This window comes from Cydia strobilella, chromosome 16 (genome assembly GCF_947568885.1).
Source record: "Cydia strobilella chromosome 16, ilCydStro3.1, whole genome shotgun sequence".
Lineage (NCBI taxonomy): Eukaryota > Metazoa > Arthropoda > Insecta > Lepidoptera > Tortricidae > Cydia > Cydia strobilella.
Genome location: NC_086056.1, coordinates 11,292,063 through 11,436,241, shown reverse-complemented (window position 1 = coordinate 11,436,241; position 144,179 = coordinate 11,292,063). Strand labels below are relative to the sequence as shown.

Here is a 144,179-nt window from a genome sequence, read left to right as displayed (position 1 = left end):
AAGTCGTCACGATATCTGAACACGAATTTAATGTAAATTCCTTTGGAAATAATGGATGACCTTATTCACGATGTACAGAGATCAGAATTGCCCCCTACATACGGATATTAATTGTATGAGTACGGTATGCTACGCTGTAAAGTAGCTGCGTGGTAGAAGAGCATTTCACAAGAATGTAGATTACAAACGCTACTTTTCTTATTTTCGGGAATGCTAATAGCCCGATTGTTAAAATTGTAATTGTTAAACTCAGCTAATAAACTCCAAAGTGTCAAAGATGTGGCTCCATCGTGCATTGTAGCATGCCTCTCATTTTTGGAGCACTATTGTATGATTGACTGTTAGTAATATTACCTCAGCTAATTCCAAAGTGGCAACGACGCCCATGTGGTCGTAGCTCCACGATAGGTACTGCACCCCCATAGCCTAACGCACGGCAGATATGGCCCCGTCTTCGCGGATTGTTGCCAGCATGCTTGTCAAGGCGTGGAGCACTAAAAGTCTGACTGTTAGTAGTTTACCTCAGCTAACTCCAAAGTGGCAACAACGCCCATCTGGTCGTAGCTCCACGACAAGTATTGCACGCCCATAGCCTCTCGCACCGCGGACTTCGCTCCATCCGCGCCGATCTGTAAAATTCAACAACAATATCAGTCAGCGCTTATCTCGCATTCTCGCATGCCATGTTATGATAATTGAACTATAAGTACGTACAGAACCGGCACAGAGAACCAGTATTTGGCGCCATGAGTTGCTGACGGCCGACAACAAACTATGAAAGCGGAGCGTGAATCTCACTACCTAAACGCGTAAGCGTCATGAATTTCACGGCGCTTACGACGTTTGATCGCGTGGTTCACGTTGCGATTGCGACAATTTCATTGTTTGGTAGATATAGGTTCTCCTCTATTATAAAGTAATAATAGCTCAATGGCTATGATATAGCGATCGAGTTTTACTAATGGGTGGTCTGGTGTCAGGAAATGACGGTATATTATGTCATGTCATGCGCGATAAACACAATCACGAGTGTCATCACGACTGCAACAACTTTAATGTGATAAACATATCAAACTTGTACAACACTATAAGACAAAGATACTTAGACGTTAACCTTAAGGGGCCCACTGACTATCAGTCCGCCAGACGATATCGGCCTGTCAGTTGTTCGGATCTTTCAATTTTTTGTCTGTCAACTGACAGGCCGATATCGTCAGGCGGACTGATAGTCAGTGGGCCCCTTTAGACCTAATTTACACATTGATTAGTGTTAAGTGCGAGTTCATACATTTCCTACTTGCGTTTAGTAGCAAATGTAGCACTTAACACTAATAATCAATGTGTAAATCAGCCGTTAGGCGTGTTCGGTCATAATTTTAGGCGTTACTCTATATACGAGTACTGACAGTACTGTACAACGCAAATTCGGCCGTAGGCCAGTGTATGTCATCGCGCAACCAGTTACCCAATGTATACATCTTGTTTGCGTTCAAAAGCTTCTGGTCTTGCACAACGGGTGCAGGGGTAGCCAAACTCGCTTACAATAATGGTCGATAATTACATTAATAATATTTTACAAAAGAAGCAAAAGCAACTGCATCTAGGGGGATAGGAACATAGATTAGAGGTACTAGGTACATATTTGTTCTTTAACTGTATGAGCAAAATTTCCCTAAAAGGGAAATAATTATAATATTTACAACCCTTGTCGAAACAGTTAACGCACTTAAAACACAGAATAACTAATAGTACTACTTAAAATAACAATCGTGGGGAATCACGGAACCAGAAACCATAGTGTTACAATTTCACAAAACATGTGCATTTCATCCGATGTCGACCATTATTTCGGCAAAGTTTATTTGTTTTGAATCGGAGTAAGATTTAGAGAACCCGTTGCAGTAGCGCTGGAGAGCTCTTTGGGAACGGTGTTCGGTAGATTACATAGATACGCACTTACAAACGGTTCTTTTCAAATTGAGAAATCGGACGGATAACTAAAACTTTTTTTTAATTGCTCGTTTTAAAATAACTGGCCAGTATTATAAGACGCTTTTTGCGGTTTTTATTTGATACGAGAAAAACGCATAAAATACTTGAACGGGTGTGCGTGTTATTGTTTTGGTTGCCTCACGTCAAGTGTAGGAGTTCTAAGAAAAATCTGGCTAATTTCGACAATATCGACAATATCCGGCCAATTGGCCCCAATTTGCGGCGTGGATAAATTAGGCCAATGAAGATTTACCGCGGATATATAAAAGTTGCGGGCAGATTTTTAAAGACTCCGCCTTTTGACGTGTGAGTGTTATGGTTGAAGTTAAACATAAATCATGCTGTGCGAGACAGTTTTGGATAACATACAGCCGGTAAGTAGAATTTGTGGTGTTAACTTGAAAAGTTAACGAAATTCATGGACGTATGCTGTTTAAAGATAACTGTAATCCTAAAACCTTGATCACAACTACTAAAAACTTGCAATTGGAAGTATATTTTTTTTGTGCAATTAATTAATTAAATGAAAAGCGGTGGTGGCCGAGTGGATATGACGTCCGACTTTCAATCCGGAGGTCGCGGGTTCAAATCCTGGCTCGTACCAATGAGTTTTTCGGAACTTATGTACGAAATATCATTTGATATTTACCACTAGCTTTTCGGTGAAGGAAAACATCGTGAGGAAACCTGCATACACCTGCGAAGAAATTCAAAGGTGATGTATGTGAAGTCCCCATCCGCATTGGGCTAGCGTTGGGACTTATAGCCCAAGCCCTCTCGCGCATGATAGGAGGCCTGTGCCCAGCAGTGGGAAGTGGGATGTATATAGGCAGAATTATTATTTTTAATAGCACTTGATCAGCTAGTACTTTTTGAGCTTTAGTTCAACTTATATTTATTTCTATACTTAAATGCCTGTCGTCCATGAGACGCCCAGCAGTGGCACTTTTCGTTAGATACAGACTGATGATGATGTTATTTATTTTCAACACTTCAAAGGCACATATTTACACCAGTTACATATTTATCAATTTGACAGCACAAAGATTTTTTAAAGCTAGGATGTAAAGGCAGGTCTACGTAGCCGGTGCAATAGCATTTTGTGTATTTATTAATAAGAAATATAAGAATGTATTTAGAGAACTCCCTGTCCAGTATGACTTTTGCTGCCCTGCCAAGTCTAAATGAAGGGTTTTAAGAGGAAGAAAATTCAAGATTTCAGAGCTTCAAACTAATTGTACGCTTTAACTGACGTATTTTTAGTCACTCGCACGACATATTTCGGAGAGCCTAGGTCTCCATTTTCAAGCACTATCGGTGCATGAGTAATATTAGTATTAGCGTTCACGATAGCCGCGCGCAAGTACTTAGCGTATTAGCTTAATTTTAGTACCTATGACTTTCGACAGTTAAGTCAAAGTCAAATCATTTATTTGCCATACGTACACAAGTATACATGCAAATATACAATAAATAGTACTAGTTACATTACAATAATATTTTTACATTATTACTATTTAGTACTAAAAACAAAAAGTATATTAAATTATTATTTACAGCCGCACGAATCATTTAAAGTTTACCTAATTAATAAATTAAATTAAATCATTAAAAAAAGTCAAATACTAAATGTAAGTTTAAATTCGATTATGTTCAGAACTCGAGAAACTGGGAGTAATTGCTTGATGCTTCTGTTTATAATAGAGTACTTATGATGGAGAACATAAAAGATCAAACTGAAACACCGTGACAATGTGACAAAGATATACCTAATAGACAAATGATAATACAATTGAGGCCCACACTTCCAACTAGCAAAAATATGCCTTTTGATACATTCTTCTTACAATATTCCTATAGCTACATGATATGGTTATGTTGATGGTGTGGCCAAACCTTAATAGTGTGAAGAGAACTCCACGCACGATCCGCGTCAGTCGGACGTGTGTCTAAACAATTGCTAAAATAGATGTTACCTTTCTTAACATAAACACTTCGATACTAGCAGCAACACAACTGATTATTGGTATACTCAAATTCGTTGCAATACGGTTCACGAATGATCAGCTACTTAACTGTGTTGAAGATGGTAGGTTTCCGTAAATTTAAGTAGCGTATTGCGACAAGGCTAATACTAGTTAAAGGGTGTATGGACCCTATCACCATCTTTATTAGGAATAAGGCAACCTCACCTGCAAGTTGGTGCACCAGTTGTACTAACATCAGTGTTGTTCGAGTCGAATTTTGGGGTAACCGTGGAGTCCGTGGACATCAGTCTTAAATTGCCGTGCTTAAAGAGAAAATCTTTAAAATGTTCTAGTTTAATCTGATATTGCGCAAAAATGCGGGGAAAATGTATGGAAGATACAATAATGGAACTGCTGCGGTATACTCGTAGGTACCGCGTTTTTCATTAGGAGGCACGTGAATTCACCAACACTCTTTGACTGTTTTGATTTGATTGATCTTAAACATGTATCTGCAATAAGTTTTACGAATTATCAGTTAACTTTGTGAATGATGGACTGATGGTACCTATCTTCTTCTTTAGGTGCCATATCCTCTTCGGATGTCGGCTACCATAGTCCAGAACTCTTCTCTATTTGCAGTTTTTCTGCCTAGCGTGGCAGCGTCGATTCCCGTCCAACTCCTAAGGTTATCCATCCAAGTTGTTTTTCTTTTCCCTCTGCCTCTTTTCCCTTCTATTTTTTTTGGATGGTAAAGTTAAAAATTTCCATTCTTCAAACTAAGTATACTCTGTCGCTGCGCGGAGCCGCCCCCGTCAGCGCGACGGATATTCACTTAAAATCTGAAAAGAGGCTCAGCTCCACTTTCGTCTTAAGATGAGAGAGCAGTAGATACTGGAAATTCTATCAAATCAACTCAATCATTAGGTTATACGACCGGCAAGGTTTCACATGCACGAACAGGAATAGGATTGGAGACTGAATTCTTTGGCACAAAATGTAGTTTTCCTCAGTCATGGTGTTTCCTTAACAAGCTTGTGATATATTCTAAATAATTTTCCGTACAGTTCCGAGTATCGGGGACTGTATCTAATGAACATATCATCGTGAATACTGTTGCTCTTATTCTATCTATAAACCAAACTGACGACCGGGGTCGTACAGCTTCTCATTCACACTTAATAAGTCGAAGCAAGAGTAAAAGAGATGCTAACATGTAGGTATTCGTGGACGGTATACATATTTGTGAATTAATAATTCTAAATTACTGGACTTTGAAGTAGTATAAGTGGCAGTATTGGGAGACTTAATAAACAAAGTCCCGATTTAACATTTCCAAGGATAATCAAACATAACTTCGGAGAATGATGAGATTGAGTCATTTTTATGGCTACGACTTGTGAGAAAACTGCAGTGTACATAATCCTTGGGTTACTGTCGACACATTCATGTGTTTCTACGAAAATCACGCAATCTGTTTCAAGACTAGGTTTTCTTAGGTTACCTTGCTGCCTATTTGTAATTATTCGCAAAGTTCTCTAAGTGCACGTAATATTAGGTATATGTAATGTAGAATAGGAAGAGGGAAGCTTTTTAGCAATATAAAATGTAGGTACCTACCTAATACTTTGCATTCATTGGTGTATGCACTATTTATAGTATAAGGTATGTCAATTAGACTTTTCTGTAATTCCTATCATTTTCACGACATTTTAGAGGAATTCTTAGGTAGCATTATTGTGAGTTAACGTTTAGTAATGTTGGTTCGTATGGTGGAGTCTAATGGTCATAGTCAGGTCAGATTGTCACCTCTCTTTATAACATTAAATTATACTTTAATGCCTAACAATTGCCTAAGAAATATTTAAATTAAAATATATTAAATTAAATTATATTTTGTCATATTTTTAAATTAATTTAAAATATATTTTCTAATGCCCAACTTATTACATTTGTACATTAAATGTTATTCTGTATAGGTACTTTAGTTCTTAGCTCTTAAATGTATTGCAATACCCTCACAGGGTTGTGTTGAGACATGTAATGATTTATGCATAAGATCTTTTGTACACACACTAAGCAAGGAATAAATGAAATGAAATGAAATGGATGTTAAAAGCGACAAAGTCTTTGCGATACTAAATTGGTGGGACGCATGGACCTATGTAATATGCCGATTGCTATTTTAGCTGTTGAATAAGCTGTAAATTTAGCTGAAATTTGATAGTTTCCACCATTGCAGTTTGAATTCAGCCATGCAATATTCTAAACTTGCATTGTATATTTTATAGCCGCGAATTTCCTAAACCTTAATACTCACGAGACCACACATTACGCGCTCAGAATTACCGCCATATGTACATTTGAAAACTCATTTAATTATATACATTGTTCCTATGCAATAAAGTACAAAGTAGGTGGATAACTGGATATGCTATAAGAGCGGAAAAACACCTATTATAACGCAAGGTGAGAGATAGATGCGAGTAATGTTTATGTTATCGATCCAAGAATAAGGAGCAAGCTCTTTTGTTTTTTAGCATCTGCTTTTTATGGTTCCGTGCCAAACAGGTAAAAAGCGACCCTTATGGTGCGACTCTGTGTCCGCGCGTCTATTTGTCCGTCAATTGCCCATCCTATAGGGCAAGGTTATTTTATAAAATACCACGTTAGAAATGAAATGTCTCACCTACGCTTTCTGTACTTAAGGTCGAAATATCTTTTGTTAATATGGTATGACACTATAATTTTAAGGGACTGACGGAAGGGCTAATCTACACTAGAGAAGATTAAAACTCCTTATCTTAAATTTTTCTGGGACTGTGTATCCCACCGAGATCCTATGATTAGCGTTTTAAGTGTTAGTTTCGGTTTATAAATGGAAAGCCATCATTCTAAAGATCCTGTTAAAATATTTCCTCACGAAATATTTATTTTAATATAAAATGATATGATGAAAAATAAATATAAAATGATTGTAAACTTTCCGCACTTACGCTTTAATAGCGTTCGGGATTGTTTCCTTAGGTTAATGGGTTACCTCATAACCATCATTCCGCACTTATTTATAAATAGATGTGATTTAACACATATTATTGGAGTGGCTTAAGAAATCTTATCGAGTATTGCCTAACCGATTTTTATAACAGAATCAAAGACCAGCCTGGACGTTACTACAACAAATAAATTGTGAGGGAATTTGCGGCCGAAGCAGACAAAATATTGGTGACTCTGGGATTTTATGTGGCGCCAGCAAGTATGTAGGAAATTTGATATAAATAGTATCACGAGCAGACGATAGCGAGACATGTGACATTCAATAAAATAGTGATTTGTTGCTACAACTAAAAACTAATAAAGTGAATTTTATTACTTTTTTAATGGTTTCATAGGGTTATTTTAGACCTGCTACAGTTGAAAGCAGCGGACTTTTCGCAAACACTGCTGATTGGTTCTAGGTAGATTTTAAGAAAAGACAATAATCAGAAGTAGGTCTTTCCCGAAATATGATTAAATTAAATTGGCTCGGCATGCGCAAGAGATAAAAGCTTCAGTATTAACGCAGGCGCGCTCTGATCAGTCGCGAGATGACGTCCAGAAAAGCGCCAAAGAAAAAAAGAAAGTCGATTAAAGATAAGGTTGGACTTTGTCACTGTGTGTACAATTGTATATGACAGTTGTGTGACTTGATGTGTGAGTAGTGGCATGTGACAGTTGTGTGACGATGACGACCAACGTGTGTCTTCAATCTTGTCATACATATTTGAAGACGTTTTTTATTAGGATAGTATAACCTAATCGCCTATAAATTCAGTCATGAGAAGGAGAAATGATTAAATTTTTATATAAAACGTAATTCAATTATTCGACGTGATCAATGATTCCATTTGTCTATACATATATCCCAAACACAATGTTTCCGCCTTTAATTTTTAACGTAAAATTTTATATTAAATAAACAAAAGATGTTCTACAGCATTTTATTTAATATTTTCAAAAAGACAGCTACCTTGTTTTGTATGCTGTTTTTTGATATGTTGATAGAAAATCACTAATAACTTTTAGGATTAGGTAGACTGATGTAATAAGGACTTCATTTGATCAGGTATTCCGTCAAGGCAGTGAGCGATGGTGCGTCGGTGTGGACCAGGTGACAGAGGACTCAGACGACCTGGAGGCTGGCTATATCTCCAGCGACGAGTCAGCGAGGGGCATAGACCTGGGCGAGAGGATCAGGGTCAAGCCCAGTAGGGACATCTGGCCTATAGGTAACATTGGATAACTACATCTTTATCTTGAGGCGCTTCGTCTATGTTCACGATACTTGGTCGGCATGGACGAGGTTATAGTGGACTCGATTGGCCTGGAATCGGACTGTATCTCGTCGAGCAACGAGTTTGCCAGAAGACTTGGGCAACAGGATATGGGTCAGACCAAGTAGGGACATTTGGTGGATACCTACGTAATCTTAGATTGGAGGTACACTTCATTGTTCTAATAATGCAACACTTCTTGATGCAAATTTTATAGGATTGTTTGCTTTAGCATTTCTTAGCGATAGCCGAAATAATATAATCTTCCAGTCTTATCCAGTTTTGTTTAGTTTTTTAGGGTTCCGTACCTAAAGGGTAAAAACGGGACCCTATTACTAAAACTCCGCTGTTCGTCCGTCTGTTTGTCTGTCTGTCACCAGGCTGTATCTCATGAACCGTGATAGCTAGACAGTTGAAATTTTCACAGATGATGTTTTTCTGTTGCCGCTAATATAACAACAAATACAAAAAATAGATAAAATAAATATTTAAGCGGGGCAATCCCATACAACAAACGAGATTTTTTTGCCGTTTTTTGCGTAAAGGTACGGAACCCTTCGTGCGCGAGTCCGACTCGCACTTGGCCGGTTTTTTTTACATCTTGCGGATTTATCGTTACTATATTTATATTTCAGAAAGAATACAGCACGTGTTACGACAACTCCCACATGCTGACACATTATACGCTCTCATTGAAGTAGGGCAGTACGATCAAGTATTGGAATTAGCATCGCAACCAGAGGAGAGGAAGACAGCCGCATTGTGGACTTGCTGGTTGGGACGGAGCTCCTTGTTGGCGAGGTTGCTGAAGGTCGGGATCGATCCGAACTGGGCTGATGATGACGGCAGGTAAGTCAACACACTATACGCTCTCATTGAAGTAGGGCAGTACGAGCAAGTCTTAGAACTAGTATCGCAGCCAGCGGAGAGGAAGACGGCCGCGTTTTGGACGTGCTGGCTGGGACGAAGCTCCTTGCTGGCAAGGTCGCTCAAGATCGGGATCGATCCGAACTGGGCTGATGATGATGGCAGGTAAATTAAAACACAACCATAAAACGACTTTGCGCTTAACTAGATTTCACGATAATGAGCTGTTAGACGAAAAATGCAATCAAAAAATTAAATAAATATATATTGTAAAAATCCTTTTGCATAGCCTAACCGACCAGGATGATACTTTTCCGAAACACATACATACATGTTGCACTTATAAAAACGAGACCATTTAATGGGACCATCCAGAGAACACCACATCCATCCAGAACAGTTATACTTCTAGTTTCCTTCAAAATTTTAATCAAACGAAATGATCCTAAGGAACAGACACCCAAAACCAAAAAGGAGAGAAAGGAGATTTTAACTTCCTCTTCTTTCTTTCCTTTATATGGCTATTGAAAAAGCTACAAAAGAAAAAACTAAACATATTTTTCTCAGGACCTGTCTACATTTGAGCTGTTTAGTGGCCAGCGAAGAATGTGTCAAACTGTTACTAGAACACCACGCAGACCCTAACAGATGGGACTGTTATGACGATGGAAAAGCTACACCACTGCATTGTGCTGCGAGTGCAAGAAGTTTGGCTTGTGTTAAGGTACAATTGTATTGAAAATACTTAACTATAATTTGATTATAACTAGTGCACAATTCTCTCAATGCGCACTTCATGTTGTTCTATGAAATAGGTACGCGAGAGCAGTTACATTGCTTTCGTAATATCGCGAATGGTTCGCGAATTGTACATCTGGTCTCCCGCGATACAGGCCTAGCCTAGTGCGGGGACTCCTGGAACCTCCGAATGTCAAGTCAGTTATGCACCAACTCTTTTCAGTAACTTGTGATGTGTACTTACTATGTACTACAATTGTATTCGTTCTGTGCAATAAAAACATTTTTTATCTTATCTTTATCTTAATTGCGCCATTGGACACATAAAGAAATACGTGTAAACACTTTATTATTTCATCGAACTTTATAAGTGTTTTTATCTATTCTGTTGTTGATCAGGAAGTCATTGAATAATACATTTTTCAGATTTTATTGGAAAACGGTGCCGACGTAAACGCAGGTCTGAGTGACCGATCGCCACTGCACTACGCGGTACTGAGTGACGCTCCGGACGTGGTCGGCTTGTTGCTGGAAGCCGGCGCCTGTCCTGACACTCCGCAGGTAGGTCTGGATAATAGTGTATATGTAAACAGGAGTAGTGTCTGATGTTAAACTAATTTGCCATGTAGGAAACTTGCAATATGAGGAAACGATGTTTAATAGGTACCTACTTTTGAAATGAACGTCGAAACCGAAATCAGTCATGTCATATTTCAAAGAATCATATGGGTTGCCAGTTTAGAATCTCTACGATGACTAGGTTTTATTCCCCTTAAGTGTATGTTAATCGGGCTATTAAATATTATTTTCCAGGTATTCACAGAAACGCCACTCCACGTAGCAGCGTCCCTAGGCTCAGCTAAATGCATGAAGCTACTCCTAGATGCAGGAGCCGACGTGAGAGCAGCGTTTGGACAGATGAGATCTACAGCGTTACATCTCGCAGCGGAAGACGGGCATGCAGAGTGTGCTAGGTTACTGCTGGATCACAATGCACGGATTGACTGCCCTAATTATAGAGAGCAGACACCGCTTCATTTAGGTATGTGTTGAATAAAGTGTGATATCGTCAGTAGGCTCAGCAGTATGAAGCTACTGTAGGACGTAAACCGACGTGAGAATAGTTTTGGAGCAAAGAGTTTTGGGTGGGCTTAAAGACGGTTGCCTTGTTAGAAGGTTACTTGTCTGGTTTTGTCATATACCTAATAAAAACACGAACGTAATACATGACTGACACGCAAGACATTTAGACTGTATGTAAAACCCTTGGATGTGGATGTATGAGCATTTTTGTCATTAAGTAACGATGATTTTTGTTTCAGCTGCCTTAGCTCAATCTGTAGAGGTGGTCGAACTCCTAGTCGGTCGGCGGGCCGACGTCCACGCCAAAGACGTAGATGGCAGAACGCCTCTCCACGGCTCCATCGTCAGAGGAGCCCGGGCGTGCGACGTGGGGAGAATATTACTTACGTTCGGCGCAGACCCTAACGCGCCGGACGAGTTTGGGTACACGCCGCTGCATATAGCTGCTTTGAATGAGTTTTCGGCGTGCGTGTTGTTGTTATTAGGTAATTTTTCCATGGTTTCTTTTATCATATCAACCGAAAGATGTGCTGCAACATGATGCATACGCCGATGGCCGAACGCCCCTCCAAGGCTTCAACGTCTGAGGGGCCCGATGTGAGAAGACGTTCCTTCGGCAATGCGATAGATATATGCGTCCAACGAATATCGCCATAATTATCGAATCAGTCCAATTATGATCGTCATCGAACAGACTCCCGTAAACTTTACTGGCGATTACTTATAGACTTTGTGAGTTAATGGTTGCCATATCAGGGTTACTGATGCTACTGCTGAAATTCTGGATATGATAGCACAGCTAAACTGACGAAATAAAATGTACTGACAATTTCTGTTCACGTTGCAGACTACGGAGGTGACCTAACCCTTCGCACAAACGGCGGTGTATCCGCTCTATCCTTCGTCGTCCGCCGCGTCCCGGACGTCGTGCCTCGCTATCTGTGCAAATTCGACGACGCAGTACACATGAGCGAGCACGAATTAGGAGATGTCGACTGCGAACTGACTATGGACTTTAGGCCGCTGGTGCCGAATTTAACCCGCGGGGAGGCCGAGTTGCTGCTGGCGTTTATTGAGGTAGATAATACAGCAACTTAGCCAGAGAAACCAAACAACACAAATTTATTGAAGACAGTATTTTTTAACAGTGTGTGCTGTCATAAGGCATTCTTTACCAGTCAACCATTGGACCAAACAGAAACCTGTAGTGTAGGTATATGGGGAGCGAGTTTCGTCAAAGAAAACAAAGATTTGATGGAGTTTGACACTTGGGTTGATGATAAACCACGTCCTTAATTCAATTCTACCCTGAATAACCATCAACCACCGAAACTTTCTTTGTGTGTGTGTGTGTGAACTACGTATACAAATACGAAAGTGCTTGCCCTATGGCGGTCTTCTCATTCAAAGATTTTATATGCCGGTCTTTTCCCCACATTGACCTTAATCTGGAAAGTGGTTCAGATTATTTCCAGTTGTGTATAACGAAATATTTATAGATTGAATAAATTTCAGGTGGGCCGTAAAGATGTCCTCAAGCATCCGGTAGCCGAGACGTTTCTGTTTCTCAAATGGAGACGGATAAGAAAGTTTTTCGTTCTAAGCTTCCTTTGTCATGCCCTCTTCATCACTATGTACAGCGTTTATATACTTCGTAAGTACAATTTAACATCGTGTTGGTAAATATAGGTATTTTGTATTTAGCCCATCTGTTCTGTAGGTACTATTGCCAAAGGATTGCCGACTGACAGGGGGTTTCGAGGGAAAAATGTAAAAACCCTAATCGAAACAAGCATAAAAATATGGCGTAAAACCTGAGATAATAAAACAGTACCATTTCCCTAGCATACTGTACTGATTATTTGACACAAATAATAATAACAGATTGTAACCGAGATATGATAAATTAGATATTACCATTTTATGTCAAAAAATTGTAATATTTAATAAATATAAAAACCCTGTTTCAGAAATTTACCTCTGCGAAGAAGTGACTTGCGACGTATCGTCGTCTCTCAGCCCGCTACAATACCTAATAATATTACTAAACCTAGGATTCCTATGCAAGGAGATCTTCCAAGCGTGCCTGGATTGGAACGCGTATATTCGCCAATGGGAGAACTGGTTGCAATCTACCATTGTGTTGGGAGTTTTCTTAAGCACTGTAAGTTATGAAATAAGTCTATTAAAATGAGAAATAATAGGTACATACAGCAATGCCCAAAGAAAACAGAAAAATTATAGCACGACGATAAATTCGTATTGTGCCTCAATATTCCATATTATTATTCCATTATATGGCAACTTTTAGGCGGTTTACGACTTTTTTTGTAGTCGATAGCAACTGTTTTTTATATAAGAAATGGTGCTTAGACTAAACTTTCTACATATTAAGCAAAATATAGTACTGATGCTGAGTCTACATTTAATTGATCAACGTTATGTTTTTTTCTTCCAGTGTGATAATAATATTTATAACCGTGATTATAATAAATTATCTCGAGAATAGATGTTCTAGTTAAGAAGTTGCACATATCAACTGTTAAGTCAGAAAAATATCGATTCCCAGATTTGAAAGACATACCTAAGGTCAATCCGGAGAATACCGTCTATCAGGTAACACCGTCTACAAGCTCTTTAGTCGCTTCTAATTCTTGCCTTTGTACACATACTCGACTTACAGAAGAAGACTGTGTCTGAGCGAAGTACGTGTACAAATACGAGAATTTTTGCCCTATGGCGGTATTCTCTACCAAAAATTTTATATGCCCGTCTTACCCATCTTCTGCATATTGACCTTACTACCAGCAACACATTTATTTGATGATTATAGTTGACCTTATCTCGTTCTAATTTTACAACTGGTCATTTAACAGGTGTCCGTGATGATACTTTGAGATTTATTTTGTGTAAATTTAGACTAGATTAACCTCTTGTCTGTGTATAATATAAGAACGAACGAATTTTGTGTCATCTTTTTGCATTTTTTTCCATAACGATATTCCAGCGCAACCGAGGATCGGTTGATTGAACTCACGATTTTTGACCACAACGCAAAGGTTAAAATTGATGCATTAATTCCAGATACCCATATGGGAGAAAACGGCCACATCGCAACTTCACACGTCAGACTGGCAGCATGACGTAGCGGCCGTGACGATATTCTTCTGTTGGTTGGAGTTAATGATGATCATTGGCCGATTCCCAACTTTCGGCCTTTATGTTCAGATGTTTACGACGGGTAAGCGGCTTGTTTTTAACATGAGTTAGTAATGAAGACTTTTTATCTCCATACTAAGTTGTGCTTCTCCGAAAAAAGAGTTGATCTAGATGAAGAGATGTATCAACTTTATACATTTTCTTATGGACCCGAGATTTTCGCTAAAATGCCGCATTAAAATCGTTTTGGAGGTAATCAGAAACTGTCATTCGTATGAAAAAACACACAAACTCATACAGCAACACACATTAAGCATCGCACAATTATACCGTCAACTATGGAACTCTCAAAGTTACCTAGATCTAACTATTACTAACTCTAACTGGTGCTTTCGAGATGAATTATTTGTCTATAGGTAATATTTACTCGTCTCTGCCCTAATTTTAATTGTAATTTACGACAGCAAATTAAGATCTCTCTTTTTTCAGTGACCGTAAACTTCGCAATGTTTTTAATGGCGTACAGCTGTCTCTTAATCGCCTTCGGTCTCGCCTTCAGCGTATTATTCAGCAACTATCCAGCCTTCCAACTACCAGCAGGCTTAGTAAAGACCGTCATGATGATGTCAGGAGAGCTGGAGTATGAGGACATATTCTATAACAACTGTACGAACTCGCAGATACAGTATCCGCTGACGGCGCATGGGATGTTTCTGATCTTTGTGCTGCTTGTGACCGTTATTTTGACTAATTTGTTGGTTGGTTTGGCAGTCAGTGATATACAGGTAAGATACTTAAGAAAAATAAACATTTTCTATACAAGCCTTTTGGCAGACTGTACTTTTCTTAACACAGTTATCTACTGCTCATCAACCCGATTAAAACCGACATCAAACTTAGTCTTTTTGATTGAGGACAGTGAGGTATCTATCGATTCTTCAGCACCTGAAGATGTAAATAGAAGGTTATATGGGCTAGGTTTTGCTCTATTTACTCCATACGGCGGCTATAAAGTTAATGAAGTCGATAATGGTAATAACAGAAAAAAACGTGTGTACAATACGTTGTGCACGCCGAAAAATCCTTCGAATACACGAAGTTACTTTGACCATTAAAAAGTAAAGTTTCTAGTAGGTATAAAATTAATAAGTCATCCATTTTTTTATCTTGATTCAAATTACTTATAACTTTCCTCTTAATTTTATTTCAGGCTTTACAAGTATCCGCCGGTTTAGACCGACTAGTGCGTACGACGCAACTGGTGGGCTACCTCGAGAGTATGCTATTCAGTTCGTTGCTGTCATGGGCGCCCAAGCAATTAATACTGCTTTTGCGGTTTGGGGCCTTACTCACGGCGTCGCAGTATACGAGAACATTGAATATAAGGCCTAACGATCCAAGAGAGAATAGAGTAAGTGAAGATCGTGATAGGTATGGTCCTGCAAGACTGGAATGCAGATATCTGCTGGACTGAGAAAACTAATACAAAATTTAACAATTAACTCTTGCAAGACTGCAAGATATAACTGGGAGTACAAGGCTTCATCTGCTATGCAGTACAAACTTCCGCGGCTATCACATTGGTGCGGATCCTCATCATTACGCCGCTCCTGTGTGCGTGCGAGACAGCGCTATGCACGTTTGTAGCTTACTCATGGGGTCATGGGAGCGGCGTGAGAACCGCATCCTAGAATAAAGATGCGCTGTCGTAAAACCGAATACCAATTGTTATTTAAAATTTAGATTTCAATTCATTCATTAATATTCATTAATTGCCTTACAGATTCCAAAGGAACTAATATCATCAATTTACAAAATGGTCGCCAGCCGTAAAGTCACCAAGCGGAGCATACGGAAAAACAACAACTATGAATGTCGAATAAAATGCAAAGAAGAGGTGGAAACAGAAAAACCTCAGCAGTTAAACAAAAGAAAAAGTAATCTCTATGACCGATATTCGTCCGAGGGACAGAATGTAGAAAGAAGAAAAAGAACAGCTTCTAGTTCGGATAATAGAAATAGGCCTATGTCAATGAATATAGGTGCTATACAGGAAATATGTATGGTTGATATCAAAACTCAGTTGGCTGAGCTGACTAAGAAAATTAACAAGTTGGTTGAGACTACAGATTCCAGATTAAGGACAATTGAGAAAAGATTAGATGATAAGGATTATTCAACACCCTAAAAATTAATATTTTTTTTATATAATATTTGATAATTTAATTCATATAAGTATTCTATTTAACTTGGATTATTCATAGTCAATTATAGACTAGATTAGTCATAAACGCAGATAACTGTAGAATGAGGGCAGCACATGAATTGTCATTGTGGTATATATTAATAGAAAATCTAAGTATACTACTATTATACAGGATGGCCAAAAAATATGTGCATTCCCGTTGCCAGGGAAGTTTTGGGATTATACTGAGCAACGTTCATTATGGGACCATCCACGAAATCGCGAAAAAAAATTTTACCCTCCCATAGAAAATCGGCGAAGAGTCGTTTCATCGACCTTGAACGTGCTCAATGTGCATTAATTAAGGTTATGTATTTTTTTTAAATTAGGTTCCCTACTGACCAACACTATTTGCTAAGAGTCAGAAAACTAAATATTCTACATATCACATTAAAAAAACATAAAATCCCTATAATACAAATCATAAAACCAAAAGAGAAAAGGTGTCGTAGCGGAACTCGTAAAAACAAGGACCTCATTTGCGCGCGTATAAATTGAACAAACAACTCGAAACATAATAATGACTGCAAGAGAGAAGTTACAAATTGGCTGAAGACCATAACCTACGATGAGACAGAGACGCTATTACATTGATCTCACACGCACACACACACACACACACACACACACACACACACACACACACACACACACACACACACACACACACACACACACACACACACACACACACACACACACACACACACACACACACACACACACACACACACACACACACACACACACACACAGAGAGAGAGAGAGAGAGAGAGAGAGAGATTTCTTTTTAGACTCATGTATACGATACCCAGCTTTTTTCTTTCCATTTAAATTCCTTAATTCTAAACTGTAACTTTAGTTGTAAATAGTATAAACTAGAATTTTAGCCAGTAAGTAAATAAAAGTTAATTAGAGTTAATTAGCTTAGCATAAGTACAATATTCGTATAATATAGTTATGTAGCCTGAAGGAAGAGCGGCGCCACCCAACACAGGCATTTTTGCTTACCGGGTGGCTCCATCACCTTATATTATAAACTAAGTGTGTCTTACGCAATAAAGAATTTTTTTTTAATTATTGAATAGAAAATGGACCAGCCAAAATGTATGAAACAGTCAATTTTTTTTTCGCGATTTCGGGGTTGGTACCATAAGTTGCTTAGTATAATCCCGAAATCTCCCTGGCAACAGGAATGCACATATTTTTTGGCCACCATGTATACATAGTATACTCTATACATTCTTCTTGCAATAAAAAAATGGATTTATATTTGTGTTAAGTTGGTTAATTTCATAATTGTCGTTGATATTTCATACATCTTATTTGAATAAACTTTACTTTTCAGGCATAGTATGAAGTTTTATTTTCTAACTAATATAGGTAATGTAATCAATTAATCAGTATGGATATGATGGTCGCGTATTGTCTATGTGACAGTATAACAATGACAGTGAGTATTTCAATTGTGCATAGAAAAAAGTGACCTTGAGGATAATGCCATCCATTATACGCCTACTGATCTCCGCCAATGTCTGAATTGGCTAAAATTTTGATGAGCACATTCTAATCTAATTATAACACAATAATATCCTCTAGCTGCCTATGAATCAAAACTTGTCAAGATAAATGCAATTTTGATTTGACAAATTAAAGATGCAAAATTCAATGGGATGGGAAATTGTTTCTTTTTTCTTTTTTTTTTAAACTAATATACATATAAATTATAGGTCTCTGGGCAGCTAAAGGACAAAGTACTGTAAACTAAGTACCTATGTATTAAAAATTGCTAGAAAAACTTACCAATAATTTGCAGGAATAACAATCTCCATTCTCCATAGTCACCAAGCTATCCATTTTATTGTTCTTCGCTAACTCATACCCGGAGATTTTGGCTCCATATACGATGTCCACATTCTTCACATCAGGAGAAGCCAGTTCAGTGTTTACAGCATGTTGTAACACATCGTTTTCTACTATGTATGCCACATCGTCATCTAAGATCTCGGAACTACTGAATGTAATCAGGGCATCAGAGCAGGCATCCCACACCTAAAATAAATAAAAATTATTGCTAAATCTGCAGGAGTTCAGAAGTTCCGTAAAGTTATTTTCTTCTTTCCTCAACTCAACCCTTTTCTTCTTTTTTTTTTTACATAATTATTTGCTGTGGCAATTAGTTTAACTGCTATATTAACCATACTTTTACATCACGCAAAATAGGCGCAATATATGACGTCGAGTTGCGGAAACCTAGCCCGCAAAAACCTTAACCATACTTGTTGAATACACCCGAACAACCGTTTTTATCTTTAAAAATGTTACAAAAGAAAGCCCACAATACTTGTTTCAGAAAAACTTTATATGCAACACTTAGTTATAAATTATATCAACTTAGTTATAAGATATTGACATGTAAACTGTATTTAATGTATGTTTATAAATAAAAAATCTGAATCTGAATAATGTATTTTTTTATTTTTTTATTTAGGAAACAAACAGTCACATACAGATAAGTTTAAACTTGCAGATACACAATAAGACCTGTTCCATTAATTATAACATACTGATATTGATAACAAGTAGAAACAGGGCTTGTTCGGCACTGCCTATAAATAGGAAGATACACAAAAGTAACAATTGGATGCACAACTAATAAAGTACCTAAGTATCAATCATGCTTACAAACATACATACGTTACATAGAACAATTACATTTTTTTTTTTAAGCAAAGTGAGTATTAAACTGCTATGGAAAAAGTAAGGTCCGCAGACCACTACTATATTTACCAAAAGACAATGAGAAGATATCTAGATTTATGAAGTTAACATTGTAATCATGACAGGTTCGTCTAAAAAAAGTATTTTTGGCGAAATTAGATATACAAAAATCGATATGGAATGTTTGGGGGTGGCGCGAGGGAATACAACAAGGCAATTTAAAGACAATTTTTTCAAGAAGAGTGGAAGAATCAGTAAGGCCAGGTAATACATTTCTGACTCACTTGCATATGTCGTACAGGCTGCAGACGCATATCCTCCACATGTCTCCATGCCTTCAGAGAGGTCATCAAAGTCTTTGTGTTCTGACTCAACGCCACTACCCTATTGCTATATTCAGGCTTTAGGTTAAACCTCGGACTGGGACTGCCCTCCAGTAACAGCACTTTTAAATTGGAAAGTATTGAGTTCTTCCCTGAAATTAAATTATTATTATTGCTACTGGTATTCTGATTGCTAAATTGAGAAAGCTATGATACGGTGGGAAACATTTCAAGGACACTTGCATGCATAGGCAAAGAAAATAAAATGTGGATATGAATATGAAGATACTAAAAATAAATTTAATAGTGGAAAAATTACTGCCTTGGGTGAGACTTGAACTCACGGCCTCTGGATACGACAGACGTTTCTGCTTGTTAAAAGTTAATTTAAGATGCTAAAACTCAAACAAACTCGTGCAATGAGAGGAGGCCTGTAGCCAGCCGTGAGGTAACTTAGCTATGAAAGAAGCAATAGAAAAGTTATTCAAATTATAACTTATTTCCATGATATGGGTGTCAACTGATCAGTACATACTGAACTATACTGAATATGATGATAGCCATGATTCGTGATTTCGCCATGAGCCATGATAAGTAATATATCCATGACAAAGTTCTACTTACCTAAAGCGCAAGCCATAGTGCATCCAACCATTCCACCGCCGGCAACGATTACATCGTATTTGTCTTTGATTTCATGTTGTGTATTCGAATCTGTATTTAAATTACGGCGACAAACTATCAATCTCGAACTTTTGTTCATTTTTATAGGCAGAATAAAATTCCGGTGAATGTTCTTTGGAAGCAACATTTTGATGTGTTTTTTGGACTATACACTCAAATAGGATCCTGATTCCACTTCTTAGAGTTATCAATTTATCAGTGTTAGTATGTAAAATTTATTTAATTATGAACTCAATTACGCGGAACCATCGCGGAACAATATTTTTTTTCATAAATTTAGGTTATTATTTATTTTTAATTTTTGACAGTTGACAATGACATTGACATTGCTTTTTTTTTTACATTGACAATGCTTTTAAGTTGCCATATAAAAGTTCTAACAGACGGGCGTACCGGACCGCGGCCTTCGATAAGCATCTCTTTCTCGCTCACACTTATAATAACTGTATCGCCTGCATCCTTAACGTACGTATACCATAGATCTAGTATATTTTCTATAGATGCGGCCTACTGCCTGCGCCCGTAAGGGATAGACATAGATGACGTCATAAACGTGGGGATACCATATTGGTAAAAATTAACCCAATATTTGATATCACGTTGGGGCGATTACCCGGAGGCAAAGTTAGCTTGTTTGACGGTATTAAAATTGTTGAATAAAATGTCAATGGGCCTTTCTTTTTAGGCGTATGAACAATGAAATACCTTCTATAATTCGCGCAGGTTGTACAAAACTAAACATGTTTAGTAAATAAAACGTAAAATAAAATGTATTATGAGTTTTAATTTTAAGAAATCACAAATCACAATCACATTATTCACACTAATTATGTACACCACATTTAATCTTCACAACATTTGTTTTTTTTTTTGGAATTAGAAGTTCAAAAAAACTTTAGAGGTCAAAATTACCCATAAAATTATGATATTTTCATCTGGTATCTAAATTAAAGTTGGTCAAGCAAATCTTGTCAGTAGAAAAAGGCGCGAAATTCAAATTTTCTATGGTATGATAACCCTTCGCACCTACATTTTTTAAATTTGCCGCCTTTTTCTACTGACAACATTTGCTTGACCAACTATAAGAAGAAATTTAAAAATGGCTGACCTCAGACTCGTCTGAGTAGCTGACAGCCTGACAGATTACCACAAACAACCTACGTAATTTGGGCGGATAATTTTACAATTAATGTTTTGTTAATTTGCGTAAATAATTGTGATATTTTTATTGAAATCGTTTGATTCTACATTGCTTTAAGTGTAACGTAATTTTACGATGTTATTCTCACATATTGCGTTAAAAGGAAGGTGAAAAATGCCGTACTTACGTGTGAAAGGTATGTTCTCATATTTTTGCTCAGAGCGACTATTACAGCCGATTACAGAACAATTCACCATTATTTTATCAAAGTTCAAGCATTCAAAACGCTAACCATCACTATATTTCATAAGAGAAACCACAATTTCATACAAAACAATAATAATTAAACAAGCAACGAACAAGCATGACATGTCACGTACTTATTTGTTTGCCACAAACTCGATTGTGGCAACGGTGGAAAAGTGAAACTATGACAAAGACAAAAAGTAATATATTGTTCACTGTTAATCCTACTGAAAGATACATAAGACTATCTCGTTCGGTCATTTCCCCCCACTCCTCATGACCGATCAGTTATACTCAGCGATTGAGTTATATGACGTATACGTACGGCGGACCAGCTTACACTCCATTGAACAGACCTGGGACCGAACCTAAATTAATGTTCCGTATGGTTTCGTACTTCAAAATTAGAGCCATATAAAAAATCTGAGAATACAAACTTTTTCGGTTTGGATATACCGGAACCGGATATTATGCACCTTTAAAAAAATAGTTCGGCAAGCCATTTCCGTTCGAAGAAAAAGGTGGCAAATTTGAAAAATGTATGCGCGAAGGATCGGTCTTCCATACAAAATTGAAATTTCGCGCTTCTTATCATTACTTTTTATACCACAAGCGTTTAAATTTATTAAGTCACCTACAAATTGTCTTCTTCCATACAGCACGTCTCGGAGATCATAAGGGTGTAAAAAAAATTGCGTGCGGGAAGCCCGTGGCTCCAGGTAATTCTAATATTCGACAGGGGAAGTCCCTTCATAAATGAATGAATTAATGAATTTTTATTTGCTAGAGACATATTATATATATTGTTCATATTGCAGAAGATCACACGTGTCTCACATGCATGATCCACACATGTCTCCAGTTTTTCACAGCCACAATAACTATATATACCTATACCTGTGTAAGTATTGACCTACATAATATAGACCAAATATAGACATTTAAATTTTCACTTAAAAGTTTTAAATATCCATGACGTTGTAGTCGTAAGTGATTTATTACTATTACGAATTAGGTATATAATTTAGTTATGAATGCAGTTTTGGCAGTTTCTAATGGAAACGAATAACAAGATTATTAACTAGAACAACTGAAAAGACTTAACCACAATCTCATTTTCAGAATCTTTTTTAGGGCTTAATTATATACTTCATACCGAAGATATAGTGTAAACTAATTAGACAAAGAAAAGTGCGAAACGGTGAAGGAAAAACTGAACGAAGAGATTTTTTTAAACGTCCATGCTCGAAGTCGCAATAAAAGATGGATTAGAATGCAATTTCGACAGCTTGTCCAATAGTACGTATGGTAAGGTAAATTTGGTACCTAAAGTCTGTGAATAATGTGTGCGATGTATCACACTCACAACTGTACCAGTATGCAGCCAAATAAAAATGTTACCTAAGGTTATTCTTTCCTTATATAGTCCGTTTTCATAGTTTTATTTCATGAGTAACTATCGCGGTAACCGACGACAATATTACGATATTACCTAAGGTTGTGATAACAATATAATTTGATACAAATGTCTATCCATTCAACAAATAACAATGCCCTAAAAGCTTATCTACGTATCTAAATTGTTCTATTAATAATGTATTTAGACGCAATTAAGATCATTAGGTATTTTCTGTTACTATGCGCAAAGTACATGCGCGGACAACCATGGCAACGATTGCTACAACAATTTGATTTGTCCCCTAAGCAATACCACACCGATGTAAATTAGATATATACTTTGTTTTTGTCGTAAATTTTACTGTATCATAGATATGAACCACAGGTGTAGTGTATTTGCAAATGCTTGCCTTAAACTTCCAGTGGATCCCGTCAGTAAAATGCCTAAACCCGACTATGAGAGAAAAGACAAGTTTGTAACCGCACAGAACTCCATCGATTCTTCTTCAACTTGTTCTGTGAACATTGTAAATGTAAATACGGAGAAAATAAAAGATTTCTACCGCTCAATTCCTGATTATAATGAAATAAATCATCTCCCGACTGAAGAATTCTATTCTACGTTAAGATCTTTAAGACAAAAGAAAAAAGTTATGCTAGAATATGCTGTGGATTTAATAAATGATTGTAATGGGGATAATTTGCAAGCAAAAGAGGAAGCTTACACGAATGAGACTAAAATAACTGATAAGCCTGTTAAATCTAATTATGATGGTACACTGAGGCGTAAATACAGTGCAGAGAGAAAAGATAAAACCTCAGAGTTCAATGGAGCTGCAAGGATAAATAGAAGACGTGTTTCTGATTGTTCTAATAATAACCTAACTGTTTCTTCTATGAAACAACCGAGTAAAAAGCTGACTGTAACAAATATCGAAGTTAAAATAGATGACGATCCTAAAATAAATCCGGTTAAATGTAGTTCCATGAAAGAGAAGACGTCGAAACCAAAAAGAAACCATTCGGCATGTTCCATATCCTGGAACGATGATCAAATCGAAAAGAAGAACGAAGTCGACCAGAAGTTTGACAAGTTTTTTGACGGAGCGGAATATTCAAGACTGAAGAAAGGTAACATGGACGACAATGAGTTTAAAACTCAAAGTATGCCTTCTAGTCCGTTGAGAGCTAAGCGTTTTGGGTCACCCCAGAGGAGACGTAAGAGTATAACTGTGCCGAAGCCGTTTAAAATGACAGAAAGGTAAGATAAAATAACTGTATATGTCCAACAGCTGAACACATGCCTCCTCTCACACGAGGCTTTGACCTATAGTCCTCAACCTAGCCAAGCTCAAAGTCGAATGTGGACTATACACGCACCTTTAAATATTTTCACAAACGTATATGGTTAATACTGTTAATAGGTACGTTTGGTTTGCCAAAGAGTAAACTGATGGTCCGAGATCCGAGTAATTGGTAGAAGTCAGGGGTACGGTACGCTTTACTACTTACTCTACTCAAATATTAGTGCTTTGTGTAATGTAGGTAACCTGCAAGATTTTTTTCCCCTATTTGTAGAGATGAAGAAGTGAGAGCAGTGAACAAGCTTCGTAGCCTGCAAAAGTCGTTCTCCGAAGATATGCTTCACAGGAAATGCGACCGCCAGCAATTTCGGACCAAACCTGTCCCCATGGAGTCCCGGATACCTCTCTACGACAAAATTCTTGAGGATCAAGCGATGAGGTTCCCAATTTCCATTTTCTGAGCAATGTTATATGTCCTAACGCTATGGGCCATAACAGCGTGCGACTAACATCAATCAAAACACAATTATTACACACAAGGGCAAAGAAAACGGGTGACTTTGTATCGATTTTTTTGAAAAGTGTGCCGGATGCATTGCTATTGTGTGTAAAAAAATTGTCTCTGGTTTGATAGCTCGCCCAATTGTTATCAGTGATATTACTTAAAGATACATTTGCTAGCAATTTTACTTTATTATCAATATCACCATAGTTAAATTAATTGCTTTGTTTCTGTTACATTCTATGCATTCTATGTAGTCACTAGAAAAGCTATGTTTTTCGCATTGCACAAATTTTAGTTTACCTACGTTATGTTTACAGGTTCATTTCCAGGCCCGCACTATGAACACGAAAAAATCTAGGTATTTTTATTTAATTTGCAAAAATATAATGATTACATTATATGTATATTATGTAGGTATTAAATGCTTAGATGACAAGCTTCTGAACCTATCTATGGATGTTTAAGTTTAATAAGTTTCATTTTGCTCATTGGTACTTTAGTGGCCTGGCCACTTAAGTAGGTAATCGGTATTCATTATCAGTTAATGATTTTAAATGTTTACATAAACGAGTCTAAATGTCATGTACCCATTCTAGGAGAGCTATAACGAAAATCAACAGCGAAGCAGAGCTCCGCGCTAAAATGAAGCCTTTCAGTTTTACAAAAAGGGAAGAAGGTGGATTAGAAGCAGGGAGAGCCTGTGAACGAGCGATCCATGCCCTGCCGAAGCCAAAGAAAAAGAAAAGATTTCGCGCAAGGCCAGTGCCTAAGAATTTGTTTTCAAACTATTTTTATGATAAAATGAAGGAGGACGAGTTTTTCAGGTGAGTATCAATGAATATAAGATCAACTAATATAGATCCTTTCTATATCTGAAATTTGAAGGTAAGTATCCTATATAATATACATACAGAACTGAATCGCATTTCAAAAGCAAAAAAATATGTTGACATATTTGAAGTGTTTAGAGTATTGTCGTTTTTGGAGACAATAAAACAGACAGATATAACTACACGCACCGTTATCATTGTAACGGTTCTCTGTGATGTCACCTTAAGGATTCTCATGTATATAAATTTCACAGGTCAATGAACCGGCGAATCAGATCAGAAGAAATGCTCCGAAGCGCCAACCTCCCCGGTTCCATGGCCATGCGAGATCGCAGCCGGCTATCCACTCCAGCAGCCCACAGCGATCTGCCCATCGATCCGTCTCCTGGCATCCCGTCTGTCAGTTCTTCTGACAGACAGAGGAGTAGGAGTCCGGAGAAAAGGAACAGATACGAGAAAACGGCGAAGGAAGACTTTATTACGACTAGTCCGAAGCCGTTTAGGTTCAATACGGCTCACAGAGCGGCTAAGAAGGTTAGTAGTATAGGAGGTTATTCTTGTTGTTTAAGCATCAAGTGGTATGTGCCTGTCCATCACAGTTGCTCACAGCGACCTCGATTGACCTGTCTTTTGGCATCTAGTCAGTCAGTTCTTCTGACAGACAGAGATCGAGAAGCCCGGAGAAGAAGAATAGCTATGAGAAAACAGCAGAGGAAGACTTTATTACCACGAGTCTGAAGCCGTTTAGGTTTCTACGACACCGCTGACAGAGCGGCTAAGAAGGTTAATGGCCGCGTTCACCATACGCTTGTTTAATTTGGAGTATTATATTAAGTGGTGCTTTCAAGTCAAGTCGCAAAGTAGCAAGTTGCAACAGTAGTCTAACCATTACAGATGTTCACAGGAGAAGAGAGATAATTCAAGGAGCTTAGGTATTCTGTGTGCATGCGACGATAACATTGGACAAAGTTATCTGTGGGAAACCCAAAACGAATGTGGCTTATTTTATATATGAAGGGCATTTATAGAACTAGGCAGAGCAGCTAGTACATATTATATGGTTAAATCGTCTACAAGTACCTACTTGAATTGATTGATACCTTGTCTTTTCAGATGCAAGATGTAGCAAAGAAAATGTCCCAAGAAAGCAAAAGCACCGAAAACGTTGGTACCAGCGCCGATGTCGGAGTTATGCGAGGGTTGTCCGCCCTGGAGCTCCGAGCTGCAGCCTCGGGCCGATCGAACCTGGCGGCTCTGCTGAGGGCCGAGGCCGTCCGCCGACGCTTTGAGATGGACGCGGCCAGTAGGATGGCAGAGCAGCGGAGAATACGCGAGATACATTACAGAGATCGCTTGCTGAGATCTAATCCTGCGTGGACTCTTGTTAAAAATAAGTAAGTTCTTCATCAGAATGTGTCTCAAACCAAAAAAGTCCTGATATACGTACATGCGTGCCATCGTGGTCGAATTTTGTCTGCTTTGTTGCGGATAAACCGGGCTAGTTCGAGATGCATTGATCGATAGCAGAGCAGGGGAGAAATTAGTGAACGCGTTATAAAGATTGCATGCTATTCTGGATTCTGTATTGCGATACCATTTTTTGTTAATAAAATAAATGTATGATGAAACGATACAAATCTAGATATTACAGTGTGTTATTACAGTGCTGAAGAAGATATCGCCATGCGTCTTCAAACCCGACGCGACGAGGAGCGAATGAGGCGAGAAGAATTCCTCCACGAAATGGAACTTATGTATGGAAGAGTCCAACAACAACCTCTGCTCTTTGAGAGATATTACGCACCTCGCTCTCACTCCGCTCCTGTTGACTACATACAACTCTCACCGAGAAAAACCAAGAAAAGGAGCTCCAGGAAATGTAAAACATACCATTTTAATACTCCTAGCGTATCGCGAAAAGACTCCCTGCATGACTACAATGGCAACATGATGGAATATTTAAATAGAATAGAAAATGACGAAAAATCTTACTCTAATTCGGAAGATGCTATTGATAGTTTTGATGGTAAGTGAATGTTTTAGCTACGGTGGAGCTTCTTTATACATTGTGGTGGTCAGTACGGTTTTCGGAAATAAAGATACAAAAATCTTTAAATTATTATATTTTATTGACCTATACTTACAATCAAATAACAGTAAGTGTAGTAACTAGGTTTCACAAGTAGTCTCACTAGTTACTTAATTGTATCCTTTTAAAACTTAACATAGATATTGAACTTACTCCAAGATAGTGGTAGTATGGTATGGCAAAATTACATCAACGTTTTTACACACGTACTTACGTTTTTTTGTTCACTAAGTTCACGTTCATCCTTTACGTATAAATAATTAATATATTCTCTTTTATAATGCAAGAACGCTCTGAATCCAATCCATATAATATGTTACTCGCGAATAGATGCCCGGTATTCCTTCTGTACCGCATTTAGCCGATCCGAAACTGGTTACCCCAAAGAGGAACCAGTTAAACCGGCGGTTCTCACTGGCCAGCCGGACAAGGCAGCTGCCAGAGTCTCCGGAGCAGCTGTCCTCACCCTTTCTCCCACCAGCGCAGATGGCGCTGGCGGCTAGTTGGTCGGTCATCCGTCGAATGGACGTTCTGCATGTTGCCATGGGAACAGCAGTTAGTCTGATTTTTCTTTTAACTACGGATCTCATTTCTGAAACAGGAATAACTTGGTCATTATGGCGCTGGATTATTATGGTATGTTTTTGATATTTTAAAGCAGTCTAAGCCACGATCAGGGAAAATTGTGGCTTTGCATCACAGAAGGGTCCTTTGCTTTGAAAGAGCTTCTGCAAAATGGAACACGATGGCTCTAATGTACAAAATGGAGGGAGCTACGTACTGATTAGCACTTACCAAACTCTGTTTTACCCCAGCCACCAGTTAAGTATTCACTATCGGGATCGTAATCCATTCGTGCTATGTATTCTGTAGTCGGTAAGCAGACTGGCCGGATAAATTCTGAAATAATTTTTAAGAAAAAAAACCGACTTCAATGGGGGATGCCGTTGAAAGGTTACTTATTGTTGATGGTGCACTCAAGACAATGAAATGAAAAAGACAGCATCTTTTGCCTAACTAAAAGGAGGTAAAACCACCCAATTTTCTAATAGCATTTCGTTTCTGTAAGGGTCAAAGTTCTAACCTAACCTAACCCAATGTTCTGAGAGCATTTCGTTTCTGTAAGGGTCTCAGTTCTAACCTAACCTAACCCACTTTTCTGATAGCAGTTCGGTTCTGCGAGGATCGCAGTTCAAAAAAAAGTCCAGGTCCAAGTTTGGGTCTGGGTCCATAACGAAGAGAATAAATCGCTAAACGTGAACTATATGTTGTTGAAGAGTTCCACTCTGATCATCATCAGCAGTTCCACCTCATCAAATGTCACTTTTTTGTATGAATGCTGGATTTGTTGATGATAATACAAAAATCACTATATGTATGCCTTTCACATTTGAGGAGTTCCCTCGGTTCCTTATGGATCCCATCATCAGAACTCGATGACAAAAATGTGTCTTGAAAACTTAACTTGCTTAACAAACATAAAAAAGAAGACAAATCGCCAAACGTGAACTATGCGTCATTAAAGAGTTCCATTCTGATATTTCTGAACATCATCAGCAACTCCACTTCATCAAATGTCACTTTTTTAAATGGAAATGCTGGATTTGTTGATAAAAATACAAAAATCACTATATGTATGCCTTTCACGTTTGAGGAGTTCCCTCGATTCCTCATGGATCCCATCATCAGAACTCGAGCTTGACAAAAATATGTCTTGAAAACCTAACTTGCTTAACAAACATAACGAAGAGGACAAATCGCCAAACGTGAACTATGCGTAATTGAAGAGTTCCGTTCTGATCATCATCAGCAGTTCCACTTCATCAAATGTCATTTTATAAGGCAATCAAGGAATTTATGTTACACAAATGCTATTATTCTTTAAATGATTTCTTAAATGATAATTTGGAATAAATTGGATTTCATAATAATATTGTAAAAATATTAATATTGGGATAATTTTATGATAAATTATAATTTAATATAATTTAAGCTGGTGAATAATGTATAGCTGTTAAGATATAATTTTGACTAAGTATTATTTAAGTAACTATGTTGCTATGCCCTAACGGGTGCATGTTGTAACCTAAGATATAAATAAAACCTAATGTAAACACATGTATGCAATAAATGATATGACTATGACTATGACTTTTTAACCGACTTCAAGATATCAAAGGAGGAGGTTCTCAATTCGGTTGTTTTTTTTTTAATGTTTGTTACTCCATAACTCCGTCATTTCTGGACCGATTTTGAAAATTCTTTTTTTGATTGTAAGTATATACATACAGATTGGTCCCGTTTTCGTCAAAAAGCAGTTCTGATGATGGGATCCATGAGGAATCGAGGGAACTCCTCAAATGTGAAAGGCATACATATAGTGATTTTTGTATTTTTATAAACAAATCCAGCACTTCCATTTTAAAAAGTGACATTTGATGAAGTGGAACTGCTGATGATGATCAGAACGGAACTTTTCAATGACGCATAGTTCACGTTTGGCGATTTTTCCTCTTCGTTAAGTTTGTTAAGCAAGTTAGGTTTTCAAGAAACATTTTTGTCAAGCTCGAGTTCTGATGATGGGATCCATGAGGAATCGAGGGAACTCCTCAAATGTGAAAGGCATACATATAGTGATTTTTGTAAACAAATCCACCACTTCCATTTTAAAAAGTGACATTTGATGAAGTGGAACTGCTGATGATGATCAGAACGGAACTCTTCAATGACGCATAGTTCACGTTTGGCGATTTGTCCTCTTCGTTATGTTTGTTAAGCAAGTTAGTTTTTCAAGAAACATTTTTGTCAAGCTCTAGTTCTGATGATGGAATCCATGAGGAATCGAGGGAACTCCTCAAATGTGAAAGGCATACATATAGTGATTTTTGTATTTTTATAAACAAATCCATCACTTCCATTTTAAAAAGTGACATTTGATGAAGTGGAACTGCTGATGATGATCAGAACGGAACTTTTCAATGACGCATAGTTCACGTTTGGCGATTTGTCCTCTTCGTTATGTTTGTTAAGCAAGTTAGGTTTTCAAGAAACATGTTTGTCAAGCTCGAGTTCTGATGATGGTATTCATGAGGAATCGAGGAAACTCCTCAAATGTGAAAGGCATACATATAGTGATTTTTGTAATTTTATAAACAAATCCAGCACTTCCATTTTAAAAAGTGACATTTGATGAAATGGAAACTGCTGATAATGATCAGAATGGAACTCTTCAATGACACATAGTTCACGTTTGGCGATTTGTTCTCTTCCTTATGGACCCAGACCTAAACTTGGACCCGGACTCGGACCCGGACCCGGGTCTGAACATGGACCCCAACTCGGACCCGGACCCGGACCGAACTCTGACCCAAACTTGGATCCGGACAGCCGGACACGGACCCGGACTCTGATCCGGACCCGGAAATGCTACTAGAAAAGTGGGTTAGGTGGGTGGTTGGGTTTTGAACTGCGATTCTCACAGAACAGAACTGCTATCAGAAAAGTAGGTTAGGTTAGAGCTGTGATCCTTACAGAAACGAAATGCTATCAGAAAAGTAGGTTAGGTTAGAACTGCGACCCCTACAGAAACGAAATGCTACTAGAAAAGTGGGTGGTTTTACCTCCTTTTCTACATTATTAGGCAAAAGATGCTGTCTTTTTAATTTCATTGTCTGGAATCTAAGAGTGCACCATCAACAATAAGTGAACTTTCAGCGGCACCCCCATTGAAGTCGGTTTTTTTTCTTAAAAATTATTTAAATGTAAATGCTTGATTTGTTGATGAAAATAATATAATCACTATACGTATGCCTTTAACATTTGAGGAGTTCCCTCGATTCCTCATGGATCCCATCATCAGAACTGCGTTTTGACAAAAACGGGACCAATCTGTATGTATATACTTACAATCAAAAAAATAATTTTCAAAATCGGTCCAGAAATGACGTAGTTATAATGTAACAAACCTTTAAAAAAACATACAACCGAATTGAGAACCTCCTCCTTTTGAAGTCGGTTAAAAAGAAACCGTTAGATATATAGTTGGTAAAGCAAATGTTGTCAATAGAAAAAGGCGGCAAATTTTAAAAATGTAGGCGCGAAGCGATATCGTCCCATAGAAAATTGGAATTTCGCGAATTTTTCTACTGACAAGACTTGCTTGACCATATGTTACAGTCTGTCTGTAGAAAAAAGCGGCAAATTCAAAAAAAATGTAGGCGCCAAGGGTTATCCTCCCATAGAAAAAGGTATGGCATGACGGACTACGAAGTCACGTGACTATTTTAATAGGTACATTATTTAAGTTTCGATTGTCGTTTATTATCAACGATTGTCATCTTGGCTAAGCCCCCTAGCAAGGGCCCGACACTCTTTGATAGAGAAAGATAGTCTTATTGCGATTTCTATACTTAAGTGGAAAGAGAAAATAGCAGTCCCATGCTTTGTCCTTATCACCGACCAGGTGGCATCATAGGTAGGAGGCGATAGCGAAATACCGAAATTTATAGGAGTGAAAGAGAAAAAATCCTATGGTGCCCAAGTTTTATATGAATATTTTTTCTCTTACCCCCGGTCGCTCGGTGGCGCGTATATAAGTACTATAGTTTGTCAAAGGACTGACTCATTTCAAACATAGACAGAGAGACTCATACTGTCTTTTTCTTACACTAGTACTAGCACCCAAAAGAAAAGGATGAGTACAGTTTTTTTTGTTCTTATTTACTGCCAATTTGGTTTGACCAACTATAATATGTCTATGTTCTTACCTGTAAAATTAACCGGATGTGCTAGGCGCAATAAAGCTATGTCACCAACTAATGTTTGTCTATGATACGACGGGTGTACGAAGGTTGCATCGATTTTAACATCCATAGGAGGATCGTTGCAGTCATCCTGAATGCAGTCAATTTCTGTCTCAGCGTCCCAGTCACCCAGACGAACGTCTATTCTGAAAAAAAGGTACACGTATGAAGAAACTTCTAAAATCTTTGGTTTAGTGGAAAACGGCTACAATGTATAATGGTACAACATGGTCGTGATCGTCAACCGGCGCTCAATCAATTAATTCCGCGTATGTTTTGTAGAAGAGCAGTAAGTTAGACTATGATCTCGAGCCGAGGTAGGAAAACAGCTCGACTTGGACTCAAACTCAGCCTGGCTCTGTATAAGAACTATGATTGAAGGTTAGTCAACAGAATTAGTCAACTTAGTAGCAAAACGAAATGCACAATGCCTTGGAAAGTGCACGAATTGCACGATACGATCGCTGACGAAGTGACGATACGATACAACGTAATGAATTTTACCAATGAATTTTTATGTTCTTTCCTTCATAGCACATTCGATTCATTATTTGATTAAATTGACTATTGTGAATTATAACACTATTAGAGTTGCAAAAAAGTGTTCGTAACGACCTTTGGTTGGGTTGCGTTTGCAAAATCAAAATAATTTGCTGTCCGTAAAAATATCGAACAAATAACGCCTATAATGAGGCAGATGGATCATTTTATGTTTAAATACCTACCTACATGAAATTGGTCAATTAAATAGCTATAAAAAATTAAGATGCTAGGTTTTGGACATTATGTAGAAGTGGAAACTCACATTTGCTGGTTGACTACACAGTGCGCAGCGGTGATTAAGAAACGGTCAGTAATCAGGGACGCATGGCACGCGTAGATTTCTTTCGACTCTGTAAAATACAATTATTATTAAAAGTTCTTTATTTAGATAACCAGGATCCACATATTGTTAGTTACATATTTTGTTTTACTTATAACTAAGGTTAGTAGGTTTATAATACAATAAAATAACAATAAAGACACGTTTAATTTTATTAATCCTGCCAAATAACGTTTCTCACTGGGAGGAACATAATGTTTGACAAACGAGGGTTTCTGCACCAAGTAGGTAAGATATATTTTCATATGTTGGTTGATAATTAAATGAAACACCTTACTCATTTGATATTTGATACGAGCCAGCCAAGGCAGCTCTTCAAGTCCTGCTACTTCTCCACCAACAATTCTGTCAGAAGTTGAAAGCAGTCCACACTTATTCCGACTTGGTAGATTGACGGCAGGCTGCAATACAGGAAAGCGATCCATTTGTTCTGTTACAGCATCAGAAACTTCTGGTAGCCAAGACCCAATTTTACTGCCGTCTAATTCTTCAAGTGGAAATCGGGATGGGATGTTTGTATCGATTCCTAGCGGATTGTCAAATGTTGATATGGTTTCACTAGCTGTTTCAAGCATGGAAGGTACTTCTTGAGATGGCAGAATGGACGGTGGTCGCGTGGGTATGGGCACTGGTGGGCGAAAAGCAAAAGCTGAAGATGATGGTAGTGTTGGCTCATTAAATTCATTGTTATGATGGGGCGCATTTGTTATCTTCTGTTTATGTGTTGTTGGAACGAATGTAGTCGAGTAAACTATTTTAGTTGTATGTGCCTCGGTTGCTACCAGAGTGGTAAGAGGGAAGGTAGCTACCGGATCTGGTGGCACTTTAACGGTGTTCAATATACCGCCTTCAGGTCTACTAGTGGCAGTGTCTTTACTCGTATTGAAGGTGATAGATATTCCGTCTGTTTTGTTTGTGACGCAGCATACCTGTCGATAAAAATTGTAATCAGATTGAATGATTTTGCTCGAAAGCCAAACATAAATAGAAATTAGATCTGAATTAGAACTAATTACGTATTGTTCATTATATCAATATATATAGTTAACAACATTGCTTCCTATAACATCGGACCTAATGGCCACATGCACTAATGCTGTTGTTGCTAAAACTAAACATAAAGTATAGTCCGACAAGAAATTGTAGAAATTAAAGAGTGGCAATACTGTGGTAGTGTCGTCCTGTTTTCTTAGATTGATTTGAAAGGGACAACACTACAGTATTGCCACTTTTTAGTTTCTACATTTTTTGTCGGACTATATGTCAAGCCATTTCCGTCAGTAGAAAAAAGCGGCACATTAAAAAAAGGAAGGCGCCAAGGGTTATCGTCCCATAGAAGATTTGAAGTTCGCGCCCTTTTCAACTGACAAGGTTGTTTGACCGGCTATATCTAAGTAGTTAATTAGAATGCATAATGAAGACATGTTTGCATTATTCTCCCTATTATTGTGTGAATTGTAATAATTGAACATTGTGGGTTCACACCCCACATAGGCTATAAGTAATTATACCTGGAGGTATTATGTCATATTTGTTGTCGAGCTGCTTTAGCTTTTCCACTTTACAGTATAAAATCTTTTGTCGAAAAACTCACTAAGTAAGCACACGATTCACACGAGTCAATTAGATATCAATATCATATTTACCTTTGCATCCAGCTTATCATATCCGCAAGTGAGATTCCTCAAGGATTTAATATCATTTAACTTCAGCAAATCCAATGCTCGAGGACATTTTTGTAGCAAAATACACTCTCCTTCTATATCGTCACTTATCTTGCATGTTTTGGATCCTCGGGCGTTCTCTGGAAACAATTAAGACATCGGTTAAATCAACACGAAATCCCGTAAATATTCGCGACGCATTATAATATGTCCTTAGCTTGTAGGTATCTGCTAATGTTTTACGTCTGACGAACACGAATCTATGTAAATAACAAAAATAATAATAAGGAAAATCCAAACCAGACAAGAAATAATGTACGTGACTATTAACTATTGGTTTCTAGTGAAATAACTAGATATTTTAAGTACTTACGTGTCGTCGCCGAATTGAGGACGGCGAGAAGTAAGCAAGTTCGGGTTATAAATGATACAAACATGTTTGTTATTGAAGTGGTCTGACGCGAGCGGTCGCCTCGACAAACCTCGGACACTGTACTGCTCACTAAGCGGTACGTCGGACTCGCTTGACTGTATTTATCAGAGTTGGAGCCTGCGGCCGTCGCTTAGTCACGGCGTCACGTCTGGACCACGGCGGATCCCTAATCCGAGCTTCAGGGTTTTACCAATACTATATATATTAATTACAATTTTGAGTATTGTAAGCCATGGTGTGACGTAGGGCTCAATCTGTTCTGGGTTACATCCGTGACGTAGCTCACCTAGAACTCAACGAAATTAGTCAGAAAACGTTAGTAATTTTATTTATATTGAAAACAAAAAATTAAGGATGACAGAGGGAACATGAGAAGCTAATAGTATGAGTGTACTTATGCATTATTGCTTAGGTACATACATACCATACAAGTAAAAATGTAGGGAAAAAGCTCACGAGGACGCTCAACCATTTAAGTTCAATAGGTATACATTGAAATTTGAAAAATATATTGTTTGATTGATTGATTGATTGATCATTTATTTGTTTTTTTAATAATTGTTGTTTTAATAATGATGTAGAGCTCCACTAAAAAGGAATTTTGAAATTCAGCCTCTAAGGGGGCGACTTCTACACCGTCTAAGACGCGCGCGGAGGTAACGTCTATGGCAATCGTAATTGGTCCTCTAATTAATCGATCTTTGGAGGATATTGGGGACAACTGTGTTTACGGTTGGGAGGGGGGAGGTGTGCCTAAATCTAAATATTTAGTTATGTTTATTGTCTTTAAAATACGTAGATACCGTCGAAACGTTAGGTTAGGTTAGGTTAGGTGCAGCTGCAGAGACAAGGTACCCCCCGCCTTCTGCATAGAAGTTTGTTTGTATGCAAAGGTGCTAAGCTAATATTATAGTGTTGCTGACATTACGTACTATAAAATGTACATAAAAGAAAATTAAAGTCCTAAATATAATCGTAATTAAACTGTTGACTTCCTGTAATTTTCTCTGGGCTGTATTTAGGGTAGGCGCCATCTCTGTCAGCACTATAATCGCACTGTAGCAAAAAATAGGATCGTGATGCTGAAAAGACAAGCAAAACAGATGGTGCAATTAAATTATAAGGTATATGTGAAACTCGTTGCGGTCAGGCTGGCGTAAAAACCCAGATTATGTCCTACCGACATAAGGGCGGAACCACACCGGCGTGGGTAAGGAAACTCTTATGGCGTTATTCATAAACGCGGAATAGCTATGAATCGTTATTCTTTATCTGTCATTTTGACTTATGTATTTATAAGAAAGGGATAAAACATAATTTAACTAAATCAGGCCTGTAAAGTTTTATGAATAAGGGGTTAGACCTTGAGTTGTCATGCTAGGTCAACAACCAGGCTACTATGATATTTTGATCTTATATTTAAAGATAGGTTGTACACGCTTCAAAATTGAAGCACTCACCTTGTGACAAATTGTACAAGTTGCTTTTAGTCGCGCCCAGGCAAGCGAGAAATGTGCACGTGCTAACGAGCTTCCGCTTGCCGAAAGAGAAAGAGACAAGCTTATATTTAAAACCGGCCAAGTGTGAGTTGGACTCGCGTTTCAAGGGTTCCGTACATTACACAATTTTTAACAAAGTATTTTTTATGTGAAATGTGAGTAAAATGTTTTTAAAAAGTCCGTAGGGGTCGGATCAAAAACTAAATAATTAAGTCCGACTCACGCTTGACTGCACATTTCTAATAAGTTTTTCTGTGAACTAGATAAAGAACTATTTTGTGATTTTTTTTTCAAAATTTTAGACCCAGTAGTTTCGTAGATAAAGGGAGGGGAACGGTAATTTTTTGGCTATTTCCTTAAATAACTTCGAAACTTTTTATTTTTACGTCATAGATATCATTATGAATAATAATAATCGCGGTAATATTCAAGATTTTATTTGATTAATCAAACCTTCGACTGCTTTTACTTCCCGTGGACAGAATTAATAAAGGTTAACGGTTAGTGGTCAGGGCGGTGAGTTAATTCGGTTAGGGATCGCCAGGAGGAGCCACAAGCCCGCAGGAAATTGCATAAGTACTTGGAAAAAATGGACCCATGCCGCCGTGACCCGAGTGGCCGAGGAGCTTAGGCACCTGCCGCGATAGCAGAAACGAGACGCGATAGAGGGCGGTAGCGGAGATAAATTCCAACTCTGGGCACTGGAGCACTTTGTAAATTTTTCTTCGTATATGATATTTTTGTCGGTTTAGAAATAAAGGAGACCTTTGAAAAACTACAGTAAATAATAATAAATTACAAATATATTCAAGTCGCTATAATGTTGTCTAAAATCCATCTGAGATATTCCACCGATGATGAGTAGACGCCTGGTTTCTTGATGCCGCAAATCGTCGGTCCGAAGGATACCACTCCGATGAGATAATTCTTTGGTCCCTCGTCATTGTCAAATACCTGAAATAAATCATACTTTATCTGGCTTTTCTAAATGATAATCAAAATAAAACATTACAAAAATCTTAACCTAAACTAGAAACTAACAAACACATAAACTATTCACAAAATTCGCCCCGCGCGTAGTACTATTAGTTATTCTGTGCCCGCGCCCCTTCAGATGCAAAGGAGCCCATCACGCTCGCCGCGTTGCCACGTTGAACAGCGATGGACAACCTTTGCAAAAGAAACGACCCGGAGCGAGGGTCATGACCACACCACTCTAAATAACACATTCTTACTCATTCTGTTCCACCAAAAAATAGCGGTAAGACTTTGAATCCGGAGGTCGCGAGTTCAAACCCCAGCTCGTACCAAGTCCAACTACTTATACAGGTGAAGGCAACGTCACTTACAGATGTTACCTACAGGGTAGTAGAGCAGAGCTATTTTGGACTAGTACAATAGTTATTTGTGCAACAAGAGAGGAAAGTTGGTTTTTCTTGCGAGTGTTTATTTTGAGTCCCGAGAAAGCGAAGGATTTTATAATCGTTAGAATCTTGAGCGTAGCGAGAGACTTTGCTCTCGTGTTGCACATATAATTCTTCAACTACTGAGAACATATTATAGGTTAAAATGTATTTCGAATTACACAGAATAATACTGAAACAAAAAAAAACAAAAAAAACGAATTTGTAATAGAAGTATGAAGTGGCAGTTCATGGCCTTCTAAATTAAAAAGCTACTTTGTTTCACTCCCTGGAGTGCGGAGTTACGAAAGTAGGTTTGTTCGAGCTGCTGGGGTGAAAAATACTGTAAGCTGCCATTTTGCATCTTGCGCCTCCTGTTTAAGTAACTACTCGTATTATTAAAATGTAGGTAGTTCTTACCTGTGTACTGTGTATTTATTATAACTACAACTTGAGACGATCGTTATTGACCGCAACTTAATTTTAAGTCATTTAGGCTGCGGTCACATTTTTATACATGACCATTAATACATTAATACCTAAATAAATAAATAAACTGAGGCTAATGACGCACTGATTTTGACACCTCGCGACATCGCAAATATTAAAACATTTTACATATATTTCAAATTCAAAGCTTTATACCTTTTTGTAAAATTTGAAATGAGACAGTCCCTGGCCAAACTATATTACTGTTTTAACTTGTTTGCCAGACTAAGGCGATTGTACCTTCATGACGGGTCCCCCTGAGTCGCCCCCGCACGCGTCCTTATTATGTATGGCACCTGCACAAATCTGCATGGCGGTCATCTTGAACGCCTTCCCGAACAGGTTGCATGCCGACTTCTCCACTACTGGTATCTGCAAGTTTAGATACATTTATTTCTGTTTGTTCTGAATTAGTTTCTTGAACAGTTTCGTGGAAATGACAGTAGATTTTGTAGGTCAGGTAGAAGGTGAGTAGAGTCACTGAGTGGAGGGTGTTGTATTGTGATTACTTGTCGCAAAACTATTTAAACTACCGGCACCACACAAAAAAGAACTTTTTTTGTAACATCTTGTACAAATGCCAATACACACATACCTGAACATAATAATATTGCAAAATCTTTGCCCGCTCTTCCGTGGTCATGTTCGTCTTGCCCCAGCCGGCAACTGTCAGCGTTTCACCCAGGGGCAACGGCGGTAGTTGCTCGTCGCTGTACCAGGCAGATAGGCGTCACGTAAGCAGTATGCATGTTCAACCTACACATACCTGAACGTATTGTAAGATCTTTGCCCGCTCTTCCGTGGTCATGTTCATCTTGCCCCAGCCGGCAACTGTCAGCATTTCACCCAGTGGCAACGGCACTAGTTGCTCGTCGCTGTACGGCAGGCAGATTGGCGCCACGTAATCTAAAAGTCGTGACAATGTCTTTAATGTTTTTATAGAATGTCTTGGACAAAACTATGCGCTCAATGTGAATGCACGTATGCTTTATGTTTATTTACAATAGGTCACTTCCAGGTGGTTATATCCAAACAAATAAGAGTAAACTTGTCCGCACTACTTTAAGAACACCTTAGTTGTCTATCTAAAGCAGTGGTTAGTGATAAAAGACCACTGGAATTTTTTTGTTTTTTACTAAGGACCTTCCACCGACTGTTTGGAAATAAGACCAACGACGAATAGTAGTACCTTCAACAGACATTTTGTACCTTTTTAGGGTTCCGTACTTCAAAAGGAAAAACCGGAACCCTTATAGGATCACTCGTGCGTCTGTCTGTCCGTCTGTCTGTCTGTCCGTCTGTCACATCCTATTTTCTCCGAAACTACTAGACTAATTAAATTGAAATTTGGTATACATATGTGGGTTTGTGATCCAAAGACGGACATATATCGTAAACAAATAAATTTTAAACACGGGGCCACTTTTGGGGGGTAAATGAGAAAATTAAAAAATAAAGTTTTTCAAAATATATCGTGTTATATATCAAACGAAAGAGCTCATTATGAGAATCTCAAATATATTTTTTTTATAATTTTAGAATAAATAGTTTAGAAGTTATTCAAGAAAATAGGCAAAAAATGACCATTCCCCCTTTATCTCCGAAACTACTGGGTCTAAAATTCTGTAAAAAATACATAAAATAGATCTTTACCTATAGATCACAGGAAAACCTATTAAAAATGTGGAGTCAAGCGTGAGTCGGACTTAATTACTTAGTTTTTGATCCGACCCCTACGGGTTTTTTAAAGACATTTCACTCACGTTTCACATAAAAAATACATTGTTTAAATTGTGTAATGTACGGAACCCTTGGAACGCGAGTCCGACTCGCACTTGGCCGGTTTTACGTATGTGTTTCCTAAAAATACATTGACAAAGATTTTGTACTGTGCATGTTGCTAATAATTTTAACAAATGTTTGCGTTTGTTTATGAAAGCCAAAGGGGATATTTTAAAGATAATATGTTTTGATTCAGTTAAATAATTGTAGTTTTAATTTATAATGACATTTTGATATGTGTAAGAAAAATATTGCAAAAAAAATTTTGTTCACGTATTTGTGGGCTACTCATTATTACTAATAAGTATCTATAGAGAACCTAATAAAGACTAACCGCTCCCTATTGTCTAGATTCTAGACTGTAGACTACGTATTTACCATGCAACTGCACAGGACTATCCAAAGTGATGATAGCGATGTCATTCTGGAAGGCCGGGTTGTTGAAGTTGGCGTGAGGTCTGATGACTTTCGGCTTCCGATCCTGGACCTTCGGCGCGCACACGTGCAGCTGACAGTCGGGGTCTGTCTCTGTGTTGTGTTCGCCTAGGCGGACGAAGGACCTTAAGGAAAAGAATGGATTCATATTGATATTCAAAATTCCTTGTGTGAAAAGTGACTATTTTAATTACCATAGCTAGTGCAATATTGCACTATTGTTACTGGGAAATGCAGTGACAAATTCACGTTATTTCTGACTCGAATAATAATTTTCCCGGAACCCGGAACCAATATGTATTCGCACTTTTTGCGTATGTCCAATATCCGGCTACCTTCTTATTGTATTGGACAATAAAGTGCCCTATGTTTAATAGTTATTTGTTATACAAAGGTGCAAAGTTGTATTTTACCCGCGAGTGTTTTAACACACGAGAAGTAAAATACATTTGCACCCGTGTGTAACACAAAACTTTTCCCCTCACTATAGCGAGGAAAGTGCAACATCCACAGGCGTTATATCATCTTCATCACTGGAATCACTCATTTTTTTACGATAATACGATATTATAATAGAATAAAACTCTGGAAGTTGTGTATTTTTACGTGTCGGTGAGAAATTTTTTGTTGACAATGTCTCAGGACAATGTTGACAATGACATTTCTGACGATGCGTTTTGAAATTGCATCGACTCAACTTGTGCGTTCAGAATTACATTCAACATCATTTAAAAAAACAAATGTTTCTTATGGAATTTAAGGTTAATGACTTAAAATCATTAAATAAAGCTAAATTTAGTATTTTTTATTAAATTTTCAAACCATTTATTTAATGATAATTAATATCGAACGAACCATTATTATGAGCGTTTTACGTTTTGTTATCTGTCAAAAGCTACTTAAACACGCTCCATCCAAGGTCAAATTACTTTCCCCACTAGTGGATAAAATGCGTTTTCCCCCGCTTGTTTTAAAGGATAAAAGACGGCTTTCCGAGCTAGTGAGGGGAAAAAATACTTAAAATAAATTCATCGAGGTGAGGAATACAATTTCTAATTCAATATTTTTTATGCTAGAACGAGAACTATTGCGATCCTTGGCAAATGGTCACCGGATTGCTGATAGTTGCCAAAATCTGTACGTGTACATACTACCTCATCTGGCATCACCTCTGGTCACATCATTGCGTGCTCTTAATAAACTCACAGTTTGTAGCCAGAGTCCTCGTCGGTGATACAGTGAGCGGCGGTGACCACGTGCCTGTTGGTGATGAGCACGCCGCCACACATCCAATCTATCTCTGGCTCGTCCTCACCTGTTATCAAAAATAACACCACATTTCAAAATTTTCAAATGTGTCGAAATAATTAAATTGCATGCTAATAATAGTGGTGAACTGACCACGAATTAATGAACACCCAATGCTTATGCAGCAGAATGATATGATAGATGTTTGCTGTTCGTAACCACCAAGTGGATGCATACCTAATAATATATTATTTAAAAAAATGCTGCTGCTCGCTGGCACCTCAGTGTCCTCAATAAATGTCTACTTTTTCTTGTCAGACTGCACGCGGGGCAATAGTGTCCCGGACATTTGGCGACGTCCGAGGGTTTGAAATATAGTCACAAATGCCCCCTACATGCCCGCACTAGGTGCCCAGGCGCCCTAGTGATTCATCCACCTCTTGCCTATAAAAACAGATCTGCAATTTGCGGAACGTTTTAAAAAGTTGGAAAACATCTCGGAAATTTCAGGAAAACTTCATAGGAAATTAAAGTAACATTCATTTTGAAGACGAAAAATTTCGTACCTCATAGGTTACAAAAAATATAAGGTATTTCAATGCGGATGTTTCGCAATATTGGAAAGTTTCCGATGGCACATCATTAGCTATAAATAATGATTAGGTAAATAGAATTATCCAATACTAACTTGTATATCCGAGGCGAGCAATCCATGGAAACTGGCCGAGTCCGGCGTTGAACCCGCCAATAATCCGGTCTGCTGCACTGTCTCCACACTCAAACTGCTGTAGCAACTTCCATGCGGGATGATCCCTTATGTTATCTGAGAAAACAATAGTTGTTATTTTTAAGGCCGGTTGCACTGAATAGATCTGTCAACGCCATCGTAGTTAGATAAATTTTGCTTAAAATATGAATTTTGACAGTTCGTTAAATTTAATCTTATACCTTTAAAGGGGCTCACTGATTACCAGTCCGCCGGACGGACGGACGAAGTCAGCCTGTCAGTTAGAACAAAAAGTTGACAGTTCCCAACAACTGACAGGGGATCTTGGAAACGGCTCTAACGATCTCGATGAAATTTGCTACATAAGGGTTCCAGGGGCGAAAAATTGATCTAGCTAGGTCTTATTTGAGAAAAGAAAACGCGCATTTTTGATATTTTATATGTTTTCCGAGGAAAAGCTCTGTCTCCCAGATATTGTTGATTATGCGTGCAGTACGTACGTGTAAGCTGCCAACAATAGTTGCTATGTTGATGAAATAAAGTCAGATGGAGTATGAAGATAGTTTATTTTGCCGGAGCAAGGAAAACAGTGAGAAAATGCCATTTAAAGGGGCCCACTGACTATCAGTCCGCCGGATGTTATCGGCCTGTCAGTTGTTCGGAACTGTCAAATTTTTGATCTAAACTGACAGGCCGATATCGTCCGGCGGACCCCGCGGCGGCGGCGGAGTCAGTGGGCCCCTTTAGTAATAAGTGTTTTATTTGCCCCATTTGCTTGACCGGAATTTCAGGTCGAGAATGATTAAAGCGGCGATCGAAATGAAAAGCAGTTTAGTAAAAACACGGTTGGTAAAACCTACCCTAGCAGCCTAGCAGCGACTATACTGTAATTTGCTTAAAAATGCGAAGAACTTCGATATAAATACAAAAAAATAACATTAAAAAATAATGTAGGTATGTATGTCGCGACACGTGACGTGCCCTCGTCCCCCCACGGCCACTTTACAGACAAATAGCTGTGCCTGAAAGTGATGATTCGGAGTCTAGCACAAGGAACATTATGTTAATATTCCCTAGCATGTTTTAGGAAAACAGGAATAAGTTTCACCAATTTCGAACGAACTATAACAGCCATACTTTTAAAAAGTGCGTAGGTACTGGTAGGCAATAAGAAACTTACCATTATTACCAGCTATAGTATATACAAACTCTATGACTACAATTAAAACTAGAGTGCACTTAATCATGACTCCAGCCAAGTAATTTAAAATCTCAACATTGTTCGCGACCGCACAGTTTTCCCAAACTCCCATTACTACATGTCGAGCGAAATAATGGCGGTACTGTGGATAACCAATCCGACCCGCCGATAAAAAAGGGCTTTAATCGATAGAAATGAGTTAACAAATCGTAAAACTAAATCGTCTGTGTTTATACAAATTAGTTTTTACAATATCGGTCGAGCAATAGCAACGTAGGGTTTCAAATAAAGAAGGAATTGCAACAAAGTGCATCGTATCTAATGTCAGCAACTGACGCGGAATTCAAGCGTAAAAAAATATCAGCATGATGTAATCTTTTTAATATTTCTCTTGTGTTCCGGTTCTACGTGCATGAAAAGTAATATCAGTAATATGTAATCAATAAAAAACATAAAGCAAAAGTGAGATGTGGGCGTGCTGAGTGTTGATTATTTTTCGACCACTCTTAAAGACTGTAATTTGTGACTGAACTATAAACAACGAACTGGCGAGGGATGAAAAGAGAGATGAGAATGTTGAGATGAATGTGTGGCGTGACGTGAATGGATAGAGGAATGAATATATAAGATCAAGCCTGAAAGTTGCACTCATAACAGAAAAACTAAGGCCAATCGCCTAGCGTGGTAGGTAGGTACGTGCAAGGGCATGTGATAAGGGAAAAGTGGATGGACTGTGTGAGAGATGATATGAAAAGCAAGCAGGTGAATGATGAGATGACGTACGGCACGGAGGAATGGAGGAAAAAGACATGCTGCGCCAAGTCAAAAAAAAGGGGAAAAGAGCAAACAAACGAAGATGATGTAGTGGTCTAACTGTGGTCTAAGTGATGTAGTGATTTCGATTAGGGAATGGAAGATTGCCATAAGCAACTTAGGTACAAAAAGACGCGAAATCTTACCAAAAACATTTTCATTGAAAATGTTGCCAAGACAAGATGTGGAAAAGTTGTCAGATCTCATGTAGAGCCAAGCTTCTAACTCTACACGCCCTGACTCTACACATTAGTCAAAATATGTGGCTTACGCGTATAATTAGTATTTCCATATACCACTCCCATAGCTAATTAGGGTGGGTAGCGAGTTCCTTTTCACCCGATTGTTAGGTTACCACCGGGTTGATGATGAAAACTAATACTTGTACCAATATTTTAACTTTATTCGTTCGTTACCAACATAATAACGACCAATTTACAATAAATATTCCAAGACGTCTACACTGTAACTCGTCTGTACACCAACTGCCCCTTGTCACAGTGTACCCGCCTTTTAATAACAGTTCAAGATGGCGGGAACCAGTGACAAGTAAGGGTCAACTGATACTCTTTTTTAAGCTAATCGTAAAAGTACAAATGATCAAAATATAAGCTATTAATAAATAATGATCCTTACAAACAGTGTTGCTAACAGACGGCCATTCTGATGCAGGAATGTCCCTATTCCGAATTCCGATTAATGCTCGGCCATTCTACAAAAGGCGTATGGCCTCATACAATTATTTAGAATCTCTACAAAATTAAGGATTTAATTTCAATAAACACGTCTAACAAGACTAGTCTTCCAAAATGTAACTTTAATCTTATACATCATTAATAAGCAATAAGCATATAAAAATGAAACTAAAATAAAATAAGACTTTCTAGGACAATGTATCACTTTTATAATCCAATCCATTATTTCAAAACTTGCACACTCATCGTCGTCGATTTATTTATACAATTTTTCAGCGTAGACGTCGATTCCATGCAAGTGTGCACGTCACCTTTAACGTGATCACACGCTCCTTCTTTGGTGGACGTCACCGTAGACGAGGTCACACACTCCTTCTCATGTGTCTAATTCACCGTAGACGAGATCATCTATACCTTCTTATGTGTACTCGTCACCGTAGACGTGATCACTCATACCTTCTTATGTGTACTCGTCATCGTAGACGAGATCACACGTTCCTTCTTATTTGTACACGCCACTGTAGACGAGAGCACTTATGCATTCTTATGTGTACTCGTCACCGTAGACGAGATCTCATACTCAAAACGCAAATTGAATCATCTGATCATGACCTGGCACAATCAATTGCTTTAAACCTTTAATGAAATCAAGACTATTGTAGAGATTATTTCTAGAAAGTTTCATGATAGTATAAAGGCTCTCTCCTTTTCTGAGTTTATTAGCTCGAACAACACTCAGGAAGCGTTTAATGTCCTCTGTGACTTATTAAGACTTCTTTTTGATCTGTGTTTTTCCATCATTAAATTATCATCATCATCGACAAAAGGGGATTAAGTGATTATATTAAAGGTATCCGCCAGTCTTGTCACGTTAAACGACAGGTACATTTCCAAAACAGAAATAATGATGATATTTCAGTACAAATATTCATTCTCATTTTGTCACTGATCACCGCATTACACGGAATATTTCAGAAAAAACATTTTCTTCCATTTCTTCACTGATCACCGCATTGCACGGCATATTTCAGCACAAACATTCATTATCGTATCATCACCGATCACCGAATTCACGGCATATTTCAGCATAAACATTCATTTTCGTATCATCACTGATCACCGAATTCACGGCATATTTCAGTTCAGATATATTTTCTTGTTTAATCACTGATCACCGCAGTATACGGCATATTTCAGCATAAACATTCATTTTCGTATCATCACTGATCACCGAATTCACGGCATATTTCAGCATAAACATTCATTTTCGTATCATCACTGATCACCGAATTCACGGCATATTTCAGTTCAGATATATTTTCTTGTTTAATCACTGATCACCGCAGTATACGGCATATTTCAGCATAAACATTCATTTTCGTATCATCACTGATCACCGAACTCACGGCATATTTCAGCATAAACATTCATTTTCGAATCATCACTGATCACCGAATTCACGGCATATTTCAGTTCAGATATATTGTCTTGCTTAATCACTGATCACCGCAGTATACGGCATATTTCAGTACCTGAATAAATAAATGTATTAAATATCACACCAACATAAATACTACATATAACGCAGACTATGTTGCGCTTATTCTTATCATGTAAATATTATTAGTATTATTTTTTAGTTACACTTTATTTAATGACATAGGTCAGCAAGTTTGAGCTGGTCACGACTTTTTTATAACTATGTATTCACAAATCGCCAGAAGTTTGCGATAGCAAATATATATCTTCTAATAATAATAAAGCAACCTGGAATAACATGTCCTCGCAGGTACCAAATAGAGATCAGACAACAAATATACCTTATTATTAAAAAATGAATAGTAAGATCTATAATAATTATCAAGATGTATGTACTATCCCAAATAACCATTTCATCTATTAAATATTTTTAATAAGTTAACAACCAACAGTAAGGCAGTACTTAATGTTGAATATTGTCCATATTACGATGTTCCTATTGTCAACAGCAGTTGAGCAATAGTAAACCCTTTGGTATTGACGATATTTCAAGACTTCCTTTCAAATTATTATTGAATACTTAAGACTCGTGGTCTTATTTTATTGATTTATTTCATTTGTTGGTTTAGTAGTCATATCGATTTAAGCTTGTAATGGATTAATATTGCTACACGTTTCAGATATTTTCGTACATAAACGACATGGCTACCAAGTATTTTACCTAATTATTAAAGCCACATAGTCCACAATATATTAGTCATTTGGTCATGTATTATATCATGTATTGTGCAATAACGTTTAATAATGAAAGTTTAACATAATAAGTCTTACACCTATATAAACAATGTATGGTTTTGATTTTATATCTTCAGGTCCAACCCGTAGTCAACATGAATGCAAGCATATGCTGAGATAAAAACCTCTTGATAATAATAATAATTATGAGTAACAAATTATGTTGTTTGGTTTAGGCTTCCCATTATTTGACAATATTTCATTCATATACTTATAAACGGAAGTGTAAACGAGTAAGTCCCGTTTCAATATTAAGATTATTCGACAATTTCTTTTAAATTATATTACTTTGACGGTTACCCGCTTTAGGTCATTATTATAGCCATTAAAGACTCATGAATACTCAACCAAATTTAAGAACATCAAATAAACTAACGAGTGATTCATTACAAGAACAAATTCCTTGGCACAAAAAAAATGAATTTAATTAATTACTTTATTAAAAGTATTTAATTTCCAAATATATTTGTATTTTTTTTTAGAAACAAATTGAAATAGGTATTACGGTGCATTTGTTATCCTAATTCGTTATTCAGACTAAATTCCAGATTCCATAATTAATGCATGTAATTATTTCAATATGTATGCTTGGAATATTTTTTTTTAATTATTTTGGCTTTACGAAAACAAGACTATTAATATTACTGTCATAATTCACGTATAAAACCCTGGGCAAAATAAAGTGTGGGTATATATGTCGAATACAATTTATCTTGCATATTATTTTTAATACTATTTTACTATATCGAGATAGGTATTCGTAAATAATTATTTTAATTAAGAACCGTTATTAAATTAAGAATTTTTTGTCAATTTATTAGTTGTATTGAAATTGACATTTGGATAAATGATACATTCTTCTGAATTATCAGTTATCAAACACACTACATATTAGAATATAAAATGTGAGACTAGAATTTACATCATGTTTACTTGTCAAGATAATATTGAACACGATATTGAAAACGAAGCACCTTATTAATTACTATTTTATATGTACATAATTACATGTCACTATGGTGATTTAAATAATGGAAGAAATGAGATTCTCTTATGAACGAAACTTATAAGATCATGTTATTTCTTTTGCAAAGATTTTATCATATCTCCTCAGTAATAAGCAGTTTTCATATATATATGACATGTCTCAACTCTATGGCTAACGCGCTCAAGTTCATATTGAACATTAAGAAAACAGGTATCACTAATGTACGCGTATATCGATTTCCTTTATATTTATGAACGAGCGATAATAACGCTGCGTTCCTTTTATTAGTCAAGTGTATAACTCCTTCGTCTTATTTTTTTTGTAGGTGTACACAAAAATACAAGTACGAGTAATGTATAACACATGTAATATGATATTTCATTCACATTACCTGTAATTTATTCAGTTTTAATCTAAATTGCACTTGAATGAGAACTCCACATATTAGCGTGTAGCGACGTTATTAAGTTTTTCCTTTTATTATTATTGTTTATTTGTATGTTATACATATTTACATGGTTGACTCATTATTTTAGTGTTGTAAATATGTTTATGAGAGTTGTAATAAAAGTCTAGCGCCTTCATCCACGCACTTCAAGGTCTCACACGTTCATCCACGTGCAGTAACTATACACATCGATTTCACAAGATGTATGTTCGTATTTACTGATACTAGCGTCTACACGTACGCCATCATTTCTATTTATGAGAATTACTCAAAATAGCTCTGACTGTACATATGACTCTACATGTGACCACATGTGATCACATGTGACTACAAGTGACTCTACAAGTGACTCTACAAGTGACTCTACAAGTGACTCTACAAGTGACTACATGTGACTCTACATGTGACTCTACATGTGACTACATGTGACTCTACATGTGACTCTACATGTGACTACATGTGACTCTACATGTGACTCTACATGTGACTACATGTGACTACATGTGACTACATATGAGTACATCTCGACTACATAACCGACTACATATTACGCATTATAATATATTCTCTATATTTGTCTTTCATCTTAAGTTAGTGTTTTTATAATATGGATATTAAAGTGAAATATAAAAGCACTTACAAAACAGTACAAAACATATATAAACACATTATAAAAAACCTAACCTGGCCGCCGGCAGCGGGGCAAGGCCCATTTTTTTACGCATTATATATATTATATGATTCCAATTAAGGTCCCTTATTTTTTTTATTTACGTATGAATTAGTATTATTACAAAACATAAATAATAAAATGTAGTTACTGCCATATACGACACTCAAAACTACACTTACGACATTAAAAATATTCTCAATAAATAATAGAAAACGGGTAAATGAGTTTTTAAATTTTCAAAATATGCGAGTTAATCCAATAATAATATCGACTTCCCAACGACCTCGTATGAATGATGAGTGATTTATTTGCATATGAATATTGGGTTACATAAGTAGGTGTATAGGTACATTGACACAAAAATAGTTGAATGCTCAGCGCATAAAGTTACGAGATATATATATCATGAGGAGTGTACAATATGGAAAATAAGACATATGCTCTGCTCCATAACTTGGAGATTTAACATACCAGTTGGCAAAATTAGAATAAGGTTCGTTTTTCGACAGCTACATCATTAATTCCTTATGAAAATATTTGAGGCTTATTTTCGTTTAAGAGCAGATTGCATTCGGGACAATTATGACCTGACGCAAATCGCGTTTAACCACTTGGAACTCGAGGCATTTCTTATTCAAACGCAGCATTAATTAAGAGATATTCAATTGACAAGTTATCATTTTAGTTCACTCATCGGTTTCACGGCTACTAAGTCAGTGTATTTATACAATAGGGATGATGACACATGTTAAATTGTATAACAAAATCTAGTAAAATAGATAGCAAATGAGCAATTAATCGCAATAATATGGATATTAAAATAATATATGGAAATGATAAGAAAATACAGGATCTAAGTTTCAAAATCTAGTTTTTTTTTCAACTTCCAAAAAGGAATAAAGTAAGGGCACTATTCGATTCCTTACATTTTATCCAAAAAAAGATTGTATAGCAACGATATGCATAAACGCAATATTTCACAGACAAAATCGCAATTTTACTTATTTTCCATACATTCAAGTTGGGCTCACAGTGACCTTGACGTCACGTTCATATCGTTTTGTTAAGACCGTTTCGCGAGTGAAGTACGACTGTCGGACTTTGACTATCAATTCTGACTTGTGTATTGCTTTAATGCAATGGGTCCCATATAGACATTGGATGAATTGTAATTAAACTGACATATATTTACTTGTTAATATTTATGACATGTAAAATTTGCAATTTTATCAATAAAGGAACATGAATATGATCCTAAAAATAAACCTGATCGATTGATACCATTAAAGAAAATTTGTCATCTAGCCTATTTTAGTACCACAAACTGACCTCAAAGATGCAGCAGATCGTAAATTTTTTATGTGTATAAAACAATATCCTACTGTAGTCTGCTATTACACTACTGCTATCTTGCTACGCAGAAAACTAAACAATGAATCCTTAGCCTGAACTTGAAATAATCGATGTGTTACAGCATCGTACAATCGATTTTTATAAAATAAAAATAAGGAACATTCTAATGACACGATCGACTTTTCACTAACTCATATGCTGTATTCAAAAACGCTTAACTGTAAATTTTAAAATTTCATATTTTTTATTTTTTATTATTACTGAGAATACCTGTTATTTGTTCGTACGTTCTTTCTTCACATACATATGCCAAAATTACTACATTAAATGATATTATCTTAGACGACGATAGATTATCTAACCAGTTTTATTTAAAATGAAAGAAGGTAAAATAAATACATAAAAATTATGACTGACTTCCCATAATTTAACATACTTTCCGGTAAATAATGTTTTACTCACTGATACCAATGGAAAGAAAACCTTAAGTTCGTGGGGCGTGGCAAAACAAAATCTTATCGATTTTTGTTGGATCCAGCTTCTGATTGTTAGGTTACCACCGGGTTGATGATGAAAACTAATACTTGTACCAATATTTTAACTTTATTCGTTCGTTACCAACATAATAACGACCAATTTACAATAAATATTCCAAGACGTCTACACTGTAACTCGTCTGTACACCAACTGCCCCTTGTCACAGTGTACCCGCCTTTTAATAACAATTCAAGATGGCGGGAACCAGTGACAAGTAAGGGTCAACTGATACTCTTTTTTAAGCTAATCGTAAAAGTACAAATGATCAAAATATAAGCTATTAATAAATAATGATCCTTACAAACAGTGTTGCTAACACGATTAAGAGATGATTTCTGGGATAAATATTATCATATGTCCCTTCCCGGGACTCAATTCTAAACTATATCTGTAGCTCTGTACCAAATTTCAACTAAATCTGTTCAGCGGCTCAAGCGTAAAGAGGTAACAGACAGACAGAGAGAATCACTTTCGCTTTTATAATATTAAGTATGGATTTTAGGTACATCAAACAAAAGAACGAGGTTGTAGATATTATGCACTGTTTCCACAATTACTACATTCTTCTAATTTACCGTGTTTAGTGCATAATTATGAGTTGTCCATAGTAAAGATAGATATAACTCCGTAATAGATGGATACAGTCTAAGGAAAAAACGTGCCTCGAAAATCAAGAAAATTTGATTCTCGTTCAGAGGGCGCTACTAGTTTTGGCCTACAGTCGTATAGATGGCGTTGACGGTTTCGTTTGTTATTTAACAATTTTAACGCATATCAGTGAAAGAAGATGGGTCAAAATCATAAAAATAATTAATGCAAATAAAAAAAATCATTTATCTATATTTAAGTACATTCTATCGTATTTTTATAAATCTTCATTTTTAGTTTTAAAGTGTGTCGACAGATGGCAGTGAATTTACTGGGGTTACAAAATTTACTATGACAGTACCGCTCTAGTATAAGTTACTCTATGTCCATAGCTAATGGGTAGCGCGCATAGTGACGTGCGAAGCTAACATTCATTAATTAACTTCTTAGGGATCGGCACTGCCTAGGTAATAAACTAGTACTATTATTACGTAAATAAATACCAAGCATACTGAATTAGTTATGCTCAGTGTTATGATCTATAGTTAGCCTAAACTGAACTAAGTATTTTTTATTTAGATTAACTTGTTTTTAACAAAATAAATTGCCAAAGATATTAGCGATGATGATGGTGGTGTGAAATACTAAATGTGTGTGCACGATAGGTAAGTACCTACGTAGAAATATTATCAATACATACTATAATATTATAAATGTGAAAGTCTGTCTGTCTGTGTGTTACCTCTTCACGCTTAAACCGCTGAACCGATTTAGTTAAAATTTGGCATAGAGGTAGTTTGAGTTCCGGGGAAGGACATAGGATAGTTTTAATGTCGGAAATCATCCCTAAAGAGAGTGAAAAGGGGGGTGAAATTGAGAGATTTAATGAATGGCCTGATAATTGATGTCAAGCAATTAAGAGCTTATGCTCACATTGAATGATTGCTATTACACTTTATCCAGGCGCTAAACTTACTCTAGCTGCTGTTACTGATTCCACGCGGACGAAGTCGCGGGCATAAGCTAGTTTTCTCATATCTCATAAACATTGCCATCGTCCCAAAAACCCCCTGCTCCAACGTTAATTAAATCGTAAACTGATCTACAAACAAGTCTCCTAACAAGTCCATTAGTTGCTGATTCACGCCCGATCACCTGCCCGACCACTCCGACCAGTATGATAACAACCGTCAACAAGCCATGACCGCCGCTCCAAACGAGATCACACGAGCTAAATAAAAACCAGAATATAGCTGGTCGTGTCAAACAAATCTCAAAAATAAATATAACCTTAAAGTTAATTAAACCTGTAATTAACTATAGACTTTAGTCACACGTTGTCGGCGGCGGAACGCGTTTCGCTACTATACACGATAGTGTTTTGTTTTCGAAACGTCGCTGGAGAGATGGGGACTATTAATTAGAGCGAGACGAAAGCAAAATGTCCCAGTGGTTGTGTGTGACGTCTGTGTTTGTGTTGCTCCTGAGGGTGGAATGCAGTAAGTAGCCGCGTTTTGGTGACTTATGTGAAAAGATGTAATTTAGGGAAAAGGATCCCACCCATAAAAATCTGTCAATAAAATTAAAACTTTCTGTCAACATGAAAACTCATTAATTTTAATGACAGATTCTTAGATGCGTTCTTTTCGCTAAGGCCGCTAAGTCCTCGTGACATAGTTTACTTATTGAAAAAGACAGGTTGTAAGGCTTTCTTTTACCTGCAATAAAAATAATTACCTTTTATGTAGGTATTAAAACATTCAATAAAATTAGCGGTTCACATACTTTCAGATCTATTTAAAGCTTTCACAGCTTTATGAACTTTTCGTTTAGCATCGTCTATTTATTTTTAAAGTGTAGGTCCATAGTCCACACAATGCAATATGCCACTGTCAAATTGATTGAGCCTTGTATCTTAAATAAGAGGGAAAGAAACAAAAGATATGGCGCGCCGCGCGAATCCTGCGACAGCCGACATGGTAATCGCGCGGGGTTTTACCAGATTGAGTTCAAAATAATGCAAAGTTATGGTAGCTGATCTGATGATGGATGCAAGAGGTTGCCATAGGAATTATATGAAATATGTGCTAAGATAAAATAACGTAACCTAATTGTGTTTGGGTTTGTTAGAATTGTTTGTGAGAAATGAGTATTAGTTGCCCGTTGATAGAAAAAGTACAGTCAGCAAGCTATTTCAAAAATAAAATGGTTGACAGAAACATATTACCTTCTATCTCAATTCTCAATTAGATAGATAGATAAATAGTTTATTGGCACACCTCAGTAAAAGATAATTTTTAATACAGTTGCTCAAAAAGTGCTACTTTTCGTGGCTGTTTAGCGTGCGGAAAGTTGGTTTTCGCGAACTAGTGCTTTTTACTTTTCCAATTTTTTTAAATTTATACTTGTTCCAATTCATGACTACTTATTGATTAGTGTTTATATTAGTTTCCTTTAAACGTCGTAATCAACATAAAAACCTACTGTTAATGTAAGAAAGAATACGAAAAATATGCATATTTCATATTTTATTACTTACCTCTTCATCATTGTAAGTATTATAACAAGTTTATTTTTTAATGTTGAAAAACCGTTCTAAATAAGTTGTCTGAATGGAACGGAACGCCTGTCAAGGAAGAGGCGTGTTTTCTTACTGCAAGAATGTTTTAAGTTTCCAAAGGCAACATTCGATATTGTTTTTATAAATATACGATACACAAATAATCGTAAATAACGATATTTAGGTAATAATAGTACAATGTTTTAATATTTACAATTGTTTCTGTCTTATAGAACATGCATTTGAAAAAAAAAACTTTCATTGAAGTGGGTTCAATAATAATAACAAAATCTATTCTAGTCGAACAAAAGCTAGAAAAACACCTCTTCATAATGTCAATGTCAATGATGTCACAGAATTAATAATATAAAAAGTTTCGAATTCCATTCCTTAATAGGTACTTGTTGCTTTTCTTATTTTTTCGCAACTGTATTAATAAAACGTCGTTCGATACACGTGCGGAAATGTCATTCTTAATGACATACTTTCCGCACTAGCATCGAAATGTACTATTTCACAAATGCATTTTTTCTAAGTAGCGAATTTTCAATTTGCGGTTTTTCACGATCGCAAATTTATTTATTCGTCTTTTTTCCACGTAGCGATTTTTCATGAAGCGTTTTAAAATGTTCACGTTTTTTTTTTTCGCTTATTTTACCAGTACATTATTTAATTATTCGCAACTATTATCAGTATAATCAAAGATAGATATAACTCCGTAATAGATGGATACAGTCTAAGGAAAAAACGTGCCACGAAAATCAAGAAAATTTGATCCTCGTTAAGAGGGCGCTACTAGCTTTGGCCTACTGCCGTATAGATGGCGTTGACGGTTTCGTTTGTTATTTAACAATTTTAACGCATATCAGTGAAAGAACATGGGTCAAAATCATAATAATATTAACGCAAATAAAAAAAATCATTTATCCATATTTAAATACATTTTATCGTATTTTTATAAATCTTCATTTTTAGAAACTGTAATAGAAAAAGTGACGAAGCCCTGTGGAGGGCTTCGTCACTTTTTCTTTAATATATGACATCTATTACAGTTTTTAATTTATATAGTGTCACTACTTAAAAAAACACAAATCAAAATATTTAATAAATAAATTTGATTTGTTCCCAAACTTCTTCATTTTTAGTTTAAAGTGTGTCGACAGATGGCAGTAAATTTACTGGGGTTACAAAATTTACTATGACAGTACCGCTCTAGTATAAGTTACTCTATGGTATGGTATGGTGCGGTTTGTTAGATATTTTACTCGAAATAATTATCCTAACAAATCGTTACCCCTTAGTGTCCACGTTATTACACATTAATAAGTAGGTAGGTTAGGTTCGTTAGGTATCTTCAGATGCCCGAAGGGCAGCTAGAGCGCCTGGAAATAGGAGCCCCGCGAACATACGGCGACATAAGGCGTGGGTTGCCTAATGCTGCTGAAAATATATGCGACTGATAAAATAATCTACTGGTAAAATAAGCGAAAAAATAAACGCGAACATTTTAAAACGCTCCATGAAAAATCGCTACATGAAAAAGACGAATAAAGAAATTTGCGATCGTGAAAAACCGCAATGTGAAAATTCGTTACTCAGAAAAAATGCGTTTGTGAAACTTATCTAACAAATCGCTATCATAATTATACTTACCAAAAATATACTGCTATGATTTTCAGGGTAACGATATATCTATGTGATATAAACATTTATTTACATACAAGATATACACAGTGGTACTACGTAAACGAAATTAATAACTAGCTTAAATCTAAAATAGGCCCTTGAGGCATTGTACCAAGGATGCTGGCGGCATTTCCCCGCTGTATCGCAATGCTGATACGTTGTGCGAGAAAGCCGCCAGCTCTTCGGTCACCAGTTACGTCAACCAGACGCTTCGCGATTTCTGCAAACAACTTATGCGCGCTGGGACCCCATGGACCTAGAGTTTCAACTCCAAATGGAACGAAATGATACTCTCTACCGAGGCTCTTATATTTATTACGTTTTAAAATTTCGGCGCTTTCCGCCGCTCCGCCCGCTTTTACATTAGTCCGTTGGAGGTGGGACGGTGCCAGTGTGTCTACGCAGGTAGCATCCCACACCAACATCCGTCCCAAGCTCCAAGGAACCAAGGACATCCCATCGGGCCTCTTGCCATCATCTCTGATAATGCCAGTCGGCTCAAGAAGAGCGGGTACTTTGATGGTGGCAAGAGACCGACGGATTATGTCATTAAGCGACGCATGTCTTGAAAAACGGCCGGCACTTTTTTGACAAGATAATCCATGGTGTCCCAGTCGGTCCACGTCCGTGCCACAAGAGCATATGTGTGGCGTACACACCGAAACCCCGAGTCGCAAACCAGTCGCCAGTCTAAGGGAGGCCGGATCCAAGAAAGTACCAGTATTAGGCGAAGGATGGGCATGTAGCCAGTAACCCGCTTCCCGGGCTCCGACCGCCAAAAGCCTCGCGCGGTCTGGACCTGTACAGTTGTTTAGGAGAATATTGTAAGTTAAATCACAGTAAACATTATCCCAACTCCTTTGTGAATTTGGGTTGTCTGGAAATTGTTTTCCCGGGCAAGCAATTTTAAAAGCATTTTTGGCGTCCTCAAAGCCCGCAATCTCACAGTTTGTGGGCAAAGCCATTAAAATATTTCCTATGAGACCAGACGTGCTATGAGTGGACGCAAAAAGGCTGGGGAAGCCACACTGGAAATTTTGCGAATTCCTAAACCTCCAAACCGAATAGGGAGGGACGCTTGAGACCAGGAAGGCTCACTTAGCTGAATGTTTAGAATCGTCTCTAAACTAATTTTGATCAAATCATCTAAAGGCGACAATAAATTTTGATGTTTCCAAAAAGGACAGCAGCGGAGCACATATGTAAATTTAGGGACAAAAAGACAAAATTTAAGAATCACAAGAGCATAATGAGGGCTAATTTCGAGTAAGCGATTCGTGTGACTTTTGAATTTAGTTAATTTAATTCATTAATTTATTTAATTAATTTAATTAATGTGATATTAAATTAAAATTAGACATGTTTTCGTGATTTTTAGGGTTCCGTACCCAAAGGGTAAAAACGGGACCCTATTACTAAGACTCCACTGTCCTTCTGTCTGTCTCTTTGTCCGTCTGTCTGTCTGTCACCAGGCTGTATCACATATGTGATAGCTAGACAGTTGAAATTTTCACAGATGATGTATTTCTGTTGCCACTACAAATAACAACAAATACTAAAAACAGAATAAAATAAATATTTAAGTGGGGCTCCCATACAACAAACGTGATTTTTTTGCGGAAACCTTCAAAGTTGTTCACACAGCGTCTATGCGGGAAAGCCGTCTAGCCGTGTAAAGATTTTTAACGTTTCTAAAAACGTTAAATTTTGCTGTCACTACGGTATTCGATAAAATCCCGTATACGGTATACGGGAAAAATTTACGCCGTGTGAACCTAGCCTAATCCTATCAACAACATCTGAAAAAAGCTCTTATAAGTATGTATGTAGGCATGTAATACTTAATAGCACCATTACCGGACAGTCTTAGGGTCTACGTGCATTTTGTGGTTTAAATTCTCTAAATCACTGTCTCCCATGGACCGAAGTAAGTACTTAACATAGAAGGGACTAGTTTTTTTTGTTTTTTTTTCAAAAAGGCAAGCAAATTTAGGGGAAATTCATGCAAAAAACCCTCGATATCTATTTACGTCGTCATCATACAGTTAGTTATGTTATACCCAAATACCCATAACATTAATTACGTGCCAATCTTGTTATATTGAGTCACTAGCCAATAAAGGCCACAGAGGTCACTTTTTACATATGTTTATAAATGTGTAGTCATAGTCAGAGTTGTGTTTTTTTTTACAAAATGATCGAATACCCTATAGTCTTCTACCTGGGAATTCATCAGAATTGCCTGATTCATTATTGCTTTAAATCTAGGCACTTCATGTCAAGTCACAAAAACACTTATATTAGTTGTTTTGTGCGTTTTATAGCAAGTTACTGTTAATTTTTTTAGACACACTTTTTTTGTTGACTGTACCACAGAATAAATAATAGTACTACCGTACAGAAAGGACACATCCTACAAAACCGAAGTTTGACAGCGATTCCGGGACGATAAATGCTGTGCCTTTCTAATGTATGGCACTATCCCTTTGGGCTATTTAGGGTTGTCAAAATTATCTTATCTGTGGTCTGTGGTCGTGCACGCAAAGGGACGTCAAGTTGTGTCAACCCCAATAATTGCTCGGAGCAATGCTGAGCCGAACGGAGCCGAGAATGCCCGAAAGGAGGAGTGTCGCCCCACTGACTGTACTTCTTCTCATTTGCATATCTATCTACTTTTCGAGACCTTTCTAATGACCCTAAACTCGGTGTCTTTGCCATAAGTATATAGGGACGTCGCGCGTCGACCGGGACAATAGACAGGATGTTGACAATTTTTAGGGTTCCGTACCCAAAGGGTAAAAACGGGGCCCTATTACTAAGACTTCACTGTCTGTCTGTCTGTCACCAGGCTGTATCTCATGAACCGTGATAGCTAGACAGTTGAAATTTTCACAGATGATGTATTTCTGTTGTCGCTATAACAACAAATACTAAAAAGTACGGATCCCTCGGTGGGCGAGTCTGACTCGCACTTGTTTTTTAACTTTCCGTTTTTCCCAGGATTCGTCGGCGACGAATGTCAAGCTGAAGGCAGACCGGGCATGTGTAGACTTCTCGATGACTGCCGGCCACTTCTTGCAGAAATTAAGAGGTGCGGAACCCCCATGCCGGCGCACATTAGGCGGAAGCTGCAGACGCTGATGTGTGGCTTTGACACTGATAAGCCTATCGTACGTAACTTTAATCTTAGAGCGTTTTTACACTGTCCGATCTGATATCGGATGTCGGAAGGAAGTAAAATGTAAGAGGAACACATATATATATTCTCTGTATTTATATTATGCATTTAATAAATCATTATCACTAAAAAATCTCCTGTTTCACTCTCCTGTTTTTGTCATAGGCGCCTTCCGACATCCATCCGATATCGGAAAGGCGCTTCCGATAAATTCAGCCATGTCGGAGCCCCCCGTCAGAAGAAGAAGAAGAATGTTATTGCAGTATGCGTGACCGCTAAAGACGGCGGCCGGGCGCGCCCCCGCGGCCTGACTACGGGGATGTAGGATCCTACATCCGATATCGGATCTGACAATGTGAAAACGCTCAGTCTGTTAGAGTTTCCTAATTCGCATCGTCAGCGTCGGAGTACGGAGTATCGCTCGAGGGCAGACATTTAAGTCAAAGCATGGTTACGAAAGATGATTCCTGTACACTGAAAAATGTCACCCATCCAGTGGCAGCATTCAGCAACCAACGTTCATTTTTCTGCGGGCAACGCTTCGCATAATTGATTATAACTACCTGCCAGCGCTCGGGATTCCTTTGTAGAATCTTACACTTCGTACAGGGTTCAATGTACGCGCTCAGTGTAAACATTTAATTTTGCCCCATTGTAACTGATTTTATTATCATTTCGAACCAATGAAAGGTCAAAGGATTATTATCCATCATTAGGTACCTGCCTATGTCTCACGTATAAGTATTGAGAGTCGATTCGGATTAAGCCAGCGCGGGGCCTGTAGCTAATTCTATCATGGGGCCCATAGATTATTTTAATTGTCGAACGAAGTGAAACTTGGGTTTTTGACGGCGACAATGCGTAGGTGCGCGGGCCCCTAAACGCGCGGGGCCCGTGGCATTTGCTACTTTTGCCACGTGGCTAGCCCGCCACTGAATATGACAGTATGAAAATGCCACATAAATCAGGTACTGATCATGGCGTTATCAACAGCGTATAAACAGCGAGCTACAAAATTGCAGACACATTATGAATGGAATTCGTTATTTAAGTTTACATACACTTCTGCAGCTGAGTGTACCTATATCCAACCAGTAGGCACAGGCACAAGTATCCTCTCATGGTACAAGAGGAGCATTCCATGAAATTGTCTACCGTTGTCCCGTATAAACGCGAATTTTCTGAAGATTTGCAGGTATAAGTTTCCTTTTCTATGACAAATGGTCAAAAATGTGCGCAGAAAAATAAACGCCTGCTTTAAATGCCGAAAAGAAGTCGCAACACAGGAAATAAAATGCGTCTGTACGGGACAGCCCGTGGAATGCTTAATTTGACTACTTTTAGTATTTACCCTATGCGAATTTAAGTACATTTCATTTGATTTAAGCAAGAGTAGAATACAATACTCAGCATGTACAACTTCATCAAGTGACTATCATGACTAATATAGCCGGTTGTTGTAGTTAGTTAAATAAATGCATTTAAATAATTAGTAGCTAACATCACAAGATGCTAAGTATAAAATTATACTGTTACAAACTGCCATCGTAATACCTATGTATAGCTATTTTCCTCAATCCATTCATGTACGAATATGAAACTTATGATTCTCATCATAGAGCGTAAATCTTTGTCTCTTCTGCTCATTGTAGACTTAAATTCATACATGGGTACACATTTAAGTGGCTAGTTTCGCACGTAGGTATTTATTTGTATTGTTGATATTAATTAATTAGGGCAAACGTCATATATAATATTAGTATATATTTATCATAATTAATTTTATTCAGGAAATGTATGGCTGTTATTATAGTACCTAGTTTCAATTGTATGACTAACCTGGTTGTTATTATGGAGTTCCGGTACCGTTTGTTTATTTTCAGCGTTTATAAAATCTGAAACTGAAGATTCATAATTTTTCATAAATAAAAGCTACACGTTTCCTTATCTAAGATTCTTTTTTAACTCTTCCATGCCACATTTATGTCATAAAAATATGATGACAATGTCATGTCATGTCTAAATGACAGTTTTTTTATATAATCAGTGTATAAAAAAGTGAATTGTAAGAATTGTAGATATCGATCCTAAGTCCAATGTAAAGTATCTGCTAAGTCCTTCCTCACTAACTTTTCCAATTTTACTCATATGTCATTACATGTGTCAGTTGATCAGGTTCTAATTCTGACCTACCTAAATATTTCTTGTCCACAGGTATGTTGTCAATCAGAGTCGCAGACGACCGAACTACCAACCCCCCTCTTCACAGTACCCCACGGGCTAGGCGTCCCCTTCAACAACAATTGGGGGGACTCCTCACAAAACTGGGGTTCTGCATTTACTACATCTAGTACTAGAAGACCATGGAATAGTGATACTCCTAATAGAAGGCCTTCTTGGAACAGTGATACACCTACTAGAAAACCATCGTGGAACAGTGATACTACGACAACTAAAAGACCCTCTTGGAGCAGTGATAATGATAGAACGGACAATAATGGAAAAGAAGAAGCGGTAGATGTGAGAAATCATAGAAACTTTAGGCTGTTGCCAACGGATTGTGGAGTTATCGAAGATGATAAGATTTGGGGAGGCAATAGAACGAGACTGTTTCAAATGCCGTGGATGGTGCTCATCTCCTACAATTCAGGTAGGTACATATACATACATATTGAATACTCGAATTGGTCATTACAAAAATTACAAGCATTATAATATAAAGATTCGTTTTTCAAATAAATACTTATCTAGGTAAATAATCGCGTTTTTACAAAATGCTTTTTTTCCTTCGAGGGTTACATACCTATCTAAAGCCTTAAGCGAGGTTTTTAGACTTAATTAGCAAGAAGTTGCATGCAATTTTCAGTACATTGCGGTATCTGTTAAAATTTTGAATGCAATTTGCCTTAGTAGTCGGCAGTGTAACGTAAATTGCATGCAAGTTCTTGCTAGTCTAAACCTCGCTTTAGACTAGTTACAAATTATAAATCTATGTCTAAAGCGACCTAAGTATTTATTACAGTAGATTTTATAAAAAAATCGCGGAAAATTCCGGATGAGACGAATTTACATTTTGAATGCATGTCTCTTACCCTTATGGTCGTCATTACCGACGTGCGATAGTTTAATAAAATCTTATAAGTAACACAAGAATTAACTAAGCCTAAGCTTTAAGTTCTTCAAAGCTAAATAGAACTAGAGACTTGAATCTATAAACATGCAAGTCTCGCACAGGCGGTTTTGCGTAGGATATATACGTGAACAATCATAAATAAGGTACCCACTTAACTATAAGTGCCTTATGTCATGTCATAGATTTTAAATTGACACATGAACATGAATAAAAAGCCAAGGCTATCTTTAATACATATTGATTGATAGTAATCATTCTGTTAGTTTTTTATGCATCATATTAAACGATGATGTTATAGGATCATGTGACTCATGTGCTTAAATTAAATCACATCTTTAATTTCTTTACGCTTCTCTCTCCCATGTCCTGTTTTGAAGTACCTAGAAAGACGACTTTCCTTCCTAGACAACACGCTTCTCTATATAATAATATATTGTCTCCCAAAAAGAAGGTATAAATGTGCATAAAAAAAATTGTGCGGGTATGACGTGTTAGGTCTCTCTTTGCATGCATAACGTGATGATATAGCGCTAGCGGCGGGTTTAAATACTAGATCTGAACACATTTTGATTAAAGCTTGGAATATTCCAGCAAGAGGCACCAAGCTAAGCTGTGGAGGTACACTCATCCACGAGCGCTACATATTGACGGCGGCGCACTGCGTTTCGTTTCTAGGCGAGCGTTTGAAATTGTCCGGAGTCGTGCTGGGAGAGTATGACACCAGAACCGACCCGGACTGCGAGTGGAACGAAGGGGAGCGGATGTGCGCTCCTAGTACACGGGTAAGCATTGTTTTCAGACTGTTGGAGCGCCATTGCTGAGAGTACGAGGCAAAAATCTGAGGTGAGAGAGGAGGATAATCTACGAGTGCTAATGTGTTAATGGCGGCGCACTGCGTGTCATTTCTGGGCTAGCCATTGAAACTGTCAGGAGTCATGCTGGGAGAGTATATGACACCAGAACTGATCCGGATTGCGATTGTGACGAGGAGGAGAGATTGTGCGCTCCTGGTACCCGGGTAATTATTGTTTTTAGACTGTTGTTTTTAGATTGCTGTGTCAGTCCGAGGCACAAAGTTGAGGGGATTAAGGAGTGCTAAATGTTAATGGCGGCGTACTGCGTGTCGTGTTTGGGTGACCGTTTGAAACTTTCTAGAGTCGTGCTGGGGGAGTAAGACACCTCCACACATACTTTGCAGAGTATCGTGGTCAATTGGCAGTGTCAGATGTTGCTTGCTTTATCATGCAATTTATCATGATTGCAGATTTTTTTTATATAATATATCTTAAACTTAATTAAGTTTTGCATTAAAAAGGTTTATTTTAATCAATTTTCCAAAGATCCAGGGGAAAAATATAAAAATGAAAGATTCCTCGCATATTTTTTGTCTTGCCTAAAGAACGGTAAAAGGAAATTCGCTAACTAAGTAAGTAATATTTCTGTGCTTTTTCAGAACGTCACCGTCGATACCATTATCCCACACCCCGGCTACAGTCCGCAGAACTTATTTGATGACATCGCGCTTCTAAGGCTCTCAGAGCCGGCGGATTTTTCGCAAGGTCAGTTGAACTTTTGATAGTCTGACTTGCAGGGTTAGTACAACTGTCGCTACACAGATAACGCTCGCTCATGTCATTATTTGTCTCTCACAAGTATCTAATGCCGGCTGTACAAACTCGTCAAGAGACCCCGAGACAGGCCGAGAACGAGTGTGTACATACTGCTCCCTTCTCGTCGAGCACGTCGCGTTTCGCCCTTCTTCGATTGGGTCGGATTTTTGCGAGAGGCACTCGACGTGTGTGTACTGTACTGCCGTGCCGGCATAACGCTAAACAAAAAGTGTCTCTGGTTTCTCGCACGCGACTTAAGTCTTGTCTTAATATGCATATATAATGCAGTCTAAACATGTAACAATATTGCACTCAACTTAGTGTGAGGAGGAACTAGGTTCCCTAATCCCTAGTTTAGCTTTTACCTTGCTCACTATTTATAATTACTACGAACTCGTAAAAACTCGTCATATAGTACTTTCCATAGTAGGTACTCCATCAAAGGATACGCTTTGTTTGTTTGTCTATGACGCAGCATGAGTTTTCTCACGCATCAAGCGCGACTGCGGCTTGGGCAATTAAACAGTTGCTTATTAATATCTAATATGTGGATGGAAATAATCACTTGGTTCACATAGTCGTATCTATGCACTTGAATAGATAAATGTTGAACATCTCTATCCTGCTATTCCCGCTACTTTACATTCGCATTTTCATTAAAACTTTATGAAATGTACCTCCTAAATAGAAACATATGGACGTCAGAAGCTGTTGTGTACGCTTTATGTGTTTTTGTGTAACTACATAGTAGGTATAGTCACTGTACTTACTATTAACAGATAGATCGATCACGTGAAAGTAAAGGACTTGTTGTCATCCAAAATCTACACGATCGTAAGAGACTCGAGAGAAAGTGAACTTCAGTACTTTTCAGAGCGCATATAATATAATAATGTTGAGAAAAACTTTAAAAGATATATATTTTCTTCGTGTTTCAGATAACATGAAACCTGTGTGTCTACCGTCGACACCGGAGCTACAAGCTGACAGTATGGTGGGGCAGCAGGTGGTGGTCACGGGATGGGGCGCCACCGAGGACGGGCTGCAGTCGCCCGTGCTGCTCAGTGTGGCGCTGCCGGTCGTCTCCAATTCGGAATGCCAGGATGCTTACAACGGGTTAGTACTAAGCCTCAACAAATGACGAACCTGCCAGCGTACCTCTTAAAGTTAGCAAGCTAAAGCACAGCGACCGGGTGTCATTATTTGCGAGTATCGTGAAAGAAACTGCTTTTTCGAAGTAACTGCTTGACTGGCGTTTCCATCATCCTCCTTGCGTTGTCTCGTAATTTTGCCCCGGCTCACTTGAGAAGCTTATGTACAATGTACAATCGGCAACCTAACTCTTCTTGTCTTCTTTGATTATTAGCTGGCGCTTTAAAGATATTTTAAATAGTCGGTATAATAAAGTCCCATCACATAGCCCGCCTTTCGACAGTCGGGTAACAAAATACGTAATATGGATTGAATTGGAAGAAGGGACATACAAAGTTTAATTAAAAACTTTATTTTCAGTTCCCCTCGCATCTACAACCGTCAAATGTGCGCTGGCGGCGTCCCAGACAAGGACTCCTGCGGCGGCGACTCCGGAGGGCCACTCCTATACCCGGGGGTAGTAGGTCGCGTAGGGCTCCGCTTCGTGCAGCGTGGGATAGTGTCCTACGGTTCTAAGCGGTGTGGGGTTGGAGGCTTCCCTGGTGTTTACACTAGGGTGGGGCACTATATGGACTGGATACTGGACAATATGCGGCCTTGATGTAGAAGTTATTCTAGAGGCTCTCTTACACCCGGGGGTAGTAGGTCGAGTAAGGCTTCGTTATGTGCTGAAAGGGATAATGTCTTACGGGTATAAACGATGTGGAGTTGGGGATACGACAACCAGAGTTAGGCACTATATGGACTAGACACTGCGACGATATGCGGCGTTGATCCTTCCGGAGGCCCTTTTTTTCAGTCGGAGGCCGCACGTATCTCTGGTGTAATGTAGTACCTCGTGTACCTCATCTGAATGCGGATTCTTTATATTGTTGATTTAGTGCAACAATTTCAATTGATCGATCAAATGCCGCAGTGTATCAAAAATCGCATGCGATTTGTCACAAATCCCTTAAGCCATTAAAATTTAAATCTTATTATTATTAAGTTAAAGGACCAGACTTTATGAATTTAAACGATGACAATGCTGTATTGAACAATATACCTACGCGCTTGTTGGTGCGCTCAAATCAAATGAAATACTCATAATTATGTGCCGTTTGTTCATAATGAATAGCTTATTTTATATAGTTTAAGTTTAATCTTCATAAATACATATACGTTTCCGATATACCTACCCTAATGTATTGTGACTTAAGCACTTAATTTGTTGCACTTGTTGCCTTGCTGCATTTAATCTAATGCACTTTACTAAACTTTCTAATAGGGCAACGGTCTAAAAAAAATACTACTTTGTATTTTTTCTTGTACAGAATTTTTAGGACTATAGATTGAGATTTTTTTTCAGTCTTGGCCGTTAAAGGGGTAAGGGAGATAAAGAAAACTTTCAAATTAAAGCCCAAGAACTAAAGTAAGAAATTAACTTTACGTTGCGACGGTTTCGAGATAGGACGCGAACAAACTTTTCACCTCACCGCAAGGATAATAATCCATCCAATAATCCAAATCAAATCCATGTTATTTATTTTAAATATTTATTATTTATATATCATCGCTTAAAAGTTCAGTCTATCAGCTAAGTTGAAGAAACAAATTAAATTTTGCACCATACTACTTTGCACTCTTGTGGATAAAGTAATAAAAAGAACATTTCCGAGCGGGTAATGTGAAAGCTTGCAATAATAATGTCTTGCACAACGAAGTATGCAAAAATATTAGAGATAATATTATTTACAGCACATATGGTGCTACTTTCTCGCACTAGTGCGTCAAATAGCACTTTTCGTGCATATGTCGAAAGTTTAAAGGGCCATATGTACTGTAAAACGTTGTACGATACACGTGCGAATAGGTAATTCGCAACTCGTGTCGATTTAAAACACTCCCTGCGGTCGTGTTTTAATTTATCACCACTTGTTTCGAATTTCCTCTTTTCCGCACTTGTATCGTAAATAACTATTACAGTACATATGGTGCTACTTTACCGCCCTAGTGCGGTAATTAGCACAATACGCGGCCTATGTCGAAAATTTAAAGGGCCATATATGTGACATTTTCAACCAAAAGGTACCACATTGTCGCTTGTCGATAAGGTTGATTTCGAATTGAAGCTATATGGAAATAGCGCCTTATTGACAACCGACAATAAGTACATTATATACTGTAAAACGTTGTACAATGCACGTGCGAAAAGGTAATTCGCAAGTCGTGTCGATTTAAAACGCTCCCTTCGGTCGTGTTTCAATTTATCGCCACTCGTTGCGAATTTTCTACTTTTCCCACTTGTATCGTAATGTACTATTGTATAGGTACAACCAAAGAGCGTGTCATAGTTATTATGTCTTGTTGCTCACTTCGTTGTGCCATATTTTACATTATTTTATGATTTAGAAGTATGTAGGCTGCCTTTTCACTGAGGCGGATGTGAGCGGAGATGAGAGGAGACACGTGGTAATCAACCAAGACGCCATTCATTTATTACGTAAGACGATTTAGGGGGGTAGGTACAAATAACCGTTCTAAAAAATTTTTTTTCTTAAAAATAAACTAAAACAAACCAAACGTGTATTCATTTTTAACCGACTTCAATTTCATAGAAGGAGGAGGTTCTCTATTCGGTTGTGGCAATTTTTTTTTTTTTTTTTTATGTATGTTCACCGATTATTCCGAGACCCGTGGTCCGATTTGAGTAATTCTTTTTTTGTTCGAAAGGAGCTACTTCCAAGTTGGTCCCATATTAATCTGGTTCTGATCTGATGATGGGATCCCTGAGGAATTGAGGGAACTCCTCAATTTTTTCCTATAGATTCTTACGAGTTACGTAATATAGGGGGTGGGCAGCCTATTCTGATTTTTTTCTTACACAGGGGTCAAAAACTGGCAAAAATCGTCTTACGTAATAATTGAATGGCGCCCAATAGCAATGGTTGTAATGGCTCCTCTATCATCTCCGTTGAAAGGCAGCCTAAGAATGAATATGCCGAATTAACTAGTCTGTATGAATATGTGGCATGTGCTATCGTATTTTATACTTAGGTATAGGTGAGTACTATTATAATATATTTGAATAAACAATAACGATTATCATTTTTGTTTTCTTACTTATTTATTAGTAGCGACCAAAGCGACCCGCCCCGGCTAAATTAAAAACTATATACCTAAACCACAGAATATATAATAGTACGTACAGAAAGGTAGAATAGAGTGGTGGGTGCGGTGCGGTATCAATTCGTAAGGAAATTCTTTTGATTTTGCTGTTACAAGTCGAGAGCAAGCAAAAGGTTTGGCTGTTCCTGGACAGAATTTCAGAAACAATAATCCCATCAAAAACATTACATGTAAAAAAATGCCCGTCTCGCAACGCAATACTTCTACTACAAAAAAATTTAGAGATGTAATATGATACCAAGTCGGTTATTTTAGTCAGTGCCAGGGGGTGTTAAAACCGCATCAATATTAGATATCTTTAATTTTTAATACGTATAATGACTTTGCCATTTACTTTACCTACTATTTGTTGGAACTTGGAACTGCAAAAGTTACTTTGTAATATTATATATTCATATTCTGACTACAAACTTACTTATGCAGTTCCTAAATCTTTAAAACGTGGCTGATATTGCAATATTTTTATGGCTTTTTAAGCTAAAAACTACTTATGTTTAAAATTTGAAGCTTGTTGGTTGGCTAGAAGTACCTTAGAATTATGATGATCGGTGAGCGAGTGAGTGAGTGTGTCAGTGACAAAAGTAAGGAACTTTGACGTGTAATAATTCTTAAACTACAAGTTCAAATTTAATGTTCTTGGGAATATATGTAAGCCATATTATGCCCTATATGTCACTGAAAATTCAGGGCTCTAGCTTTAGCCAGCACAAAATTACAGAACGTCGACAATGGCCTGAATGGCTTCGAGAAAAGGATGGTACGGCCGTGCTTCTTTGTTTTGCTCGACTTGGCGGGGGCACGGCCGTGCCCCTAGATATAAATGACGTGTCTTTTTCACAAAACAGGACAAACCACCAACGAATCTAGGTGGTTGTGATTGTGATTCAATAGGTTCCGACATGTTTATCATTTTGTAAGAATTGTTTTATGTCTTTTAGTAGGAAAAATAATTTGCATCTCGGTATCTGACGTTCCTAGATGTTGTATCTTTAATTAGTCTTACCATCCAACGAATCTAAATTAAATAATTTTGTACAGGTATGTTTAAACCTATGAAATTATGAGCAACTGTTTCGTAGCAGTATTAGCGAGATAAAAGTTTTTTTTATTTTGTGCACAAAAGCCCCTATGGACACCCTACAATAGGGGATATTACTGCAACGTTCTGCCACCAGAGTGCAGCACTAGCCTTTTTAGGAAACCATAGAGTAACTTATACATGGGTACTGTACCTTTAACAAGTTTGTGACAATTTTCAAAGATAATAAAATATGACATTGATGCATCAAGGCGGTTTGTTTACAGAGGACCTACCGGAAAACGCGAAACCGAAATTTCGCTATCTGCATCTTTAACGCACGAAATAGCACGAATATGCAAGTGACATAGATGTTAGATAACGAAATTTCGATTTTCTTGTTTCGCGATAGACCCTCAGAATGTGATAGTGGCGCCACCTACGCAGAGTTTCGCATCATATTCCCTATTGTTTACTTTATTATGTTTATAACTCGCCTCTTTGTTCTTGATAATTTTATCAGCACCCGAACTTGTAAAGAAGACAAAGGTCATGTGTCACTGTCATTGTCAATTAGTCTGTCATTGCTTATCAATAAAGTCCTACAATTATCAATTATCATTTAAAATTACTTACTGCGTGTAAATATTGCAATTTGGTTAAACCATCACAATGTAAATTTATTTAAACCACTCGAGAACGCGCGAAATTAAATTTCAAGTGGAAAGTGTAATTTTATAAAGAAGAAACGCGCGTTCTCGATCTCTGTTCGTCCATCTACTTATTCTACTTAAAGTTTTTCGTCGGTAAATTCCAACCACAATAGTATATGACTTATATATATGAGTTAAGCCTTAGCCTGAGCCTTAAATATTCGAATTTTGAGGCTCAAGGGTAAGTTTTTGTAGTAAGTACTTTGTGAGAAAGCTTTTTCACATTGTCTGATCTGATATCGGATGTCGGATAACCCTTGGCGGAAGATAACTGCTAGAGAGTGCCCTGTGGCATCAAGTCCTTTTTTTAGTGTTCTGTAGTCAACTGGAACCCTTATACTCGTAGTTTAGCCGTCCGCGGCTTTGCTCCGTGATCGTTAGTGCTAGGAAGCTGCAATTTGGCATGGATAAGTACATGCATGGCGACAGAACGGTAAAGTCAAAAGCTTAATAAATACTTTCTATGAAAACTATAGCGAATATGATCGGTCCAGCCGTTTTGTTTTATTGCAAAAAGTCTTTCTCTTCTTAGTAAAAAGACGTAGGTACAAAGCGCTGCGAAGGTACTCCCATAAGCTTGTAATTTACATGTACTTACTATTACTAATAGCTCCCGTTGAGCCTATTATGACAGAATGGTAACTACGGAACCCTACACTGAGCATGGCCCAACATGCTCTTGGCCGATTTTTTGCATTAACGTTTTCCTTGAACCAATAATCATTTATGAATGCCTAAATAAAAACGAAAAGGCACTTTTCTACATTTTACTTCTATGAGGTCGTATCCAACATCCGATAACGGATTGGACAATCTGAAAACGCTCTTACAGATGTAGTGCATTTTTTTTTTCATCTTATTTTCACGGAAAGGTACGAACGTGTCTTGCTTTTTCAGTCAGTCTCGGTACAAAAGGTACTGAGGTTGACTGAACTAGCATGACAAATACGAATTTTTAAAAATCCCTGTCGGTGGTTAGGTTGTCCATTAATTAGTCTGATATTAACAGACGTAATATGCAATGGCCAGCTGTGGGCTACCCGGATGCCGTTCAACCGTAAGCGACAAGAGCCAAGGCGACAGTAGATTCAAAGGGCCCTGTGGTCTCCCTGACTGCCGAAACGAAACAGCAGCCAGGGCTCAGACGAGCTCCACACGCGCAGGCGGTTCGGGGCCGAGGGAACTGAACTGTGGTCTCCCAGGATGTATGGACGAAAAAGCTGCCAAAGAAGGCAAGGAGGTCTGCTTGTACAGAGGGCGCGATAGCTCGGTAAGGCTTTATCATTGGTCGTTAAGTTAATATTCCTGTTAACAATTGAGGTACAGAAAAGACAGCTTAAGACCATACTCATGCTGTTTATCCCGCACACATAACAAGGTGTATACTTGTTGAGGCGCCAAAGTCAAGTTTGCGTGTCATCGGCCGTTGTCTCAATGTACCGTCGCTTTCATGGGTGGTGAGTATAAAATCTTCTTCGGCGCTTTTCACTGCCCCAAGCAGCACGAAAGTTGAGGATGAGATGATACTAGAAGAGGACTGTGAAGATGGTGACAGTAGATTCAAAGCCTGATTCGAAGCATCCTGTGGTCTCTCAGACTGCTGAAACAAAGCAGCGAGGGCTCAAAGCTGCACACGCGCAGGTTCGGGGCCGAGAGAACAGTACTACGAATACTACAATCCAGAAAGTCAACACATCAGTATCAATAGCAACGTTATTTTTAACCGACTTCAAGATTTCAAAGGAGGAGGTTCTCAATTCGGTTGTTTTTTTTTTTTTTACCTAGATATATTTCGAGTTACTTTTGGTCTTTGGACAATACTTGGGACGTTTTGGATCATAGTTGGGTCGTTTTACGGTACCTTCGGCATAGTCATTCTTACAGACGTCGACCAAAATTGATGCTTGAACTATGAATAAACTGAGATCATGACGTTTCTTCTTAACACTTTTGCACGGTCTTGTCCGGCTCTGAGGACTAGTCCGAGATAACTAGGGACAGTGTGAAAACGCCAATAGGTACCTCAACAGCTTTATGCATACTTTCTCTAGTTATTCGCATTCTTTACGCATTTCATGTTCCATAAACATGATCATCGATATTGACCTGGAGGCTGATTCTAATTTAACAATTTGATTGGTTTTGACCAGACCTTGACGATCGCCTTGGAGCACATCTTACGCACGACTTTCACTTTTCGTATGCACCAATCAGCGTAAGCGAACTCGAAAGATCGTATCAAAACCATATCAAATAGTTATTATGAATCGGGCATCTGCATCTAGGCGGACGATCAGACCGGTTTTATGGCAGGCACTTCGGGCAATGTGTACGTCCTTTATCTCGTATAAACATGTTATTGCACTATTAATGTAAAATGATTTATTGTAATTGCTAGAGGTCTTCACATTTAAATAAATGATCATGGCTGACCAAGTATTGTGACGTAGGCAGGAGTTTAATTTCTTTGTTTTCCAAGAATACACTATTTATTAAAATTCGAAGAAACAATGTTTATATAAAAGACGTTTTTGAAAAGGAAAGGAAAATTACAAAAGGATTATGATTTTTACTTAGGTATATTGTTTTGAGTAGTGTCACGTGTGTTCCATTCATCTTGTCACAATGTCCAAATTCTAAATATTGAGTCGTGCTCTGACAAAAGAGACGTTAGTAGGTACTCCTTCACGTCATGGTTGAGGAAACTGCAGAAGTCTTTATTGTCGCTCATATCGCGCGTGACAAGACAGCGTTCGTCTTCCTAAGTCAGAAAATGTCGAAAGCTTTATCTGGCGTGCATACTATAATATATATTATCGTACTATATTTTAGTCAATTGTACTATATATTATACAAAAACAATATAGTACGAAAAATATTATATTTTCATAACTCAAGATAGGGTTATACAAGTGTCACCGATATCACATCGTATATGCGAATTGGTTTTTTAATTTAATTCGCCTCAAATCGGCGTCCTATTTTTATTTTTTTTAAATACTATATTTTTCAATATTTTGACAAAAATACTATGTGTGTATAGAAAAAAGGTGGCAACCCTAGTCGTGCCCAACGAACAAGAAGTGTAAGGCTCAATAACATGACTTTTCATACTTTATCGTACGGTTCACTAAGCTTCTTTTCCCAGAAAAAAAAAATCTACTTATGTTTACCTACCTACTTTGCATGAAAGGATTACTAAGAACCCATATGATGTCAACATCTGAGGGCTTACCGCGAACCTTGTTGGACGTGTTGCGTCTCTGTCGCACTTGTAAATTCGTACGTAAGTGTGACAGGGAAGCAACCACATGTCTGTTGCATCTTCATCTAAATATATAGTCTCGAAGTACTAAGTCCAAAATCGAAGACCAAATGCCGCAATGTATATATTGCAAATCGCGTGCGATTGTCGGTGACGTGGAGAGGCCATTAGAGAATTTGGAAATTCTCATACTTATAGGGACAAACTTGCTAAGTAAACATAGCTCACTGACAAAATTTTATTACAGGTCTTCGGTCGGCTCAGTGACACAACCAAATTATTCTGGGCCACTTGGAAGAAAATCCAGGACGACCCATTGTACTGGTCTCTGTTCAAGGCCAGTGTTTACTTCTTATTGGGGCTGAAGCTGTTTGGAGACCTGGCTGCTGAGTTCAAACCAATAGCCAAATGCGCGCGGGGAAGATAATGTTTTGATGAAATATTTTCCTTATTTTGTTTTTGAATAATACCTATGGTTGCTGAATAACGTTTTTGTAGTTACTTATAATAGGTAAGTAATTAAGTACTTCTCACTTTGGCAGATAATTAACTGCCTCCTACCCTGCTCTTGCACTGCCAAAACCACAGATTATTAACTAGTTACGCCAAAACTGCAAACTACTCGTAGTTTACAATGCATGTGCTCGAAAAGTGCGTTTCCAACGGAGCCATATCATGCGGAAAGTACTACTTTTCCGCACTAGTGCTTTTTGTTTTCAATTTTTTTTTACAGTACATATGGCGCTACTTTTTCGCACTAGTGCGGAAAAGTGATCTTTTCCGCACTAGTGCTTTTTGTTTTCAATTTTTTAATAATCACTTATTTTCAATTTTCAATTTTTCAATTTCAATTTATTCAATAAAGATAACATGATCTTAATTTTTGTTAGTATATTCTTAAAAATAATGTTAGTACTTAAAAATTAAATTCGATTTTACATTTAAAATTATTTCATTAATTACAGGACAACACACATGATCAGCAATCATCCTTATATTTGCCATGATATGTTTTTTTATTTACTCGCACAATGCATAGTAAAACATTGTATGATACACGTGCTTAATAGTTATTTGTTATACAAGGGTGCAAAGTTGTATTTTACCCGCGAGTGTAGAATTGAAACACGAGCAAGCGAAAGGATTCTATAGGTGAACCACGAGCGAAGCGAGTGGTTCTAAAATAGAATCCTGAGCGTAGCGAGTGTTTCAACACACGAGAAGTAAAATACATTTGCGCCCGTGTGTAACACAAAACTTTTCACCTCACTATAGCGAGGAAAGTGCAACATCCACAGGCGTTAGATCATCTTCATCACTGGAATCACTCATTTCTTTACGATATTATAACAGAAAACTCTGGAAGTTGTGTATTTTTACGCGAGTCGGTGAGAAAAGATGTAAGTAAAAAATTTGATGACAATGTTGACATTTCTGCTGTATGAAATGTTAACGATGGGTTTTGAAATTGCATCGACTCAACTTGTGCGTTCAGAATTATATTTAACATCATTATAAAAAAACAAACGTTTCTTATGGAATTTTAAGGTTTATGACTTAAAATCATTAAATAAAGCTAAATTTGGTATTTTTTATTAGATTCTCAAACCATTTATTTAATGATAATTAATATCGAACGAACCATTATCATGAGCGTTTTACGTCTTGTTATCTGTCAAGCTACTTAAACACGCTCCATCCAAGGTCAAATTACTTTCCCCACTAGTGGATAAAACGCGTTTTTCCCCGCTTGTATTGAAGGATAAACGACAACTTTCCGAGCTAGTGAGGGGAAAAGATGATTTCCGCACTTGTTGCATAAATAGCTACTTAGTAATGTTATGCAAATATGTAAATGTTTTTAGAACTAGATGAGAAGAAAATGTATGCAGTTATTGTTTAGTACTCGTACCTAATCCTAGATCTTGAAGACGCTTAGTCATCACCATCCACCCCACTAACTGAGACACATAACTGACTTTTTGCAAACCACATAAAGTCCACAAATGGTCAGCTTGCTATTGAAACAAGGAAAACACGCACTCAGACCAAGATGAGCAGTGTTAGCTTAATCACTTGCTACACAACATCTGTCTTCAAAAAAATATTTATTTGTTGTCCATGTTGATAACCTTTGGGTGATGGTCCGAGCCCGCCGTTTAAACACCAGTCGGTCGCGGTCTGCCTCGTTGTGCAGATCTCTGCAATTAATCAATTTCTAGTGTACTTAACAATTAACCTGTGATGTTACATAAAATCCTGTGTTTTGTTGTGCTGGCCATAGCCGTGACTGCTCAAGATCGTAAGTAACCGGTTTTGACCATTATTATCTGAACTTGTCCGATTACTCGATTCTTTCAATTCGCGAATATCAGTTGTGATGTTTAGTTAAATGTTGATCAGAATCAGTTAATAACAGTCAATAGATATAATAGCTAGCTCGCCGTATCTTACGTAGTATTTACTAAACAGAGGGTGAAACATCATTTTTTTAATGAAACTATGGAAAATTATTCAAAACCAGTTTTAGATAATGACTAGACCGTTAACATTGTAATTACAAGTGTTCATGTAACTGTTAAAGAATCAATTAACTAAGTATAATAGGCATAACATAAATGACTTGCTGCTGTATTTCCCCTCATCAGAGTAAAGGAAAAACGAATGACAAAAACAGGGAAACTGGAATTATAAAAACGAAGATATCTTAAAGATCAAAGTTCACATCCTCGTTAGGCTGAATGTTTTCCAGTTAAGTTTAATAATTTTTTTGGACAATACTGAACCTGAACAAAAGCAGAACCGTAAAGTATTACAAAGAAACTCGAGTGAGATTCAAATTAATTATAAGAGTGAAAATCTGAATCGAGGACTCAATGGACTCGAGTCTTCACACTAAGTTCAGGTCCAATTATTTCGGGTGTTTTAACTTCAGGGAAATGCAACAACGGCGTGTCGTGCATCCCCCTAGTGTCGTGCTCGGGGCTGAACAGGCAGCTGCAGAACGGTAGGACCGACGAGCTGGTTGCGCTGCTGAGGAAGCTGCACTGTGGCTTCGATCACGATAACCCTAAGGTACTTTATATAATATTCGACTTAAGCAACGAGGCTTCCGGTCACTGCGACATTGGTAATTTCCGACTGTGTGGTAAGATGTTGGCAACCAAATTGTGTTGCGACTTGGTCAACTTTCGAAGCTTGGTTACCAGCCGTGTTTTGCTTTAAAAGGAGGATTCTAAGAATGAAGAGGTTCAAAACCGTTAGGGTTTTTTTCCAGCATTTTTTGAGTAATTCGAGATTTCTAAGCGTCATTTGGTGTAGGTAGTAGCCGATGATCATGAATAGATAGTTTCCTATCGTTCGATGAGCCATCAAATTTCAAATGAATACAATTCATAATATTTATTTATTGTATATAGAGAAGTCACCTATATAGTAGCATCAATGCCAAACATAATCATTCTCCGATAACCCTAAAGTCAAAGTATAAGTACCGGCATTGTTTCATCGTATAAACTATCAAACTGCATGTAATTCTAAAAACCCCTTGAGCATTATTAACCACTTCCTTATTACTTATTTTAAAGTGATGATATATGCACACGGCGATGGTGATCGACGGTACGTATTGGGGTAAATAAATGCAGAAATGTATGGGGCAGTATGCCGCGCAGGCGGTCGGGCGCGCCGGTGCCCGCCAGTCTGACCAATTAAAGAAGGCTCCCTTTCCATGCATATTAATAGCAATCAGTTACCTTAGTACTCAGTTGGATAATATAATGAAAAAGCACGAGTGGAATAATACACTGAAAGAGCACGCGTGTTTAATATCTAGGATTATGAGCCAAAAATCGATGGAATAAAAACGTCGTTTTGAGCAAGTGTGTTGAAAAATTTTTTTTTCACCTCAGCAACAAGCCTACTTTCGGTACGGTACGGTACGGTCCGGTCCGGTCCGGTCCTCTTCGCTCGTGATTCAATTATAGAATCTTTCGCTTTCTCGGGACTCAAAATAAACACTCGCAAGAAAAATCAACTTTCCTTTCTTGTTGCACAAATAACTATTGTTAGTAACTTGTCTAATAACAATAACATTGATTCAAATTTGATTGTATGGTGGACTGCTAGATGATATTAATATGTTGCCATATAAAAAAGCCGACGAACTTTACAATATTACACGTTTTAAGACGAAAAACCGACCATTTGAACTATCGAGAGACGAACGATCTAATAAAATGTAATTTCTGGAAATGATGATGATGATGATGCTCTCTTGACCGATTTTGGCCACAGCGACTGTGTTCTCTGGAGTAGGCAATTTTTAATTCGCGTTATTAGCGTGTAGCTGATCCGCTCTCTGGTGATATAAAAAATAGCTCCTTACACTTTTATTGAGTTTTCTCAAAAAAAGTGTAAGGAGCTATTTTTTACGGGAAAAATAAAGCGTCTTTTTCCTACAGGATATACGATACCGATCATGCCCTTAAACTGATCGTAGGTACCACTATTGTTACATGCTGGGTAATAGGTTACCTAACTCTCATTACTTAATATTTCTCCAGGTATGCTGTCCCCCCGAGTTCCAAACGGAGAGCCAGCCAAACAGGATAGGCGTCGGTTTTACTGGCTCGTCCGCGGCAGCCGGCAGCTTCTCTGCCCCAGCTTCCAGCGGCGATTCTGACAGCTTGCTGCCCAGTAACAGAGTGTGCGGCATACAAACTAACGACAGGATTGTAGGTATGTGTTTATTTGTAATGTTTATTGCATAAAAACAATCATAATATACAAAAGGCGGGCTTATATAATCAGAGTTCCAAACGGAGAGCCAGCCGACCAGATTAGGCGTCGGTTTCACTGGCTCCGCGGCAACTTCTGTGCGCCGGCTTTCAGCGGCGATTCTGACAGTTTGCTGCCCTGTAACAGATTGTGCGGCATGCAAACTAACGACAGGATTGTAGGTAGGTGTTCATTATTATGCACCGTCAAGTGGGTTAACTGGGGACAGGAGGGGTTACAACCCAGATAGCAAAATGACGTCAAATGACGTAATAATGCCGTCATTATGACGTCGCTGACGTCATTTTACGTCATTTTGCTACCTGGGAATAGACAGGAAATATTTCTCAAATTCAACTAGTGGCTCTGAGACCTTTAAAAATCGCAACAAATAACAATGAATTAAATGTTCTATTCTTTTTATAGGCGGAGAGCAGACGGAATTAGATGAGCACCCGTGGACGGCGTTGCTTCGATACGACAAACGTAAGTTCTTTGGTACATACTACAATAAAACGCACTTAATGTCAGCAACTCAGCACCACACCGCACCGCCATCATTTTCCTACATATCGCATCGTTTTGGATTTTTGCTACGGTTTGCTTAGAGGACTTGGATCCCAAGTTTGACAGCCAAATCTCTAGAATTGACGCAGGCGCAGGCAAACCTATAACCTCGAGTGGAAACTAGGCCTTTTAGGTATTCCTTATTGGTTAGAACTGAGGTTTGTACACACGACGTCCAATTTGGTAGCCGCACGCACGCCTGACCGTTAGGGCCACCATACACTAGCGTCTTTCGAGCGTCGTCGTCTTGCCAGCGCCCGCGCAACTTACCTCACATTTTATATTCTACAGCCCGAGGATGGGGCTTCTACTGCGGCGGTGTGTTGATATCGGCTCGGTACGTCATGACTGCCGCGCACTGCGTGAAGGGAGCGGATCTGCCACGCAACTGGAGATTGTAAGTGTTTGCATAATATTATTATACAAATGAAAATAACTAATATCATAAAATAGTCCTACTATATTATTTAATTATTATTAATTAATTCCCTAACGCTTATACAAACGTATACCTTTACAAATCCAAATAAATAGCATGATGCAGAAATCGCAGCGCTCGGTTCAACGCCACCTAGCGTATTTTTTTTAACTTTACGCTCAACGCGAACAATTTGGTAGACAGTTACTAATTACCTACTTACAAATAGGTACATTATAGGTACTTATTTGTCTACCTAAGTTAGGCCCACTTGCACTATCCCGGGGTTAAGCGCTTAAACCGTTAACCCAGTCAAATTGTACGGTAGCGGTTAAACCATGGTAACACCAGATTTGACCGGTTAACCCCGGGACAGTGGAATGGTGCAAGTGAGCCTTATAAAGTTGAAATAAGTATTTGTAAATGTTTAGGTCTCAAGTTCGTCTCGGAGAATGGAATACGTCGAGCGCCACAGACTGCTACGGCGGCGAATGCCACTCCGGGGTCCAGGACGTGCCGGTGGAGCAGAGCGTCGCCCACGAGGACTACGACCCCAACAACACCAACCAGCACAATGACATCGCCCTGCTGAGGCTGGCGCGGAAAGTGCAGTTTACAGGTACGACAAATTCTAAAAGCTTAGTTACAGATGTAGTGCATTATTATCGGAAACGTTCGTATTTGTCATGCTACTTAAGTCAACCTCAGTACTTTTTGTACCGAGACTGATTGAAATAGCAAGACACGTTCATACTTGTACCTACAGTCCAAAAGCTCCTTGCATTTTCGATCGAGAACTAGAAAAATACTATCCGAACATTCTCCTCACGTGTGCGTGTGAACCGACATTGGCAAATTCACCCTGTGCAAAATTGCAGGGAGTAAAAGCCAGAGGAAAATAAAAACCCTCTGTTACTGATGACGAAGATGTTTTGATATTTCATGAAATGGAAAACTCTCATCTATCTATCCTTTAATCTTTAATTGCAGTACCTACCTACAGTACTCGAGTCATTTATTAAATCTGCTTTACAGACTTCGTCAAGCCAATTTGCCTGCCGTCGACGGATGCCCTGAGAACCAACACTTTTGAAGACTACGACATGGAGGTGGCAGGCTGGGGTAAAACTGAAACGCGTAAGTTCAAAGAGAAAAAAATGTCATATACTAAGAATAAGTGACCAAGGCCTCCATTGCCCCAGGCTGGAATCGAACCAGCGTCCTCTGCTATCGCGGCACGTAAGTTAAGCCTTTTATATGTATGTTATTGACGTTATCGTAATACCTATAATCAAACGTCCTTCTACGCACGCTGCGGCGCAAGGACGTTCCATACTTTACAAAATCTGCTCTGCCCTGCGCTGCGTGGAACTGCGTCGCCTGCGTCTCGGCATACGCTTAGCTATCAGCGGCACCTAGTAAAGCTGTCGATTAATTTTTTTATTCGATAAGTTCAGTCGTAAAGAAACTAGGAAAAACCCAGACCAAACCAAACCTCACTAGGTGGCGCAGAAACGACAACCATACTTTTTGTACGGACTTGATTGTTAAATTTTGCGATCAACCAGCACTATCTAGTGATGCGAAGTACCTGCCTAATTTGTCTTTACACTTAATTTATTTTGCTTTTGTGCTTTCAGGCTCCGAATCGGACGTCAAACTAAAAGTCCGCGTACCAGTCGTCACCATGTCCGAATGCTCGCAAGTGTTCCGACCCGTCGGCCGGCGCATCATCAATAAGCAGATCTGCGCGGGCGGCGTCGCCGGCCGCGACTCCTGCCGCGGGGACTCCGGCGGCGCGCTGATGGGCCGAGTGCCCGCTGTAGATAACTGGATAGCCGTGGGTGTTGTTTCCTACGGACCCTCGCCGTGTGGGACCGCTGGCTGGCCGGGCGTCTACACACGTGTGGGCGCGTACTTTGACTGGATCGTGGGCAAACTGAGGCCTTGAGACTGATGTTAGGTCAGGAATCTCCAAACTTTCTGGCCATGGCCGGCTTCCTTTTCGCGGGCTGTAATTTGGAGACCCCTATTTTAGGTTATGTAGTAAGAGTATACTCATTGCGGTTGTGCCATTTGAAACCGACGTAGGTTTTTCTGGTCATGTTTGCCTAGTACTTATATAGCTCACCAAGCGAAAACCAAAAATTGCCAATCGGGGAAAATAATTCGTGTGTAAGCGTATTTTGGCATAATTGTAGGGAATGGTGTATTAAACAACATGCTAAAGTACCGGAGGGTGGGGGTGAAGCTAAGGGGTACCGTTTTATGAGTTATTTACGAAAAACTTTAAAAAGGGACCTTTAACACATTCACTGCCCCCAACGCACATGTGCGTTCACCGTCATACAAGTTTGTTCCTAGGCCACGCCCCCCGGCAGTGAATGCGTTAACCCCCTTTAAAAAAAACAGACGATTGAAACCTGAAGCAGAATCTATATTTTACATTAAATTAAGGAATTACTTATAAAGTTAAGGTTAAAAAAAACGAATAAATAATACTATATAGTTTCATTACATTTTTTATTTATTTAAATAAGTTACTAATGTAAATAATATATTCTTTTTTTATTTATTTATGGCCTTCAGTAATCACAACTCAAGTTGTTAGCCAGCACCTTGCGCCTCACAATCCAAAATATTTAGGTACTTTTACAAAATGTTCATCGAACAATATACCTAACTAGGAATGATTCAATAATTACGATACTACAAATAAAATTATGGCCTTCGGCAAATAGTTCGATTTACATATTTCTTTATAGCGAATGATTTAGGTATCGTAATTTAAGAAGAGGCAAATGAAATTTTACAGCAAATCTGGTGTTCCATTACGACACCCTGTGCTATAAGCACATTACGTAACTACGTCGAAAATTTAAAGAACGATACACGTGTGAATAGGTAATTTGCAACTCGTGTCACCCTTCATTCGTGTTTTAAAATTCGCCACTCGTTGCGTATTTCCTATTTTTCGCACTTGTATCCTAAATAACATAACTATAATGATAAATTAAATCAGGAAAAAAGTAAGCTGTTATAAAATTAGAGGCACGAAAAAGTACTAGTAATCGACACCTAATTGTGTACGAAAGTTAAGGTAATAAAGTAATAAACTATTAAAGTATCAATGTAATATAAAAGAATTTTAAATGTAATATCGACGCTGACAGTTTTGCCTCTTCTTAAAGTGCAATACCAAATTTGAAGGTAAAGACTATTTACGAAGCGCTTAAATACTGTATAATATATTTAAATACTGATAAACCCTTGGCACATCATAATAATGTTTGTACTACACCGATATTTAGTTGGCCTCAAGAACTTTGTCCCTTTATTACAAAAGTTAACTTACCTATAATAATATATTTTTTTTAATACAGTTGCTCAAAAAGTGGTACTTTTTGTGGCTGCGTAGCGTGCGAGAAGCTCAATTTCTCGAACTAGTGCTTTTTACTTTTTAGTTCCAAACTATACTTTCGAAACGCAGTTAAAATTGAATTTAGCGCGGAGCAGGTACCAGGGCCTCATGAGTTATGAGGTGTCGTTGAGCAACCCGCGCCGGGCCCGCGGCGGCCGCGGCCGGGGCGCGCACGAGTATGAAGGTATCGCGGGCTGCGGCAGCTCGCGTATCGCGGGCTGTATAGGTACTTTTTGGTTTTGGTTTGGTTTGGTGGTATGATTCTACTAATATATTATATATTAATTTATTATTTTTTCGCAATTGTATTAAAAAAACGTCGTTTACAACACGTGTGAAATGTCTTTTTACCACTCGTACCTCGGTACTAGTGGTAAAAAGACATTCTTTTCACACTAGTTGTAAAATGTACTAGTTAGTGTATGTTTATAATATTAATAATACATATAAATGTTGTAAAAAAGAAAGTGAAAGTACAAAGTAATAAAATGTTGAGATTCATAGTAACTTTCATACTTAAAACTATAAAATTTAAATGGAATGCAATCCAATGGAATGTAGAAATACTGGAAAAGTAATTATAATTTAAAAGTTTATAAATCAAGGAATTATTAGGATACAGTGTCAAAAAAATCCTATTAAATACATTTAACCCTTAAATGCATGATTTTTTGTATAACTTTTTAATAAATTGAAATAGATGTGTCATGCTGTATAAAAGTAATAAATGTGATTTTGGATAGCTGCATATTGAGCCACGGACCATCAAATATACGATGCATATATACATCATTATGCATTTAAGGGTTAAGATGTTATGATAGAACATAATTAATGTCTGCTAGAATAAGTCATAAAGGCAGAGACATAATTATAACAAAACTAATCTATTCTAGCTGCATGAAGAGATTCACTTGAATAATTGTCGATCACATTACTAAGAAACTCAATATGGCACTTTCAGTGCCAAGCGCCTCTAATATAAAATGAACGGTGTATTCCTATTTGTCCCTGTCAGGCACAGGTGGGAATACCTTGTTGTTTTCATATAAATCATTCCTATTTGTCCCCGCCTCACGTATAACGGTGTAGGTCAGTGAGGTGGTCACCTAGCATGTTCTTGGCAGTGAAAGTGGTAAATATTATCGCCTATTTTAATTAGTAGGTGATTAAAAGTAATGTTCATAGATGCTCCATTGGTAAAATAATAAGAATAAGCAAGCTTGCTACTGAAAGATGAGATTAGGGCCATTATTCATAGAAAAAAAAAAAAAACTAGAAAATATTTGTCCTTATCCCATAGATTAGTATATGTTAGCCTTATCCTAAGGCGGTTGGACTTTGTTGTTTTTATTACAAATGGATAAAACATATTGATGAATGATAAAGTAGAAATAAAGTATTTCAGATAGGTACATGATTAGGCTATACCTAAGGTTGGAAAAGGAAAACGGGCGGACAAAGTTGCTTTTACCATAGATCAATTTGCAAAAGCCTGACAAACAAAGTACAGGACAGACTGGATCGTAAAATGCCGTACACCAGTCTACAATATTTCGATATTACCCTACCATGCCATGTTGCCATGTCCAGTTTGAACAAGTTAACATGAACTTACAGCCTTACATATTTCAAATGTTGAGAATATATTGTTGACATAACCTCTAGCGGCCCACCATTCAAGTATAAATTACGGTTAAATTAAATTTGTTTCGTTTTAAATTTGAATGAAAAGCAACTCTGTTCCATTTCTTCTGTACTGCAGTATATTCATTATTTCCATTTTTAGATTAGATTAGATTTAAGCTACTAGATGGCGGACCCTAGTATGCGAAATAGAGGCAGCGTGAAGTGTAGGGGGCAGCACCTGCTTAGAAGCGTGAATTGTTTTCGCTTTCGATTCAGGTCACGAGATGGTAGACTCTCTATAATGATTTAAATTTCATTGGAGGTAATTTTTGTATAAGTATTAGTACCGTGGAATGCTAGAGGTTTTTTTTATGTGATAGCAAACGATAGGTTAAAATTTTTATTTGACCTTCACTCATCTATCAGTATAATTTTTTTGTTAAGAGGCAGCTGCTATTTCTAAACCAATATTAGCATCCTGTGGTATAGCTGATTCCTCGTTCTCCTCAATAACTTCCTCATGTTCCCCAGCTTCTTCATTCTGTACTTCCTCAACTTTCTCTTCAGTCGGAGAATGTACTTCATTGGTTCCGTTGAGATCACCGTTCATCTTAGGTCCGTTAGTTAGGAATTCGTGTAGCTTCTTACCGAAGTCCGGGTCCATTTCTGTGACTCCGGAAAGTAGCCTGTCTTTTTCTTCTCCACTCCAAGTGGGATACCATTCGTTGAATAACTTTATCTGTAAAATAATATTAATTAATGTTATTTTGATTGCATAATGATTTCAAGTTGGTGTAACACAAAAAGGGAAAACTTTATTGGATCACACAATTTTCTAGAAATAAAACTGTTTATTAGCCAAATATTAGAATTAGAATTGATTATCTCAGTAACAATTATTTTTTTTTATTGGAAACTAGACTAAATACAATACAATACAATTGAAGTTACACTCTCATGTTGAATTATATGAAATTTGGCATGGACATTCATTCAAGTTAATCACATTTCAAAAAGGTGGTAAAAAAAACTATGGGGAACATACAACATTTTAATATTATGATCCCATGAATCTCTTTTAAATGTAGCCAATTTATATAATTACTAGCTTTTGCCAGCGACTTTGTCTGTGTGGAATCAGTAACAGCAGCTAGAGTAAGTTTAGCGCCTAAAGCATAATAGCAATTATTAAATTTGAGTATAAGCTTAATTGATTTGGGTAGCTATTTTTATACAATCTGCTTTTTATCTATTCCCCCTACAAACTTCCACCCCCCCTTTTCACCCCTTAAAGGATTTCTGGGATAAAAACTACCCTATGTCCTTCCCCGGGACTCAAAATATCTCTATACCAAATTTCAACTAAATCGGTTCAGTGGTTTAAGCGTGAAGAGGTGACAGACAGACTCACTTTCGCATTTATAATATTAGTATGGGTAGCACAGAGAAATCAACTTACTCTGCATTGAAACAAGCTGACAGGCTTGTCTTCACAAGACATGGCTGCAAGCGTGGCAGCAAGCTGGTCCGCCTTGCCTCCTGACGCCGCAGCCAGCACCGGCAGGAAGTCCTCACGCTGCAGCTCACTGAACTCTCCAAACCACTGCAGGAGGTACCGCAACTGGGCCTCCGAAGTTAAACCCGGAGCTGACATCCTTCTTGCCAAGGATCTATGCTCACCTGAAGTTTTTAAAATGACGTTAGGTTTTTCAGTCATTGTTTTTTAAACATAGATATTTAAAAAAAGTATGTGTTCGCGCTCTGTCAAGGTAAACTTGACTGTGGGTTGTTTCCACGAACAATTGAATAATGCAATAGAAAACGAGTCTAGACCGTGATTAGTAGTAATTAAAGCATAAGACAAATGAGTCATAACAAGAATGTGATAAACAATAATCTAATGATGATTGCCAAAACTTGTATAAACGTCTTACAGTCCGGCATCACAGACAAGCACACTGCTGAGTTGACAATAAAGCTCATGGTTTTTATTTTATCACTTTAACACGAGCACTGAGATGTGAACCTAAAGCGAAACTGAAACTAAACTTTCTATGATCACTGCGCCTACTCGACTGCATCCAAGTAAGGTTAACCACCTAGCATTTAATTTCACCTTTCAACTCAGTTATATCACACGCGAGCATCACTTTCTAACCATTGATTAAAATTACCATAATTCGCGAAGATTACGAGATGAAACTGTGTTTTTATGTAATATGTGTAACCGTTTGTACCTGTTACGTTCACTGGACTACAAGACAAGTCAAGTATCACAACAAAATGTTAAAAACAAAACTGAAACGAAAAATATGAATCACGTCACTACTATTTAGTAAAATTAACAATAGTTCTCGGAATGTAAACAACAGAGTAGATTCTCTCGTGTTGAAAGTTGTATTGTTTTTTTTTTCTTTATTTCAATCCCGTCCGTCACCATCACTTTGTCTTGGTATTGGTACGAGTTAGCGTTGTGCTATCTATCAAGGTCTCGTACATATCGATAGTTTCTCATTCGGAATAATAATATCAGTAAGTAAATAGTGAACAAAGAACTTATAATATGTATGAATAATATAGTTTTTAATGTGAAATAAGGCTTAGTAACATTATATTTATGTATCTCCTGCTAATAGTCCTTAATGCTTTCACTGTGACTCAAATAGCTCTAGGTTTTATGTATATTTGTAAAGGACGTGGAGTCAGACCAAGGTAACCGCAGCGATTTTGCAAGTGTTATTTTAAACGTCAAATTTTATACTAAGTTTATTTAAAAAGTATTTTGCTATTATAATGAATATTGTTTGTAAATTATATGTAAAAAACGAGGCTTTTTTTAAATTTATTATAGGCTTCGGCGATCGCCATCAAGCGGGCCGTGTGCTTGTTTGCCACCGACGTTGTATTAAATAAATACATGTAATCTGTATGTGTATATTCTGTATGAAGCCTAAAATAAACGTGAATTTCAATAAGTACCTAAGAGTAGGCAAGGCCACCATTTCGTTTGTTAATTTTGTTTGGGGTAGTGCAAATTTGGTGCCTGCCAGGTGCCATTTTCTCTAGCTACGCCCCTACTGGGTAGGTAAAGGTAGATAAAATGTAATGCATTTTAAGGCAAAGGATACCACATTATTTAATAAAACGAGTTTGATGTGAATTAATATATACATATGAGTTACTTACCTATACAAACCCTACTACCTACACCACAGTTCAGTTCAGTTCAGTTTATTTATTGGTAAAAATATTCTACAGGTCACACAGGTTTATAACAGTTATATACAATTAAATATGATTGATAAAATACATTGGTCAAAGTTTTCAATTTCTTAAATAATCATCATGAGATAGTTGTCAATACAATAATATTTTAAATAATCTTTCATAAAATAATCAATAGAGTAACATGCTTGGTCAAGGAGTAAGGGTAAGGGTTTAAGTTTTTTATTAAATATTGAATCCCTTTCTGTAAATTTAATGTCATTAGGAATTTTGTTGTATATTTTTGGCCCGATAACACTGGGAGACTTTCGGGCCTTCGCGAGTCGTTGAGTAGGAGCGATTAGCATGGGCATTCTGCGGCTGTCTGCGTCGCGGGTACAGGTTTTCTTTGCACATTGCCCCGGTTGACGGTGCCTACATATAATTTACTGCTAATTTAAAGAAAGTAATGTATTTTCATTGTAATGGAAATATAAAATAAAACACATGTTTCCACAATGATTTATTAATTTAATACAAGACAATAAAAAAATCACAATATCCTCCTGACTACTGGCATTCTACAAGTAGCACAAAGACCACAATAACTTTCGACTCTGTCAATTTGGCAGAGTTAAATGTAAACTAGCAAATATTGACACCCAGGCACTAGGAGGATTGCTGAAATAACTTAGAAGCCTATCTTCAGACATACAATACAGTTATCTTGCGGTCAAACAGACGCAATCTCCAAGACACGAAACACAAAACACTAAATATAATAGATTTGTATAATATTAAAATAACTTTTAATCGTAAAAAATATTTTTTTAACACACTTGCCCGTAACGTGGAAGTTATTGAACCGCATTTAGGCTCATAATCCTAGATATTAAACACGCGTGCTTTTTCATTATATTATAGCACTTGTTCGGTAATGAATAATAATTCAACTAACTTAAGAAGGTTGCTAATAATATGTATGGAAACGGAGCCTTCTTAAATTGGTCGAGTAGATTTGTAACAAGGACTGGAGGGCGCCGGCGCCCTGCCGACCGACCGCCTGCCTGGGCCCGGACGGCCCACCAGCAGCAGGGTTGAGGCGCGGCAGGTAGTATGACAGGTTTTAGACTTTTACTGTTTTCACAATCAAAATTTGATTAATACGAAAGTTTCTTTTTTTCCTCACAAGTGTGTAGAAAGACGTCGTATGGAACGCGTGCGCATTGGTCATTACACACATAGGCTTTCTTATACAGCGGTTGCTTACAACTCGCGCGCACAATATCGCCTCGTGTGTAATGACAATGACCAACGTAGCACACTTCTACCACAATGTACCAATTTAGTATTGTCCGAGTTTAATGTGTGAATATAGTATTTGTCTATAAAAATATTTCATATATTATTGGTGTTTTATGATGTGTAAAAACCACTTTTGCGAAATTGCTATCTTGCCTAGAAGATTCTCTTAAATTACTTTATATTAACAATAGTTCGATTATCTTAAATACAACGTCACAAAATCTATAGTGCTTTTGTATTATTCACTGTGTCCATTTTATTTTGTACCGATATTTACTCCAAATTGCAAAAAATCTTCAAAATAGTCATTAAAGTTTATCTTGAGCTACCCAAATAATATCACAGTCTAATAATGCTTTTCACATAAATAAAATAATGAAGGTCTAGTTAATACTTAAAATATGATTACTATTGGCAAAGAGCGTGGTGGAGGAACTAAAAACGATAACTACGTCATCCGTATTGCAGGAAAAGCTCATATTATGTTACATCGGGATAACAATACGAACTAACAAGGCTAAAACCTTTGTTTTAATTTTACAGTAACAATAAAGATAAAGTAGTATTTTTGTTTTCAATTATATACAAATATCACTCTGTTTCTTACCACTCACGCATTTATTACTAATCAAAATAATATTTGTACAATAACATGAATATCTCGAGTATGTCACATTATACCTACTCTTGTTAAAAAAAGTTACGAATAAAATTGTATAAAGAGTGTTGTCAGCAGATTTAAAATAAATTCCTAAAGGGCCCTTCACTCTCGTGCGCGAATCGCGGCGCGAAGCGGCGATAGCGAGTGTGGAGTCTAGTTCGCTAATTAGCGAAATCGACTCCACATTCGCGTTCGCGGCTGCGAAGTAGTCTGGAGCGGGCTTAACACCGACTCGGTTTAGCTCAAATGAAATCTGTCTACTACGTATGAATTAATTACAAGAGTCGACGTCTATCGTTCAACTCAATAACTGTAAATCAATACAGGGTGTTTATTTAGTCACCTGCAATAGTTTACGCGCTGAATATACTGAGCAACTTTTACTATGGGCACAACCCCGCAATCGCGAAAAAAAAATTTACTCTCCCATGGAAAATGTCAAGGTCAGACAGCCAAAATGTATGAAACAGCCAATTTTTTTCCCATAGTAAAAGTTGCTCAGTATGACCTATATATTCACCCCGTAAATTATTACAGGTGACAAAAATCCAATCCAATCCAATTATATACAGCTTATATAACACATATAAAATATAATATAGAGGACTTAAATATAAAATAAATTGATGACTAGATTTATGTTCATCGTCTCTGCATCAATAACTGTTCAAATATTGAGCCAATTTTCCTCGTACTATAAACAATAACATTAATTCTTGAATAATACAAACTCATTGCATGTTTAATTAAGACGTAGCACCGGAACAAAACAGCGCTACAGTTGTAACGAAAATACTATCACATTGCTAACTTTTATTTTATCTACAACTGGTATATACTATAGTAGGCATTTAATTCCTATTTTAAAATACGGTTACATATTTACAGCCTACAAATGACAAGGTTTAACTAAGATATCGGTGCAACCTATTTCGCAAAACTATGTAGTAATGTAGGCGTACACGACCTTGATGTTATGGCACTAAGGTCATTCACAAATATAATATATGCACAATTTGTCGCATCGATATCTTAGAACATGAACATAAAGTAGGCCTAGCACATGATTAGCGCGACAGTATCTCGCCGCGAGATAGACTACCCGTCTTTCTCTTATTGTATTAATTAAAGAGGGACGGGTAGTCTATCCCGCTGCGAGATACATTCGCGCCAATCATGTGCTAGCCTGGCAGTTGCTACAGCAAACTATATTGTCATAAAAAAACATTCAACTCACGGCACCCCAGTGACATGGGTAACATTTGAATGATATTATAATAGGTTTTAGATGAATTGATGAGTTATATAACATTACGATATCAAGATAACTTTATCCACTAGGGATAGTAATTTCATTAAAATTCAGTGGCAATTCTTGGTAGAAGTTAAATCCCGTCGTCTTCACTTTCTGTCGTGAGTATGACCGTCGCTGCCATGGGAATGAGTATGAGGTGCTGTAAAAAGAAAAATTATACATTGTTACAAACATGGTTAATTCACGTGCAGTTACCTAAATTATTCCTACTTCAACAAAATGTGTATATTATCGATACATGAATTCGATAGTTTTCAATCACTACTTTTATTCACAATGTGCATTCTGTCCTTATTGGTCATATTGTACCAAGGTCTCGCGATTGTGATTGGATTGAGTTGCACAGTTATTCACACATTTCACACATATTCACAGCAGAAGAATACATGTATTAGGAGCGAAAATCAGATTGCATACAAATATTTAAATGCTCTAACTCTTATACTTAATATATATAAAAAAGTAGTATACCATCAATGTACCCGCTCTTCTTGAGCCGACTGGCATTATCAGAGATGATGGCAAGAGGCCCGATGGGATGTCCTTGGTTCCTTGGAGCTTGGGACGGATGTTGGTGTGGGATGCTACCTGCGTAGACACACTGGCACCGTCCCACCTCCAACGGACTAATGTAAAAGCGGGCGGAGCGGCGGAAAGCGCCGAAATTTTAAAACGTAATAAATATAAGAGCCTCGGTAGAGAGTATCATTTCGTTCCATTTGGAGTTGAAACTCTAGGTCCATGGGGTCCCAGCGCGCATAAGTTGTTTGCAGAAATCGCGAAGCGTCTGGTTGACGTAACTGGTGACCGAAGAGCTGGCGGCTTTCTCGCACAACGTATCAGCATTGCGATACAGCGGGGAAATGCCGCCAGCATCCTTGGTACAATGCCTCAAGGGCCTATTTTTGATTTAAGCTAGTTATTAATTTCGTTTACGTAGTACCACTGTATATATCTTGTATGTAAAAAAGTAGGGTATATATACAACAAATTGTGTCAAAATATTTTCAATACTGTTAATGTCCAGAGAGGAGAAAGTCCTCTACGTTTGTATGAAAAGGCGATTTCGCACGGGTCCTCCACTTTCTTCTTAATATTTTTTCTGGACTTAGCTTAGGTACCTATATTCTATGGAGATTGATGTTAAACCTGATCAGCTAAAACAGGCAGCAGACAGCGAGGTGGTTCAAAAATTCAAGATTTTTTGACAATTTCTTGCTGAAACTTAGGCTGGTTAAAACTATAGATAAGAAACTATAGATACCTAAGGTAGGTAGGTAATACTTACTAAGTAACTGTAGTCCAAACATCAGCGCGAATCCAACAAGGGCAGAGATATATTGCAACACGCCCGATCTGTCGCCCTTCCAAATCTCAAAGAAGATAACGTAAAGCAGCGTTCCCGAAGCCAGGCCTTGCAGGACCACTGAGTAAACGCCAGCGGCAGTGGCTCCTTGCCCGCCGACCAACGCTAAGCCGATGCCGATGCCCATTGGCGACACGATGGCGAAGGTAGTGATGTAGATAATGGCCAGCCAAGTTTTTGTGCGGGTTGCGATTAGCTCTACGCCGATGCAGAAGGCGATGACCAGTTTGTGGGCTGAAATGGCTCCTAGCATGTACCTGGAAAAGGTAAATATATAAGGTTATAGAACTTATAGAATCTGATTAGGTACATGTGGATCAAATAATTTTCCATAAGTTCGCTACAGCTCTAGACTGAAATTACTGCACACTACCACATTAGTTTACTGTATAATAAGCTATCGATATTACACTTTAAACAATATTAATGAGCAAAAAACAAAGTAATTAATCACGATGCTAACTATCAAGATGGCGCTCGAACCGGAAGTCCTCATATTAAATTAAATATTAATATATAGTCTGTCAAACAACTTTGTGTTAGAATTGTCAAAAGAGGTGAGGTTTGGCGCCAGAGTACTGGCCGTTTTTAGGGTTCCGTACCCAAAGGGTAAAAACGGGACCCGGGTTCCGTAACCAAAGGGTCAAAACGGGACCCTATTACTAAGACTCCGCTGTCCGTCTGTCCGTCCGTCTGTCCGTCTGTCTGTCTGTCTGTCTGTCACCAGGCCTAGCTATCACGGTCCATGAGATACAGTTGAAATTTTCACAGATGATGTATTTCTGTTGCTGCTATAACAACAAATACTAAAAACAGAATAATATAAATATTTAAATGGGGCTCCCATACAACAAACGTGATTTTTTTGCTGTTTTTTCCGTAATGGTACGGAACCCTTCGTGCGCGAGTCCGACTCGCACTTGGCCGGTTTTTATTACTATGTAATTTCATACTTCTATAAAATGTCATGTAGAACTATCATGTTTTTTGCCTTTTGCTTTTATGGCTTTGATTTTCTTTTGCTAAATAAAAGGAATATACTATTAATATACTATCACTTTGTCAGAAGAAAAAGGCGCGAACATGAATCTAGTATAACTGGATCGGTCATGAGGGGCGGGGGGAAATGACCGAAGGGAATAGTCTTATCAAGTATCTTTCAGTAGTATTAGCAGAGAAAGCGCTGTTATTGTTTGTCCTTGTCACAGTCTCACATTTTTTTATTCCCCACCGTAAATTTAGTATGGTTTATCATAAACCATTATATAAACCATTTGTAGCCCACCATAATGGTGATCTATGTAATGCTAGGTCTATGGGCGCAAAATAAGAATTTTCTTTGGAATGATAACCCTACGCGCCTACATTTTTTAAATTTGCCGCTTTTTTCTACTGACAGAAATGGCTTGATTGGCTTGATAGACTATAACAGCAGATTTAAAAAAAAAACAAAATTCACGCCATCTATTAATTACTTCTAAAACTAAAGCAACCATTCTAAAGCTCGTTCTAGTAAACATATACAACAATAGGTAGTTCCGCTACTCGTCACAAGATGGCGCCCAAAGTCACAAACTTACCACACGTTCGAAGCGCTTGATTCTAATCCAACGGCTAGACCTTCGAAAAGTTCGTGGATGGAAAGGGCGAGCACGATGAGAAGCCCTCGTAGGGCTGCGGTGACGTCATCGCCGCCGCTGTTCACGGGCATGTGGCTGTGGTGGTGGTGGGAGTGGCCGTTGTGGTTCACTTCCACGTCGTCCTGGAAATTAATAATTTATATGTATATACCTAAGGTTGTTTTGATACCTCTTTCTCGCTAGAAAGAGATATCGCTTTCTCGCTCTTACTTATGGGTCCGTCAAACACGCAACGCTTTTTAAGCTCTCGTGCTAATGGGGCCTAAGGGCGAAGGGACGCACCATTAGAGCGGTACTGTCATAGTAAATTTTGTAACCCCAGTAAATTCACTGCCATCTGTCGACACACTTTAAAACTAAAAATAAATATTTATAAAAATACGATAAAATGTATTTTAATATGGATAAATGATGTTTTTTATTTGCATTAATTCTTTTTATGATTTTGACCCATGTTCTTTCACTGATATGCGTTAAAATTGTTAAATAACAAACAAAACCGTCAACGACAGTAGGCCAAAACTAGTAGCGCCCTCTGATCGAGAATCAAATTTTCTTGATTTTCGAGGCACGTTTTTTCCTTAGACTGTATCCATCTATTACGGAGTTATATCTATCTTTGGAGCACGCTCCGTGCGTGCATTTTGTGGCTGAGGCATTACACTCTTAAGAGTCCCCGGCAAGCTCGGTCGAATTGCACCTTCCCATACAAACGTAGTTCCGCTCTCATTTTAAAACTACGCGTTGGATTGTAATGAAACTTTGCACATACAATGACATGAGGTATATCTAGGTCTGTTATTAGTTTATATTATATAGCTCCAGTTTATAAAACAAACGAAATAGAGTAAAAACTAGTTTCGTATGAAAAACTTAAAATAGCTGTATTTTTTAAACTATGGTATCTGAAGCTACATAAACTAATTACAGACATAGATATACCTTATCCTATTGTAAGTACAAAGTTTCAGAGCAATCTAGCTAGTCGTTTTAAAATGAGAGCGGAACTACGTTTGTATGGAGAACCGAGCTTGCCGGGGACCCTTAAGCGTTCTACTTCTTAGCCCTAGGGGAACGACAATTCAGTGGGTTTTGCGTTCAAAGGGTTAGAAGCTGTGCTGTTACAGTACCTATAGAGGAATTTCCTCCCGCGAACGCTTCGGTTCTGGATTAAGTGTAAGGCCTGAGTGGACGCTCGAGTTGGGCGTGCAGCGGGGCGGGGCGTGCGGCGTGCATGTTAAACAAATGCAATCGTATAGCAGCGGCCTTAGTGCACGCTGCTCAAATCACTTGTGAACCCGACGCCACGCTGCACGCCCCGCCGAAAGCTCCGCTTCGAGCGTCCACTCAGGCCTTACACTGACTCTCTGCAGGGGTTTACTTTGGTAAATTTCAAAGGAGTGTACGGGTTTTTAAAAGGTTTAGAATTAGTTGGACTACAGTAGGCGGTCCTTCTAAAAGGGTCGGCAATGCGCATGTGATACCTCTGAAGTTGCGTGACGTGACCATCGGGCGGGCTTTATACTTGTAAGAATGAATGAAGGCAGCAGCGTAGGTAAGCATCGAATGGGGCTGCTAATTGTCAAAGGTGGTGCCAGTGGTTATACGTGTCTCTACGTTGGTTCTATCATTCTATGAGATGGCTGGAAGGCTATTTGTACAATACTTCCACCGGCCAACCCTATTAGTTAGGACTAGATTCTCTTCTTATAATAAAAAAAAATCGGTCTAGACTGATACTGGATGTCAAAATAACAATTATAATAATAGAAAGTCATATTCGTAACGCAATAATGTTGTAATGTTTATCACCGTTTCTAAGGAAGCGATTATTATATGTCACACTCTTAACCACTAAGAAACCCATTAAGATAATCTGTAATTGTCCACACATTAAGTATGTTTTACCTTTCTAGAGATTGTGAGTAGGTACGTAGCTAAAAGTACCGCTAGAACTGCCCGGGTCCGGGCCGTGACAACCGACACTTCATTTTCTATGACAGGTAACCGGTGATCACGTGATCCTTTCTATAGAAAACGAAGTGTCAGATGCCCAGGCCCGGACCGTTCTAACGTGAGTCATCCTTTAGTCAACTACGTTTGCCTCGATTGATGTGGCGTTTACAGTCGGTACGTAATCCAGGTAAGGACAATGTGGAAAAGACAGTCTATAAGGGAAGTTCGTCTACAAGCTCTATCATCGATTCATCGCTCTTAACTCTTGCGTTTGTACACATACTCCACTAACAGAAGGTCAGTAGAGCAGAAGGAGTGAAACTCTTCCTTTTTGACTGTGTCGGAGCGACGTTCGGTGTATACAAATACGAGTTCGTTTTTTTTTTTTTTAATACCACGACGGTGGCAAACAAGCATACGGCCCGCCTGATGGTAAGCAGTCATCGTAGCCTATGGACGCCTGCAACACCAGAGATATTACATGCGCGTTGCCGACCCTTTAAAAACCTGTACACTCCTTTTTTGAAGAATCCCATACTGTAGCCCCTCGGGAAAACCTCGGCAGGGAGCTCATTCCACAGCCGAAGAGTACGCGGGAGGAAATTCCTCTTAAACCGCACCGTGTGAGGATGAACGCCCTGCCGATGGCGAGCGGTGCGGTGATAGAAAGCGGCCGTTGGCATCATGTCAAACAATTCTTCAGAGCACAGCCCATTGTACAGGCGGTTGTTCTTGCCCTATGACGGTCTTCCCATCACTAAACTTTATATGTACTTAATTAATTTTTAACAAGCAGAAACGTCTGCGATCGATGCTATTAAGCTTAGAATAAATTTAAAAGTGGAAAAATTACTGCCTTGGGTGAGACTTGAACTCACGGCCTCTGGATGGCCTATATGTACTTACCCAATTCCTGACATGTAAAATAATATAACTTTTACTAATAAAAGTTCTGATTCTGATTATGGCGGTCCTCACAACATTAGCGGACATAAAGTGAAAAGTTATTTACCTTCAATTTCTCCGGTTCGATGAGATCCGCAGTAGAGTTAGTGACACTCTTCTCCCCCACGCTGTCTGGGCTGCACCGGCTCTTGCGCACACTCAAGTTCCGGACGAACGGCATGGCCTGAAAGAAAAAATATAGATATAACACTATTTTGCACTAAACAAAAGATAGTCAAGAACGTTAGTTTGATGATGGCTGCATGTTTTTGGAACAATTTCGTAAGTAATTCGACGAAATGCTTATACCAAACTAGTTCATTTCGCAAGTTTTCTGCGGCTCAAGTGTGGATAGATAGATCAAAACATCAATTTTATCATTTACAGGTTTCAAATTGACCTCATTAGCCGCGGGCAACATACATGTAGGTATAACGAGCTGCAAAATTGCATTTTTATTTTATTTATTAGAGAAACAACAAAAAATATGCGAGGATAATAGGTTACATTGTTAGGAAACTTAGGAACATACATGGATACCTACATTATGGATGGAATTCGTTTATAAAGTGGCCATGCACTTTTGCAGCGCGCTGAACATACTTTAATGTTACTTAATAGTAGTTTATGTGACTGCTACATAATAAAAGGCATTAAAATACGAGTGTGCGTTTATGAAACGAATGAAATGAGTTTCATAAAAGAATCACACGAGTATTTTAATGCCTAATTATGTACAGTTACATTCACTGCTTTATCTACATCAATATCAATATCAAACGGGTAAGCATAACATAAGCTTCAACAAATCAAAGTACATAATTTTATTCTTACAAACTAAGTCAAATGGCGGTAATGCAAACTTTTTAGCGCATGTCACCCATCCGTTGTTTTTTTTATAAATTCAGACAACTAGAGTCGGGGTCGTCTGCAATATCGTCGTGAACAAACGTGCGAAATTTGTCAAAATTGTTTGTAACTGACACCTCATTTCGAACAAAACGTTATCTCGACTGATATTAGAATAGACGTCAAATCAAATTTATTTGTTTCTCAGAGCTGTTCTAAATTTGAATGTAATTAAGGTATCGGTTATCTATATCAAAGAGGATATAATAAGATAGAGCGGTACTGTCATAGTAAATTTTGTAACCACTGTAAATTCACTGCCATCTATCGACATACTTTAAAACTAAAAATGAAGATTTATAAAAATACGTTAAAATGTATTTAAATATTCTATATATAACGTAAAGTTAAAATTACGTTGCACCTACAGATACAATTTTTTTCATATAGGCCGTTAGCTTATCGTTTCTGAATCTATTAAAGGGAGGTTATGATATAGATGTAGATAAAACACTTTAACTGCACAGTCTCGTCTACCTTAGCGTTCCGTCGCTCCCGCCGATGTATGTACAGATGCACCAGCTCCTCGACAAGGTACATGATGAAGAAGCCGCAGCACATCAGCAGGTGCGCCAGGGAAAACTCGAAGCTGCGGATTTGGTTGCTCGCTGGAATTAAATGAAAAATCTTTAATTAGGTATATCAACTAGTTCAACTGAAAACTTTTCTTCGGTTACCGCGATAGTTACACATGAAATAAAACTATGAAAACGGATTATATCGCGTATATATATATATCTTTACTTGAAAAATACTTATAGTGTATAACTAGCCTTATGAACCGATTTTGCATGTACAACCAGCCTTAAAGTTTGTAGTCTATGATTGTTCATTATTTTAGTATGTGGGTATTTTTGCACTTTGTAATTTTTCCTGTCACCCGTTGACCACGAACGCTGTAAAGAGTTCGAAACGTCGGGATGTATTATAAATTCAATATACGCGATATAATCCGTTTTCATAGTTTTATTTCATGAAAACTTTTCGTTTCGAAAAAGTTCCTGACTGAGTAAGAGAACAAGACAAAAGTCAAGACATCATACAGAATTTGAAGATGAGCCTTATGAAGTTGTTAATTACTTATTGTTTATTGCCAATAATGATCATTATTTTTCAGATGACAAGTAGAAAAAAACATTTTTGCATACAATTTGGTCACCCTGTTCAATGTGACGTCTTGTCGCTTTCCATACAGCGTATTTCAAAAGTCATAGGGTGACCATGATTACTTAGTACAAGATTAATTTTACATGAAGAATAAGAAAAATTAAACTAATTATGTTTTAATCAAATACTACCATATGATAATGTGGATCATTTACAGAGTCAGAAAAAGTGGTTCTGGATCACGACCCAGAAATCAGCCTGTATTGGTTAGGCCAGGGGTCTCAAAAAATTATGATGCGGGGTCGTTATATTATCGCAGGTAGTTTTTGGTTCTCCTTCTTCTTAGTTCCTATCTGTGGGCAAGATTGGATGGCTCACTGGCCAGGTGCGACCCGCAGCTCGAAGTTTTTAGACCCTTTAGGCCTCTATACTATGGACAAAATTATATGCTCTACCAAAAATATCACTTATATTGTAAAAAAAGCTTGGAACTACATATCTCTCTGGGTCTGAGGGCCTAACGCGAACACCGTTCTGAAGCACTGATTTAAACTTTCACGATTTTTACTCATTATTATTCACAACGACGGGACTTAATCGCGTTAAACCGTTCTGAAGGTCAAATGACATTACTTACAGTTTTGTAAAATCTAGTGCTTATGTAAAATTTTAAATTTGGCTGCCAACCGGACCTTTAGGATGCAACCGGGAAGTATAATGACCCACTGACTGAAAACATTCAACAAGATTGCAGATTGCAGAACAAATAAAAGTAGTATTTAATAGCTCAAGTAGGTATTTCAAGTATTTGCAAGCAAGAAGATAAGTTACGCAAACCTTTGCACGTTGCCTCATAACCATACAGGGTGGCGAAGTAATCAGAAATAAGAGTACCTATTGGCGGCCATTTCAAATCAATAGTCGTTAAATTAACAAATAAGAAAAACTAGAAGTCGCTGCCACTGACTTTGTGTAATATTGTCCTATAATATTATTTAACTAGCGCCCCGCCCCGGCTTAGCACGGGTTACACAAAACCCTAACAAACTACATACCTAAACCTTCTTCAAGAATCACTCTATTTATAGGTGAAAACCGCATGAAAATCCGTTCTGTAATTTTTGAGTTTATCGCGAACATACATACACACAAACAGACAGACGCGGCGGGGGACTTTGTTTTATAAGGTGTAGTGATTATTTATTTTCATTTCTTATGCTCTGAAAGAGGGTCATTGCTGTTCTAAAAAGTGTGCAGAAAGTTTCTACGTACGTTTCTGCACTAGAGCATTTTATGTTCCAAGTACGATTTTTTTCATTTTTTTACGATGTTTTTTTAAACCACAATTTGGTTTTGAATTAAAAGGATTTGTTATACAATTTCCATCCTGATATTTCACTCCCCATTTATAAAATAACGATAATTTTACCTAAATGGTTAATTTAATAATACCCTCAAGAAATGCTATAAAAAATTATACTTAGTCATGTTTTAAAAAAAAACACGTATTTATTTTACTTTCCTCGTATTCGAAATGAAAAGTAGAGTGATTAACTTGGGTAAAAGGCATAATTTTAGCCTCGGACTATTTATTGGCGCTCGAACGCAGTGAGCTACTAACTACTAAGAACTACCTCGGCAACAGTGAGTGCCTTTCAACTATGAACGGCCTGCCTCATATAAAAAAAATCGTGCTCCGTAGATAGGGGATTATTTTTATGCAAAAATTTTTTTTGGCTGACTAAATAAATATTTTATTTTTGGGAGTTACATAGTTCGATATGAACTTTACATTTTCCTTACCGTGCATGTTGTATTGAGATTTCCGATCACGTATAATCTTAAATTACCCTGTATTTGCAGTGTGATATATGATATGTGATAAATATGCTTGTGTACCGGACCTACACGTAATCGTAAAAAATATGAGTGCTTTATTTATGTAATGACAGGTAGGTACCTACTGTGAACTATGAACGTAATCACTGTAATATGCATCCTATAAACCTTCCTCTTGAATCACTATCTATAAAAAAAAACCACATCACAATTCGTTGCGTAGTTTTAAAGATCTAAGCATACATAGGGACAGACAGACAGCAGGAAGCGACTTTCTTTTATACTATGTAGTGATTACTTAGCTATATTAGATTAACTCTATCTGTAATGTTGGTTAACGGGCTATAACCGGCGGTAGTTATTGTTTAACTTATTTTTAATGACTTGCTTTACCGAAATAAAAATCTCATATGTAATTAAAAACCTTATTATATTGTTTTTTCCGCATTCTCCTTTATTTTATTATGTGTCAGTTGTAATTTTGAAGGTACACACTTCTGAACCCAGGTAGCAAAGTGACGTCAGCGACGTCATAATGACGGCATTATTGCGTCATAATGACGTCGCTGTCGTCATAATGACGTATAAATGCTACCTGGGAAGTAGTATTAGGGTCCCGTTTTTACCCTTTGGGTACGGAACCCTTAAAAGTAGGTATTGGCGCATTTTTAATGTCTTCGGTATATTATAAGTAAATAAAGTTCTCGGGCTTATAGATAATAATATATCTACAGTAAATCGCACTTATTACCACAAATTAGGGAAAGCAAATTTGTTTAAAAATTAACAACTTTATTTTAAGGTGCAATTTGTTTACAGTTCGTGGTTTGTTTACAGTACTAATAATATATGGGTTTTTCAAAACATGTTTTTTTGTTTTCTAGAAAAATAACAATAAAGACTACTTACCTACGTACCTTTCTATACTTGGTCGAGCAAATCTTGTCAGTAGAAAACAGCGCGAGATTCAAATTTTCTATGGGACGATAACCCTTCGTGCCCACTTTTTTTAAATTTGCCACCTTTTCCTACTGAAAAGATTTGCTTGACTGACTATAACTATATACCACTAATACTTATCAACGAAAATGAAAAATCTACTTTAAATAGAAAGAAAAGAAGAAAAAGCTTTACTTTGCGTAGTGTACAATAGGGCTGGCAGACATGTTTTAACTTAGTATTGGAATGAAAAAAAAAAACCGGTCAAGTGCAACTTCGTTTAACTCGTGCACCGAGGGTTCCGATGTTTCCAATGCTACAATTACTAAGCAGCTGGTATATGAAGGCGACACTCTTGTAAAGGCGATTTACACGAGCACAGAGCGAGTGTGACGACCCGTTGCAAGCTCGGCTTTTGGCAGCCAACTAATGAGCGGAGGCCAAATGGGTCACAAAATTGAGGATCTATATGCCGACTGCCTAATACCCACTTATTGGGTCATTCGTTAAAAATCGGCAAGTGGCTGTATAGTGGAAATTAAGTAACTTAAATCTTTTTTTTGGCATAAGGGGATGACTGCTTGACAATGTACACTTTTTATGGAAGAAAATTTACATTCAGCTTCAGCTGCAAAAGTGCATGGGCATTTTATGAATGAATTCCATTCATAATGTGTCCATGCAATTTTGCACATCTCTGTACAATTTTTGTACCTCCTTCAAGAGAAAAGGATGCGTCAGTCTGGCCCACCACAGTCAGCTAATAAAAACAAAACAATAGAACTATTTGTATTAGCAAGTAATACTTACTTATGACTTAATATGACAAAAGCTATGAAAAATTATCTTTCCTACCCATTGTGCGAAATTAACTATGAGGTTATAATTACAGGGTGATAACATTCATCGTATTTATCATTTATTTTTATTAGAGAGAACATGTGTTTATGTTTCCCGTAATTTATTATTCTTAATATTTACTGGAGATTGTTTTTCTTGCAATAAATTATCATGAAGATAAACAATTGTTCAAGCAATGACGTTCAACCATTATTATTGGCGTAATGATAATTCATTTCATGCATTGATTGTTGAAGAAACTTTACGGTTTACAAAGAACGCCATAATTGGAAATACAACAACCTAAGATCTTAAAACACCTGTTTAAATGTATTTCACAAATGTTCGCTTGAATTTGTTTTTGAAACGGGGCCAACTGCCGAAGCTACAAGTAGAATAGAGAAATAAATAAGTACCAAATTAGTGAGCGTCGAAAGCTATAAGCAAAGAGAATATATAGTATAGGTAGTATAGTATAGAGGGTTATTGTCATAGTAAATTTTGTAGTCACAGTAAATTTACTGCCATCTATCGACACAGAATTATAACTAAGAATGAAAATGTATTAAAAATATACATTTTCATTTTTATTTATAATTTAGTTATAATTCTGTGCCGCTTTCTACCCAGTGGCTTAGGATGTACCTGATACGGATTGTTTTAGTTAAAATTAAAATTGAATAAATGTGTTGAAAGATTTAGTATTCAAATTAGTAAGTAGGTATGCATGAGTACAATCATGGGATTTCTTTGTAACGGTATATAATGCAATAAAAAACGGCCAAGTGCGAGTCGAATTCGCGCACGAAGGGTTGCGTACCATAACGCAAAAAACGGCAAAAAAATAACGTTTGTTCTATGGGAGCCACACTTAAATATTTATTTTATTCTGTTTTTAGTATTTGTTGTTATAGCGGCAACAGAAACACATCATCTGTGAAAATTTCAACTGTCTAGCTATCACGGTTCATGACATACAGCCTGGTGATAGACGGACAAACAGACGGACGGACAGCGGAGTCTAAGTAATAGGGTCCCGTTTTTACCCTTTGGGTACGGAACCCTGAAAAAACCTGCCTGTGCCTGTGATTTTAATATTACTTACCTACATGTTTTCAATCGCTCAATACTGGGTTCACGAACATTGGTATCAAACTTAAGCCAAGTCGAATGAAGACAATAAAGTAAAAAACAAATATACAAGGCACTTATTTGAATGGCTCTTAAAACCGGGAAACACTTTACAGCTCGTGCAACTTTTAAGGAAAGGTTACGGAATCCATCTTACAAACCGGTCGGGCAGGGCTCGCAGGGCCAGCCCTGGGGCCTGGGGTAAACCTACTACTGCACTCGTAAACACCGTGAAAAGCTTATAGGTACATTGGATCGGAGATGGTAAGATAATCTGCCTTTATTTGTGAGATTCATTTAGTATTAGGCATGTAGGGGTTTACCTGTATTAGCTAATTTTGAATACAACTTTAAACATACAAACGAGTTGCCCCTGTCGCTCAAACGGTCCCGGTCTGTAGCATCACTCAAAGTTAATCTGAAAAAGCTTTGGCTTTCCCACGAACTATGATTTGGTTGAGTGCTAATATATATATTTTATTTATATATTATATATATATATATATATATACATTTATTTAATATTTATTTAGTACTATATATTTATGTATGCTAGTACATATTTATTTTATTGCATAATGCAATTGATGTATTTTAGTTATTCGTAGACGTTAATATTGTAGTTTTCCTTTTTAAATATTATTGTACGTTCTGTAAGTTTGTCTATCTATCTAATTCGAATTTTCCACTCATTTACTCTAAGGTTAGCTGGAAGAAATCCCTTATAGGGATAAGCTCGCCTTTGTACCTAAATTTATATGAATTTCATGTTATCAATTTTTGTTTTGTACAATAAAGTGATTTACTACTACTACTACAAACCTTTGCAACATTAACCCCATTACACATCGACACATTCAGTCCATTATCAACCCGGTACCGCCGCGTACCGGTTACCATCACTCCGACAGTCGTCGGGCCTAGCTGAGTTTCTTGCTGGAGTCTTCTCCTAGCCTAGCCAGGTTGTAGCGAACCAGCGACAAAACTCCCATTAGCTCGATTCCCTTTACACCCTCAGATCAAGTTGAGACCGCTCAACCGATCTGCGCTGGAGCGAAAACTCTTTAGGAGTATTCCAGCGTAGCAAAACCTTCTAAGGGTCCTGGATTTTCCCCAGGCTACCATCCCCTACGCAATAGAACCCAAGTCAGGTTAAAAAAAATAACCCCATTAGTAGTTGCTGCCGTAGATTACTGAACTGATACGTCATTTTGTAAATGAAATAATTCCAATTTCTAATTACTAGGTTAATAAATCAGAAAATATACATTTTACCTGTCACAATTATTAACCGTGTACCTACATTATGAATACCTATACCTATAACTGAATATTTACATCATTTGGAACAATTCTACATTCATCATCAATTACTACATACATATTGCTTCATATCATATATCATCTTTTTATCCGTTCGGTAATACCTGAACATGAGAAAGTACCAATAAATATTTACAAATAAACTATACATACACGTAGAAAAAAGCAGCCGTAAAACTTTTTCAGGCATTGCTTAAAATATTTACTGAAGGAGCTAATAATAAGAGCGATTACTATATACACTGAGATATTATTACTATATGTAGAGAAACCATACCAAACAATGAAATTGTCGCAATTGCAATCTGTACCTGTTTAGGTCGCGAGACTCGCACTTCTATGGTTTGTTGTCAAAACAACATCAACTCATGGCGCAAAATACTGGTTCTGTGTGCCGGTTCTATATGTTAGTAATAGTAATTCAATAATACTATTCAGATTTACACTAAATTGAAGTTTGCGAGCGTGTATTTTATGAGATCAACCCTTTATGATAATGTACCTGTATGATTGTTGTTAATCAAAGCTAATGTTTTCGAATCACAAACGCTATCGTTAGCCAGTTGAAAAAAATTGTTTGTCCTTATCAACGCTGTATTTTTGTTGTATTTAGTGACTTCTTTTATTTACTAGTTATAAAAAATAAGTGGGGCTGGGGGGAGTAACTGTAGTGAGTTTCAAGACCAACTTTAATAATGGCTATAGATATGTCAGTGCCGTGGCTAAACAACATCCGTCCATAGTTTTTTGCTGACAATGGTCTGTTAAAGTTACCCGTCTTGTTATTCATCACGTTTTTTATTTGTAATTATACTGATTTATTTATAATAGCAAGTTGCAAAGAACTTGTTTTACTTGAATTTGATTGTAATTGTAGTCTGTATTATTTATTTGTTTTGTGCAAGGCTTATAACAGGGTTGAAATAAATATCTGATGATGACGAAAGCCTGGAAGTCATGCCGTGTACTTCATCTACTTCCAAAAATAAATAATATTAAACTTTAAATAAAATACTAAAAAGTGTGTATGGGGCACATGCACTTATCTACTTATATTCGATTTAAAAACGTTTTCCATACGGTATAGTTTTCGAATTATAACTAAAATTTATGCCATTATACTCGTATAAGTACTAAAAATACGCGACCCGATTGGTTTCACTCTGTTTCAGTCACTCTACGTAGTCTACGTCTCTAGGACATTCAAAATAAACTTAAAAATAATCACAAAGGTACTGGTATAATTATTATTTTACAAAAGTACTATAATGACTAGATTATTGGCGATATGACAGGGAGAAATACATTTTTTTCTCAAAAATTTCGCCTTAACATGTACCTTCTTGAACTTAAAGGCCTAACATTTTATTATGTACCTCTATCTCTCTGTAGGTACATTGAGGTCGGCTAGGCAACAAGCATTACATATGCATAGGCACGAGGGCATTGTCTCAGCTCAAACTCCCAAGAACGCTATACTTCTTTATTATAAGGACACTTGATTTCTAAGTCGATATGAATATTGTATTAAATCAGCCGTTTCTCCCAGATTTAACACTTAGAACTATATAAATGCTAAACCATTTGTACTTGTGCATTCTGCTAAAGAAAATAATAATTTTTAAAAAATTGGAATAAATTCAGGCGAGTGAAGCTGTGGAATGAGCTGCCAGTTTCGCTCAGACAGGCGCAATCGCTTGCGTCGTTCAAGGAGAGGTTAAAGAAGCTGTGGTTATCTGATTGACTAATGTGCCTATATTTGTATTGTATGTTGCTTTATATTTTTCTACTTTTTTCCAATTTTTAGTGTATTTTCCCCATTCCTTTTTGTGTAATATATTATATGTTTATCCTATTAATTTTGTATGTATTTATATCCTTTATCTTTCTGGTACCTTGTTGTACATTTTGCTACATTTGTCACCCTCTTTTCACTTTCTCCTCTCATCTACTCAAAGGTTAACTGGAAGAGATCCCTCATAGGGATAAGTTCGCCTTTGTACATCTTATTATTTGTACCATGTAATTTTTAATGTGTATATTTGTACAATAAAGAGTTTACTACTACTACTACTACTACTACTTGATGTCTCAGCTCTGGGGAAAGTGGCAAGTTGTCCCAGAGTAGTCGCGAGTTTCAATCTCGCTTGTAGGGTGGTATTATTTCTATTTTTCCTTTATTTCATAAAAAAATAATGGCCACCGTAACAGACTTCAGTCGTGCAGTAATTAAATAATCTCTACTCAGAAATCTAATTTCATATTTAATATGTTATTCCTTTGCCAACATTCCAAAATATATTTTAGCGAACAGACAGCTAAACTTCTCCATAATTTATACTTATACTCAAGCGAGCAATCCAGCTTCCAGCGAGCAAGAGTAATTTAAAATCTCGTTCCACTGATTTCGAATCTTATTTCGAAGGGACAGGGAATACAATGTATTAGTATCGAGAGATTTATGAGACGTGACTGAAGGATTTCTAGGACGTATAATGACCCCTGGTTTGAAATATTGTACTAGCTAGGTATACCTTTTACTACGACAGCTGCATTTCGCTTAGATGTTCCTTTAAATCTTATTTCTGCTTTATTGTCAGGCATATGTAAATACAAACGATCTATGTATAAATTAAATTATGAAACTATTAATATAAATTAATATGTTTTAATAAATAATTCGTCCTCAACCAGTATTCTGCAGCAACATCTTGTCTTGTGTACCTTGAGATACCAGAATTTGTTATATCTTTTAATTTAAAATATACATATACTAAAGTACTAAATTATAACTGGCGCTGAGTCCAAAATATTAATATTGATCACTCTCTAGATAGTCTAGATATATACTTGTTCCATAATGTGTGTAACGGAGAATCTGTGTTACTAGTTTTTCACGGATAGCCCTGGAGTGTTTTCAATTTTTGATAGACTCATCATTTTAAAGTCTGTCAACCCATTTCCGTCAGTAGAAAAAAGCGACAAATTTAAAAAAGGCGCGAAGGGTTATCGTCCCATAGAAAAATTTAATTTCGCGCCTTTTTCTCCTGACAAAGTTGTTTGACATGCAGACTATAATTACCAGTTTTTTTAATGCAGTCTCAACTCTCAACTCAACAGCCAAGATTAAATCCTCTGATTTGTTCAATTTAAGACGATTCTCGCTGATTTGGCCTTGAGCGTCTCAGCGTCTCTGTACCCGCACCCCGCTCACTGCGATCGTACGTGAATTTCGTCTCGGTGCGGCGACTGCGGCGGAACGAGGTTCAAAGAATAACCTACAGCCCAGAGGCGCGCGGCATTTGGCGCTATACCTCGTATTTGTGTATCTTTTGCAGATATTTTGTTGTTTGAGTATGAGTAGATCATGCGTGTAGTGGGAGGTCGTAAATTATAATAAAAATATATTCCCTTATGCATTATACTTTACAAGCCTCAGTTAGTTAATTTGTGTTTTATCTGTTTCTTACAAATATATACCTAAGTCAAATCGACGGATTAAGATTTATAGCTAAAGCTTGATATGTACTAAATTGAGGCGTACAGTGCGTTTATTTTATACAGTTTTTTTTTATCCGTAATAAATAAATATAAATAATGCCATTAATAGTTAACTTATAAAATTAAAGTACCTACTAGCTTCATATACTACTACAAATTTGTTATTTTTCGAAGTTCGAAGTTTTCTCAATCATTACGTGGGAATATCATCATTATTAGGGTTCCGTACCTCAAAAGGAAAAAACGGAACCCTTATAGGATCACTCGTGCGTCTGTCTGTCTGTCTGTCCGTCTGTCACAGCCTATTTTCTCGGAAACGACTGAACCAATTAAGTTGAAATTTGGTGTATATATGTAAGTTTGTGACCCAAAGACGGACATGTAACGTAAACAAATTAATTTTAAACACGGGGGCCACTTTTGGGGGGTAAAAGAGAAAATAAAAAAAAAGTTTTTCAAACTATATCGTGTTACATATCAAATGAAAGAGCTCATTGTGAGAATCTCAAATGTATATTTTTTATAATTTTAGGATAAACAGTCAATTCAATTAAATTAAATATATTCTTTATTCAAATAGGCCTAGCAACAAGCACTTTTAAATTGTTTAGAAGTTATTCACGAAAATAGGCAAAAAATGAGCATTTTATCTCCCTTTATCTCCGAAACTACTGGGTATAAAATTTTGAAAAAAATCCACATAATAGATCTTTACCTATAGATCACAGGAAAACTTATTAGAAATGAGCAGTCAAGCGTGAGTCGGACTTAATAATTTACTTTTTGATCCAACCCCTACGGGTTTATTAAAGACATTTCACGCAAGTTTCACATAAAAAATTAATTGTTTAATTTGAGTAATGTACGGAACCCTTGGAACGCGACTCCGACTCGCACTTGGCCGGTTTTTATTACAAGCGCGCCACAACCAAATCAGCGCTTTGCAGTCATTTATTTTTTTAGTGGTTAACATTATAATATGTCGGTTAGAAAACATTTATTTATTTATTTCAAATGAAGTTTTCTCAAACATACGTATATTATAGTATAATATATACGGATATTATCATTACATTCATTGTAATAGACCGCAAAATACCGTGTTGCGCTCGCTAATGCGCGTCGCAACCAAATCAGCGCTCTGCAGTTATTTATTCTTTGGCCACAATAACTCCGATATTATAGCACTTTGCTTGTGCATAAGCGAACATAGTGCAAGGAAGGCACGGAGCGACGAGCGACACAGCCTCCTCGTCTCAAAACTGGCACACGACTGCCGGCCACGCCATTTTCAGGCTGCATACGCATGAAATGTGGAAAAACGTTCGATTTCTTAAGAAAATATTTTTTGATTAAGAAAAGCTATGTTGCGTTTGTAGAACCTGTTAAAACATTTTTGTTAGTTTAAAAATAATTTTAATCGATTAAGCCGTTTAGAAGTTATAAGCAAAGTTAGCCGCAAAACGGCCTGTCGTGTTATTTTTTTTTCGGTGAAACTACAAATTTCAGGAAAAAAGTCAAATGTTGCGATTGTTGTCCATAGAGTGAAGATGCATATATATTTTTTTCATAATTTTTGGTTGACTCATTTAGAAGTTATAAGCTCTAAAAAGTAACAGTTTTTGGCCAAAAACTGCGCGAAGCGCCTTAAAGCATATAGCAAGTACATAACATGTCGGATGTCACTTCACTTCAAACATTTGAAGGCCTTTGGCCTAGCGTGTCAGGCCGGTGGCGGCCGGGGCGCGCCGAATGAGTGCGCGCGGATGCATTGCGCCAGGCGGCCTTGAGCCGAGATGTCTGCGCTACATCTCGGGTTTTATTTAGGTGCGTACGCGATCCTTGCTAATGGCTCCTCTACACGATGGGCCATCATACTGGCCCACTAAGATGTGTCGTCGGACGGCTTATGGCGCGGCGGGATGGCGATGTAATGGCAACGGTGTCGGTTTTCGTTTGAAAATCAAAGGTAGTCCATAGTGCGTGTCTTAACCATCGCATGGCCATCTCATCTCGCTGGTCCAGCGCTGGGCCATTGTGTGGAGGAGCCATAAAAGGGAATATCTCAATGTTGGATCTTAAGATAAATAAAATAAAAAATAGACACAACTTACAAACCTGCTAACTGTGCAACCCCCTGAAATAATATCTATAGTGCGACATAAAATAGTACAAATTAAATAAAATGGAACTAAAAAAATTCATACTAAATTGTTGCCATGTTTAAGCATTTTACGTCAAAAATGTGACAGTTACGCAGCAACAGGAAGCAAGGAAGGCAGGCAGGAAGTGGCGCTCTCAATAATTTCCTACAATTTCTTGTCGGACTATAGATCGGTCCTTTCGTTTGGGATCTGTGGCCAAACACAGCCAGATAAATATACATATACCTATGAACCACATCTATGAACATTTATAGGACCGGGGTCTTTTTCGATGGAGGATTAAAAAGTACTGACCCAGATGTACGTAAGAAACTCAAATTATACAGTTAAGATGTTATTGCATGTGTGACATTAAGAGGGTTAAATATGGCCAATCTCCTGTAATATTAAATATATTAAACCGGGTCACTCATGTTTATAAAGCCGTTAACGTGAGTGACCCGGTAGTTTTGTTATTAAAAATTTCCTGTAAGTTGTACCTGACACAACTGAACCTGCTTAGACTGCATACTCATCAGAGTACTAGCATCAGTATCGACCAGTGTCCGTTTTCTATGACAAGACATATATATACACACAAGGCACACACTTGCGAAGCCGTCCACGATCCACGTGGTTGCACTAGAAACATTTGAATAATCTTTGTTTACTTGCCAAGTTACATCACACGTGACACGTCCAATATTCTTATAGCGACACACATGACTATGAACCCGTGAAGTTAAGTAAATATTTATAAATCTTGTAATAAATGGCCACAACACGGTGTAGTGTGAGAGTCGAATAAGGTTTCTTATGTTTGTTGAACGTAGATCACGTCACAATACATATTCTTCAGTTTTATAAATACCGGGCGTGGCCTGTTATACGAGCAAAAAATTAAACTGTAGGCTGTACCACAGAATAACTAATACTACTACCGCTGTACTCCTCATACTGACCAACATTTGTTCAGCAACTTTTAGATATAACTTGTGTTTCCATTTTTATTACAATTTAAAGTTTATTCTAATGTATTGCGAAAAGTATCACGTGATCACCGATCACCCGACATATAATAAGAAGTGTCAGAAGCCTCGGCCCGGACACAAACCGTCATCCTCAAGCTCCTAACACCAAAGTCAACAAAAACTTAAAAAGAGTAATGTGTTTTTTCTTTTATAGTGCTCTTACGTATGTGAGATACGTAATTTAATCAATCAGTCACCGAATACCGAAACCAATTTAATCTCTTTAGGAATCTTAATCTGTTTTGGAACGTAGTACCTTCTACAGTCAATAGACATGTAGGATGTAGGTAAGCAAAGTGTTCATGAGTGTTCGTAAGATCAGGAGCCCGTTTAAGATTTAACGATTTGTTATGGTTTTGAAATGGTTTTAATACGACTTTGAAGATCGCTCACGCTGATTGGTGCATGCGAAATAAGTTGCGAGCGATGCGCGACAATCACCAAGACGATCGTCAAGCTCGTATCAAAACCAGTTCAAAGCCATAACAAATGTTAAATTTAAATCGGCCTCTGTGCCGATACGATGAGAATAGTCAATTTACGCTCGTCTCACGGTCTACACAATTCTTTGAGAAAAAGAGTGAGAGGCGTGCGTCATCGTCTCAGCGGAAGTAGAACGGACTCAATTCGATTACTTAATCGGTCACCGCGAATCGAAAATCGATTACAGGAACTAATTTTGTTATGTTTATATTCGAATGACACAGAAAGCAGGGTTTCAGGGTGTGTTCATATTGAAATTGTTCTTGTACGAGAGAAATCTTTTTCAGCCTGCAAAAATTGTATTGTACCTACTCGTATAAAAACATCCCGTATGGATGTTAGAACAAGAACAGAGAATTTAAAAACCATAGGTGAAAACGGATTAGCAGTGGTGACCGAACGGTTCAAATTGGTGTAGATGAACTATAATGTATCACTAGATCACTACATAGTATAAAACAAAGTCGCTTTCCGCTGTCTGTCCGTCTGTCCCTATGTATGCTTAGATCTTCAAAACTCATCATCATCATTAACTTAAGAGTTATTCTCTTGTCGGTTGCGTGCGAAGCCGGGAGCCGGGGCGGGTCGCTAGTTTCTAATAAAATCAATTTCCAGCTTTTTGATTAAGGAAAACACCGCTATGAATACTGCCAAGGCTTTATTTGCTCTGCGGGTTGAAAGGTCAGATGGTGGTCACTTTAGTAAAAGAGCGTATTAATTATTTTTGCGAGCCGAAAGCCGAGTGGACCCTGGAAAGCAGCTGCTCCAGACGTCATTTTATGGGCGCGACCCTTTATTTGAATGGCACGCTTAACGTGAACCTTGTACACTTAGCACTAAGGTTGATATTTGGTTGTAGCCGCGCGCGTCAGTTGACGCCTTTGACGATCAAAGGGTTAAAGGATAGAGTGGGATTAGAAAAGGCCTTTCGCATTGTAATTCAAAGAAAACCATAATAACCAGTGCTGCCCAATCTTAGAGCAACGCCCGCTTCCAAATGTCGAATGTCGGAAGGGAGGGGCCCAAATTATATCTTACCGTACCATTCTGTCATTTTTTTGCGCTGGGAAACGTGCACACAGTCCCACTTCTCACTCACTACATACAAAATCCAATCTGTAATGACGACACAAATACATAGAAAATTACACACGTCAAAGACAAATCTTGCACACCTCGATCTCTTTTTGTGTATGGATGAGTCAACACGCATAGCCATAGGTACAGTTGTACCACTTGTACCTATACTTCGGCAGAGGGGAAATAGTACGATTAGCACGAATGCCGTCTCCCTTCCCGGTGTTGCTTGAAGTACCCAGTGCTTTGTTTCTACTCAACGTTTAGATTGTCTACGAATCTCTTTGTTTGGCAAGACGACACAAACAAACTTTTTGCTACCGTGAGAACATCTGCCAATTGGAGACGTGTATGCTTAATAACACATTTTTTTGCAAACTGACAAAACGAACGAAACGAAAATGTGATGATGTTTTGAAAAATGTATATTCGGTTAGTGCGTTGTTTTTTTAAGTAGTAATCAGGTACGTTAACTATATTTATGAGTAGCTATATGTCAATGGGTTTGTTAAAGATGTGGGAATTGATCACGGCAACATGCGATGTAGGTACAACCTGTGCATGTGACATATGTACCTACGACCTATTTAGGTACCTACAGACCTAAACCACTATGTGTAAATATAAGCAAAATACGCACAGTACCGTAAGGGTTTGTATAGTTTCTAGTAGGCAATAATCAATCAAGCTAATAGCCTATAGAGAAGCTATAGCTGGTAGAGAATGCCTCAAGGCATTAAGTCCGCCTTTTGTACTTGTTCTTGTGCAATAAAGTTTAAAATAAATAAATAAATAAATATAGATAAACTCCATAAACTTCAAGTTCAGAGCATTATGCTCCATTCATGTGCTAGTTGCAATCAGCAAACACAGGACGGACTTATGCTACAGAAGGAGATGCATATATGTGGCGTTGCTTAGTGTGAAAAACAATTGCACGCACCTTGACATTTTATTAAAGGTCAATTCAATTCGAAGTTGTACATATCTGATTGCTTTTTTGCAACACTGACATCATCGGACGGATCAGATGGATGTTGTTGTGTTTTTACTGGAATAAACTAAGGACTGATATATGACAAATAATACTTATTGCTTAGTTTTTAGGGTTCCGTACCCAAAGGCTAAAAACGGGACTTACGAGACCCTATTACTAAGACTCCGCTGTCCGTCCGTCTGTCTGTCTGTCCGTCTGTCACCAGGCTGTATTCCATGAACCGTGATAGCTAGACAGTTGAAATTTTCACAGATGATGTATTTCTATTGCCGCTATAACAAAAAATACTAAAACCAGAATTAAAATAAATATTTAAGTGGGGCCATGACCGTTTTTTGCGTAACGGTACGGAAGTGTACGGAACCCTTCGTGCGCGAGTCCGACTCGCACTTTGCCGGTTTTTTATCCAATAGCAAATTGCGTCGCCCAATTTTAACCTATAGTTGAGCTTCATGATTCAAGATACCATTCATTCTCAAGTTCTTAGGTCTCTCTTGTGGCCGGCAACAGAAATCATCCGTGAAAATTTCAACTGTTTAGCTATAGCCTAGTGACAGACGGACGGATGGACGGACAGCGAAGTCTTAGTAATAGGGTCCCGTTTTTACCCTTTGGGTACAGAATCCTAAAAACCGCTAACAGCCGGCTTGAATGTACAAAACGTAAGCTTAGCAGACTAGAAAATACGAAAAGCTATATTTAGGCGATACGGTGGGTGGTTATATGTATCTTGGAATATACTGTTGCAAAAGCAAACCGCCGTGTCAAACACAAAAGCTGTCACTCGGACGCCACGTCACCGAAGTGTCATAACTGAAATTGAACTTTATGCACATGCACGTAGGTCTGTGTTGTTCTGTGGTCTTTGACCGATTAATCCGTCTTTGGTGCTGGACCTGCGCTGCCGATATATCCGTCATTGCGGCGGCGTTAAATTTGGATTAAATTTTTCCGACACACTTTACATCATTCCGATTTTGGTCGCGTTTTTGATTTTTGACAGGCAATCTTGTACATTCTAGACTTACAATATCACGACAATACTATATAGAAGTACTAATGTACATCATCTAACCTCAAAGTCCCTGAGATGCGTCAGTGCGGCGCCTAACTATCGATTCCTTGCATCGGTCATTATGTGTCAGGGTCAGTGACACTATTATCTCTCGGCACTTTCCCTAACTTCTAAGCATTCTGAACCTTTGACGATCCATGGTTAAGTAACAATAACAGTAGGGGACGTCCGCTTATCCATACAAACGTAGTCCCCATTTTCCTCTCTGGATATTGACATTATGGAAAATGTTTTTACATCATTTGATGCATACTTTTGACCATAGGACCATAGCTATGCCCCTACGTTTGACTTTTTTTAGATTTTTTTATTATTGTAAAAACTAGGAGCGAAAAACAGATTTCATACAAATTTTTAAATGCTCCTAACTCTTGGAGGATATAACCAACGGAGACGCCTTGTCTGTAATTTACTGTACAAAAAAGTCCGCCAATTTTTGCAAGGGAGGGGAACGTCAAATGTATACGTCAGAATCAGAATCAGAAAAGTATTTATTGCCACGAAAAAAAAATACCTTAAGAACTAAGTACGAATATAAATCTTAAATACTTAAATAGGTACAATTTAATTAGAATTTTTATACATTTCAACATGAATGAATGGGCAAATACGTAAAGTCAAAATAGCCATATCAGATAAACGTCAGTCCTGTATGACCATTGGCCGACTATTTTCGACAGAGGGGAACGCCTGTCAATGGCTACTTCGTTTGGTTAAGTATATCCTCTAAGTCGCAACTCTTATAATAATTAAAAAATCTTAAAAAATCAAACGTAGGGGCATGCCTGTAGGTAGTTGATATACAACAAATTGTATCAAAATATTTTCAATAATGAAAGAGAAAAATGAGGACTACCTACGCTTGCATGAAAAGGCGATTTCGCGCGGGTCCGGAACGGAGAGGGCGGGAAAGGAACTTAAGGTTTTACACGCTAGACAGATTAGACAGGGTAGATAGGCGACAATAATTGCGTAAAAAATTAATGAAAAAAGTGTGTGCGTGTAATCTTTACGCGCGATTGAAGTAAAACTTCTTTGACGTTTATCGCTATGTTGGCCCTTTGACGTGTGTACTACTGTGCGTGTGTCACTACGGAGCGTTTACTTCCGTCAGAAAAAAATCTAAGTTACTTCAGTTACCCTCTAGTCGCGCCTAAAGAAGTTTTACTTCAAAAACTACAATATTGCGTTAGCCCCCACTTAAATACTGATTATGTCACAGAAGTTTGAACAAAATGTTTTTTTGGCAACTGTGATGAGTCGATCATGTGCAATTGTGCAGTTGCATACTACCGTGTTAGGTATACCTATTGGTAAATTCGAGTTAGCCTAACCAGTAGATTAATTGATCGAATTGATACGTCGAGACTCTCCATTGATGATTCACCATTATTTAAATTAAAGTGTTTCTTTGAATACTTAGAATACTTAGTTAGATATGTATATTTCTGATTTTCCTCAATAAATACTGCATATTTTTTGCGGTGCCTACCTATCCAGGTTTACGACACCGGATTTCATTAATACCTATTATTAGGAGAAAAATAATTGTAGAAAAATAACAATAAGATACGCAAACAAACCCAATAAATACTACCTCCCTATAACTTTCTACCTCTAAACAAACGAGTGAAAAAATAAATAAACAGACATTAGCTGCTTTATAGTACAGTTTTGAAAGGAAAGAGGACGCGACAGCTAAGTTACTAGGTACTCGGAGTGTATAGCTTGTTTATATTATTCGACCCATAAGACGACCAAGCCAGCATATAACTCAATGTCCTCGTCTGTACACGACTTGTTTGTTGACAGAATTAGGCCTTCATACGGATGCAATGCCACAGTCCACGTGACTTTCGAATTTAGTTTACAAGTGCGTCAAAAGAACGATTGGAACTTACAAGCTAAAATATCAATTTAAACTGATTTTGACATCACTCGTCCGTGCATTTCCCTCGTACCTTCTCCGATCCATTGCTATTAATTGATTTTCGCACGTCTCCTCTCATCTCTGTTCATCTTCGCCTCAGGAATGGCAGCCTAACTAACGCACGGATAACGCAATCTGATCTTTTCTTCATATCTGACATAGATTTTCTACAAAGATATAGGCCCTTACTTTCACAAGACAGGGCATTAATGTTTTCATTCTCTTTTATATGCTGCCAAGAAAACATGACGTCAGTTTACGTGTGTTGTATTAGAATACTCTTAATCCGTTCTTCACAACTCCGATTATACTCCTAATTTCCAGATGCATATGAACTAGAATAGCACTTACTTGTCACTCTCTCATGTAAAGTCGGCAGTGTCGGCACAGTCGCCATCTGATACATCGGAGCAGCCAAGGTGCTCATAAATATCTGAACACGTCTCTATTGTCATGGCGTTAGAGTACGTGTTGCTCCGATTTACTATCTGATGGCGACTGCACAAGTCACCAATGCAAATCGTAGGCATCTTTATTAGCACCACGAGACCTAACGCGGTAAGAAAGTTATAATAAGTGCCCACGTCGAGTGCATTGCCTTGCACTGACTTACTTAGGGTTAATGATGACTTAAATATAGTCATTACTGTCATTAGCCAGGAACTGTGTCTTTGCTGGTGTAATTAGCGGTATGTGAAAAATTAAGCACAGCTGATTTGTAATTTGCGGAGTTGAATGGTCGGAGAACGAACGTTGTGGGAAAGCATGATTAAAATAATACAGCAACTGTTTACTAGCATATTTGTATATGTATTTACCGAAATAATTGTCATTGGCGTATGTAATAAGGAATGTTGTATTTATTTCGTTTATACACACGAAAATTTAGTGTGCTATACACTAACTAAAATAAAAAAACAGAAAGCAACGATCAATTAAAAAAAGCAAGCAACTATTGGCTAAAATTGATACTCAGGCACCTACATATCCCTAGATAACGATAGATCAGTCTAGTTCAGTTTAAAACGAAAATAATATTTTTGTTAAACATAAATTTCTTTGACGAAACCCGTGGCTTGGATCTCAAAATATAAGAATGGCCAATTGGCCATTAATATAAATTAGCCTTAATTGATTTATTATTATGAGTAGGAAAAAGTTGGAGATTAAAAACACGTTTCTTTGTACCTATGAGGCAGGCCGTTGAATTCTTTAGGCCGCCGTCCGAACAATTTTTGCACGTTTGTTGCATTCATTCTTTTGGGTCGCGCGGAAAGGAAGCATTTGTATTATGGCTGGTAGTTATTTATTGTGACACGTCTTCACGAGTAACGCCCATTTCAATCTGGCTAGACATAATTAAAGCGTGTCGTCATGCAGCCTTGGCAGCGTTTCACCCGCTTAATGGTTTCTCTGACGATTGCGTATGCACTATGCACAGGGTGGTTGTTGCAAAATCGAAATAAAAAAATAAGTTAAATTCCCATAGTTAAATAAGTATAGCAGTAGATATGGGAATAGGTGACGCGTCCTTAGCTGAAGTAACATACCTAATTTTAGAAGTTTGCGTTTGCCCTTACAGAATTTCTTGTTCGCTTTTTTGAGTTAGAGATCGCCAGAGGAACTACCGGGAACCTTATATCACTCAGTTTATTCGATCAATAGAGGCAGGTAACGTAATTTCGAAATGCGTGCATCAATACAAACGAAATAAAGTATGAATCGTAACGTCATGATTTGTACAATTTTGGAGTCAACTCAGGCTCAATAAACCCGTTCTATGTTCCTATTATAGGGTTAACTTACTTACTTAATGGCGCAGCGACCCAAAATGAGTCTAGGCCTCCGACACGAGTATACGCCAGTCGTCTCGATCCTGTGCCATCTCCCGCCAGGATTATAGGGTTAATATTATATGTGCCAGGAACGATCTTGAATTTCAGGTAGATTGTTGGTAAAATTCGTGAATATCTATAATATCATAAGTCACCATATGCAGGGAGTAGACAATAAGTAAGTAGGCACATTAATAAGAAAGCGCCGTTAAGCGTCCCAATGCGAAACGTACCACACGTTTCACACCATAAAAACAAAAGAACATCTTATTAATATTCAATCGTTGCTAGTTTAGTCACACTTGCCCGTTATTCAGTTAAATCTTTATCATAATTTTAATTAAATGCATAATGTTGGTCTACCTGGCAAACGCAACATTCATTTAAAGTGGCTACACGGAAGCATTTTGGCGCATTCAACGTCTATTTGGGGAACGCGATTTGATTCGCAAATTCATGGTCAGCTGGCTTAATGAGATTGGAATGTATGTACTTATCATATTAAGTATCGATTTACATTTATTGGAATCAGATTTGGGCTGATTTTGCATCTCTATTAGAATACCTATCTGTTGGCTGTTAAAAAAAAACGTACTCCTCATAATTACATTTGATTATTAATTAAACCTGCGTACTACCATCTAAATCCTTTTGGCCAACACTTTAAGGTTTTGGAAACGTAGGGTCAGATGTTTAAAAAATGTCGGTAAGTATAAGAAAAGAGGATATAATAAGATAGAGCGGTACTGTCATAGTAAATTTTGTAACCACTGTAAATTCACTGCCATCTATCGACACACTTTAAAACTAAAAATGAAGATGTATGTGTTTATGGACACTGAGATGGATTAAGAAAGATCGTATGGTAAAATTTGTATTATTTTGTTTATTTATTCATCGGTAACTTTAAGTTAACTGCATTGCTTTCTTCAACTCCAAGATACCACGACCTACTTTTCACTAGTGAATATGTAGGTACCGGTACCTAGAACTTATACAAAGGCTTTAACTGTCCACCTTGCCCGTCACTTTGCAGGTGCCAAATGTTACGCAGACAGACGCTGAGTAACGAATTCCGTACAATTTGCGCATACGATCACGTCTGCAGATAACGCGAACACCATTCTTAACATTAATGATAAATAGAACGTGCACCGCGAACTGAGCAGTTTATATTTACTTTTGACTTGCCGCCCCTTTGTCTGAGGCCTAAGTAAGTGCAAATATCGATTAAATTAAAATAGGGTGGTATTTAAACGATCAGCAAAAAATACTAAACTAACCTTTTTTTTTTACGTGGAGTAATGCATTTAGGCATTCCGCCTAGCCGGGGAACTAGAACGGATATGTCGGACTCGTGGCCAAGGGGCCAAATACCGACTAATAACCCTCCCCGGTATGCCCGTCTCGCAGCAATGGTGGCGGTGAACACGGGATCGCAGACTAAACTAACCTAACCCAACCTAAAAACTAGTATTTATGTAATTGCACAACAAAGCAAATCAGAATTTTTTGATGGTTTATTTTTTGGACGATTTTATTTAAGGGACGATTGAAATATTTGGTGTATACCCACACCCTCCGGGCACAGATGGGAATAAGTGCTTCATAAAAATCAGTCGCATTTGTCCCCGTCCCGTGTTTTTTAGTTAGTTTTACTGGGCATTTACCGCAAATCGACATCCAATTTGCCTATTTTGCGTTCCCGTCCCGTGTATGGCGGCGGTCACGGCGGGGACAAATGGGAATACACCAAATATTTCATTGCTATATTAGTAGTGCAGTCAACCAACTATGCTATGCTATGCTATGCTATGCTATGTTAACCGTGTTAATAGCAACCCAAATGGAGCTTTTTTATACCAAGTCGGTGGTAAGCAAGCATGCTGTAAGCACTAGCAGGGGCCCATAGACGCTTCCGATTTCATCCACGTTGCCGTCCCACTTTTTATGAAAAACCGTAAACTCAGGTTACTTTAGCCCACAACATACAACTACTTATGGTCCTAAATATGTTACCTTACCCATTTCTGATTAACGCGTGTTCGCTTGCATAAGTTCAAGCATAGTATAAGTTCAAGGTTGAACGCTATCTACATAACCAGTTTAAAGTTAGGAGTTAGGGCAGACAATGCCTTTGAGTTTACGTAGGCGCCTTGCGGTTGCCCTTGCCCATTCAAGAACCTGGCTAATTTACGTTGTGCAGAACTATTATATAATCTGTTGTTGTGCTAAACAAATACATAATGCAATTGCCAATTACTTTTACTTTATGGACGACAAAATCAACTTAAGTTTCGTGAAGACAAGATAGGCAATGAGCTTGTGGTAATAACAACAATCGGCAGTAGTTACAAAGTAGTAGTAGTAGTAAACTCTGTATTGTACAAATATACATATTAAAAATTACATGGTACAAATAATAAGATGTACAAAGGCGAACTTATCCCTTTGAGGGATCTCTTCCAGTTAACCTTAAGCTCGGTTACCAAAGGTTTTATGGCCTATCTAATATAAACCAGGTCTAGTTTCCCTTCTGAGTTGAAGGATATCGACAGGGCAGTCAAGTACGAGTACATTCACCTGCTCACCTGCAATAATATATTACGTTATATAACGAAGGCCGCAAAAATATCTGACGCGATCTTATTAGTAGAGCCATAAGAGAGTTCACATATTTTTGCGGCCTTCGAAGAGTAATATATTATTGCAGGTACAGTTGATTTCGTAAAATTAGGAAACTCTATTATATTATTTTTGGAATGAAGCTTACGGTAAGCATTTAACATAGTCAATGGAAGCTTGCAAATCTAGCGTTTAAAGATAGTTTATTATTAAAGTAGGAATATTACAATGCGCTTATGAATGTCAATTAAAGCTACGCCGGCTCTAACCCTACACCTCTGCCTCGAGAGGGCCCCTTTAAATCCCCCCTCAATTGGAGGAGGGTATCCCAATATGGGACCGGCAACAAACTCGGCGGGACACATATTTTCAAGATTACATCTTATAATTAATATGCATTACGAGTAAATATGTAAGAAAAAATACACTTTAAATTACTATAGAGTTCATGAAATTACACATAGTAGGTAACGAGGTACTTTTTCTTATAAAAAATTAATTTAAAAAGATATATGTAAATCAAAATTTGATTTAAAATATGATACGAATACGTAGCTCTTTCAGAAAACATACAGTACCTACAATAATCTCTTAAAGTCTTAATAAAACCTTTGCTGGTTAGACCGCGGACTATTAGACTCCATTAGTATAAGTCGGAAAATAGGTAATTAAGTAAGTGTATAATGAGAAGTTCTTGTTCGAGCCGCGATAAAGTCGTCGTCAATAGAACTTGCAAATAATGTAAACAAATATGACAGATTTTGTTAGGGTATTTTCCCTGAAATATTAATAATTAACATTTAATTTAACTAATAATTTATATAAATACAATATTTAAGTACATAGACTGCTGATAAGGTCATGGTTGTCCTTCTAAAGAGCGAGATTACGAAGTAATGAAGGTAAAATGGTTCATTTACATTATTTGCAAGTTCTATTGACGACGACTACGTACCTATATCGAGCTTGACTGTTCAAAGAACGAATACCTCATCTACTTAAAATGACTTGCGGGTTGGAATCGAATCGAACGTCATTAGTTGCGTGAGACAATGGATGACACAATGGGAGACATGACTTTTTCATGCATCAGCTGGCGACGGCAAAGTTAATCGATTCGATGAATGCACCCATAACTCGCCTTGTATACCTGTTTACTTGGTAAATCAATGTCTAATACTCTAATGTTTGTTGTAAGTGTAATGGATGTTGTATTTATAAATGTTGCTATGTAGGCATTTTTCACTATGTAAACGTATTTTACATAAAATCCATATTTACACGTTCTGCGTTACTTCAACGCTGTACGGAATATATATATTGAACTTAGTGATAATACCGCTGGTCGTATATGTAGTAACTAAGAGAATAAAATAATATTTCAGGGCACATATATTTTAACATCTTTTTAACGTCTTTAATTTAAAAAAAAGATTAAAATGAAAACTAAATAGCAACAAAAACAATAAGTATTTATTATTTTTTACAATTTTAAAAAACAGGGGCATATATATTTAAAAAAAACCGTATGTAATAAGTTCTTATTTATGAGAATGTGCAGAGTGTGTGTGCGTAAGTGTAGTACATATATAGGTAGGTACTTGTACGATGACAAATATGTACCTACTTTGATGCAAGGAAATGCAAGGCTTTTCAGGCCTGAATTTCAGGCCCTGAAAGTAGTGGTAGACGGCATAAGTTCTAAAACCCGTACATTATCCGTATCGCTTATACATGCCATACCCGTACATACTGTCTTTGATACGTATGTTAGATTGTTAACATGTGATCTAACTTTACACAAGACTGTTTTATCTTGCTTGAGGCTGTTTTCAGGTTTTAACAATAAAAAAAAACAACAATTTGGTAACATATTGCGTCCCTCTCACAACCTCGATATGCGCTGGGGTTTTTCAGTGGGAAACGCGAAATGCTAGGTTTGCCAGCCGAAAATTTCCAGCGAAGGGTAAAGGTTTTTCTACTGACAAGATTTGCTTGACCAACTATAGTACCTACGTTAAAAATGGACGATGTAAAAACTTGCAGGAAATTTATTAGGGATAATAAGTTTGAGAAACCCTGAATTAACGTGAACGAGACTCATTAGAGATAATTATTAAATTGGATTATATTTTTTATATCTTAATGTGCTTCCGTATCGTTATAGGACTTATCGGTAAGTATCTGAAGTGAAATCCGCGACCTTTCAGTGTCATTGAACCCAAGAAAGTGACTTTTCGTTTCAATTGTTTCGCGTGAAACAAGCTTTGCTTAATTTGCGTTTATTGTCTATTTGCTAGAAGGTCAACATTCGAGGATTTTTATAATGCATTTCTAATATGGGTCAATTAAAGTTGTAACACTAAACTTTTTATAGATTTGGGTTTTTTTTTCAGAATTTGCTTTTTCAATAGGAGAAAAAAAGTGTCCCAAGATTTTTATTTCCAAAGGACATTGAACATTATGCTTAAAAGACGATCTTAGAAACACTATAGGTATGTATCACATAATTTATTGAGATTACTTTCGGTATTACAGCAGTAATTAGAGCTTAATAATCGATCTATTGAGCAATTAACAGCACGAAATGCTCCCTGAGGTCAAGTCTGACGTTTTGCTCTGAAATATGACTATCTAGATCTATATCTACTCCAATAACTAAGTTGCAATATAATACCTTTTCATTAAGCGTTTTTAAACGACTTCAAAACATGTCCGCCCTTTCTAAATGTTCAATGTTCATTTCAAGTAGCAGACAGACAAACATAAATATATTTAAGAAGTTGCAAAAACACGAGTTATTTAACATGATCTAGAAGTATTAAGACGTATACTTTAATGACATAATGAGATGCATTCTGCAATGAAGCGTCTACAATCAGTTATTACTTGATTAGCACCCATGTTCAATAGCACTTACTTAAATCACTGCCCTTGGCAATGTTAATATACAATATGTACATACAAATAGACGAGATATAGGTATTGCAGTAAACACACAACTGTACAAGCTACAGCAGCCATACAGGCCAATTCGAACGTACCCTGACATCAGAATGATGTTTGAATCATGTTCTTTAGTTATCGTGCTTCTCGCCCGCGCCAATACATGTAAGTATAAGTACGAATAAGTAAGAGCGAAATGCACGATAACTAAATAACATCATTCAAATTATCATTCTGATGTCAATGTACATTCGAATTGGGTTGTGAGTGGCGGGAAACACATGGGGCGACAATCGAAATTTAAAAATTGATATCTTTTTGACACTTCTCATATGTTTTGCTCGCATCACTATATTTGGGTACAAGTTACAAAACGTATAAAACCATGACGCATTCAAGTTTCAGCTACGCACAGCTACATAATTGTAGGGTAATCTACACCACAAAAAATCGACATCTACAACATTAATTCACCATTAAATATCCTCGACGGAAAACAAGGCATTTAATTTCGTAATGTGCTATTTTTTTCTCCGAATGTTTTTCTGTGTTCACATACCGGAATTAGTTATTTTCTAAACTAATACAGATATAAAAAAAGTATTTTGTGGGTAGACGGAAAATTGAAAAAGGAATTAAAATATGCAAAAATCAAAAATCGTAAAAAACAGCGATTTTTTTTTATTCGCACCGACGATATTAATCTAGCATTTGTTCGATACTCAGCAAAAAACTGCACTAGAAGATCAGTAAATAAATATTCGCTCTCTTTCACGTATGTACTAAACAATCATGCTGAGAAAGGACAGCAATATCAACGATGTAAACCTACCGTAAACCATAATCTTGCAACTTGCAACAGCTGTCCTCAATGTTCCGCTAAGAAAAATACGCGTCGATAATGAGCTCTATAAACTTGACTATAGAGATGATTTTCGAAAGAATCCAGTATGAACTCTGGCAAGTCTGGCATATCAATAAAGTTACACAATACCGGATCGAGGAAATTGTCGTGAAACTGGCCCGTGTCCGGCGGCGGAACCATTTTCATCTCCGTTTGAACTCAAGTACCTAGTCTAGCTCTAAACATGTCTATCCTGTCAATATTTTTTATGTCTCGCATACGTTGACATTTTTTTCCTGTGGCATATTGTTGATAATTTTAACAAACGTTTGCGTCTGTGTATCAAAGCTAAAGGAGAGTATTTTAAAGATAATACGTATTGTTTTAGTTAAAATAGTTATCATGTAGAAAAAGTGTGAGAAATATTTTTAAAATTCTTTGTCAGCATATACATAAATTAGAACCACTATTTTTCAAGCCACAAAATCGTATGGTCTGAAACTTGCCGTATTTCAGACCATGGCAAGTCTCAGACCATACGATTTATTTATTACAGTACTATACCTATTTTAAAAAAATATTAATAAATAATATTACATAAAAAATACTTTAACAGTGAAATTGACTCAATTATTAAGCACTAAACCTTAGGCATAATAATTGTTGTAAACTATTTTGTTCTAGATTTGGATTTTTATTTTTACGTACTCGCTCATCTTGAGAAGAAAAAAAAAGAAAAATAAAACCAGGTACGATCTGCGATATAATCCGCCAGCTCGTGAAATTCCTAGGCATGTCATGAAACACTGCCCTTTATTACAGTAGTTAGGTAATTATTGTATTATGAATATTCATTATTCACTAATAATACTGGTTTTCATCCACGTGCCGGTATTCGGCGAGCCATTGGAACGATCGCTGGCCGTGACTCCGTGTGAACGCAGTCGGCCGTATAAGGAACATACTGATATAATAGAATTCTCGTATATTATTCAAATTATACGTTATTCGGTTTTACGTTGAACTGAGAGGGCCGTATAAGGGCCACGCTGTATAAAGGTGAGAGAATAGTCGTATATTATGCAATTTATTTGACAGTAACGGTAAGGTTAAGGCTTGCTGTAGAGATTATAAAACAAAGATACTAGTGCCTGGTTTTATGTAGTAAATGTTTAAAAAATGCTTATAAATGTTTATAAACCTATAAGGATGACTCACGCTAGAACGGTCCGGGCCCGGGACGGGGCGCCCGACACTTATTTTTCTATGATAGGTGATGGTGATCACGTGATGCTTTCTGTAGAAAACTGAAGTGTCGGGCGCCCCGGCCCGGGCCCGGACCGTTGTAACGTGAGATCCTTTACTTATCTAACGAGCGGATCAGTATCAGTATCAGTGGAACCTCGATAGCACGAATCTCAAGGGAAACGCTAAACCTCCGTGTTAACGAGGTATCGCCTAATAAAGGGCATCGACCTACGCACCGTCTTACGTAACGCAGTAGTACACACACGTAGGCGAACAACACGCGAACGCGAAGCGAAGCGGCGCGGAGCGGAGCGGGGTGAATCAATCCTTTGATTTTTTTTATTTTTTATTTTATTACCTATAGAAGTATAGTATACTCGTGCCTATAGAAGTGTGAGAAGTGTCCTACGTGGGCGATTTCGTTGCGAACGCGAACGCCTTGGGCCCGCCGCGCCGCTTCGTTTCGCTTCCGCTAGTGTTCGCCTACGTAGTAAGACGCAGCGTTAGGGAGGTCCTTTTAGGTCATTGTTTTGAATGGTTCACGGTTAGTTTCACTAGACTTATATTGACCGGGATATAAACAATACAAAAGGTAATCACGGTCTATATCCCGGTCAATCTTAAAGAGGTTTCGAGTTACAGAGGTAAAACGCTTGAATAATTCTTATTAGAGAGGGAATTATACAAACGCGTAAAGTATAGTCGTATTATCTTTTTCGAGTTACAGAGGGTTCCTAGTAAATAATTTCGAGATATAGAGGTAATAAAACAATAATCATAATCTTTATTGTCTGTGAGAAATGGGTACATTGCACAGTAATTACTATTGTAACAATTTTACGTGGACTCACCAAGACTACCTTTACAGGTGTACAAACAAATATTTACGCCGCATTTTGGCGTATTTGTTTTATACGCCTATCTTTTCGAGTTATAGAGGTCAATTTGCATTTTTCGAGATATGGAGGTAAAAATTGTACCAGATAATCATGAAGGGAATCGTTGGTTAGTGGTTACTTCGTCTTAATGAGGTTAAATATTTCGAGATATGGAGGGTTTACGCTCTGATTATACATAAATAACAGTAATTTATTACTTATATCTGTAATCGATCAGGAAAATATGCCTAAGATAAATCTCACATTTTATGGTAAGCTAGTGTTGTTATTAATTTATTTTATTATTTCAATAGCTGTTTCAATTTTCATAATTGTAAACATAACCAATAGTTAAAGTCAATATAAATCCGTTTAAATTGGTTGGTTTGTGGTTTTATAGCGACATAATAAATGTATGTACGGTGTGTATAACTAATATTTAAATAATAATTGAGTTTTAATTAGGTGCTTCTAAGTTACAGTCAAGTCTAAAAATATTATGGGTGCACTCATCATATTCAAAAATATGTCCCATAGCCCTTAGGAACATATTTTTGAGCAAGTTGTATGCACCCATATTTTTACACTGTACTACCGGAATAAAATACATAGTTCTAATATGATTATAAAAATATGTATACTTATTGGTATGTAATAATTTTAAATCACGATAGGTAAATAGGCAATATAGACATAAATTGAATTAGGTAGGTATATTTGCGTCAAAAACTACTTGCAGTGCCAAAAATGTTGATTTAGATTTACGTCTCGTCATCCGTATTTGAAAGCAAACGCCCAAAAAATAAATAAAACTAAAACCATGCCTGACTGTTTCCTTCTTGGGTGGTAAAGTAAGGAAAGTAATCTGAGGAAAGCACTTAAAACGTGCACTTAAATAAATTACGCACTAACAACAATACACTTAAATGATCATTGGTAGACTTTATTTCGTTGTAATAAGATTTACATTTGGTCAGTGTCGACGATGTACAAACTGCAACACTCCTCTAACTGTACATAGGTGAACCTTATTACAATAGGCATAAAGTCCACCGATGTACAGTTAAACAGTGTGGGCGATGGTACGTGCTGTGCTCTGTATGTCCGCTCACGTACTTGTGAACTAAGAAAGTTATTCCTTGTTTTCTCCTTATAAAACTCAGGTCAGAATACTTGTTTTGTATCGTATAGGCATACAATATAGATCATGAAATTCATACAGTAAATATCTATAACATAACATCTAAATATATGTACCTTCAGGGTGCTTTTGTTATCACTAACCAAACGAAAGACCATGCGCGCCAAGTGATTCAATCAAAATTGATCGAATTTTGTCGATTTTTATTTATTTTAAAAACGTGTTACAATATCGAAATTCGAAAGAAGTTAAGATTGTTTTTTCTTCCTTTTTTTGTTTATTAATAGTGTCACATAATAAATAACCAAGTAAAGTGTGATTAAAAGTCCGAGTTAGAGGTTACTTTAGGAATTAATTGTGTGGAGCGAAGTGTCATAATTCGTGTATCGGAAGCTATGTTATTAAAGATAATATAATCAAGAACTACATGTATTTTTTCCACGTCTACGAATATCAACGTCTCTAAGAAAACTTTAGTAACGTAATTGCTTGACTATATGTTTGGTTAAACCATAGCTTAGTAGCCACGTTTAAAATTGTACACACAATAATTAGTGAACCATCACTACTAGTGATATAGGTAGTAAATAAATAAATAAGTGCATAATAAATGCAACGTAATAGATGCGTCATGCATGTCCGTGACGAGAAAACCAAGCGCGCAGTGGGAAATACCTTTAAAGTAGGTACCGTCAACCGGGGTGAATAGGGATAGTTGGGGTGGATAGGGACAAAACTTTAAATGTGATTTTCCTGACAATTTCGTAATAACTACCCACACAAATTGTTTCATGCAAAATCTACTCTATTTTCAATCAAATGATACATTTTGTGTGCGGTGTGCGTATAGTTATTAAGAAATTGTCAGGTAAATCACATTTTAAGTTAAAAAAAAACATTTATTTCAGACGTAAGTCCATCGGGGTTAGTATCAAAATTACTGTTAATATTCTATAGTACTAAATAATACAAGTAATATAGTTTTGTCCCTATTCACCTCAGCCATCCCTTTTCACCCCGGTTGACGGTACCAATCATAGGTATAGATAGGATTAGATAGCCCATACGTAGGTCAAGTGTCAAGGGATTAGGTAATACTCGTAATATACTGGTTTAGATGTAGTATATTAGGCTTTTGTTTTGAAACTGCGCCGAAGGCTGACGCTGTGTGAAGGCCGAAAGGTAGCTTGTTTGAATTGTTTGTATGATGCGGCGTTTCTTGTTTTACTTCAGACTACTTTTATTTTTATCTGCCTCTGTGCTTATAGGTTTCTAGTTAATACACGTCTTGTATAGGGCGTAGGTACATATGTAGTATATGTACCTAGTCCACACAGAATATCGAGATAAAAACTTCTGTCGACCGTTTTTCCAAGTCATCGAGCTTTCCCCTTATTACTTACCTACCTACTTCCTTCATCTTGTTTCTTCACTTTCTTATTTAAGTTAACAACTGAACCTCTCGGGTCTTAGAATATTACGCACATCATACATATTAACAAATACTACTAAAGAAATAGGTACCTAGTTCAATCGAAATAAATCTATAGTCTTTCAAGCGTTTATTGGCACCGAGTTGTTTTAATGTTATGTTATGTAACAAGTGCAAGTCGGACTCGCCCACCGAGGGTTACGTACTTTGTAGTATAGTGTTATCTAGCTATCACGGTTCATGAGATACAGCCTGGTGACAGACATACATAGGGACAGACAGATAGACGGACAGACTTATAGTATAATACATTTTAAGTATTACATCAAAATTGCATTGAGATTGAAATTTAATTAGCATCGAGGCTAATGCAGAAAAACTTAACAAGAGTATCATAAAAGTGAAATACCCATGAGAAACTACTTACCTACATATCAAGATCGACATTCCGGCACTCATTCGTGGCAATGGAAATTAGAATAACGCCGAGGACAATAGAGCTTAAAAACTTGCCTCCCAGCCCTTTTACATATCTAGCGCATATCTGGCCATTGTTATGAGCAATGAACAGACAGACAGGTAAATAAAAGGACTGTCAACCTCTATAATAAATCACGTAACGCGCAACAACACGCGCCACGCAACGAGAATTCAGTTGCATTATATTCATACCGTCTTATTCATAAACGTCTACTATTGACATGCCGCAAATAATCGTTTGTCCCTTTCCTACGTATTGGTATGATGGAAAGGGACAAAAGATTATTAGCGGCTTGTCAACTTTATTAGACGTTTATGAATAAGGGGGATAGACTATAGAATATGGAGCTTAAAACATTCACAGTAATGCAATTTACTTTACAGGCCAATTCGAACGTACACCTGACGTCAAACCGATATTTGAATCATATTGGAATCATATCAGTAAATGATCAGTAATACATGTAGGTACCTACGGACAAGTCAGAGCGAAATGAACACGCGAATGACAGCTAAGGGTCGGACAGACGGACTGCAACCAGACTGCAATTTGTATGGGGACTGCACGCCGACGTTGTAGTTGAAGTGCAGTCGGCGTACAGTCCCCATACAAAATGCATTCGGGTTGCAGTCCGTCTGTATCGGCCCTTTACAGATACGATTCCAATATATTATTCAAATATCGGTTTGATGTCAGGAGCACGTTTGAATTTACCTGTTTGTAAACTATTTGAAAGAGCCGAAATAGATAACGTCGAATCGCGGTGTTAAGGTCGAAATAGATGTTGATATTGTTGATGCATCTATGACTAGGACACCTTAGTAATGATTCCATCAACAACAATAATGAAACGCATCTTGGTATGGAGTCTTAACAGTCTTTTTCCTTTACATATCTCTGGTACATACGTCAATCGCAATGTTTCCTTATTTGATAAAGACAGAAAGAAACCGAGTCATTAAATCAGATAAGAACGGTGTATTTCTGCATTGCAGTAACGACGTTATCAGACGTTAGTAGATAAACAGTTGAAGTATGATATGAAAGGAAAAGTGAAGTACCCGGCAATTAGTGATGTGATTATGAAATTATATAGTATCGATAACAAGAAGCGTAGCCACAGAATAAGTAATAGTATTATCATAGCGTAGCCTAGATGGCAATCGTCTATCGAATAGACATCATTTAACAGGCCAATTCGAGCGTTATTCGATCTGTTTCCAATATGATACTGATCTGCCAGTGTCAAGTGACGTTTTTGGTTCAAGAAATATCACTTTTGACACTGAGAGAACAGTATCATATCGGAAACAGGTCGAATACCTACCGAAAACTCGAATTAGCCTACAAGTTTCATTTGGCGTTTTCTATTAACGATTCGTGACTTAGCTAGGCCCCCAGAGACCTGATTCTCCTGGTAGTTTGATGCTACACGTCGTGTAAAAACATAATGTCGATCGAACGCCAGAACTGAGCCACAGAGTGCAGAGTTTTCTATGCTGATTCATAAATTGTTCATTTACCTCACAAAAAAAGGAGTTAAGTCAGTTATAGTCTAGTCACGGATAAGTCAAAATGATTAATACTGTACAAAAACAAACGTTATCACAACCTCGAGTACTTATTACTCGATTTACTCGTACATCACCTCAAGGTCCTCAAACCAACAAGCATATTTTTTTACAAATATTAAATACACAGTAATATCAAATTGTTATGGATCGACTTATGCTTAGCATACATTTTTGTAGTGATTCTAGTCTTCTAACTAAGCATATATTCAAGATCAAATATACTGATGCGAGCAAATTGTCAAACTCGTTATGATAGTTAATAAAACAGATTTTGTCACTTTACCATTTATCCATTTATTTTTCTAATTTTTTACCTTGACTGCACTGGATGCAATTCACACGTCGCTCCGATGTGCGAAAGGGATGTCGCTATAATACACGCATATTCAATATAATTAACTTTGTCTCGCTCAAACATCAGAGCGACGTGCGAATCGCATCCAGTGTGATAACCGCCTAAGTCATAAGTCATTATATCATTAACGATCTCGTGGCTAGCGGCGTGCCGATGCCGGGGAAGCCTCGTCTATGTAGTTGCGTTTATTTTACAATGTGCATAATTGCGCTGCAAAGCAATTTATTTCCTTGTAAGGTTCGTTTTCCTTAAGTAAAGTTCTGTTTGATTACTTTGACTAGTACCTATTAGAGAGAGAAGGCTTAAGAAAGCGTGTTCAGATATTTGTGAGCACCTTGGCCGCTCTGATATATATATGATGGCGACTGTACTTGTAATTAAAAACAAATTGTATAAGCCTCACTGACTAAGCTAGGCTCGATATTACGACTGAGTGGTCTAATGTCTAATCATATCTCTCTATTACCTACCTGCAAAACATACTACACACATATACGTACATACTTGTTAGCTGATAGCTAATATCATCGATATCGATAGAATAACTATCGAATTTACACATCATAATACTGTCAAGATATCACTCATATAATTCCGAATGATACGAACGGCGCAATAACGAATAACGAACAACACGTATAAATATTTTATAACGTACACGTGAGGCAGGATCTTGACTTGTATTGGTAGTTTATATAGAAGGTAGGATTTAGGATCCTATAGAAGCGCCCTACCGGCCCTACCGCGTGCGCCCGTGAGGGACAGAATATACCTACGCAATGCGATAATATGACGTCGAGTAGAATTGTAGCCCACCACAAACCATATAAATTTACGGTAGGGAATAAAAAAAAATGTGAGACTGTAACAAGGACAAACAATAATAACGCCTTCTGCTACTCCTACTGAAAGATACATAAGACTTTGCCGTTCTGACAGTAAAGTTCCCCCACCACTAATGCCTTGCGCCATGCCAAATCCAATTTTATACTAGATTCATGGTAGTTTCGGTTGGCAGGTGGCCAGCAACCGCTTAACTGTAAGGGGTTGGATATTTAAATTGTAGAACTCGATTAACATAATAGTTCGATTGCTTATAGAGGGTCAGATATTTAAAACAGCACCTGACACCTGAGTCACAGCCTGTGGGACCTGACTGTGATGTTTCCTTTTTTCTTGGCAAGACAAGATACAAATGATTTCTCCCTTCACTAGCTCGGAAAGCCGTCTTTTATCCTTTAAAACAAGCGGGGAAAAACGCATTTATCCAATAGTGGGAAAAGTAAATTGACCTTGGATGGAGCGTGTTTAAGTAGCTTGACAGATAACAAAACGTAAAACGCTCATAATAATGGTTCGTTCGAATGGTTTGAGAATCTAATAAAAAATACCAGATTTAGCTTTATTTAATGTTTTGAAGTCATAAACCTTAAAATTCCATACTAAACGTTTGTTTTTTAATAATTATGTTAAATATAATTCTGAACGCACAAGTTAAGTCAATGCAATTTCAAAACGCATCATTGACATTTCATACGTCAGAAATGTCAACATTGTCAACAAAAAATTTACTTAAAAACTTCTCACGTAAAAGTACAGAATTTCCAGAGTTTTTTGTTATAATATCGTACAAAAATGAATGATTCCAGTTGATGAAGATGATCTAACGCCTGTGGATGTTGCACTTTCCTCGCTATAGTGAGGGGAAAAGTTTTGCGTTACACACACATTTGTGTTACAAATACAACTTTGCACCCTTGTATAACAACAAATAAATAACATTTTTATTTATTTATTTATTTATTTATAACAAATAACTATTATCCTTTTACTTATTGAGGAATTTGGCAAGATATGCTTGACATCACATTTTTTATTTGTCAAGGTTTAAACATCATTTTGAACGGGGAAATATAACAGTTTGCTGGTAACACATCACTATCGCCTTTTCTATAGGTTTTGCCGACCGATAAGCGAATGAACTTAAAATTTTGATGACATTTCCATTTATTTGGCTGGTTCTAAGAAATAACAGTACAGTAAAAAGTACTAGTGCCATTAAAATAACTAGATTTAGTGTCTGAATTAACATGCGATAATAGGACGATTATCGAGAACAGGTAACTGGCAAACTAGTATCGGCAAGATGATAATCTCCATGGCGGTTGCGCGAGCGCAAGCGAATAGAGTTTTCGGGCGCCAATGTAACGTTACCTCGAGATCATCAACAAATTTCGTTCGTAAAAAGAGCTTTTAAACTGGTTAGACTGAGCCTTATACTAAGTAAGTAGTCGGAATAACACGCCTCATCTTACGCCTCTGTCGGACAGTGGCCCAGTGACTGGTTGCGCAAGAGTTAGATAATGACCGCACATTCTAATGAGCCGCCAAACGAATTGAAACTGATGAAAAATTCATTGATGCGGCAATTGTTTTATTGGGGCTATTGATATAACTAATTTACGGTTATGAATTACAACTGTTAAAGGCGCGATTTTAAATGGATAATAATTATAAGAACATTACGAGTGAATCTAAATAACGAGTAAACATTAGGTACATATTTTACAGAGCTGACGCATCTGAAATGACGCAGTTGAATAAAAACGGGACACGTGTTGGCGGACCGACGCCAACGCGTGCTCCCGTTGCTTGAAGAAACTTCTCGTTATGGAGTTAAACATGTCAAGCAATCATCGACTTAAATCTTTGCCTGTGTCTCGCCGAAGTTTTGTTACTTCAAGTATGTTGTTTTTCTGTTTTATTTTGTATTGATTTCTCTTATGAGGTGTGCAATAAAGATCTATATCTTTATCTGTAGTCATTGTAGATCAGTGGTCATATCAACCTGTATCGTCATAAGGTCTACTATGCTGAAGGTTAGTACAAATACTACAAATACATTGTTTACAGTTTATTTATGGCAGGGTTGCTCAATTCCTCTGGGGATTAAGTAGATAATAAATTGATAACTATTTCCGAATCAAAATAGTAAACAGTGGAATAGTACGTTGCATTGAGGTAAAAAGAGATATCTAAGTTTACTTGGCTGTAGGTACAGTAAGCTGCAGAGTTAAGTGACCCCCTGCATAGAAATTTGTTTTCCCCTCACTAGCTCGGAAAGCCGTCTTTTATCCTTTAAAACAAGCGGGGAAAAACGCATTTTATCCACTAGTGGGGAAAGTAATTTGACCTTGGATGGAGCGTGTTTAAGTAGCTTGACAGATAACAAAACGTAAAACGCTCATAATAATGGTTCGTTCGATATTAATTATCATTAAATAAATGGTTAGAGAATCTAATAGAAAATACCAGATTTAGCTTTATTTAATGATTTTAAACATCATGAAATGATTTTGACCTTAAAATTCCATAATAAACGATTGTTTTTTAATAATTATGTTAAATATAATTCTGAACAAACAAGTTAGTCGATGCAATTTCAAAACGCATCATTGACATTTCATACGTCAGAAATGTCAACATTGTCAACAAAAAATTTACTTAATAACTTCTCACGTAAAAGTACAGAATTTCCAGAGTTTTTTGTTATAATATCGTAAAAAAATTAGTGATTCCAGTTAATGAAGATGATCTAATGCCTGTGGATGTTGCACTTTCCTTGCTATAGTGAGGGGAAAAGTTTTGTGTTACACACGGGTGCAAATGTATTTTACTTCTCGTGTGTTTCAATTCCACACTCGCGGGTAAAATACAACTTTGCACCCTTGTATAACAAATAACTATTGCAGGGCCCCCGGGGTCACTTAACTCTGCAGCTTTAGATTTTTTTTTCCTGCACTTTTCCAAAAAAAAATGAAAATCTTGGGCTAGGTAGGTACTGAAAGTCACGACTAGGTGACTGTATTCAATGGAAAAAGTGTCTCCAATTTTTATACAAAAAGTTATGAGTCAGTTTTGTGACCGCCCATCTAAAAAGCGGCGCCGGGTATGGAGTCAATTAAACCGCATTCGAACAGGTGTTGGAAACTGTGCTTACCACTGGTATAAATGGGGCTCAACGATCGAACACATTATTGTTCTGGAATGCCCTAGCTCTCACCAAATTCAAGGGACGGATTGAAGACCTCGCGAAACCCAGTGAAAGGGCCATCGAGTATTTGAAGAGTGCTCAATCTTAAGATTAGTATTCAGTTTAAATCCAGTAAATGTAGTGCCATACGATAAATAAAAAAGCGTCGCCATGCTGATACAAAAATGGGGACAATACCTACACTTCATTCTAAGTAGAACCAAAATTTTATAATTTTCTACAATAGTCCCAATGCGTGCGTGCGAACATACAAATAATAATAAAATACTTTATTGTCACTACAAAGAAAAATACATGTTACAAACCAAGACAGGACATATGTGAGTAGGTAACAACAGGCGGACTTATCGCTTAAAAGCGAATCATAAACTGTTGCTAATATAGGTGGGTAAATAATCGCGTATTGGTTTAAGACACCAACAACATTTACCTCCTAAAGTGTTATCATTGAAATAAATTAAGAGTTAATGTATCCCAGCAAATGCAAGGCTATTGATAGTACAGGATGGCCCAAAAATACGTTGACAAATTTTTTTCTAATTATTTTATTAAGTACTTACGTAACTAGTACAAAATAAATTAAAAATTAAAACTACAGTCTTTTTTACGCAACAAAAAACAATTGTCTTCAAAATAAACTCCTTTCGCTTTGATACACAAACGTTTGTTAAAATTTTCAAACAATATAGGTACCGCAGCTCTTCCAAGGATATTTTTTCCCATTATTTGGTAAGTGTTGCTTTTAGCGCGTTTACACTTTTGTGTTTAGTAGCACAGGCCCTTTTCTCTAAGATTGACCACAAACTATAATCCATTGAATTTAGATCAGGCGAGTAGGGTGGCCACTCTTTTGAACTTACGAATCCGGGAAAATTATCTTTGCACCACTGTTGCACACTACTGCAAATACCACCCCAAACCATAACTGAAGCCGGCTTTAAATTGGCTATGAGGAATGACTGCGGCTTCTCCAAGGCGACTATAGAAGAGTAAATTCTGTCATTTAGGTGATTATGGGCCTGTTCAATACAAAAAGTTTTTCATCAGTAAAAAGTACATTTTCCCACTTTTCAGTAGCGGCACGTTGCTGTCCAAGCGAACTTTTTTGTTTTTATCCTCAAGGAGTTTTGCTTTACGTAGCTTGTATATGCTTTCCAAAAAACTGTAGTTCATTTTTTTAAACTTATTTTGTACTAGTTACGTAAGTAATTAATAAAATAATTAGAAAATACTTTGTCAACGTATTTTGGGCCACCCTGTATTAATGAAGTACCTACGCTAATTCACGGTTGCCCTTGATCGACCTCATGCTCATGCTCTAATGCATAATGGTATATCGTATGAGTTTCACAACAACACGATTAGTAGTAATAAGGCATGTATATATTATTGCAAGTAATTTATTTTAAAGCAGAGGTTAAATTTCAATAATAAAATTTTACAAAGTTTTTAACTTTTTACACTTTTGTGTCATTTTACCTTTTGTATCACTTTGTCTTATATGTGTGCTTGCCTGAAATAAAATCCATTTCTTTTTATTTAATTAAAAATATACGAACTGACGTACGAACGATTGTTTTGCAACCTATAACCGAATGAATTAGGCAATTAAAAGTAATTATACAACAAAAACTTATTTTTCACCACACCAACTGGTAAAGGCTCTCTTGATTGTTTAAAAACTGATAAGAAAGTTACATTTTATCCACTCGCTACGCTCGTGGTTCAGTTTTTGAATCTTTCGCTTGCTCTTGTATCAATATTAGCACGAACGGTTAAACAACAACGTTGCCCCCTTGTAAAACAAATACTAATAATATTGCGAGATTCATTTATTTTTATTGTTTTTATACCGCTCTATTGTTTTCGTGGGAACATGTTATTTAATATAACTAATCAAATTTTTACAGGGTGTCCTTAGACATTGGACAAAGCCGAAATGTACATATGCATTAGGGTATTTAGAATCAGTAAACAAAGTATCATAACAACCGGTGTAGCGGTTACGAAGAAATTAACAAATTACGATTTTTTACTTTGGAGCAGCCTGTATGTGTTAATAGCTCCTGAGGTAATAAATAATATGAAACCATCTTCGACCTTGTCGATTATCTTTTTTATTTATGACATTAATAAAATTTTGACTTTTGAGAAATGTCATCATTGCCGCACATTTTCGAACAAATTGTCAAAAACACTGCCAATGATTAATACAGTATGTTTCTTTTTGTTGTCGATCATTGGAATTATTTTTTGTTTGAATTTTTTTTTTCCTTTTGTTCTAATTAAAAAAATATTAATGTTAGAGCATTCCTGAGAAGTGAACCTACGTGGGATTTCAGGGTTTGTCCAATGGCTAATGTCATCCTGTATATTGTCCTAATTGTTGTATACCTAATATAGTCAGCGTCAATCGTCGCGGATGAAACAACGCACCAAAAGCATCTGCTTCCCTGGAATACTCTTCCAAATGGAATGGGTTTAAAAGTATAGAGACATTGTCTCTTTACATTAGATAATGGTAGATACTTTTGACTTGTTGTCTGACTTTTGATGCTGCACGGTAGCATGATACATGGCTGCTGCTGTATAGTAATAATCTAAGTGAATGTAATAGCTAGGTCACAGAATAAGTAATAATATGTTAGGTGCTGTCATCAGCAATCACTCAAGTGGGAAAGCCCGACAGGCTTGGTCAACTTTGATATATATTTATGACATGTATATATAACATTCAAAATTGCTTGGACCCCGGGGCCCGTTCACAGATTTAGATTGTCTCCTTATAAAAATAAAATAACTACCTAAGAAAAACGTGTAGAACAGAAATAGCTCTACAGTGATTATTCAGAAATAGAAAGAGTAAGTGTCTCGTGATTAAGACCTTTTTCATGTAATAATTTATGAGTAGAAATAGAATTATGAAAATAAAAGTAACTTTATTTGATAATAAGTAGAAAATATATACCACGAGCGGTACCTACTCTCAATGAAAACACCGCACTTGTATATATCAATTAAAGAAGAACTACCGCCTGGACTAATCTCAATTCGCATCTAAAAAACAACTACTTATCAGCGCATCATAACAGAAAACTACTCACCCTCCAAATACTCCACATTATGGTCCACTTCAGGAATCAGATGCATGAAGGTGGTCGACAGGAGCACACCGCCCCCAAAAGACAGCAATGTCATCACTATCCGATTCGTAGACTTCAGGTTGCTCGCCTCTCCAGCCGACAACCAGTTAAACTTCTTCGCCAGCAGCAGAGGAACGATTCCGCAGACCATGGAAGCACAAAAAAGGACAGCCATAGCTACCCCTTTAGCCAGAATAACCCCCTCGCCATCATCATGGTCGTGGTCGTGATCACCATGGCTGTGACGGACGTCCATTTTGAAGTTTGATGTCGTACTGCCCGGTTTGAAGTGAACTGTGTGGTACCAAGGGCGCGCGCCCTTTTATACGGTATCGGTATCGGTATCTGGTGCTGGTATCACATGCGCGCGCGTCGTTCGAGAGCCGAGTGGATACTAGTCGCGGCGTCGGCGCCGCCGGCGGCCGGACCGTCCACTCCCGCGCTCTACAAAAACCTTAAGGCTCTTGCAACATCAATTTGGACTGCACTTAACTTTCGTCACTCAAGGAGGATTTAACACTCGGGGCTACGACTATATGACATGACTGTTGTGCATTAGAACATAGGTACGAGTGAAATTTTTACTATTTCGATAAATTTGGTGGATAGATAGAGTTCCCTATTCTGTACAATGTAAAGCCCAGTTTTACCGTATGTCCTAAAAAATCTTCCTCTGAGTTACGGAAACTTAAGAAATTTTCATTACTCAACGGACAATCATATACATTTTTTTAGACAAATTGTGATTTCGTATTTATTCCGCCTGGAAAGAGAAGCTCTTATATATTATATATTTTTCCGACCGTCGAGAACCGAGGGTAATATTATTCAAGTATGATTAAGTTTAGTATAGTGGTATAACTACATCTTAGGCACGCGCTACGGTCTGTACGCCTTGACTGATTTTATTCTTTAGATTGGTCTCAGCTATTAAAATTATAAAATCAGTCGCATTTAAACTTAAGGTAGGTACAACCAGCTGCAAGATCGCATGGACACGTTATGAATGAATTTATAATCTTTACAAGCCAAGGTTCCAAAAATATATTTACATGACCTTTGGTTTGTAAAGATGTTTGTGAACTCGACTATATAGGGTGTCCCAGTGTTGCACGGTTTTCGAGTTATTACCGAAATAAATAAATAAAACCGGCCAAGTGCGAGTCGGACTCGCGTTCCAAGGGTTCCGTACATTACACAATTTTTAACAATGTATTTTTATGTAAAACGTGAGTTAAATGTTTTATATTATATAGTTTAAAAAATCCGTAGGGGTCGGATCAAAAACTAAATAATTAAGTCCGACTCACGCTTGACTGCACATTTCTAATAGGTCTTCCTGTGATCTATAGGTAAAGAACTATTTTGTGTATTTTTTTCAAAATTTTAGACCCAGTAGTTTCGGAGATAAAGAGGGGGAACGGTAATTTTTTGGCTATTTTCTTAAATAACTTCTAAACTTTCTATTTTAAAATTACAAAAAGCTATTTTTTATTTTCTCAAATACCCCCCAAAAGTGCCCCCCATGTTTAAAATTCATTTGTGTACGTTACATGTCCGTCTTTGGGTCACAAACTTACATATCTGTACCAAATTTCAACAACAAAATAACAAAACAACAAAATAGGCTGTGACAGACGGACAGACAGACGCACGAGTGATCCTTTAAGGGTTCCGTTTTCTCCTTTTGAGGTACGGAACCCTAAAAATTGATAGACAGCATCGATAACTCGAAAACCATGCAACTTTTACTGGGGTCATGTTCGGCTGGGCGAAATGCCTAACTGCATTACTCCAAATAAAAAAAAAACGCTGGTTAGGATCCCTCTTGAGTTGACCTACCTCCGGTGTCACTGTGCATACTACATACGTATAGAGTCAAATAAAAAAGTTGTGGCAGCAATGCATAGAGCATCCAGCACTCTTTAAAAAAAAGTAAAAACGGGACCCTATTACTAAGACTCCGCTGTCCCACTGTCTGTCACCAGGCTGTATCTCATGAACCGTGATAGCTAGACAGATGACATCGATATCGCTCCGCACGTTTGCGTCTTGGGTCAAACTAAGCTGATGAAACCTCCTAGCCACGCGAATAACCCCTTCCTCAGAAATGTATGGGTGCGCGTTGCATACTTACATTCAATGGATTATTGGGTGATGCAACATACATTTTTATGGCAGTTATAAGCACTTTCCATAATGGATCATCTACTTAGTATATTAGTAGGATGTACGTAGTATAACATTGATTCTAACAAAGTAACCTATTATTTTCCCCTGGCTAATGGGACAGAACCACAAAAAAAAGTTGATTTACCGTATTACATATATCCTTTTTCAGGACACTTACTGCTGAGAGGGACACAGTAAGTTATACATGAAGTTGGTCAAGCAAATCTTGTCAGTATATAATTTTTAAGAAAAAAACACCGACTTCAATGGGGGATGCCGCTGAAAGTTCACTTATTGTTGATGGTGCACTCTTAGATTCCAGGCAATAAAATGAAAAAGACAGCATCTTTTGCCTAATTATGTAAAAAAGGAGCCACCACCCACTTTTCTAGTAGCATTTCGTTTTTTTAAGGGTCGCAGTTCTAACCTAACCTACTTTTCTGATAGCATTTCGTTTATGTAAGGGTCACAGCTCTAACCTAACCTAACCTACTTTTCTGATAGCAGTTCTTCTGTTCTGTGAGAATCGCAGTTCAAAACCCACCCACCCACCTAACCCACTTTTTTAGTAGCATTTCCGGGTCCGGGTCTGGGTCCGGATCCGAGTCCGGGTCCGTGTCCGGCTGTTCGGGTCCAAGTTTGGGTCAGAGTTCGGTCCGGGTCCGGGTCCGAGTTGGGGTCCATGTCCAGACCCGGGTCCGGGTCCGAGTCCGGGTCCAAGTTTGGGTCTGGGTCCATAAGGAAGAGAACAAATCGCCAAACGTGATTTATGTGTCATTGAAGAGTTCCATTCTGATCATCATCAGCAGTTCCACTTCATCAAATGTCACTTTTTTAAATGTAAATGCTGTATTTGTTGATGAAAATACAAAAATCACTATATGTATGCCTTTCACATTTGAGGAGTTCCCTCGGTTCCTCGTGGGTCTCATCATCAGAACTCGAGCTTGACAAAATATGTCTTAAAAACTTAAGTTGCTTAACAAACATAAAGAAGAGGACAAATCGCCAAACGTAAACTATGCGTCATTAAAGAGTTCCATTCTGATCATCATCAGAAGTTCCACTTCATCAAATGTCACTTTTTAAAATGGAAATGCTGGATTTGTTGATAAAAATACAAAAATCACTATATGTATGCCTTTCACATTTGAGGAGTTCCCTCGATTCCTCATGGATCCCATCATCAGAACTCGAGCTTGACAAAAATGTTTCTTGAAAACCTAACTTACTTAAACGTAACGAAGAGGACAAATCGCCAAACGTGAACTATGCGTCATTGAAGAGTTCCGTTCTGATCATCATCAGCAGTACCACTTCATCAAATGTTACTTTTTTAAATGTAAGAGCCCGGTTACGATTTTAGTCGCAAAAATGTAAAGTTGATAGATTTCTTCTGTGAAATTGTACACCTTTTGTTACCTAATTGAAATAACAAGTACTGGTTTCTATTAGCACGACTTCTTATCTCTAGGTTTATCGGATCAATTTTTTGAAAAAAGGCTTACTAAATTAGTAATGAATTTTTTTCTGATGGACGTTTAGGTAAACGCGTGTAAAGCACTGATTTTGATGCTCTTATTTGTAAATTTCGTAAAGTTTGGACTGCTAAAAATGGTAAATTAGTATTACACATATTCTGTACTCTAGGTTTATCAGATTACATTGTTGTTATATGACTTAGAGTTCGAGGAAATGAAAGTTAAACGAATTCAATTTTCTCCAGAAATGACCTCAAAACAAGTGACAATTTCTCCGAAAATACTTATTTTAGACGTAGATTGCATACTCAAATAATCTGCAATGTTTACTTAAACTGTTGCTGTACTTCATTTTATTTAAATTGCAACTTTTATTTTCTGACAATTTTTTAAAAACTTCCCCTTTTATCGGTGA

The 144,179-nt window shown here is 37.4% G+C and overlaps 8 protein-coding genes across 11 annotated transcripts in view; 4 read left to right on the top strand and 4 right to left on the bottom strand.

Moving 5' to 3' along the window:
• Positions 1–20,371, bottom strand: part of LOC134748303 (ubiquinone biosynthesis monooxygenase COQ6, mitochondrial) — a 28,388-nt gene extending 8,017 nt beyond the window's left edge. The window contains exons 1-4 of the mRNA XM_063683054.1: positions 20,033–20,371; positions 19,370–19,560; positions 18,168–18,416; positions 522–629 (exon numbers count right to left, since the gene is read on the bottom strand). Of these exons, the coding sequence (XP_063539124.1) occupies positions 522–629; positions 18,168–18,416; positions 19,370–19,560; positions 20,033–20,219 (735 nt within the window). The 5' untranslated portion in view covers positions 20,220–20,371. The remainder of the gene's footprint in view (positions 1–521; positions 630–18,167; positions 18,417–19,369; positions 19,561–20,032) is intronic.
• LOC134748110 (transient receptor potential channel pyrexia) lies at positions 1,908–16,866 on the top strand. Of its 3 annotated transcripts, XM_063682807.1 has the most exons (15): positions 7,378–7,597; positions 8,065–8,227; positions 8,908–9,083; positions 9,267–9,304; positions 9,707–9,863; positions 10,304–10,438; positions 10,691–10,919; positions 11,200–11,445; positions 11,808–12,037; positions 12,476–12,614; positions 12,931–13,124; positions 14,045–14,201; positions 14,609–14,904; positions 15,330–15,530; positions 15,903–16,866. In XM_063682807.1, the coding sequence occupies exons 1-15, from the start codon at positions 7,547–7,549 to the stop codon at positions 16,305–16,307; spliced, it is 2,817 nt and encodes a 938-aa protein (XP_063538877.1). In that variant the 5' UTR covers positions 7,378–7,546; the 3' UTR covers positions 16,308–16,866. The 3 variants fall into 3 exon arrangements, with proteins under 3 accessions (XP_063538878.1, XP_063538877.1, XP_063538876.1); XM_063682808.1 differs by lacking the exons at positions 7,378–7,597; positions 9,267–9,304 and adding an exon at positions 1,908–2,366 and having other exon boundaries at positions 8,908–9,121; XM_063682806.1 differs by lacking the exon at positions 9,267–9,304 and having other exon boundaries at positions 8,908–9,121.
• Positions 20,372–23,184: 2,813 nt separating the features above from the next.
• On the top strand, positions 23,185–27,550 carry LOC134748416 (protein FAM161B). The gene is made up of 6 exons (XM_063683201.1): positions 23,185–24,138; positions 24,456–24,620; positions 25,283–25,510; positions 25,771–26,050; positions 26,630–26,910; positions 27,181–27,550. The coding sequence occupies exons 1-6, from the start codon at positions 23,252–23,254 to the stop codon at positions 27,548–27,550; spliced, it is 2,211 nt and encodes a 736-aa protein (XP_063539271.1). The 5' UTR covers positions 23,185–23,251.
• A 223-nt stretch (positions 27,551–27,773) lies between these two features.
• On the bottom strand, positions 27,774–44,309 carry LOC134748540 (uncharacterized). The gene is made up of 14 exons (XM_063683330.1): positions 44,151–44,309; positions 42,932–43,066; positions 42,202–42,310; positions 40,939–41,120; positions 39,545–39,684; positions 39,019–39,150; positions 37,696–37,840; positions 35,328–35,504; positions 34,937–35,094; positions 33,568–34,219; positions 33,213–33,300; positions 32,372–32,553; positions 28,401–28,505; positions 27,774–28,197 (listed from the first exon to the last, which is right to left on the bottom strand). The coding sequence occupies exons 1-14, from the start codon at positions 44,281–44,283 to the stop codon at positions 27,881–27,883; spliced, it is 2,655 nt and encodes an 884-aa protein (XP_063539400.1). The 5' UTR covers positions 44,284–44,309; the 3' UTR covers positions 27,774–27,880.
• A 9,416-nt stretch (positions 44,310–53,725) lies between these two features.
• On the top strand, positions 53,726–83,709 carry LOC134748539 (uncharacterized). Its single transcript, XM_063683329.1, has 16 exons — positions 53,726–54,039; positions 59,787–59,956; positions 62,179–62,614; positions 63,689–63,879; positions 64,551–64,656; positions 65,646–65,823; positions 66,220–66,457; positions 74,271–74,435; positions 76,274–76,325; positions 76,959–77,098; positions 78,589–78,763; positions 79,229–79,288; positions 79,661–79,766; positions 80,219–80,406; positions 80,823–80,924; positions 81,428–83,709. Exons 1-16 carry the CDS (start codon positions 53,982–53,984, stop codon positions 81,736–81,738), a joined length of 2,676 nt encoding a protein of 891 aa, XP_063539399.1. The 5' UTR covers positions 53,726–53,981; the 3' UTR covers positions 81,739–83,709.
• On the top strand, positions 69,916–74,474 carry LOC134748325 (uncharacterized). Its single transcript, XM_063683091.1, has 3 exons — positions 69,916–70,065; positions 71,768–72,028; positions 74,271–74,474. The coding sequence occupies exons 2-3, from the start codon at positions 71,780–71,782 to the stop codon at positions 74,448–74,450; spliced, it is 429 nt and encodes a 142-aa protein (XP_063539161.1). The 5' UTR covers positions 69,916–70,065; positions 71,768–71,779; the 3' UTR covers positions 74,451–74,474.
• LOC134748320 (uncharacterized protein C14orf119 homolog) lies at positions 82,297–87,245 on the bottom strand. 2 transcript variants are annotated; one of them, XM_063683083.1, is made up of 3 exons: positions 87,075–87,245; positions 86,297–86,517; positions 82,297–85,576 (listed from the first exon to the last, which is right to left on the bottom strand). In XM_063683083.1, exons 2-3 carry the CDS (start codon positions 86,489–86,491, stop codon positions 85,277–85,279), a joined length of 495 nt encoding a protein of 164 aa, XP_063539153.1. In that variant the 5' UTR covers positions 86,492–86,517; positions 87,075–87,245; the 3' UTR covers positions 82,297–85,276. The 2 variants fall into 2 exon arrangements, with proteins under 2 accessions (XP_063539153.1, XP_063539152.1); XM_063683082.1 differs by lacking the exon at positions 87,075–87,245 and adding an exon at positions 86,772–86,927.
• A 3,931-nt stretch (positions 87,246–91,176) lies between these two features.
• On the bottom strand, positions 91,177–140,558 carry LOC134748313 (zinc transporter ZIP1-like). Its single transcript, XM_063683070.1, has 6 exons — positions 140,073–140,558; positions 98,616–98,746; positions 97,297–97,413; positions 94,269–94,450; positions 92,611–92,945; positions 91,177–91,461 (listed from the first exon to the last, which is right to left on the bottom strand). Exons 1-6 carry the CDS (start codon positions 140,365–140,367, stop codon positions 91,409–91,411), a joined length of 1,113 nt encoding a protein of 370 aa, XP_063539140.1. The 5' UTR covers positions 140,368–140,558; the 3' UTR covers positions 91,177–91,408.
• Between the last annotated feature and the right edge of the window lie 3,621 nt (positions 140,559–144,179).

Excerpts from the sequence above, each read along its gene's own strand:
- LOC134748110 (XM_063682807.1), top strand. The coding sequence starts at position 7,547 with ATGACGTCCAGAAAAGCGCCAAAGAAAAAAAGAAAGTCGATTAAAGAT. Across the intron at positions 14,905-15,329 it reads TGGCAGTCAGTGATATACAG|GCTTTACAAGTATCCGCCGG; the intron begins GTAAGATACTTA and ends ATTTTATTTCAG. Across the intron at positions 15,531-15,902 it reads ACGATCCAAGAGAGAATAGA|ATTCCAAAGGAACTAATATC; the intron begins GTAAGTGAAGAT and ends ATTGCCTTACAG.
- LOC134748416 (XM_063683201.1), top strand. The coding sequence starts at position 23,252 with ATGAACCACAGGTGTAGTGTATTTGCAAATGCTTGCCTTAAACTTCCA. Across the intron at positions 25,511-25,770 it reads AAGGAGGACGAGTTTTTCAG|GTCAATGAACCGGCGAATCA; the intron begins GTGAGTATCAAT and ends TAAATTTCACAG. Across the intron at positions 26,051-26,629 it reads CTCACAGAGCGGCTAAGAAG|ATGCAAGATGTAGCAAAGAA; the intron begins GTTAGTAGTATA and ends TTGTCTTTTCAG.
- LOC134748540 (XM_063683330.1), bottom strand. The coding sequence starts at position 44,283 with ATGGGAGTTTGGGAAAACTGTGCGGTCGCGAACAATGTTGAGATTTTA. Across the intron at positions 39,685-40,938 it reads TAGTCCTGTGCAGTTGCATG|ATTACGTGGCGCCAATCTGC; the intron begins GTAAATACGTAG and ends CACGACTTTTAG. Across the intron at positions 35,505-37,695 it reads AGACAACATTATAGCGACTT|GCTCCAACTCTGATAAATAC; the intron begins GAATATATTTGT and ends CGACGGCCGCAG.
- LOC134748539 (XM_063683329.1), top strand. The coding sequence starts at position 53,982 with ATGTCCCAGTGGTTGTGTGTGACGTCTGTGTTTGTGTTGCTCCTGAGG. Across the intron at positions 63,880-64,550 it reads TGTGCGCTCCTAGTACACGG|AACGTCACCGTCGATACCAT; the intron begins GTAAGCATTGTT and ends GTGCTTTTTCAG. Across the intron at positions 77,099-78,588 it reads TCGATCACGATAACCCTAAG|GTATGCTGTCCCCCCGAGTT; the intron begins GTACTTTATATA and ends ATATTTCTCCAG.
- LOC134748325 (XM_063683091.1), top strand. The coding sequence starts at position 71,780 with ATGGCCAGCTGTGGGCTACCCGGATGCCGTTCAACCGTAAGCGACAAG. Across the intron at positions 72,029-74,270 it reads ACAGAGGGCGCGATAGCTCG|GTCTTCGGTCGGCTCAGTGA; the intron begins GTAAGGCTTTAT and ends ATTTTATTACAG.
- LOC134748320 (XM_063683082.1), bottom strand. The coding sequence starts at position 86,820 with ATGAGCTTTATTGTCAACTCAGCAGTGTGCTTGTCTGTGATGCCGGAC. Across the intron at positions 86,518-86,771 it reads CTTGTCTGTGATGCCGGACT|GTGAGCATAGATCCTTGGCA; the intron begins GTAAGACGTTTA and ends TAAAAACTTCAG. Across the intron at positions 85,577-86,296 it reads TCAGCTTGTTTCAATGCAGA|ATAAAGTTATTCAACGAATG; the intron begins GTAAGTTGATTT and ends ATTATTTTACAG.
- LOC134748313 (XM_063683070.1), bottom strand. The coding sequence starts at position 140,367 with ATGGACGTCCGTCACAGCCATGGTGATCACGACCACGACCATGATGAT. Across the intron at positions 97,414-98,615 it reads GGGAGCGACGGAACGCTAAG|GCCATGCCGTTCGTCCGGAA; the intron begins GTAGACGAGACT and ends TTTTTCTTTCAG. Across the intron at positions 91,462-92,610 it reads GTTTGGACTACAGTTACTTA|CACCTCATACTCATTCCCAT; the intron begins GTAAGTATTACC and ends TTCTTTTTACAG.